The sequence below is a fragment of the Pinus tabuliformis genome, chromosome Q, assembly GCF_031772625.1.
Source record: "Pinus tabuliformis cultivar Carrire ecotype Pingquan chromosome Q, CPIR1, whole genome shotgun sequence".
Lineage (NCBI taxonomy): Eukaryota > Viridiplantae > Streptophyta > Pinopsida > Pinales > Pinaceae > Pinus > Pinus tabuliformis.
In genome coordinates this window covers 1,008,860,161-1,009,004,339 of record NC_142296.1, presented here as the reverse complement: position 1 = coordinate 1,009,004,339, position 144,179 = coordinate 1,008,860,161, and the positions used below count along the sequence as shown (strand labels likewise).

Below are 144,179 nucleotides of genomic sequence, written 5' to 3'. Positions count from 1 at the left end.
TTTGCATGTGTGGTGAATGTATAACAACGCTGGTTAGTAAGTCAAGAAAATTTATGCCTTCTCCTATGTTTGGGTAAGATAACACAACTACTCCTAAATATACGGTGACGACACTTGGAAAACATCGACTTAGGAGGAAACGACACTTAGAGAAAACACCATTATAGTCAAGGAAACAATGTGATGACACTAGGTAGCTTGGAACAACAGTTCACATAGGCTCCAAAATTGAATTAGGCAAATTTTTTAGAGGGTCATTATTGCAGCAACAACAGGATGACATCACCATCTTGAATCTTATTGGTTCTTTTAAGTTTTATTTTATTAATACTTTTTTTGTATTGATACCCATGTTTTACCTCAAAATTATCTTAATGACTTGAGTGGCTAAGAAGCATAAAATTTTGAAAGACTAACTAGTTACTGTGTACACAAGTAGTATAACAAGAATTTGCACAAAAGAAGTATATATATTTGCTTATATGAATGTCATGTTATTAATTAGTTTGGTTGACTAAGCAGTTGAAACCCTTCCTTGTACAAGTCACTCTTGAAACAATTTTAAAGCATCGTCAAAATGCTTAGAACATTGACCATTTTTAAATTATAGTGACCACAACCTTCATTTCCTTGCACAAGTAGAAGAAGTTAGAGCTTCCATCTTTGGATCATATTCTACAAGATTGATCTTAGTTGTCTCAAGGATCAGACAAAGATTTACGTTGGGGGCCTATTAGTGCAATATTTTCTATTTTGAGGACCTTTATTTGAAATTTAAGCGCACGTTCCTCATATCTTCTATGTGTAAATAACTTTTGAATTGTAGAGGCCACTTATGCACTTTGTGTAGAGTTTCTTGTGTTTCTTCGAAGGAAGGAGCTATGTAATGACTAAGGTGTATTATAATTGAGTTAAAGTTGTATATATAGGACTAGAGAGTGAATAATTTAGTTGTTGAAATGTTGTTAGGGGTTATTGATAGGTTAATAGATGTTTGGTATAGGTTAAAGGCTTGGATCTCATAAATCTATTATTAGCGATGGGGATCTAATGTATTGCATAGTCAATGATAAAGATTATTGTATGTATATGCATATCTTTGTTAGATTGTATTACACATTGGTTCACCCTTTCCAAAACTTTTGAGTAATGTCTTTTCTATCTACTATATTTTATGTGTGTTGGATGATCTAGATACCAATTCGATGGATGTTTAAGACTCATGTTGTGGTTTCTTTATCATTTAGATAAGTTTATATAATGTTGACTAATGTCTCATGTGAGACATTACCATTCCCAAAGTACTAGTGGACTCTGTTCTTGGACAGTGGAATGAACATTAGGTCTAGCATTCAATGTCAACAATATCAAGTTACTCAATAAAAATTCTAGATGGAAGTACAATTAAGAGTTGGAATTATCTCTTTTCAACTAAATATGAAGTTAGATATGCCTAAGTGCCATTGAAATCATTTTTTTTATGGGGATGACGTGGTAGATGCCTATTACATTTGTTACATTTGATTAGTTTCAAGTAGGAGATTGACTCTTTTACTATCCTCCCATGACATGAAAAATTCAACAAACCAAGATTGATGAACCTTTTTCCAATTACAAATAAAATATCATACATAATACTAAGTAATTAATATAAATCTATAACAATCAATTATAATTCATAATTATCATACAACCTCAACCAACCATAATCCCATATTATATTGGTTATGTTAAAAGACACTAACTTTACTTTACAGTCTATTATAATAAAAATATTATTAATTATAAAATAATAATAACATTTTTTAAAAATATATATAAATTAAAATGAAAAAAAAATATTAATATTTCTCAAATAAATAAATATAATCCTTAAACAAAAAGTATTATCATTCATTCATATATTTATTTATTTATTCAATCTTACAATTCAATTTAATAAACAAATACTCCTTAAACTACCTTATGGTAAAAAACATCGAATGTGATCTTACCTACAAATATTGAGTTCTATTTATGAACCTGGATGAGTTGTGAGCTTATTTCAAGGTACACCCAATCTTTGGTTAGTGATGAGTACTTATCAGTACAAGACCATTTTAAGTACAAACTTAATATGAGGTGAGAGGGAGCAAATTTCTTTAGTGTAAACTAATTTTAGGGTGAAAAAAACAATGGGTGATTTTCATTGTTTAAATTGTTATTTTGAGACAAGTAATTAAACATGCATAGCATATTTTTTTCCTTTTTTTTAATTATACCCCACATTTATTTTCTGTTTTGAGAATATATTTTTTTATTTTTATTTAAAAAAAACACGTGTCAACTCCAAATTGAATATAGACATACTTACACATCTCCTTTAGACTGGGTTGTAGAATGAGCCTCTCAACTCAATCATTCCCAATTGACTCCCTTGAATTGTCAACAACAATGTTGCTACATATGGAGAGTTTCATTTTGGCATAGTAAGAAATTAAGGCCAACAATATTCTATTTAACTTGCAAACTACTAGATAATGAAGAACAACCTCGACAAAAATTAGAGAAAGATAGTTGGATTTGTGAACTAGGGGTAGATGTCATGGTAGCAACTTCATCTCTTGGATTTAAAGTCGCTCTCCAGCTAAGACTAAAAAAAGTCGTCTTTGTGGGATTAGGTATGGCTACTGAATTGGCAGACAATGTCAGCATCAAAACAGCGTCAGACATTGCTGGCTGATTTGCTATATCAACCTGTATGCATAGAAGACCAACATGAATGCATCTCAATGCCTCTTCCCGCGGGAAACATTCAACTATTATCAGATTGATCATATTGAGCAGATTTCCCCTATTGCATAGTCTCCATCCCTGCATTTATGTAAATTCAGAAGTGACTTTAAGCCAAGCCAGGTGACTTATACAAATATGGCAACTCACCCATTCTAAAAGGCTTTGTGTTCCCTGAGGCAGGCAACCGATATAATTGTTTCTTCTTCCACTCACAATCTCAAGAAGAACGACAACGAAACCGTAAAAATCTACTTTTACAAATAGTTGTCCTGACATTGCATACTCTGGAGCCATATAACCATTGGTAATAAAGAAAACCCAAAAAACCTGTGAGAGATGCCTTATGGTAATATATTAGATTTCCCTAACCTCTATCCAATCTTCTTTCTACATATTCAGAGAGTAACCAAAATAAGGAACCCAAAACAGCTGCCTACTATGTCCCAGAAACTCTGGTGTGAACATGAGTTTCATCATCAGAAAAAAGTCTCGCCAAACCAAAGTCTGATATCTTGGGATTCATCTTGTCATCCAGCAGAATGTTATTTGCTTTAACATCTTAGATATCTCACCATAGTGTGGATGAACATTATTTTCATAATATGTGTGGTTTGTTGGATAGGAAGAGGAGACGAAACACAGATTCACTCACAAAACACACAAGCCGTGACTCTTCTATTGATCACACAAAAATTGATTCTTACAATGAACCCGGTGAAGGGTATTTAAACCTTTTTGACTAGCGACTCGCCTAAAATATCTTGACATGGAACCACATCTAACTCAGTTAACTCACACTCTGAATATGGACTGCATGTAGGTTTTAACCCCGTATAGGAATTACCTGCATACGAATTCTAAAACACATAAAATAAACAATGCGAGAGCATAACACATAAAACACATATACACAAAGATTTTCCCCTGGATCCCAAACCGGGACTACCAGCTTGATTTTTCATTATGTTCCTTTTAATGTTACAATACATATTTATACATGCCGAAGCATCCAATACCATGGACCAAAAACCATCGCGTCCAAAACCATGGACCGAAAACCATCATGTCCAAAAACATGTGCGAAAATCATGCACAAAACCATAGGTGGGTCCTCCCAACCTAACATAGGTTCCAAAACCAAAATTTTCTAGGGTGCTGCCCCGGACCCCATAGAGTGGGGTTACTTGCACCCCTCAAACCCCCTGTGACCCCCCTGCTGCACAACGAAGGGGGGGCTTTGCCCCCCCTCTAACCCCCCGGTTAACTACGTGGGCTAGTCATGGAAAGAATATAACACAACCCAACACTGCACTTAACTCTTCATCCATCACTTGACTTGACTCAACGCTCAACACTCAATTAACTGATTCTCTAATTTTAGTCAACTACTCATGCGGCAGTAATTACAATTTCTAACACTCCCCCTTAATTACAACCGTATGACTCAACATAACTCAACATGACTCAACTATGCCTGCTAGGCTTACAATAGAAATTGACACAATTATCACTCAAACATCCCTGTTGGTCTATGTCTTAGCTAGGCTTACAATGACTCAATACTTTCACAATTTTGTATTTTATTTTTCTCTTCTTCCAAATTTTAAATCCTCGAAATTGCTTCATGCTCTATTGCGCTTTCTTGTTGTAGACTCCATATTCCTTTACTTGTTGCTGCTGCAACTTTGACATTTCTTGAATTTGTGATGAAACGCAATTTGATCTTGTCTACTACATCTTCCTCTTCAAATATTTGTTCAACCATGGACTACAACCACAACATTGCATCTTCAAATTGTCTTATTTTCTCTGCTTTTTGCACTTCATATTCCTGACTTTATTTCTGCCATATTTCTTGATCGCAGAATCTTATCTCTTCTTGACTCCATTGCTGAAAAATGGTTTCAATGCATTTATCTTTGTTTTTCATATCATTCTTTTCACTTTCATCATCAGGTACTATTGTTTTTTTCCTGTAATTTTCACACTCAATATCAATATTAACCATTTCATTCAATTCTTTTTATTCCAGATGATTCTTTAAGACTTGCATCAATTTGTTTTATTGGTTTTTGAATCCATTCTTCAATGAGCTTCAAATCTACATCAAATTTATTAACAACCTTGCTTTCAAATTCTACTCCCATGCTATTTTGAACACCTTGATATTAAAAAACAATGTTAAAAACATCTTTAATATTACTCTCTTCGGTGAGATCTTCCTGATCTACATCTGCCTTATTTCAACTTCATGGAGGTTGTCTTCCATTATTATGTTGTTAATGAATATTCTCATCAAAAACTCTTCAATCACTTTATCTTGTTCTTGATCATCAACTCTTTCTAGATCACATACTACTTCTTGAGCAGTTCCAACTGCTTCATTTATTGTTGCTACAGTGGTAGCTGCAACCTTCAATGTTTCATCAAACATTGCACTTACCATATTTCCACAATCAATCGTTGTTTCAAAAAGGAAACCAGACATATTATCAATATAATTTTCATCCATACTATGATGGAATATCCGAGAATTCTTGTGCTCATTGACAATTTCAACTTCACCAAATCCATCAGCTACGACTGGATTCACCAATTCACATCTCACTTTGCAATCATCATTCACATGTGTCTCATCACAGTGGGATTCACAATCATCTGCATCATCCACGTTATAGTGGATTCCTTGAGCATTAATATGCTCTTGCTCTACTTCACAAATAGGGGTTTCAACTTCTCTCTCTGCAATCTTTGTTTCATCTTCTTCATCCATATGCATGTTTGCATAATGGGTTTCAATTTTATGGTCTTGACAACCATTAGCTCTAGAAAAGATAGAAAAGATGGATCAATGCCTTAGAATTCAACCTCTTCGAGGGGGCAACCTCCTTTACATTACATAAATGAACAATTCTTGGATGATTCAAATGACAAAACCTCCTTTCTATATATAGGAGTCTAAGGAGTCACAATATAATCTAGCCGACCTAACAAAAATAATATAAGGTCACAAAAATAACAATAAAGGAATTCTATGGGGCACAGTAATAACAATATGGGGGAAATAGGGGCGCAACAATATTAATAAGGGGTATAACTACAATAGTAATGGGGTAATCACTAGTATTATAGGGACCCAACATGCCCCTCGCCTTCAAAAAATTGTTGTACTCAACGCTTGAGTAGTTCTGGATACTTCTGCATAAAATTCTCATCCTCCCATGTGGAATCTTCAGCGGATAAGTTCTTCCACTTGATAAGATACTCTGAAATTGATCGATTTCATAGTTGTCGAGTTCTTGTTTCTATGACTGCTTCCGGTTCCAATATAATTTTTCCTTCCTCGTCAAGTTATGGCAATATTGTTTGAACTGGGAGGTTGTCACCTATAACCTTCTTTAAACATGAAACAAGAAAAACTGGGTGCAATCGAGAAGCTGCAGGAAGCTGCAATTTGTATGCCATAGTACCAATCTTTTGCAACACCTTGTACGGACCATAATACTTTGGTGATAATTTATTATCCTTCTTAGCTTGCTTGAGGGACATTTGCTTATATGGTTGTAGCCGTAGGAATACCCAATCACCTACATCAAAACTTCTTTCACTGCGATGTTGATCTGCTAGTTGTTTCATTCTATTCTGTGCCAACACGAGGTTATCCTTTAAGAGTTGGAGGACTTGTTGTTGATGTTTGATGTGATGTTCCACTACCTGAACCTTAGAATTTTCTCTTAAATATGATGTGATGGATGGTGGTTGATACCCATAAAGTGCCATAAATGGGGTCATTTTTGTTGCTGTATGGAAGGAAGTGTTATACCACCATTCAGCTAGAGGCAACCATTTGACCCATTGTGTCTGTTTATCAGATACAAAGCAACGGAGATATCCTTCCAAAAATTTGTTTACTATCTCAGTTTGCCCATCAGATTGAGGATGATAAGATGAGCTATGAGCTAACTGAGTACCAAGACAAGAAAATAATTATGTCCAAAAATTTCCAGTGAAAATAGGATCTCTGTCACTTACAATAATCTTTGGGTTTCCATGTAGCTTTTGAATTGTTTCCATAAATGAGGTAGAAACCGTACTGGATTTAAATGGATATGATAATGCAAAAAAGTGTGTATACTTGGTAAGTTTGTCAACTAGCACCATGATGACACTCTTTCCCTCAGACTTGGGTAAACCTGTGATAAAATCCATTGAAACCTCCTCCCAACGTTGGCTTGGAATGGATAAAGGTTGTAATAGACCCGGTGTCTTAATCGTTTCCACTTTATTTTGTTGGCAAACCAAACATTCCACCACAAAATTTTGAATATCTGATTTAAGGCCATCCCAAAAAAATTCCTTCTTAACCCTGTGGTAAGTTTTTAGAAATCCTGAGTGCCCTCCTAAGGGAGAAGTGTGCAATTCCATAAGAATATTTTGTTTTGGCTGGGAATTCTTACAGAGGTATAAGCGATCTTTGAACCATAACAAATCATTTTTCCAACTATATGTATCAGACGTATTGGAATCTTGTTGTAGCTTTCGAATAAGTGCCCACACTTCTTCATCATTCTTCCATTCCTCCCTTGCTTTGTTTATCCAATCTGGTTGGATAATAGAAATGGCGCACAACAATGCTTCCACATCCTCATCCTTTCTTGAGAGTGCCTCTGCCACCACATTTTGCTTTCCTTTTTTGTAGATGATTTCAAAGTCACAAACCCAACATCTTTGTGACCCACTTTTGTTGCTCTTCAGAGGATTATCTTTGTTCTAAAAAGTATTTAAGGCTATCATGATCCGTTTTTATCTTGAAGTGTCTTCCCATTAGGTAGGGTCACCATTTCTTAAGTGCATGGATTATTGCCAACATTTCCTTCTCATAAATAGGTTTGCTTAAAAACTTTCCCTTGATTGGACGACTTTCAAAAGCAATGGGTCTTTCATCTTGCATTAGAACAACACCAATTCCATTTCCTGAAGCATCACATTCCACAATAAAGGTTTTTGTGAAGTCTGGTGTAGCTAAGACCGGTGCTTGGCACATTGCCTCTTTAAGATGTTCAAAGGCCTTTGTTGCTTCCGGAGTCCATGAAAATGCATCTTTCTTCAATAATGTTGTTAGAGGTGCTGCTATTCTCCCATAATTCTTAACAAACTTGCGATAATACCCTGTCAACGCAAGAAATCCTCGCAGATGCTTTATGGATGTGGGGATTTTCCATTCCTTAATGGCTTTAATTTTTCTAGGGTCTACCTTAACTCCTTCATGAGAGAAAATATGACCCAAATATTCCACCTCCTGGACTCCAAAGAAACATTTGGATCTTTTTGCATATAATTGTTTCTTCTCCAATAGTTGTAGCACCCTGTCAACATGTTCAACATGATCCTTCCAGGACTTGCAATAGATTAGTATATCATCAAAAAATACTAACACAAATTTTCTAAGGAATGGTTTGAAAATTGAATTCATCAAACCTTGAAATGTTGAAGGTGCATTGGTAAGGCCAAAAGGCATGAACAAAAATTCATAATGACCCTCATGAGTTCTAAATGCTGTTTTCGGAATGTCTTCAATCTTCATTCTGATTTGATGATATCCTGAACGAAGATCCAACTTGGTGAAGAAAATTGATCCATGAAATTCGTCGAGTAATTCATCAATGACAGGAATGGGGAACTTATCTTTAATAGTGAGCTCGTTGAGCTCCTTATAATTCGAACACATGCGCCATGATCCATCCTTCTTGTGCACCAATACTACTGGAGCAGAGAAAGAACTTTGACTCGGTTGAATTATACCAGCCTCTAGCATTTCTGCAACCATACATTCAATTTCACTCTTTTGGACATAGGGATATCTATACGGCCTAATGTTTGGAGGAACACTTCCTGGAATCAGATGAATAGCATGATCATGATCACGCATACGTGGGAGACCTTTGGGAGTCTCAAATACCTTGGAATGATTGTCCAGGACTTTTTGGAGATCTGGAGAAATAGATGATTCCGATGTGGAAACATCTAGCGAACATAATTGTGCAATTACACCTCTTTGCTCCTTTTTTAGAAGCTTTGTCATACCATTAGAGCTGATTATCTTTCCTGGTTTCCCTGCAATACCCCTTAATTCAACTTCCTTTCCTTCCACAGAAAATTTGATGAAAAGTTCTTGAAAATTAAAAGCTATTATACCCAAGGATTGTAGCCATTGGACTCCTAGTACAACATCAGCACCTCCCATTGGAATGGAAAGCATTGAGCTAGTCAATACATATTCTCCCATGGATAGCTTGATATTATGGCACTTTCCAGAGCAATTTATTGTTTCTCCATTTGCAATCATCACTTGACACTCTGGTGCTGGATATAGGAAGCAATTCAATTCTTTTGCTACCCTACAATGAATAAAATTGTGGGTGCTTCCTGAATCAATCAACACTATTACCTTTTTCTTCTTGATTTGTCCTTCTATCTTGATGGTTTGCGGAGTGGTAATTCCCGCCAATGCATTACAAGATATGGTCGGATTTATTTGCTCTTCATCTAAGCTTTGTTTCTGGAGTATATCATCTTCTTTTGACCTTTCTTGCTCCTTTTCTTCTTCCTCTTCACAATCTATATAGAATAATTTCTTCTCAGCACACTTATGATCTTTACTGTATTCGCTATCACAACTGTAACAAAGCCCTTTTGCTCTTTTTTCTTCCAATTGTTGTGGTGTCAACCTTATAGGTTGTGGAAGACTAGAGGCAACAACACTTCCATCTTTATAGTTGTAAGTGGTATGCTTCCTGGTTGCCATAATTTTTCTTTCCATTTTTATTTCTAACCTGAATGCCTTCTCTAATAAATCAGGTTCCCAAAGGCGAACATCATGTTGGATATTATTCTTTAAAGTCCATATGAACACATCAATCATATGCTCCTCTGGAATATTTTTTACCCTTATGTTCAATTTTTGGAACTCCCCAATGTGCTCCATTATTGAACCCTTTGTTTGAGACTTATCAATTGGCTAAAAAAAGTGTTGCTTTTTGTATCGTCATAATGTGCTATCAATTCTTCCGTAAAAATTGCCCAAGTGATAAATTGTTCACGAGAGCAAAGCTATTGATACCATACAGACTAATTTGGTTCCAAATATAAAATTGCCATACGTACCTTTTGTGTGTTTTGCACATTATTGAGATCGAAAAATTGCTCCATTTGTAATATCCATGTTGCAGGATCCTTTCCATCAAACTTCCTCATACCGATTTTTGGAATATGGTGGGGCTTCGATCCAACATTAGAGTCTATGATATCATGATTAACATTTCTTTTGTTCGCATCATGAGTTTCCTTTACTACCTTTTCACCATTAGTAAGTATTTCTTGTAGAAAATTTGTCAAATCTGTCTTCATATCTGTCATGCCTGTCTTCAAGTTTGTGTTCAAATCTATCTTCAATTCTTCCATGTTTGTCTTTAAATTTGTCTTCCAATCATCCATCTTAGCTTCCACACCCTTTATCTTAGATTCCATGCCATTTATCTTAGCTTCTGTTAGCTTTTGTGAGCGTGACATTTGGTGCACTTGTTCTTGTAATTTTGATATATCATGTAGCATTTCTTCCTCTTCTTCATGAGTCATGCTAGAGCTTTCAGGTTCCTTACTAGGTGTTTGCATTTTCTTTCCTCGGGGCATCAATTACTGATAATAATTCCTTCAAAATAATTTTCAAACCGATCTTAAGCAAAAATTTAAGAAAATCTACACACCTTTTTTCACTTTGTAGGAGCTCGATATTACCTCTGATGTATCTCTGTACTTTTCGATCATCTAGTTCTAAATTTGTGACCTGCAGTAGCCCTCTGTGTCCTCTTTCCAATGCCACAAGTGTGACCCAAATTGGATTCTCCACGGAAGAGTTATGTGAAATCTCCCACAGTGACTTGATTATAGACTAGTTCAGTAGAGCGAACTTGTACAACATGGCACGAGTCACTGTTTTGACCTTTGGATCTGAAAAATGCATACAACAAACTAGAGTCTGTCCTCTTTCTGTACCTTCTTATGAAATTTCAATCCGATCCCTAGAGAGAAAGTTATGACAATTTTCCCCAGGTCCCCTGTTTGGAATGTAATTCAGGAGTCTACAAAAAGACCAACTTCCTCAGATCATATCTCCACAAATATAGCGTGAAAAGCTCTGAATTCGGACCCGAGGTTCAGTGCGATTTCTTCTCAAATGGGTTTTTTTTGCAACTTCTGAAACGTCACATAAAAAAAGTTATAGCGAAAATTCCACGATGACCTGTTTGGAGCAGCAAAACCCTAGAATCCAAAGCTCTGATACCAAATGTTATGAAACCAACTCAAGAAAAGATAGAAAAGATGGATCAACGCCTTAGAATTCAACCTCTTTGAGGAGGAAACCTCCTTTACATTACATAAATGAATAATTCTTGGATGATTCAAATGACAAAACTTACTTTCTATATATAGGAGTCTAAGGAGTCACAATATAATCCAGCTGACCTAACAATAATAATGTAAAGCCACAAAAATAACAATAAAGGAATTCTATGGGGCACAGTAATAACAATATGGGGGCAATAGGGGCACAACAATATTAATAAGGGGTATAACTACAATAGTAATGGGGTAATCACTAGTATTATAGGGACCCAACATCCACTTTTGACTGGGATTCTCCATGCTCTTTTTTCTTCTCAGTGGCTTTCTCATCTACTCTCATATCTGCAGCTAACTCAACAAATTGTGGCACATCTTGCTATTGCATTTCACTCTCTCTTGCACCAAATTCTTCTTTTGATATCTTCCACGCTTCCTTGGAAGTTGTAGCTTTTGCTACCTTGCACAAACACTGCTCATCCAATGTTTTTTTATAAAATTCAATACTAAAGAATCACATACTTCATCATATGGGTTATTAGAATTGTACTCAATTAACTCTTTAGCTCGAAGAAAAGTTAACATCTTAATAACCCAATGATCAAAATATCTCCCTGTAAACAAAGGAGGTGGTAGGAGATCAAAGCTACACCAATCACCCTTGATTTATTCTTTGTCTTCTGCCAGACTTCTCAGTTCCTCGACTGTGGCCTGAACCTCTCTAACCATGGCAACAATTTGCCTCTTTTTTTCGATTCCTTTTCTTAGTCTTCTTCAGTCGCTCTTTGCGACCCATGACTGTTGTCATTCCTTTTCTTATCGCTACTTTGTTGATTGCATGAGGTTGTCTTCCATATCGCCCCTGAAAAAAAATATGATTTTCAATATGCACCCTGTAAGGCACAATCTTCACCAAAAAACTTGTCATGCTTGACAAAACACCAATAAATTAACGGATAAATAAACTTTTTCAAAGCCCCAAAATGCTTTTTTTTCAATAAAACCACCTCACCTTTTTAAATAAATAAAAATTATTAAACCTTATTCTCCAAAATGCCTTTTTCATTTTTTGAATTACAAAAACATTTTAATAACCCTTCAAACCTCTTAACATAACATTTTGAATGGATTTCTTTCGTCAAACCAAAACTATCTCCTTAATAACCTTGGATCCACACGTTGACCTTTTAAAATAAAATTTTGAAAGTCATGTCAAATTTTTATGAAAAAATAATTTCATAAAGCTTCTCTTTAAGTATCACCTTTTAAAAAGCATTTTGAATATCTCTTTAATACCGTGCACACTTGATATTTAAAAACTTTAGAAACCCTTTTAAAATGTTCTTTCGACTTGTTAACGTTGTCAACCTTCCACGATAACGGACAGCTCGTTAATGATTTAACGACCCTGCTTAGACTTCTTACTCTATGCAACCACTTTGAGGTTGTTCACAGCAGCTGCAACTGCGTCTCCAAATCAGATGGGTTTTGAAACATTCAATGAACTTTGGGAAAAAACTTTTCACCATATAAATCTTCGCTTTTATGAAGAATAACGTGGTAAGAATGAAGGAGGTCTTGCGTTTAACGCACTTCACGACTAGGAGTCCGACGTTAGTGATCTAACACTTTCAATGAAAGTTTGCGACTCTTAACGCGACTCTTTGCTAATCGCGTAAGCATTATAAAGCACTAAATCCCAGTGTAAGGTGCGTTACAACTCAACCAAGAGGGAAAAAAAAAATTCTCTACTTTTGCTAGTCCGTTTTCAGTGTTTCTTTGTAACTTTGTTTTGATACCAATTTGTTCAAAAGGTAGAGGAGACGAAACACAGATTCACTCACAAAACGCACGAATTGCAGCTCTTCTATTGATCACACAAAACTTGATTCTTACAATGAACTCGGTGAAGTGTATTTAATCCTTTTCGACTATTTAAACCTTTTCGACTAGTGACTCGCCTAAAATATCTTGACATGCAACCACATTTAACTCAGTTAACTCACACTCTAAATATGGATTGCACTTAACTCTTCATCCATCACTTGACATGACTCAACGCTCAACACTCGATTAATTGATTCTCTAATTTTAGCCAACAACTGATGCGGAAGTAATTACAATTTCTAACGGTAGTGAACCCTCATAAAGATAAAGGAGGCCGCGATCTCTTTCGATTATGATGTTATAACATTTTTCCCAATCAAGAAGTTTGTGTCCTTCTGGGTCTGTAAAACATCTAGCCTTCATAATGTCAACTTTTTTATGATCATGGCTGATTAAGTCAACATTTTTCTATGATTATGGTTGATTAAGTCAGTGGCAGATGCTAATAATGAGATTAATTGTGTGATCAGATGGTTCTTTATCAAATTCTAAAATATTCTTGAAATTTAAAATCATATTTATCATCGTAATATATAATCTATCAATAACTTATCATCAAAGTGTAAATCATAAAATCTGATCTAAAATGATGATTTCACAAAGAACCCAAAAAAAATCGTAATGATTACTCACTGAAAACGAAGGTATCGAGGCTTTTATTGGGCAAGTACTCATAAACAAGCAACCTTTCTCATCCATCGATGCAACAACCAAGTAGTTGTACAAGTTTCAATGCTAAGATTTGGAGACAAGATTTACTTCGTTCATAAATTCCCATGTTCCTTGTGCATACCTTAAGGATAAGGTCTTCATTGTTATCTCAATCCCATCTGAAGTTATACCCTAAGATACATAATAGATACATCATTATAAGATTACATGTCATTCAAGATTTTTTCCTAAATTACAAACCCTAATTACTCTACAACCTACCTTGTAAGCAGGACCAAAGCCTCTCTCTCCAAGCTTATTATCTTCATGAAACTTCCCTGTTGCTTCTGTCAAAATGTCGAAGTGTCAAAGCTAAAAACCAACTAGGGATTGAATGATGATCCTCGGATGCAATAAAACCTCTTAAATATCAAAAATATCAGAGCAATTGGTTATTAAAAATTAATCATCATAAATAAATACTCAGGTTTATAAATAGTGTATGCAATAAATGGGTTTCAAGGGAGAAATTGTAGTATTGTTCATAAAAATGGAATTATGTTAATGTGACATATTACCCATGAGGTGTTTTAGTGGGGTTTAGTTCCACCCAAGTCACAACTTCAAACCTCATGGGGACGGGCTGAGGAGTGGAAGTCATTTTGGGAGAATTAAAATTCCCAAGTGATCGAGGCTCTATCGACCCTTATATAGTGATAAGCATCCCATTGACCAAGCCTTTTACAGTCTTGGTGATAAAGCATCCCATAGACCAAGATTTCTATAATCCTCGTCATAAGCATTGGTGATAAGCATCCCATCAACCAAGCCTTATACAATCCTCATAATGAGCATCACATCCACCATGCCTTGTATAGTCCTCGTAATAAGCATCCCATCCACCAAGCCTTGTACAGTCCTCGTGGTGGAGAGGGAATGGAACTTTGTCATGGAGTGTGCAGCCTATGACGATATCCACTGTCATTACGAAAACAATCTGAAGATTGACAACATGCACCATCTATGTGACGAATTGTTAGCCTTCTAGTCAAGGCTCATAGCAGAAGATCTGACATCGAAAGGAATATGAAGATGAGTTAAGGTTGCTATTCTCTTGGTCCTTTAGGTTGTTCAGCCTTGTGGAAGTCATTAAAATTATTTATTCATTCATTTGTAATAAGCATCCCATTAACCAAGCCTTGTACAATGTTCATAATAAGCATCTCATATCTCATAGTGGGTAGATGGGTCTTCTTCCAACCAATAAGAAAACTAGTTCTTACCTACAAAAAAAAAGACATATTAAAATATTGGAAAAATATCTACCTTCTACCTGTCTCACCAGGACCGATCTCTCCACAATCAAGGATCTCACTTTGTTTCGGATCATAACTAGGCATATACCACTGATGAGCAATTCGCCTCCAATAGAAACCAATACAATGGCCACCTTCCTTAACAAAGGTTTTTTTCTGTTCTTTTCTTTTTTTAGTACGAAAAAAGCATAATGTATTATATTATAGGAACAAAACACTGATATTGACATCATTCATCCTTATCCATTTACAACATACAATCCATCTGGGAAAGCATATCATGCTTCCCAATCCAAAAAACCATATAACACTAAATACATCATATGAATAGTCAAATGTCCCAAAACTGTTCAAAATTTTTGAAGAAGATAGACAGAGGTAAATCAACCAGCAATATGGCCAATGAGAATATACATGGTGTATCAGAATACCTCCTCATATCCATCCATCCAGTCTAGGAAGCCAGCAGATTTAGAAAATGAAAACATACACAAAATTATACAAAAAAGAAGAGGGAAAGTAGAAATTATCCAGGGAAAGGAAATTCCCCAACATCTAGAACATTGTGACCCAAAATTATTTCAATGTGCATATTACCAAGATTACCTTTTAGGCCCTCTTTGAAAGTTCATCAGCTACTTTGTTATGTTCTCTGCCTATGTGCATAATTGTTGAATTATTAAACTGATTCCATAGATGGTCAATTCTCCCTAACCATCCAAGGAGCGGTGGATTGTTGATGTTTGCACAACCATTTACCTGATCAATGATAATCTTAGAATCCCCAAAAATATGTATATCAAGAATATTGAGGAAGTTTGTGAACCATAAAAGACCCCACAAGGCCAATGCTTCTGCCCTAGTATTTGTGCCGCTTCCTGCATTCCAGTGAATCTTGTATTCCAATTCTTTTGATATGGCTATCCAAAATCCACATCCACAAATATTCCTTTGCGCTGCACCATCAAAAAAGCCCACTGGATACTCCAGCTGGGGCTTAGTTCACTTGTGTTGTGTTTTTTTATTGCAAGAGTCAAGAGAAGTGATCATAGAGAGATTAGATATTGTGCGCTCATATACCAATATGAAGTCATCAGTGGAATTCTGAAAAATGCACTTGTTCCACCATTTCCATATAGCCCAAAATAGAAAAAGTGGAATGATCCTCCATGTTAACTTCTGTGTACTCCACCACGTCATACAGTCCACAATGCATTCATATTGAAAATAAGGAAAACCGATTAGAGATGACAGTTTTTTCCATACCTGAACCATGCGATGGCACTTGAGAAACATATGGTTGTTGTTTTCCACGTCCATTTTATAGATTGTACAGATGCTAGGACCATGCCACTATCGCTTTTGCAGATTTTCCCAAGTGAGATTTTTTTTAATAAACCAGCCAAGAGAATAGGATAATTTTGATAGGAATTTTGGTCCTCCAAAGGGCGTATAATACAGGATTTGCCCCATGCCGAGCCTCCCTACCACAAAGAGTATTATAAATATCAGCAACTATGATATTCCTTGCCTTCATCTTCCTTGTCCATACAAGATTTTCATATTGCCTTTCTCGGCATATACCGAGAAATTTCATGCTAACAGCAATCTGGTTCCACTCTAGCTCCAATTGCCCATTAGTCCCATTTCATATCCGATTTTCCAAACAGGACAAGGACCCCGCCAATATGATATAACTTGACTCCAGAAATATATACCGCGTCCATTTAAACAATGGATGAGCACCACAGAGATGTTGCATTCAATACCAGCACCCAGAATATGGTCAATGCCAATGAGGATTCTGTGGCCCGACCCCATAGACCATGCAAGATGTTGTAGAAAAATTTTACCAATCTTATGGAAGCTAAGCCAAATTGCCGATCCATTCGGGGAACCAATTGTGCCTTTCTGATACCAAAATAGAAAGTCATGTTCCTTTAGATATTTGTGTCTAATCACCCTACTCCAAGTACCAACCCCAAATATACCCCTCCATAAAGATTTGATCAGTAAAGACCATCCAAAGCGTCGAATATTCATAATCCCCATCCACCCATAGGCTTTGGAAAGGTAATGTGGGACATCTTAACCAAATGAAATTTATTTTGACCATTACACCCCCCCCCCCCCCCCCCAATATGAAATTTTCCATGATTCGATTAAGACTGTTAATAATGGTGATAGGGATATGAAAAAGGTGAGCCCAGTATACCCCCAGCTACGTGAGAACAACTTGGGTAAGGATGACGCGACCTCCCAGTGACAGACATCTAAATTCCCATCTGGATATCCTTTTGTAAAAACGGTCCACGAGCCATTGCCAATCGACAATCCTGTAACTGCATGGTTTGATATGATACCCAAGGTACTTCATACCATTTTTCATCATCTCTGCCTCTATACCAAATAGGCTTTTTATATATGCAATAGTCTCCATATCACACAATCCATGATAAATAATAGACTTTTGAATATTCATATGCAAACCAGTGGCGTTAGCAAATTTTTTGAAAATATGAAAAAGAGTCAGCCATGCAAATCGATTTAACATACCCATGATAAGCACATCATCGATGAAGAAACCATGAGAAATTTTGATGTTGTTTCCCATGTGAAAAGCCTGGAACTGATCATTCACCACCGCATTTTTGATATGCAGACTCAACCCATCCATCGCCAAAATAAATAAGAGTGGGGAAAGTGAGCAACCTTGATGAAGTCCCCGACCAGCCCTGAAGAAATGTGTTGGATATCCATTGATAATCACCGCATAATTTACATTTGTAACACATGCCATAATCCAAGCTACACATCTGGGTTGTAAACCAATCTTATGAAGAACCAGTCTGAGGTATCCCTAGTCCAGATAGTCGTATGCCTTCTGTAAATCCACCTTCATAATGGCAACATTTAGATGCTTTGTATGAATCGAATGCATACATTCTTGCGCAATAGCGACTGCATCATGTATTTGTCTGTCCTGAAGGAAGCCATACTGTTCTGGTGAGATATAGCGAGATAATGTACTCCGCATACGACTTGCAATAGTTTTTTATATGACTTTGTAGATGAGATTACAAAGTGATATAGGCCTATAATCTGAGAAACTAGAAGATGAACAACGCTTCGGGATAAGAGCAATATAAGTGGAGTTTATATGCTGGTGAATGGCCCCCGTGACCCTCGACTCCTCCACCATATCCAACAGGTCACGTTTAAAAAGATCAAAGAAGTGTGTAAATAGTTCCATCGTCCACCCGTCCGGTCCCAGACTTTTATCGCCTTTGAAGGATTTAAGAACCTCATGGAGCTCATCTTCAGTGACCATCTTATACAGTGACGCATTTGATTCATCATCATACATTGAGGGATATGGATCTACTCCCCATATAATATCCTCCACTTCAATCCCCTCATTACAGCCATAGGCCATCTGAAAATGGGAGACAACAATTTACAAATATCCTCCTGCGACTGAATACAATGACCATCAACATCCTTTATTTCCCAGATAGAATTTATTTTGCACCTGTGATTTGCATACCGATGAAAAAATTTTGTGTTTTGGTCCCCTTCATTGATCCATAAAGCCTTGCTCTTCAAGCGCTAGGTGGCTTCTCAATAGATAGAATATGTTTCTTCTTGAGCTCTAATGCCTGAATGCGATTCCGGGTTGATTCAAGTAGACAATTAGAAGTCATCTGGGGGCGTAGAGCATCCAGTTCGTGTTGTATGTCATTTAATTCCTTATGTAATATCTTAGTCTTCTGCTTCTGCCATGTTTTAACCTCCCCACGAAGGATTTCCAACTTGTCGAGGATGTGAACCATAGGAGATGGCCCTCGGTCACAGTCACGATTCCATATAGAATGCACCAATGTGTTGAAATCCTGGTCATCCAACCAAGTCTAGTTGAATTTAAAAGGCATGCCATGTCTAAAATCCGCCCTCCTCCATTGTAAAGTAATGGGTCAATGATCAGACAGAAAGTTATTGATAACCCCAGCATGAACATCACCTAGACGCTCCACCATCTGCTCATGCATTAAGAACCGATCCAGCCGCTTTGCAACATATGCCATCCCAACTCTACCATTATCCCATGTAGGAGCCATTTTTGTTGGACATATATCAACAAAATTGTGATCCATTATCGCGTCACGTATCTTCCCCGCCAGTGGGTCAATTTTTCTAGACCAGCCCCAAACTTCATCCAGTCCAATAGTGCAGTTTAAGTCCCCCGCAATGATGAGAGAAACCAGCTCCATAATCCCAGATGAGATCAGCTTGTCCCAAAATACAGCCCTATCCCTATAGGGGGCATACATATTCAGGATGTGGACACGACCACCCAGTCCACGGATATTACCTTCAAGTAGAATACCAGCAAAACATTTGAAGGCCTTGACCTTAACCCACCGAGGGTCCCATAAGGCCACGAGACCACCAGATAGACCAGCAGCAGTCGTGGCAGCAATATGCTAGTTTGGGAACATTTTCCAAAAGTATTGAATAACATGAGGAACATAATGCATGGTTTCTTGAAGGAGAATAATATAAGGATGTACAGAGAGGAAGAGTCCCTTGAGAGCCAGAAATTTTGGGGCAGCCCCCAAACCCCTAATGTTGAGAGAGATAATAAAAGTCATGATAAACCCTGTTTGGGAATCTGTGCTCCAAGGGCCCATGAGGATGGAATATTAGCAATAGGTACGTCAACCAGAAGGCTATCAATAGGAGAGTTAAGAGGGATATGTCTGGGTCTTCCTCGAAAATGTTAGCTGCAACGGTTCTATTTACGTTAGACAATAATATTTACAGTGGAGGTAGGGCTTATGTCGAGAGATGAGGAGACAAACAGCTTATGGATAGTGAGTGTGCGTAAGTCCAAAGTCTTCCTTTGAAGAAGGAAATCTAGGTCATTGCCGACAGAGTTTGTGGGGAGGCAAGTGGTGAATTTGGCAGAGTAACACTATTTCTAGACCCCTTAGCTCGATTAGTAAAATGAGAGGGTGACAGAGCAGGTACATAGGTAATATGAGATGTGGAGGGAGCGTCATGTGACGTCAAAGGTGTCGAGATGTCATGACAGGGATGAGTGGTTCTTGGGGGGGATTTTCGGATATTCTGGTCAGGACAAGTTGAGACAGGGATGTCTGACTTCACAGAGGACAAAGGGGATGATGGAACAGTGATGGGCGAGGAGCCATATATCGAGGAACCGTTAATAAGGGGACAAAAAGAATATGAGCCATGAAAAATACCTGTGTTATGTCGCGCAGCAACCCCATGGTGTTGGGCTGCCCCAGGTTGACCCCCGCCATATTGAGATTTCGACGATGTGTCAAAACAGTTCCATCTATGTAAACAACCTCCCGGTCGACGTGGGAAATGAGCCAAGAGGTGCCCAGTATGATGACAATTTGAACATCGAAATGGAACGCCCTAGAAATCCAGTCGCTGAGATAAGTGAGTCTCCCCCCAGTGCAATTCAATGTGATCTGAAAAGCCACCCCGATACTCCTTCTCAATCAAAATCCAAGCGACTCTCTTATCTGGTGCCCCCAAACACCGAGGATCAACATAAACAAACTTTCCAATCACATTACCGATGTCCATAAGAACCTGCTTTGTCCAAAGTTCAATAGGAAACCCAGGCAATTTCACCCAAATGAGCTTGTTCTGCAGCGTGTTGTTGAGTAGCTTGAACCCAATGTACCAAGAGTGGAGCGCCAAGAAGCTCCTGCCATTTATCCATGGAATTGCTTTGATTTTTACCAAATCCTCTTGGCTGAGAAAATGAAAGCTATACCAACCCCGAGCAGCTGCACGACAGTCGGCATATACCCCAGTAAGGATTTCCATTTTTTATCCACCCAAATTCTCATCTCAGAATCACTAAGTTTTGTAAAATGCCACCGGCCAACGAGAGCATGCTTCTATAAACTAGAGATATGATCAATCAAAACCTCATTGTCAAAAACAACAGCAAGCCACGAGGTGGTGGTCTTGATAGAACAATGTCGATGCCTAGATCGACGTTCATAACCTGCATGTTCGCCACCCTGCAGATTAAGGGACGCATGACTACCATCTAGCACCTATGTATTGCCTAGGATAGTGTGCCAAGCATCCAGGGACCGAGTGCCACCTCGACGATCTACCCCTGATGATTGAAGCAGGTGTGACTCAGTGTCCATGGTAGCCCAGATGAATGCCTCATGGGCTGATGTATCAGAGTCAAGGATGTCCATACCCCCCAAAAAGGGAAGTAATTCCACAAAGGAAAATCACGAGTGGAGTACCTTGTCAGAATTAATGGATATGCCAGAGTGGTAGATAAGAACAATAAGGTAGAATGTACCAGATGTACCCACCCAAATCTAGGGATTGAGACAATATCAGATTACGAGAAGGAGAAGCGTGCGGGGAATAATGCCCACATCCAGCCAAAGAAAAGAATGCCACCAATTAAATGTCCAAAACTGGAAAAAGGTGGTGTACAAAATATAATAATAAAGAGCCAGATAAGGAGCGGAGTACGATGACCCCAGATCACATGGAAAATTTTCCAGATGGCATCTGGAAATAAATGGCATGCGATACAAGATCGATGCGGAGAGATTATGCCACCCACCACCCTAGAAAAATTAATATCAACCAAGAGTACTAGATTCCGACTCCAGGAAAACAATTCAGAACTAGAGCCAAAGGCCAGCAAAAACTAGTGAGCCAGAAGGAAAACAAAGTGGAAATCAACCACGGAACATGCAGGAGAAGAGAAAAGAAACTGAAGACCTTCACAACAACAACAACAATAGCATCCCATGCAAGTCAACTAGAAATTGCAGATACGAAATCCAAAATATTTGTAGGGCCTGGAAATAATGAAAGAGCTAGTCCACTGGTGCCAGAGTAAGGGAAAATTGTTTGTATGCAGACAAGAGTCCTCCCCAAAAGAGATGAGAGAACAGGTTTCCCTATATGCTTCAGTCTCGGAAGGCATTTATATGCTTACACTGAGAATGGGAGTGTGTAGATAAGATAGAGTAGAGTATATAAATCGCAAGAGAAAATAACAACATTATATGACAGTCCGATTGAATGAACGTGAGAATAAACATGCTAGTCATACCCAAAAGGAACCCAATGGGGACTACCAGAAGCTTAAAAACACCTCAAACGAAGTATGAGAAAGGTATCATCACAAAACCATGTCCCCCAATACATTGTAGAAGACCATTCTAGATATGACCACCAGAAACAAGAAAGGGCCAATACCAGTATATATAGTCGAAACAATCCATAGCATATATCACCCCATAGACCAGTCGAACATACCTGGAAAAAATTTAACAGCTAGTCGATGACGACAGGTTCACTGCGGCCAAGAATTTTCATATGTGCTCCAGTCTGTCTCTGTCTTCTCCCAACCACCATCCATCCTTGTTAGTTTTCTACCAATATCAACGCACAGCTTGTATAACCATGTTACATCTCTCAAGCATACTATGTGAATGTTCTCAATACGTTGGTTCTCCTATAATTCTTCTCAGCCAGTGCCACGCTAAAATCACAGGCGAGGCTTATCCTGAAAGGTTTTTCTGTACCGTAAAGGTTTATTTATCTATTAGAAAGCAGGGCACTTAAATTCTTCCCAATACCACATAACCAGAACTTCAACGATAAAAACAAGGCAATCTGAAAAGGAACAAAATTTAATGAAATTGGTTTTGTACATTAATTTTATGCACAAAGGGTAAATAGCTTCGAGAAAGGGTATCTCTCGTAGCGAATTATGCAACTTGTTGACAAGGCTTCGCTCCCTTGATCCAGACTGAAGGGCCTGAGCCTGACGACCGCTACTATCAAACATGACTTGCATTGTTCCATGGACAAATCATTCCAGCATTCAACCAAACCGAAAATCATCTTCTTGTCAGAAAAAGAGTCGGGAGCAGAACCTACAGCGAATCCCTTGTTTGCAGGATCGGAAGTTTTACTCATCAGACCACCCATCAATTCCATTGCTGCATTCTGAAAATCAGCCTGATTGTTGTTCACAGTCTGGGGATTCAGGATAATAGAAAGGACTTAGGCATCGAAGTCTAGAAAGAAACTGAAATTTTCATAACGCAAGAAACACAAGTCTAACCACACGAGACCGCCTATGTTATTCTGGCAAAGCTGTTGAAGAGTGATATTCGCTTCGTGTGAACTGCTGGAGCATTCTTGTGGCGATGCGTCTCTTCTGCACTGGACAAGGCCATACACCATCTCTTTTGCATTCTTCCCATGCCAGGTGGTGTTAAACCCTGTCTTTGCTGAATTCATAAAAAGATCATACATAACAATATTCAAATTTCTCTCGTAGTTACTTCCTATCAAGATTCATAAACCCTTGTGTTGAAGTTCATAGTTGGAAGATTTAAAAGGACAATTCCTATCAAGTAGAGACAAACTAGGGATTTGAGTAATGTTACACCTTAATGATTGATGAGACTGCAAAATCTTTTTAGATTCCTTGCAATTTTATAGAAACATAAGATGATTTCATTCCTTTTGAATTGAGATATGTAATGTGTTTTTAATTCCCTTGAAAATATAGAGGCACCTCTAGAAATGCTACCCCATGATAGTCGTATCAAAATCTTTTTAGATTCCTTGCAATTTTATAGAAACATAAGATGATTTCGTTCCTTTTTGAATTGAGATATGTAATGTGTTTTTAATTCCCTTGAAAATATAGAGGCACCTCTAGAAATGCTACCCCATGATAGTCGTATCAAAATGGTTAGAGTAGCTATGCTCAAATCCAAATTTCAAGGTTGTCTTATTTAAACTTAAAGAGCACACGAAAAAGAATATGCAAGAAAAAGGAAAGAAGCAATATTGTCATAACATTCTATGTAGAGAAAGCGTATAGAAGTTTAATATTCGGTTTCCCTCAACTTGAAAAAGCATTAAGAGAATAGAAAGAAAAGGATGCAAGGAAGAGGGAGAAGCTAAGTAAAGGAATAATTTGTAGCATAGAAAGAGAATCAAGAGGACAACTAGTGTGACTCCTCCATGTGTGGAATATATAAATATTTCCTTACCTTCATTATAGTAAAAAAAAAGGGTCCAACGCACATCCCTAGATTAGTTTATTAACTCTAGAGGCTTTGTTTACATCTAGAGTAGAAAAAAGAGACCAACTCAAAGAAAATTTGGTGAAGTCCAAGATTACATATAAACATAATCCTAAAAAAAAAGGTGATATAAATTTTTCCTTTAGAAAAAATAATGATGCCTTATAGAATTCCATGGATTCCCCTGCACCTAGAAAAGTTTGGAAGATCATTGATAATTTGGATTCCCACTTGGAAGTTTAGAGATGATTAAGAAGGATACCTCATGATTCATAGTAGCTGCAATATTTACACACTCTTTTAACATGAGAACAATTGTTGGAAGAACAACCATTAGAGGAAAAGCCATTATCACCACAATAGTGACCATAGATTAAATGCACTTATTAACACCTAGTCCAATATGTATATTGTATCAAGGACTACAGGTCATTAGAAGTGTAAAAAATTAACCCTTGTCACGCACAAGGCTCTAGCACTAAGTGAGAGCTCCCAGCAAGTCACTGGTGCTTAACTAAACTTATATGCTACTCATTTAGTAAATCACCATTAAAATATTGGCATAATGATGAAAAAGCCTAATGATGAGCTTTATGCCCCTAGAAATACATATAAAATACTAACATACAAACATGCACATGAGGTATACAAGATATAATGTTTCACATTAAACACAAGTGAGTTACAAGTTGAATTTGTAGTAGGTCATTCAAATCTTGTTCCCCCCTATGCAGGGGAAAATTACTAGAAAAGGAAAGTATAATACACCTTTCATGCTAAGAAGCGAAAATTGAAAAAAGACCTTAAAAATTTGTCAACACATGAACCATTGGGGTTAGAGAAGAAATTGAGTGAATTTGAAGAGAGATTTTAGAATGTAACCATTGGTGTCAAAGAAGAAACAGAATGAAGTTGAAGAGAGATTTTAGAATGTAACCATTGGTGGCAGAGAAGAAATTGAATGAAGTTGAAGAGAGACTTTAGAATGTTAGGAATGACACAACCAAGCCCTCATGATTTGTTGACTCTAATTTTGATTTATGAAGAAATTCATCGAATATACTCAGAGCTCAAGGAAAAAGAATAAGAAAATAAGATTTAAAATAGTAAAATGAGAGATGAATTTTTAAAAGAAGAAAATAAATTAATTGTGTTTTCAACTTATGTCTTTATAGGTTACTCAAATTTTCTAGTGTAGACATTTGTGGGGTGTCAAATTAAACTATGTATTCAATGAGTACCTAGTTTGCACACATTTGAGTTGAGTCAAACATAGCAAAACTGAAAGATATTTTTTCATATTTTTCTCAATGTAGATCTATTCAAGAGTATAAATAGTGGTCCACTCTCTAAGTGTGGAATTTAATTTCACATTTTAGTAAAATTATGAGAATATAAACAAAAAAAAATATGATTATAAAAAGTAGTTTTCTTCTTTTCTCTCCAAATATATTTACCACTAGGGATAACATCATCAACTTGAATCTTATTGGTTCTTTTAAAGTTGATTTCTTTAGTACATTTTTTGTATTGATACCCATATTTTACTTCAAAATTCTCCTAATAATTTGAGTGACTAAGTAACATAAAAAATTGAAAGACTAACTAGTTAGTGTGTAAACAAGTAGTATAGAAAAAATAAATTATTAAAATAGGTTGCAACAATACACATCGAGCAATAATTGTTAGTTAGAAAAATTATCAACCATTAGGAAGTTGCACAGAAGAAGTATATATATTTTCTTGTCTTAGTGTCATGTTATTAATGTAGTTTGGTTGGCTAAGTACTTGAAGACCCTCCTTGCACAAGTCACTCTTGAAACAATTCTAAAGCGTCATCAATATGTTTAGAACATTGACTATTTTTAAATTATAGTGACCACAACCTTCATTTCCTTGAACAAGTACATGAAGTAGGAGATTCTATTTTTTGGATCCTATTCTACAAGATTGATCTTAGTTGTCTCAAGGATGAGACAAAGCTTTGAGTTGGGGGCCTATTACTGCAATATTTTCCATTTTCAAGGCCTCTTGTTGAAATTTAAGCATGTGTCCCTCATATTTTCTATGTGTAGATGATTTTTGAATTGTAGAGGCCACTTCTACACTTTGTGTAGAGTTTCTTGTGTTCCTTCCAAGGAAGGATCTATGTAATGACTAAGGTGCATTTTAATTAAGTTAAAAGTGTATATATAGGAGTAGAGAGTGAATAATTTGGTTGTTGAAATGTTGTTAGGTGTTATCGATAGGTTAATAGATGTTTGGTACAGGTTAAAGGCTTGGATCTCATCAATCTATTATTAGGGTTGGGAATCTGATGTATTATAAAGTGGGTGATAAAGCTTATTATACCTATATCTTTTTTGGAATGGATTACACATTGGTTTCCCATTTAAAAAAAAAATGAGGAATGTTTCTTCTATCTACTGTCTTTTATGTGTGTTGGATGAACTAGATACCAATTTGATGCATGTTCAAGACTCATGATGTTGTGGTTTATTTATCATTTAGATAAGTTTATATAATGTTCACTAATGTATCATGTGATACATCACCATTCTCGGGGTAATAGTGGACACTATCGTCCCACATAAACATTGGGTCTAGCATTCAATGTCAACAATCTCAAGTTACTAAATAGAAATTTCTAGATGGAAGTACAATTAAGAGTTGCAACTATCTCTTTTCAATTCAATATGAAGTTAGATATGCTTGAGTACCATTAGAATCATTTATTGTAGACAAGGGGATGATATAATACATGCCCATTACATTTGATCAATTTCAAGTAGGAGATTGGTAGGATTTGCAAAATGAATTTCTCAATGTTTTTTATGTCACTAACCAATATTGATGTTGAAATATGGCAACAAGAATGTTCCAATTTAATTTGTCCTTGAATTAAATTGTGAATTAAAATCGAATTTAGTCTTAACAACTACTTGGAAATAATTAATTATTTTATTTTAAATTAATTAGTTGGAGAAATTCAAGTTAGAAGTATTTCTGAATTCATGCAAGAGTTATCCCTTAAATTAAGGAGATAAGATTGAGTTATATTTGAGTTGTAATTAGTTAACTCAGTTTACTGAGTTAAGTCCAGTTAAATTAGTTCCAAACTATTTGAGGAATTAATAGTGATTTAACAATCAGTTGATGCATTAATGTACTCAACTAGTGCTACTCCAGTTAACTAAAGATTCCCTCATCAGAAACTCATGCATGTCTATTATGAGAAAGACCCAATTGAGATTAATGTTTAAAGACAATGTACTATCAGTTGCATGTGTTTTCTTATGGAGAAATCTCATGCATGCAGTTAATGATTTATCCATAAGGATTGCACAGTTTTGAAGAGGAGTTTTCCACTTGGTGAATGGCTAAACATCCACAAGGAACAACAAAAGGAAATAGGAGCTTGGAGTGCAGAGAAGAAGGCTGGAGAGAAGCCAAGATTGCCTGTGAGCATCTGTGAGGATTTTACTTAGAGCTGGCTAGCTGTGAGAGCTAAGGCTTTGTATAATTCCTATGTTTTTCCACCATGTATGATAATACAATAGTGTGGAGTTTTTAGCTGAGTCTTTCCCCAAAGTATTTTCATGTGTATTGTGCCATTGATTCTTCTTCTTCTGGTTATATTGTTCAGCTCGATCTTTAAGCTTCCTCAAATTGATAGTAGAAGTAGGTTATAGTATTCTGCTTTGATTTTTATTACATTATCGGGTTAACCTATCATAGATTTTCTACATGGTATCGGATCTGTGAACAGTATACTAAGAAGAGAATTCGAAGTTTGAAGTTCGGGGTTGCAGGTGAAAATTGAATTCATATCATACTTCAAGGTTGGCCAATGACGTTCTATGGCTTGAGACTCGAGTATGCCTTGGAAGGTAGCTCGAATTAGATAGCATGGAAAGATAGAATGGAGGTTGTATTAGAAGACAATGGCTTGAAGGAATTCATTGATCAAGAAATCCCAAATCTAGCTTCAACTAATGCACAAGAGTTGGCTGAGTGGAAGAAGTGTGTGGCGAAGGCAAGACGAATCATCCTTGAGGGAGTTCGAGACCATATTGTGTCGAGTCTCCATGGGAAGGATAATCCATTTTCAATGTGGAAGACATTGAAGGACCTCTACCAGAATAGTAGCGACCAGAGGAAATTGACGCTCAAGGATAAGCTTCGAAGAATCAAGATGGAGAAGGGCGATACTATTTCCACATATCTGAACAAGTTCACCACTTATAGAGATGAGCTTGGCAGTGTGGGAATAACTACTTCTGATGATGATATGGTGAGCCTCGCTCTCCTTGGCCTTCCAAAGAGTTGGAATAGCTACCAGGACTCCATGAATGGAAGGGAGAAACTGTCAGATTGGGAACGACTGTGGTTAGATCTTGTTATGAAACCAGCTCAAGAAAAGATAGAAAAGATAGATCAACGCCTTAGAATCCAGCCTCTTCGAGGGGGAAACCTCCTTTAAATTACATAAATGAACAATTCTTGGATGATTCAAATGACAAAACCTCATTTCTATATATAGGAGTCTAAGGAGTCACAATATAATCCAGCCGACCTAACAATAATAATATAAAGCCACAAAAATAACAATAGAGGGATTCTATGGGGCATAGTAATAACAATATGGGGGCAATAGGGGCACAACAATATTAATAAGGGGTATAACTATAATAGTAATGGGGTAATCACTAGTATTATAGGGACCCAACATGCCCCTCTCCTTCAAAAAAGTGTTGTCCTCAACGCTTGAGTAGTTCTGGATACTTCTGCATAAAATTCTCATCCTCCCATGTGGAATCTTCAGCGGATAAGTTCTTCCACTTGATAAGATACTCTGAAATTGAACGATTTCGTAGCTGTCGAGTTCTTGTCTCTGTGATTGCTTCCGGTTCCATTATAATTTTTCCTTCCTTATCAAGTTCTGGCAATATTGTTTGAACTGTGAGCTTGTCGCCTATAACCTTCTTTAAACATGAAACATGGAAAACTGGGTGCAATCGAGAAGCTGCAGGAAGCTCCAATTTGTATGCCATAGTACCAATCTTTTGCAACACCTTGTACGGACCATAATACTTTGGTGATAATTTATTATCCTTCTTAGCTTGCTTGAGGGACATTTTCTTATATGGTTGTAGCCGTAGGAATACCCAATCACCTACATCAAAACTTCTTTCACTGCGATGTTGATCTGCCTGTTGTTTCATTCTATTCTGTGCCAACACGAGGTTATCCTTTAAGAGTTGGAGGACTTGTTGTTGATGTTCGATGTGATGTTCCACTACCTGAACCTTAGAATTTTCTCTTAAATATGATGTGATGGATGGTGGTTGATACCCATAAAGTGCCATAAATGGGGTCATTTTTTTTGTTGTATGGAAGGAAGTGTTATACCACCATTCAGCCAGAGGCAACCATTTGACCCATTATGTCTGTTTATCAGATACAAAGCAACGAAGATATCCTTCCAAACATTTGTTTACTATCTCAGTTTGCCCATCAGATTGAGGATGATAAGATGAGCTATGAGCTAACTGAGTACCAAGACAAGAAAATAATTCTGTCCAAAAATTTCCAGTGAAAATGGGATCTTTGTCACTTACAATAATCTTTGGGTTTCCATGTAGCTTTTGAATTGTTTCCATAAATGCAGTAGAAACTGTACTGGCTTTAAATGGATGTGATAATGCACAAAAGTGTGCATACTTGGTAAGTCTGTCAACTACCACCATGATGACACTCTTTCCCTCAGACTTGGGTAAACCTGTGATAAAATCCATTGAAACCTCCTCCCAACATTGGCTTGGAATGGATAAAGGTTGTAATAGACCCGGTGTCTTAATTGTTTCAACTTTATTTTGTTGGCAAACCAAACATTCACCCACAAACTTTTGAATATCTGATTTAAGCCCATCCCAAAAAAATTCCTTCTTAACCCTGTGGTAAGTTTTTAAAAATCATGAGTGCCCTCCTAAGGGAGAAGTGTGCAATTCCATAAGAATCTTTTGTTTTAGCTGGGAATTCTTACAGAGGTATAAGCGATCTTTGTACCATAACGAATCATTTTGCCAGCTAAATGTATCAGACGTACTGGAATCTTGTTGTAACTTTCGAATAAGTGCCCACACTTCTTCGTCATTCTTCCATTCCTCCCTTGCTTCGTTTATCCAATCTGGTTGTATAATAGAAATGGCGCACAAAAATGCTTCCACATCCTCATCCTTTCTTGAGAGTGCATCTACCAACACATTTTGCTTCCCTTTTTTGTAGATGATTTCAAAGTCATAACCCAACATCTTTGTGACCCACTTTTGTTGCTCTTCAGAGGATAATCTTTGTTGTAAAAAGTATTTAAGGCTATCATGATCCGTTTTTACCTTGAAGTGTCTACCCATTAGGTAGGGTCGTCATTTCTTAAGTGCATGGAGTATTGCCAACATTTCCTTCTCATAAATAGCTTTGCTTAAAAACTTTCCCTTGATTGGACAACTTTCAAAAGCAATGGGTCTTTCATCTTGCATTAGAACAGCACCAATTCCATTTCCTGAAGCATCACATTCCACAATAAAGGTTTTTGTGAAGTCCGGTGTAGCTAAGACCGGTGCTTGGCACATTGCCTCTTTAAGATGTTCAAAGGCCTTTGTTGCTTCCGGAGTCCATGAAAATGCATCTTTCTTCAATAATGTTGTTAGAGGTGCTTCTATTCTCCCATAATTCTTAACAAACTTGCGATAATACCCTGTCAACCCGAGAAATCCTCGAAGATGCTTTATGGATGTGGGGATTTTCCATTCCTTAATGGCTTTAATTTTGCTAGGGTCTACCTTAACTCCTTCATGAGATACAATATGACCCAAATATTCCACCTCCTGGACTCCAAAGAAACATTTGGATATTTTTGCATATAAGTTTTTCTCCTTCAATAGTTGTAGCACCTTGTCAACATGTTCAACATGATCCTTCCAAGACTTGCTATAGATTAGTATATCATCAAAAAATACTAACACAAATTTTCTAAGGAATGGTTTGAAAATTGAATTCATCAAACCTTGAAATGTTGAAGGTGCATTAGTAAGGCCAAAAGGCATGACCAAAAATTCATAATGACCCTCATGAGTTCTAAATGTTGTTTTCGGAATGTCTTCAGTCTTCATTCTAATTTGATGATATCTTGAACGAAGATCCAACTTGGTGAAGTAAATTGATCCATGCAATTCATCCAGTAATTCATCAATGACAGGAATGGGGAACTTATCTTTAATAGTGAGCTTGTTGAGCTCCCTATAATCCGGACACATGCGCCATGATCCATCCTTCTTGTGCACCAATACTACTGGAGCAGAGAAAAAACTTTGACTCAGTTGAATTATTCCAGCCTCTAGCATTTCTGCAACCATACGTTCAATTTCACTCTTTTGGACATAGGGATATCTATATGGCCTGATGTTTGGAGGAACACTTCCTGGAATCAGATGAATAGCATGATCATTATCACGCATAGGTGGAAGACCTTTGGGAGTCTCAAATACCTTGGAATGATTGTCCAGGACTTTTTGGAGATTTGGAGAAATATATGATTCCGATGTGGAAGCATCTAGCGAGCATAATTGTGCAATTACACCTCTTTGCTCCTTTTTTAGAAGCTTTGTCATACTATTAGAGCTGATTATCTTTCCTGGTTTCCCTACAATACCCCTTAATTCAACTTCCTTTCCTTTCATAGAAAATTTGATGAAAGGTTCTTGAAAATTAAAAGCTATTGTACCCAGGGATTGTAGCCATTGGACTCCGAGTACAACATCAGCACCTCCCATTAGAATGGAAAGCATTGGGCTAGTGAATACATATTCTCCCATGGATAGCTTGATATTATCGCACTTTCCAAAGCAATTTATTGTTCCTCCATTTGCAATCATCACTTGACACTCTGGTGCTGGATATAAGAAGCAATTCAATTCTTTTGCTACCTTACAATGAATAAAATTGTGGGTGCTTCCTGAATCAATCAACACTATTACCTTTTTCTTCTTGATTTGTCCTTCTATCTTGATGGTTTGAGGAGTGGTAATTCCCACCAATGCATTACAAGATATGGTTGGATATATTTGTTCTTCATCTAGGCTTTGTTCCTGGAGTATATCCTCTTCTTTTGACCTTTCTTGCTCCTTTTCTTCTTCCTCTTCACAATCTATGTAGAATAATTTCTTCTGAGCACACTTATGACCTTTAGTGTATTTGCTATCACAACTGTAACAAAGCCCTTTTGCTCTTTTTTCTTCCAATTGTTGTGGTGTCAACCTTATAGGTTGTGGAAGACTAGGGGCAACAACACTTCCGTCTTTATAGTTGTGAGTGGTATGCTTCCTGGTTGCCATAATTTTGCTTTCCATTTTTCTTGATAACCTGAATGCCTTCTCTAATGAATCAGGTTCCCAAAGGCGAACATCATATTGGATATTATCCTTTAAATACCCTATGAACACATCAATCCTATGCTCCTCTGCAATATCTTTTACCCTTATGTTCAATTTTTGGAACTCCTCAATGTGCTCCATTATTGAACCCTTTTGTTTGAGACTTATCAATTGGCTAAAAAAAGTGTTGCTTTTTGTATCCTCATAATGTGCTATCAATTCTTCCGTAAAAATTGCCCAAGTGATAAATGGTTTACGAGAGCAAAGCCATTGATACCATACAAACTGATTTGGTTCCAAATATAAAGTTGCCATACGTACCTTTTTTGTGTTTTGCACATTATTGAGATCGAAGAATTGCTCCATCTGTAATATCCATGTGGCAGGATCCTTGCCATCAGACTTCCTCATATCGATTTTTGGAATATGGTGAGTCTTCGATCCAACATTAGCGTCTATGGAATCATGATTAACATTTCTTTTGTTCTCATCATGAGTTTCCTTTAGTACCATTTCACCCTTAGGGACCATTTCTTGTAGCAACTTATTCATATTTATCTTCAATTCGTCCATGTCTGTCTTCAAATCTATCTTCAAATCATCCATCTTAGCTTCCACGTCAATCATCTTAGCTTCTATGCCTTTCTTTAAACAGTCCATCTTAGCTTCTACACCTTTCTTTAAACCCTCCATCTTAGCTTCTACATCTTTCTTTAAACCATCCATCTTAGATTCTGTTCCTTTTTGTGCAAGGGACAGTTGTTGCACTTGGTCTTGTAATTTTGATATATCATGTTGCATTTCTTCCTCGTCTTCATGAGTCATGCTAGAGATTTCAGGTTCCTTACTAGGTGTTTGCATTTTATTTCCTCGGGGCATTAGTTACCAATAATAATGCTCTACTATGCCCTTTGAATTCCTTCAAAATAAATTTTCAAACCAAGCTTAAGCAAAAATTTAAGAAATCTACACACCTTTTTTCACTTTGTAGGAGCTCAATATTGCCTTTGATGTATCTCTGTCCTTTCCAATCATATAGTTCTGAATTTTTGATCTATAGTAGCCCTCTGTGTCCTATTTCTAATGCTACAAGTCTGACCCAAATTGGATTCTCCAAGGAAGAGTTATGTGAAATCTCCCACAATGACTTGCTTATAGACTAGTTTAGTAGAGCGAACTTGTACGACGTGCCACGAGTGACTGTTTCGACCTTTGGATCTGAAACATGCATAAAAGAAACTACAGTCCGTCATATTTCAGTACCTTCTTACGAAATTTCAATCTGATCCCCAGAGAGAAAGCTATGACGATTTTCCCCAGGTCACCTGTTTTGAATGTAATTCAAGAGTCTCCCAAAAGACCAACTTCCTCAGATCATATCTCCGCAAATATCACGCGAAAAGCTCTGCAATTCAGACCCAAGGTTCAGCGTGATTTTTTCTCAAATGGGTTTTTTTTGCGACTTCTAAAACATCACAGAAAAGAAGTTATAGCGAAAATGCCACGATTACCTGTTTGGAGCAGCGAAACCCTAGAATTCAAAGCTCTGATACCAAATGTTATGAAACCAGCTCAAGAAAAGATTGAAAAGATAGATCAAAGCCTTAGAATTCAGCCTCTTCGAGGGGAAAACCTCCTTTACATTATATAAATGAACAATTCTTAGATGATTCAAATGACAAAACCTCCTTTCCATATATAGGAGTCTAAGGAGTCACAATATAATCCAGCCGACCTAACAATAATAATATAAAGCCACAAAAATAACAATAGAGGGATTCTATGGGGCACAATAATAACAATATGGGGGCAATAGGGGCACAACAATATTAATAAGGGGTATAACTACAATAGTAATGGGGTAATCACTAGTATTATAGGGACCCAACAGATCTTATGCAGGAGGAGATTAGGAGGAGCACACGAGATGGTTCTTCATCCAAGAATGATGATGAAGAAAATCTGGCCTTAGCAAGTAAGGCAAGGAAAGGGAAGGGGAAGGCTTCCCATTTCAAATTGAAGTCTTCTCATGGAGGGAAGAAGGGTGACATGTCTAAAGTAAGATAATTAATTGTCACAAGATGGGACATTATGCAACTAATTGCCCATCGAAGAAGTCCAAGAAGGAATCCTCGGAGGGATCAGAAGGTGAGGCATTAGCCTCTCAGTTCAAAATGGACTTTACCCTCATCGCATGTAGGGTGTCATTGATGATGGGTTGCGTCTAGTATCTTAACAGTGGAGCCTCATTCCATATGACTGGTGATAAAAGTTTATTCAGTGCCTTGGAGGAGAAATACCTTAAGATGCGCATAGATATGGGTGACGATGGAAGGTATAGTGTTTCAGGAGTGGGCACAGTTACTTTTTAGAGGGAGCATGGAGCTCCTCTCACCTTGACAGATGTGATGTATGTGCCTAGACTGAAGAAGAACTTGGTATCGATCGCGATGTTGGAGGACAAAGGCTACAATGTTGTCTTCAATAAAGGAAAGGCATTCCTAAGACACATAGCCACGGGTCAGACCAAGAGGATAGGGATCTAGGTGAAGAATCTCTATAAACTAGAGGTCGATGATTGTGCAGCATTGAGTACAAAAGTAGAATTGGTGCAAAACCAAGACATTGGGGAGTTGTGGCATAGGCGGTGTTGAGTCTTGAAAATGTCATTCATTTCCATTACACTTTCACTATTATGTCCATCATATCACCTCCATTTCACTACTATGTCACCACATTCATCCCACTTTCATTATCATTGGGCCACATTTATGTTTTTCCAATCTTTATTAATTCTAAACGTTTTAAGTGAATTTGTGGTTAAAAATTAGAAAATAATGTGCATATGCTTATACCTAACAAGTAGGTTGAGATTGTTGACATGTGTAGGTTGAAAGGAGACTTCTAGAAGACCCTTATGTGGCACTCTAAGGCCAAATTCGAATTTGAGTGGAAATAATCATGGGATCATGAGGATATGTGTCACAACTCCTAATTGTATTGTAACTCTAAGAAGACATGTGTCTTATCAGTTCCTATTTTGATTAGGACTCTAGAGGTAGAGGGAGAGATTCATGGACTCTCATTAATGAGATGACTTCTCATCTTTTTGTATAAATAGGAGATCTCTCTCCTTCATTTGTTAGTTCTTAAGTCTCAATTTAAAGTCTTTTTAGCTTGTAAGTTCTTTAGCTTGGAGTTTGTAGTTCTTCCTTGATGGCTTTTGAAAGCTTTGGAGAGCTTTGTTGTACTTTGTAATTTTGAAGAATTTGAATAAAGCTTTGATGTTCTCAACATGGAAGGAGATGTGAAGTAGATGTCATGGAGCACATTAGAATGTAAGGTAGAGTAGATTTCATTTTGTAAATTTTTCTTTGATTTCATTATGTGATTTGATTGCTTTCAAGTTTGATAGATTAGATTTTTCATTCATGCAATTTTAATTCATGTAAGTGTGTTCAACTGGTTGATTGTAGATTAGTAATGCACATAGCTTTTTAATGACTAATGACATGATGGAATCATCTTGTCATTCTGATGATTTATTTTCTGAGTTCTAATTCTAGCACTGTTTATTTCTTTCAGTTTTGTTTTGTTCATTTACTTTTCTGCAAGATAGATATTAGACTACTCATGTCCTTTTCAGTTACCTCCTATAGCCAGAGCAACTCAAATGGTGAGGGATTGAAGCATGAATGCGTAGTTTGATATTAGTTTATTTTTCTGCAAGATAGTTATTGAATTGCTCATGTCATTTTCAGTTACCTCCCATAGCCAGAGTGACTCAAATGGTGAGGGATTGAAGTATGAATGCGTAGTTTGATATTAGTTTATTTTTCTGCAAGTTAGTTATTGAATTGTTCATGTCATTTTCAGTTACCTCCTATAGCCAGAGCGAGTCGAATGGTGAGGGATTGAAGTATGAATGTGTAGTTTAATATTAGTTTCATTTTATATAAATTAGATATCGGATTGTTCATTTTGTTTATGATTACCTCCTATAGCCAGAGCGAGTCGAATGGTGAGGGTTCAGAATATGAGTTGATGTAATATGATTTAGTTTACTTTGCTTACAGTTTTTGAATTGCTTTAAGTTCAGTTTTCTTTTTATACAGCAGCAAGGATACTGGGTTTCATAGTCACTAGCTCATTGATTGGTTGTTGCATTCCATTTTGATTGAAGTAGCTGCATATTTACACTTTTGTTTAAGTACTAATTCCATCAATAACATGTTTTGAGATCTTTTGAAGTGCTAAGTTTTGGAAGTTACCATTAGGGACATAGGCCTTGTCTTGAAATATCTATCCATACTTGTCCTTTAAAAGTATTCTTAAGACCTTAGAATAGGATTTCCATTTGCATTAGACACTTTAGGAAACCAACAAAAACAAAACCCCAAAACAAAATAAAATCTATAAAACAACGAAGTAAGAAAAAGGTTAACTAAGAACATATGGTGCACCACACTTCATCAGTTTACGATACCCGGATTGATAATTTATGTAGAGAAATTTAAGACATTAAATTGACTAGACAGGCGGTTAGGCCATTTGCATCATGGGGCTTTGAAGATAATGCAGTAGATATCTACAGGACTTCCCAAAGGTAAACTTGAGCAAGTTGATACATGTAAAGGTTGTACCTTGGGAATGTACACCAAGTCTTCCTTTCATGATCAAGACAGTCAAGCAAAGGCTATCTTAGAGTGAGTTCATACTAATTTGTGTGGACCATTCTCGACGGAATCCACAGTGAAGCAAAGGTATTATGTGATTTTCATTAATGACTATTCTCGTAAATGTTGGATTTATTTCATGTAGAAGAAATACCAAACTTTCACAAAGTTTTGTGAGTTCAAAGCTTTCGTCGAGAAAGAGTCAGGGAAGAAGATCAAGTCATTAAGAAGTGACAAAAGTGGAGAATATGTTTCTCAAGAGTTTAAGGACTCCTGTGTAGCAGAAGGAATTAAACAAGAGTTGACGACACCTCATAACCCACAACAGAATGGGGTGGCCAAGAAGAAGAACAAAACTATTGTAGGGGCAGCACGAGCAATGCTGCATGACCAAGGCCTACCACTTCACTTGTGGGCTGAGGCATGCAACTCGATGGTCTATTTGCAAAATAGAAGCCCACATCACATACTTGGGATGAAGACACCAAAGGAATCTTTCTCTAGTAAGAGACCAGATGTGGGTCACTTCAAGATCTTTGGCTCATCGGTATATTTCCATGTGACAAAGGATGCACGGAAGAAGCTTGAGTCAACAGGAAAGTTGGGGATATTTGTGGGGTACACTAATACACCTCACAGCTATCGTGTGTACTTTCCTACTAGTGGGAGGACAGTGGTTTGCAGAGATCTCAATTTTGATGAGCAGAAGGCCATGCTAGTTTCCCTTAAGAAGGAGCTCCAACTACAGGTTGTGGAGGAACTGTTGTTTCCTAAGGAGGTGGAGCCTCAAACTGATGCGGAGCAGCCACATGCAGAGGTTCCAAGAGTGGAGACATCCACTCAAGCAGAGTCTTCTAGAGATGGACGGAAGTGCACAAGAGAAGCTGACAGATTTTTGGAGGATGTGAGAGAGAATGTGGGAGCACCATATTCTCAGCGTAGACAGAGGAGGTCACTTGAGAGGTACAGTGGATACATGGCCCTTGCTGGGGAATGTGTTGAGACCGAGCCATCTTCCTTTGAGGAAGCAGTGCAGTAGTGGATTTGGGTTGATGCTATGGTGGAGGAGTATGACTCCATAGTTCATAACAATGTTTGGGATGTGATTCCCATATCAGAGAACATGTTAGTTGTGAGTTCCCATTGGCTTTACAAGGTAAAGCAAGTTGTTGATGGTAGTGTGGAGAAGCATAAGGCAAGATTTGTTGCCCGTGGCTTTTCATAGGTCGATGGGATTGACTATGATGAGTGTTTTTCTCTTGTTGAAAGGTACTCATCTATCAGATCTATGTTGGCACTATCAGCACAGATGGCTTGGAAGATCCATTATATGGATGTGAAGACTGCATTCCTCATTGGCCAGATTGAGGAAGAGGTGCACATAGAGTAGCCGGAAGGTTTTGAGACCTTCGATCATGAGTCGCATGTTTGCAGATTCAAGGGATCATTGTACAGGCTTAAGCAAGCACCTCATGCTTAGTACACCAGGATAGACAACTACTTCACCGGGTTGGGCTTCACAAAGAGTGAAGCAGATGTGAACTTGTACCACATCATGGTGAAAGGTAAGATGTTGATCATCGTACTTTATGTTGATGATCTCATATTGACTAGTGATGATCAGTTGGTCGTGTCTTGCAAGGAGGACCTTGCAAGAGAATTTGAGATGAAAGACATGGGTCTCATGCATTACTTCCTTGGCATGCAAGTGTGGTAGAAGGATGGGGAGTTGTTTGTGTCTCAGGGAAAGTATGCCAACAAGATACTCAAGAGATTCCACATGGAGAAGTGAAAGCCCATGTAGACTCCTCTAGCAGGTAATTGGAGGAAGGAGGTTGCTATTTCAAGAGAAGTGGTAGAGGCTATTGAGTACAGGAAGCTTGTGGGTTCACTGATGTACGTAGTGGACACACGACCAGATTTGTGCTATGCGGTGAACTAGCTGAGTCAAACGATGGTTCAGCCTACCAAGATGTTTTGGAAGGTGGCAAAGCATGTATGAGATACCTCACAGGCACATCTCAGTATGGATTATGGTACAAATGGACAGAGGAAGTGAAGCTACAGGGCTTCACTAATGCAGATTGGGTAGGGAGTCCATCAGATCGGAAGAGCACATCATGAGGGATTTTCAACCTTGGGTCAGTGGTAGTTTCTTGGTACAGAAGGAAACAAAGGTCAGTTGCACTCAGCTCGGCAGAGGCAGAATACATGGCTTCAAGTCAGGCAGCATGTGAGGCCATCTGGATGCGGAAAATCCTTGTTGGTTTGTTTGATCAGAGGATGGATCTAACTGTGATCTATTGTGATAATCAGAGTTGTATCAAACTCTCTGAGAATCCAGTATTCATGATAGGTCCAAGCACATCGACATCCGGTATCATCATCTCAGAGATTGTGTAGCAAGGAGGATCATGTTGTTGTAGTATATTTCGACAGAGGAGTAAGATGCTAACATTTTGACAAAGGCATTTTCAAAGTGTAAGTTCGAGTTCCATAGAGACATGATCGGGGTGGCAGATGATTCCTTTCTTGTTGAGAGGGAGTGTTGAAATATGGAAACAAGAATATTCCAATTTAATTTGTCCTTGAATTAAATTATGGATTAAAATCGAATTTAATCTTAACAACTACTTGGAAATAATTAATTATTTTATTTTAAATTAATTAGTTGGATAAATTCAAGTTATAAGTCTTTTTGAAGTCATGCAAGAGTTATCCTTTAAATTGAGGAGATAAGATTGAGTTATATTTGAGTTGTAATTAGTTAATTCAGTTTACTGAGTTAAGTCCAATTAAATTAATCCCAAACTATTTGAGGAACTAATAGAAAGTTAACAGTCAGTTGATGCATTAATGCACTCAACTAGTGCTACTCCAGTCAACTAAAGATTCCCTCATCAGAAACGCATGCATGTCTATTATGAGAAAGACCCAGTTGAAATTAATGTTCAAGGATAGTGTACTATCAGTTGCATGTGTTTTATTATGGAGAAAACTCATGCATGCAATCAAGGATTTATCCTTAAGGATTGCACAGTTTTGAAGAGGAGTTTTCCACTCGATGAATGGCTAATCATCCACAAGGAACAATGCAAGGAAATAGGAGCTTGGAGGGCAGAGAAGAAAGCTGGAGAGAAGCCAAGATTGCCTGTGAGCATCTGTGAGGATTGTACTGAGAGCTGGCTAGCTGTGAGAGTTAAGGCTTTGTATAATTTCTATGTATTTCCACCATGTATGATAATACAATAGCATGGGGTTTTTAGCTGAGGCTTTCCCCAAAGTATTTTCATCTGTATTGTGCCATTGATTCTTCTTCTTTTGGTTATATTGTTTAGCTCGATCTTTAAGCTTCCACAAATTGATAGTAAATGTAGGTTATAGTATTCTGCTTTGATTTGATCGACCAAGACTCCTATGTAAAGGAGCGCAGTTGTCGAGTGGAGGTGTGCGGGTAGCGGCATCCAACCAGAGATTGATTGGAGGTCTATCGGCCTATAAGCTAAGAACAGGTGTGTAATGCAAGATATCATCCAATGCATGTTGTTTAAGGCTTGTTCAAGCCTCATCTCAGTTCAACATCCTACTCTTAAAGAGTTGCCAAGCATGTGTGACCTCCATCCTGCATTTTCGCTGACATCTATCAAAAGAAACTCTGCATGACCTTGGCCAAGCTACGCCTCCCTTTCTCCTGGCTGGCATTCTGTCTGAACCTCTTCCATACCAGGAGAAAAGCTTATTCTGTGAATCCTTTTCCAACCAGGAGGAAAGCTTATTCTGCGATTCCTTTTCACTCCTCCCTGCGTACTCCTTACGCAGTGGTGTTTTTACTCTCGGCATCTAGAAGCCCCTTATTTATGCTTTATCTCACCTTTTAGCTGATATTCCTATGAGGTTGATTGTGGTTTCCTTTTGGTTATGGTGATTTTCTTCGTCTACCATTTGCACCCTGCACTCGGCATGTTTGCGGCTCCAGGTTAGTTTTCTTTTCCTCTTTTTTTCCTTGACTGTCATAAAGAATTTTGTTAAAAAGAAAATAAAAATACAGTGTTAAGACTTGATTAAATCTCAGATTTGGATTTCGTTTTGAAGTTAGAATTATGGTTTATGCTTATAAAATAGAGGTTGTGTTGTGATAGAAGTTAAGCATTTCTATTAGCTCTCTGGTACTCTTTCTTTGAATTCATATGTCCGAAAAATCACCCTCAAGACGTTCATGGACTACGGCCTCAATGTTTCAAGATTATTTTGTCATTACCAAGCCATGCTCAGACTGTCGAATTAAGCTAGGATCCTGGTGGTGTGTCTGCGAGGTTTTTTGTTGTTGCATAGTTTGTTCGGAAGAATCATCGTAAATAAACTTTGTTTTTATGGTAAGGCACCATATCCTATGACTTCGGACTAGCTCAAGCCAAAATAAGCTACATTGACATCGGTCTGATCCCTCTGGTTTTTCCGGTCTGGATATTTCTCCGGGATGCCGGTTTCCGTCTTGAGGTACAAGCTTTAACTCTAAAGTGACTTTCCAGGACATCCTCGGGCAGAGCCTCTATAGATACATATCTTATGTCTTGCAGGAAATTTAATCCTGTATGGGACAAGAATTTAAAGTCGGAAATAAAGGAAGTCGTCATATTTCAAAAAATCCTTCTTTACTATCAAATCCCAGATCATAGTAACGTCATCTTTCTTTAAATTGATGGACAGTTAGGATAAGTTGAGTTTTTGGCGCTACATTGACACCGGTCTGATCCCTCTGGTTTTTCTGGTCCGGATATTTCTTCGGGATGCCGGTTTCCGTCTTGAGGTACAAGCTTTAACTCTAAAGTGTCTTTCTAGGACATCCTCGAGCAAAGCCTCTATAGATACATATCTTATGTTTTGCAGGAAATTTAATCCTGTATTGGACAAGAGCTTAAAGTCGGAAATTAAGGAAGCCGTCATATTTCAAAAAATCCTTCTTTACTGTCAAATCCCAGATCATAGTAACGTCATCTTTCTTTAAATTGATGGACAGTTAGACTTCTAAATGACATCTCCCCTTTCGGATAAAGAGCCTTTTGCTTCCCGAGGCTTCTTTTGTTAGTCCTTCTGTCAGAAGAACCTAGAATGACCCGTGTTGAACCGTCCTCCTCCAGGTATTTTATTCAATACTCGTCTGCCAGCTCAGTATTGCAGTGTCTGACATATATCCTTTTGGATTTTATAGTACACCCGAGTTAAAAGTTAGGTGGGCTATGTAAGAATGGAGCTCCCGTCCGACTCATCTACCATGGAGGCCATGGTCCATGCGGCCATTCAGGCGGAATCTTTACACGATAACGCCAAGCTGTCAAATGAATGGCGCTCCACTCTGGATGACATGTTGATTCATCCATCGGTCCCACAAGATGACATGGGTGGTTTTGATAGGGTGAAGACAAGGCCTTTCTGAGAAGACAGTCAAACTGAAAACAAGCTAAAAGGAAAGTCATTCGGCGAATCCATGAACTATACTCAAAAAAATTTGAAACCTGTTAAAATTGTTCTGCCCCCCGCGGCTATTAAAATTGAAAGTGTTTATTTGACGGACCGCATAGAAAGCCTCCAGGATAATGCGCTGGTCGGTCGGTGGCATTTCCCGGAGATGGAAGACTCCAAGATGAGAAGCTGGCTCGAGAAACAATGGAAGCCCCTGATAGGCTATGTTCCTATTATAGCCAGATTATTGAAGGAGTGGTACTGCTTTCATTTCCTAAGTTCTTACGACCTGGAAATCATCCTAAACCAGCAGTGGGTCTTTGGAAGAAGTTTTCTAGCGTTACACAGATGGTATATGGGTTATAACCCGTTAAAAAATACCCCCTCCAACAACTTGATATGGGTCAAGTTGCCCGGCCTGCCCCTGGAGTTATGGTCAAAAGAAACACTAGCGGAGATAGGAAACGCCATTGGAAGATGTGTTTATGTCGATCCGAGATGCTTAGGTGAGAAAGATAAACGAGTGGCCTGGATTCTCATAGATAAAGCCTACAGAGGAGGATTCCCAGATCATATCGATATTTTCTGGAAGGATTTAAAAATTAGTCAGAGGTTGGACTTTTGGGGAATCCCCTTTAGATGTTCAGCTTGCCACCGGACTGGACATTTAATCAAGAACTGCTTGCGATGCCCCTTAAGAAACTGAAAGCATCACGACATCCCTCAGTGTGCGGAAAAATATTACAGGATAAAATCCCCCTCCCTGAGTACAGAGATTTTAACATCCGCAAAGAGCCTGTCACCATCAACGCTCGATGATCAGCGAAGAGCTACATATGAAAATAATCATCTTTCTCCATCGCCTCTCAAAAGTCCAATACCTTTGGAAGCCATCTCTCCTTCTATGCCCCCTCTGGAGCCGGTCTCTCCTTCAATTCCCCCTCTGGAGCTGGCCTCTCCTTCAATGCCCCCTCTGGAGCCGGCCTCTAATCATGAAATTCCTCTTCCTCCCTCAGTACCGCATCCCTTTATATCCACCAATAGGGAGATCAAAGTCATCCCATCCTCGTCATCGTCTCCGAACAAGAAAAAATCTCCATGTGGAAAAGGGAAAGAGATTATGATTACGGCCACCCCTATAAATTCTCCTATATCCTCGCCCACAAACTCAATTGGAAATGACTTAGACCATCTTTTAAATAAGAAATCATTGGAGCTTAGGCCGTTAACCATTCATAAACCTAGAAAACAATGCTCTCCTCAAATAAGCCCAAATTCTGCAAGTAACATTACGGTGAGGAGAAAGAACAACAGGGGCAGTAGACATTTCAGGGGAAGGGTTGATGGAGCAGGCAGGGGAGTTCGTAACCTATCTCTTATAGATGTTCCTATCATTGATATGATAGAAGAAAGGCCTCTTAGAGCAAGCATGGCTGGAAAGTCTCCCAAATGAATTTTATCATATCCATGAACATAAGAGGTCTGGGGGCAGACCAAAAATTTTTGGCTTTAAAGAATCTTTTCCTCTCAACAAGTCCCAAAATCATTTTAATTCAAGAGACCATGCATGCCTCTTCTGTTGCAATTTCCTATTTCAGGAAGATGTTTCCATCATGGCACATAACTGCTTTGGAAGCTAATGGCCTTTCTGGAGGCTTAGCGGTGTTATGGGATCCTGATTGGATCAAAGCAAAAGCATATAGATGTCTGGCAGGCATCCTCATCTCGGCGCAAATTAGGGGGCGTAAATGTCCAATAAACATTTTGAATATATATGCGCCCTACAAGAACAGATTGCCTTTCTGGGAGAAACTGTTCGCTTCAGAAATTTTTGACATTGAATTTTTGCTGATTGCAGGGGATCTTAATGTCACTTTAAATATGGATGAAATATGGGGCATCAGCAAGAAAAAGGATCCCCTTGCTGACAGAATAAAAAATGAACTCTTAAGCAGGAATTTGGTTGATATCCTCCCTCACAAAATGCTTCCGACGTGGGAAAATGGAAGAGTCGAGAAGGCTTATATAGCTAAGAGGCTCGATAGATTTATTCTTCATGATAGTTTAATTGATGAGATGGGCATGCCGTTCTCATTGATTGAGAATGTGTTCATATCTGATCACAAACCGATTCTGTTAGGCTGGAGAGAAAAGGGTTTTAGGAAAGGCTACTCATTCAAATTCAACAGATCATGTCTGGAGGATCCAGAGTTTAATGATATGATAATAAAATCCTGGAATGAGTTATCGTCTAAAAAAACTTTTCCATCTTTAATGACCTTCAGGGATAAAATGGATTCCATTCGAAAGGTGGTTAAGGAGTGGCAATTCAAGAAAAGGCAAATGAACAGAAAGGCTCTCCGAGAAGTTCAAATAGAGTTAGACAACGCATCGAGTTCCATGGCTTTCCATCCCCTATCTTTCAAGATGAGATGCCGGATAAAGGAGCTTCAAAAGAAAAAACTTAAAATTTTAGAACAGGAGGAAATTTTTTGGAGATTGAAGAGTAGGGCGATCTGGCTTAAGGAGGGGGACAAGAATACAAATTTTTTTCATAAATACGTGAGCTCCAGACGAGAAAAGAATTCTATTTGGAAAATAAGTGATGGAAGAGGAGGTTTCTTATACTCTCAACAGGATATCTCAAACGAGGCCGTGAGATTCTTTGAAAATCAGTACAAGAGATCTGAAGTCTGCAGGATTCAGGATATTTTGTGGGGCATAGAACTGTTCCCTCAGATGTTTGATGAGGAATTAAATGACCAAATTTTCCAGCCAGTAATTGAGGAGGAACTTTTATCAACAATGAAATCTTTTAAAAGGGACAAATGCCCAGGTCCAGATGGCTGGACGATAGAATTCTTAATACACTTTTTCGATCTTATCAAATGTGATCTATTAAGGATGGTGGAAGGATCCAGGATGTCTGGCAGTATCAATCAGAAAACTTCCTCCACTCATATAGCACTCATTCCAAAAAAGGGAGAAGCAGAATCTTTCTTGGATTTCAGACCGATTTCACTTTGTAACATCTCTTTCAAAATCATCTCAAAAATCATTGCAGAAAGAATCAAAGAAACTCTTTCAAATTTCTTAACAAAGGATCAGCACGGCTTTTTAAAGGGAAGAAATATTCTGGATGCGGTTGCTAATACTCAAGAAGGCCTGTTTGCCATACACTCAAAAAAAAGGGATGATGTCATTTTCAAGATTGATCTTCGCAAGGCATATGACTGCCTTGACTGGGGCTTCATCAGGTGTTTACTGGCAAAGATTGGTTTAAGAGCCAACATGATTAACTGGATCATGGCTTGTGTCGAAAAGGTGAACTATGCGATCATTATCAATGGGATTCCATCTTCTTATTTCCTTGCGGCCAGGGGTCTTCGCCAAGGCTGTCCCCTATCGCCCCTTTTATTCATCTTGGCTATGAATTCGCTTAGCCTCCATATCAACAAAGCTGTCAAGGAAAACAGGTGCCGTCCACTAAAAATCTGCAGGAATTCTTCAATCTCACATAATCTATTTGTGGATGATATTATTTTGTTCGGAATGTTATGTAGGCTCACTTGGTTGTGTTTTTATGATATCCTTAAAAATTTTCAAAAGGCTACAGGATTGCAAATAAACAGGGAGAAGTCAATAATTTACCACAATGATATCAGTCAGGAAGCAGTTGATTGGTTATCAGCTCTTTTCGGAGTTGAGACGCAATCCATCAGACTCGGAATTAAATATTTGGGTTTCCAGATTAAAGCAAATGGATATTCAAAGACGGATTGGCAATGGATTCTAGATAGATACTACAAGAAGATTTCAGTTTGGGAATACAGGTGTCTTTCTCTGGCTGGAAGGGTGATCTTGGCGCAATCAGTGTTAAATCAATTGGCAGTATACTGGGCCCATCTATTTTTTCTTCCTACGAGCATTATCCAAAAAATGAATAGGCTAACTGCGAATTTTATATGGGGAGGCCAAGTGGGAAAAAGGAAATTCCATCTCTCAAAATTTTCTGATATCTCTTTACTGAAGAGCATGGGAGGGTAGGGTCTTCTAGACTTACGAACTTTCGGAAATGATCTATTGTGTAAGTCATTGTGGAGAGGGATTTATGGAGAGGGTTCATGGAGCACCACAATCCAAAAGAAATACTTGGGTAGGAAGGATTTTTCTTTCTAGTTCAGGGAGGGAAGGATCGGCCCCAATTATGGCTCCTCAATTTGGTTAAGCCTTCGTAAGGTAGAAAAATATTTCTTGAAGAACTTAACTTGGCGCTTTCAAGCAGGAAATAAGAACCTTATTGGAATAGATCAGTTTCTGAGTGGTGCCGAGGAAATCAATGTGCCTGAAACTTTGTTAAACTTTTTTCATAGAAAAGGTTTTTTCTATTGGGACAGTTTGATCTCTGGTTGGCAAGGTTCAATCCCTCTGTGGAAAGACGCAGAAAGTCTGGAAATGCCGGTTGCTATCGCTCAACAATGGGAACTCTTAAGGGCGTGCCTCAGGAGTTGCGCTATTTTTCGCTCATCGGGGTCTGATTGTCTCATCTGGAAAAATTCAAAAGGGATGAATCTTGTTCGTGTTAAAGATGTATATCAGAATTTAATTGGTATGAAGGGTGTCGTGCACAGTCCTGTTTTTCCTTTCATTTTTTGGAAAGCTGGATGTCCTTCTAAAATGATTTACTTTTCCTGGTTGACTTTCCATAATAAAAATCTATCTTGGGAAAACTTGATGAAGCAGTGATGGCAAGGTCCTGGTTTTTGCCCTATATGCAGGTGAGCGGAGGAAAACAACTGTCATTTATTTTTAAATTGCCAAAAATCTTAGCAATTATGGAAATCTTTGGAGAATTGTTATGGAATTCAGCATATGACTCACGCTTCAATTATTGAAGCGTTTCTCTGGTGGAGTGAGCAAAAAGATATATGGCGACCACTGTTTATTATCACCCTTTGGAGCATTTGGAAATGGAGAAACAATTCTATTTTCAATGACAGAAAATCTCCTTTTTTGGAAATCTTCTCCAATATTGTATCCCTCTATGACAATCTCCCACAAAAGATGCTCAAGCAAAAAAAGGAGGCCTGTATAGCACATTCACGGGCGCTCACATCTCTCCCAAGGGCATTTTTCGATGGAGCTGAACAGAAGGGATCCTGTGGCTGTGGGGTTTATATTATTGTAAATGAAAATAGAAAATTTCACATCCATTGGAATGGTGGGAAGGGCTCCAATAGCAATGCTAAAGCGATGGCTCTGGCTGGCCTGTTATACTTTTGTTCCTTTCTAAACATTCATTCTGTCGCAATTCTTGGTGATTCAAAAGTAATGGTGGACTATGTGGCAAGAAAAAATAATATTTTCAAGCCTCACCTAGTTGGATGGTTGGATAGGATCAAGGTTTTTTGGGGAAGAATGGAGGGAAGTTCAATTCACCACATCAACAGGGCTCAAAACCAGCAGGAAGACTTATTGTCAAAGAAGGGTCTTCTTTTGGCTCCAGGCTTCTGGTTTTTGCAGGTATCTTCTGAAGAGAAAATTTTCACTATCCAGGAATTTTCTCTTCCAATTTTATAATTCTATTATTGCAAATCCTAAATTATGCCTGTGTGTCTTATCGTTTTGGCCAAAAAAATTTCCTATGATTTTGTTTAAAGACTGATGCATCTTGTGAACTTTTCTGTGTAAGATTTCCTATATATAAATCGGTGCCTCCTATGCCAATGCTATGGTCATCATAAAGCTAGTGGCCGAATGACAGTTTATGAGCTGTAGTTTTTTCTCGCAAGTTTGTCTTGCATTTTTTGGGTTTATGCTCCTCACTCATGCAGCTCTTGATAGACCTATTTGGATCTTTTTCAGAATTATATGCAAATGTAATACTGTGACTCTTTATATACATTATATAATACAATCTTGCTTTTTCGTCCTGAAAAAAATATTCTGCTTTGATTTATATTGCATTATCTGGTTAACCTATCACAAATTTTCTACAATTGACTCTTTTACTATCCTCCCATGATGCGAAAAAATTAAATAAACCAACATTGATCAACCTTTTCTAATTACAAAGAAAATCGCATACATAATACTAAACAATTAAGAAAAATATACAACAATCAATTATAGTTCATAATTCCCATACAACCTCAACCAACCATAATAATCCCATTTTATATTAATTACTTGAAAAAAAACACTAAATTTACTTTAAATCCATTATAATAAAAATATTATCAAGTATAAAATATATAAATTAATAATAACAAAAAATATTTTTAAATATATATCATATATATATATATATATATATATATATATATATATATTATTTTGATAACTCGTGAAATAACATGAATCTTACGATTCAATTTAATAAACAAATATTCATCGAAATACACTGAACTACATCACTGTAAAAACACAATGCGATTTTACCAGGCAAATACCGAGTTTTATTTATGAACCTTGATGACCTGTGAGCTGCACCCACTTTTTGGTTAGTGATTACCACCTGGGATAGGTCCATTTTAAGTACGAATTTAATTATAAGGTAAGAGATTAAATTTCTTCAGTACAAATGAATTTTAGAGAAAAAATAGTCAATGATTTTTCATTCTATAAAATTTTATTTTGAAACAACTAAATATGATTAGCATATTTTTTATTATTATAATTTATATTTATTTTTTATTTAGAATATATATATATATATATATATATATATATATATATATATATATATATATATATATATAACTACATGTTAACTCCAAATTAAACACAGACATATTACACCTCCCTTTACAATAAGCCTTTCATTTCAATAATTCCTGAGTGACTACCCTGAATTGTCAACAACAATGTTGCTACATATAGAGAGTTGCGTTTTAGCATAATAAGAAATTAGGGCCAACAATATTCTAACTTCCAAACTACTAGATAATGAAGAACAACCTCCACAAAAATTGGAGAATGATAGCTAGATTTGCGAACTAGGGATAGCTGTTGTGGTAGCAACTTCATCTCTTGGATTTAAAGTCTTGCTGCAGCTAAGACTAACAAAGTCCGGCTTTGTGGGAATGGGTATGGCTACTGAACTAGTAGATAGCATCAACATTAGAACAACATCAGACATTGCTCGTCGATTTGCTACATCAGCTTCTACACACAGAAGACCAACATGAATGCATCGCAATGCCTCTTCCTGTGGGAAACATTCAACTATTAATGGATCAATCATATTGAGCATATTTCCCGCATTGCATAGTCTCCATCCCGGCATTTATGTAAATTCAGAAATATAAGATTACAACCCCCTAAAGTTTGTACTTAATATTTTATGAAGCAAATTTAAGCCATGCTAGGTGACTCATAAAAATATGGCAACTCATGTTGAAATTATAATTTGCAACTGCCGCATTTATTTCCAGAAAAACTGGCAGACTTCCCTGCTCCGCTTTTGTTGATCAGTGGTATTCCTTGGAGGCGCAGCGATCACATCCAGCTGCTGACACATGCCCGGAGCCACTATTTTAAAACCACCATTTCCCCGGCACATAATGTTCGTGCGATTTTGACCTCCAGGGGATTGCTGTCAACCGTCCGATTAAATCAATGGGCCTGCACCATATGAACCTTGCGTGAAGTAAATTTTTGGTTGACCGCCAGGTTTGTCAGTAAAAGGACGAGAAATTAATTTTTCACCATGCTGAAGTAATAAATGAATTTATTACGATAGGTAAGTGTTGGTAAAGTCTTTAAAGTTTTTTTTTATTCACGGCTGTATTGTTATATATTTTTCGGTTTTAGTTGTTCATTGTATATGAAATGTCTGTGAAATGAAAACACACAACAGTGCGAAGAAAAAAAAGGGAGAAAAACAGCGAATGTAAGATAGAGTAAAAATTACACAGCAGTGTAAAAGAATTTGTATGTAGAGTAAGATTTTTTTTTTGTAACGCAGCAGCGTGAAGAATGTAATGTTTTGTTGAGAATATGAAAGAGGGAAAATACGTAGCAGCATGTGAATGAATTTTATTTTACACAGCAGTGTAAATTCTTTAGAGGAGACAGAGGTTTTGTTTGTGTAATACACAACAGTGTTTTTATTTTCAGCAGTGTTAATTTTTGAAAAAACAGAGTATTGCTCTCTGTTGCAGAAACAGAGTAAATTTCCTTATGGAACTGGTGTAATCCCTCTGAGAGAAGAAATTTGCAACAGTAGTCATCTTTGATTAATGAATGCAAGTTTTATTTTGGTGTGTGAAACTCTGTTCTTCATCTCCAGCAAACAATTTTTTTTGTGCTTCCCTGTGCTAAAACAGATTATCATTTTCTAGGCAAAAACAGAGCATTTTCTCTGTTTCAAAATTTTGTTTGAAATTACCAAAAATTACCAAAAGTGGTATCAGAGCTTGTCCAGACTCTTTAAAGGTGTCAAAGAAGCTGAAGGAAGGATTTCTTGCTGCAGCAGCTTCTCCAGTAGAGTGAAGACTCAGTAAAAAATCCAAGGTATTTCTCAAGATTTTTTTTGTGATTGAAAACAGTCAGTTATTTTTAAATACATAGTCAAGTATTGTAAGAATCGCTGGCTCCAGCACCAGCACTAGCATGGGTATCTTTAATACTCAGCTCCCACAGTTTAATGGGAAAAACTATGACTATTGGGCAATAACCATGAAGGCTTTGCTTGCTTCACAAGATTTATGGGAATTTGTTGAGGATGGTTTTGAAGAGCCAGTAGATGAAAATGAGTTTAATAGGTTAACTCAGGCAGAGAAAGATCTGTTGAAGAGCTATAAGAAGAAGGACTCAAAAGCCCTCTGTTTTTGTATCAAACAGTGCATGAGAGTGTGTTTCCAAGGATAGCAGCAGCCAAGACATCCAAAGAAGCATGGCAAACTCTCAAGACAGCCTATCAAGGCATGGAGAAAGTGAAGACAGCAAAACTACAGTTGCTGAGGAGAGATTTTAAGAATCTATGCATGAAGGAGTCAGATAATATTGACTCATTTTTCACACATGTGATTGGTCTAGTCACACAAATAAGGTCTCATGGAGAGATTCTTGAAGAAAGGAGGATTGTGGAGAAACTGTTGAGGGTCCTACCCTCAAAGTTCGATGTGATTGTCACCACCATAGAAGAGACAAAGGATCTCACAAAATTTTCAGTTGATGAGCTACATGCATCACTGATAACACATGAGCAGAGATTGAGTAGAAATGAAAACTCATCTCTAGAACATGCCTTCAATACCTAGATGTCCTTTGGAAGAGGAAGAGGTCAAGGCAGAGGAAACAAGAGAAGAAGAGGCAGAAACCAAAACAGAGGTGGAAGAAACAATCCAGCAAATGCTCAAGGAAGAGGCAGCAATCCAAATCAGAACTAAGGTCCAGGCAGCGGCCAACAAAGTGGACAGCATCATGCTCAAGGACAAAGGTATGAAAAATCCAATTTCCAATGTTACTACTGTAAAAAATATGGGCATTATGCAAATGAATGTAGGAAGAAACAACATGATATGAACAATAGAAGTAGTGCAAATTTCACTAGAGAAAATATCAGCCAAAATAATTTGTTTTTAGCTTGTAATATTGCTAAAGAAAAGAGTGAAGATGTATGGTTTATAGACTCCAGTTGCAAAAACCATATGACAGGAAACATAGCCCTGTTTTCCATGTTAGATCAGAGTGTGAAGTCACAAGTCACACTAGGGACTGATAATAAAGTTTTTGTTATGGGAAAAGGAGAAGTAAAAGTTTTAACAAAGAAAGGTGAAAAGAAAACCATATCAGATGTTTATTATGTTCCTGGAATGAAATGTAACCTCTTAAGTATTGGACAACTTGTTCAAAAGGGTTACAATGTTTTCTTTGTGAATGATGTATGCACCATCATGGATAGAGCACCCAGCAAACAATGTATTGCTGAAGTGAAGATGACGAGGAACAGGATGTTCCCTCTCAGAATGAAGGCAGATTTGAAACATAAAGAAGTAATAGCAGTTGTAACTCAAGAGGCTTTCCAAAGCGAACCAAAAGATGAGAATTGGTTGTGGCACTTGATATTTGGACATCTCAGCTTTGGAGGACTTAACTTATTGAGTAGAAAGGGAATGGTAAGAGGATTACCATTGATAGAGAAACCAGACAACCTTTGTGAAGGTTGTATCTTGGGGAAACAACACAGAGAAAGTTTTCCATCAGGGAAAATCATAAGGGCAAAAGCACACTTAGAAATTTTCCACTTAGATCTATGTGGACCTATGCAAACTCCATCACTTGCAGGAAGCCACTACATATTAACATTCATTGATGATTTTACAAGAAAAACTTGGGTTTATTTCTTGAAGAACAAAAGTGAAATGTTTGAAAGATTTTGCAATTTCAAGGCACTTGTGGAAAACCAAAGCAGGCTGCATATCAAAGTTCTGAGAACTGATAGAGGAGGTGAGTATATCTCCAAAGAATTTCTACATTTTTGTAGAGAAAATGGAATTCATAAGCAGTTTACAGCTAGGTACACCCCGCAGCAAAATGGAGTTGCCTAAAGGAAAAATAGGACAATCATGGACATGGCGAGGAGCATGTTAAAGGCAAAGCATTTGCCAAATGATTATTGGGCTGAAGCTGCACATTGTGTAGCATACATATTGAATAGATGCCCTACAAAAGCAGTGATGAACAGAGTGCCGGAAGAAGCATGGAGTGGGAGAAAGCAAGGAGTCACCCACATGAAAGTTTTTGGATGTGTGGCTTATGCACACATTCCAGATCAGCTAAGGAAGAAGTTGGACAGCAAAGGGGAGAAATGTATTTTCATTGGATATAGTGAGGAATCCAAAGCTTACAGGTTGTATAACCCATCCACCAAGAAGCTCATTGTGAGTAGAGATGTTCAGTTCATTGAGGAAGAAGCTTGGGATGGAAGCATAGAGAAAACAGTGAATGTTAAAAGCTCTTTATCACATGATGAAAATGATGATGAGATGGTTGAAATACATCCCCAAACAGCAGCACCAACACAAGGACAACAAGGGACACCCTTGAGGAGAAATGAAAGTGCTTCTCCAAGCACACCACAAGGAGGAAATTCAAGTGCTTCTTCAAGCACTTGTACACCAAATGAAAGAGGTAAGAAGTTCAGAAATTTAAGTGACATTTATGAACAAGAGGCAGCAAATGAAGGTATGAACTCTTTGTTTAATTTATATTGTCATGTTGATGACCCTGTTCATTTCGAAGATGCAATTAAGGATATGAAATGGATAGAAGCTATGGATGAGGAAATCAATGCCATAGAAAGAAACAAGACATGGGATTTAGTTGAACTACCAAAAGGAAAAGAAGTCATTGGAGTTAAATGGATCTACAAGACCAAGAGTAATGCTAAAGGAAAAATAGAAAGACACAAAGCAAGACTTCTTGTCAAAGGATACAAGCAGCAGTATGGGAGTGACTATGAGGAAACTTTTGCACCGGTTGCTAGAATGGAAACGGTGAGAGCATTGTTGTCCATAGCAACACAAAACAAGTGGAAAGTTTACCAAATGGATGTGAAGTCAACATTCCTAAATGGAGTATTAATGGAAGAGGTTTACATTGAACAACCTCTAGGCTATGAAAATAAAGGCCAAGAACACAAAGTGTGCAGATTGAAGAAAGCTCTTTATCGGCTGAAGCAAGCACCAAGAGCGTGGTACAGTAGGATAGATTCCTATCTACTGGAAAATGGATTTGAAAAATGTGAGGGAGAACCCACCCTCTACATCAAAGAAAATGATGGTAAATTACTAATTGTTGTGTTATATGTTGATGATGTTATTTTCGCAGGTAATGATGAATATCTTATTGAAAATTTCAAAAAAGTCATGAAAGAAGAATTTGAAATCACTGACATGGGTTTGCTGAGATACTTCTTAGGAATAGAAGTAGAACAAAATGGAAATGGGATTTTTATTTCACAAGGGAAATATGTTAAGGAAGTATTGGAAAGATTTAACATGCAGGAGAGCAAGGCATCAATCACTCCCACAGTGATGGGATTAAAACTCAGCAAAGAGGACAGCAGCAAGGATTTTGATCCTAGTTTGTACAAGAGCATAGTTGGCAGCCTCATGTATTTAACTGCAACTAGGACGGATATAATGTTTGTTGTTAGTTTAATTTCCAGATTCACGGAGAGGCCAAAAGAAGCACATTGGCGGGCAACAAAAAGGATTCTGAGGTCTGTTAAAGGTATTAAAAGGTTTGGCATTTTATATACTACTTCAAAATGTTCAGATTTAGTTGGATACACTGATAGTGATTGGGCTGGAAGTGTAGATGATCGGAAAAGCACATCCAGTTATGTTTTTCACATGGGTTTAGGAGCCATTTCATGGGCTTCTAAGAAACAACCTATTGTAGCGTTGTCTACAACAGAGGCAGAATATGTGGCAGCTACAACAACAACATGTCAAGCAGTTTGGATGAGAAGGATGTTAAGGAGCTTATGCCAAGAGCAAGAAAAAGGAACATTGATTTTTTGTGAAAATAGCTCAGCGATTGCATTATCCAAGAATTATGTGTTTCATAAGAGAACGAAACACATTGACACAAAGTTTCACTACATCAGGGAATTGGTGAACAATAGAGAAATTGTTTTAAAACATTGCAGGACTCAGGAGCAGATTGCAGATATTCTAACCAAACCATTGGGGCAAAAAAGTTTTGAATTTTTGAGGAAATGTCTGGGTATGACTGATAACCCAGCAGTTGAAATTAAAGAGGAGTGTTGAAATTATAATTTGCAACTGTTGCATTTATTTCCAACAAAACTTGCAGACTTCCCCACTCCACTTTTGTTGATCAGTGGTATTCCTTGGAGGGGCAATGATCACATCCAGCTGCTGACACGTGCCCGGAGCCACTGTTTCAAAACCACCATTTCCCTGGCACATAATGTTCGTGCGATTTTGACCTCCGGGGGATTGTCATCAACCGTCCGATTAAATCAACAGGCCTGCACCATATGAACCTTGCGTGAAGTAAATTTTTGGTTGACCGCTAGGTTTTTCAGTAATGTTGGAAATAATACTGAGAGGGGGGGGTGAATCATTATTATCACATTAATAAAACTTTTTCATTTCCATAATCAGATTCATATATGCTACTTCCACAACTTCTTGTGATTAAGTTAATTGATCTTCAATGAGTGCATTAGAACATTATCAACCATGTTATCAGTTAACAGATGCAGTAACATAGAATAGATCATCACACATAAGTCACACACATGAACACCATGATATAAGGTGGAAACCCAATGCGGGAGAAAACCACCTGCTGCAAGTCATCTCAATCTTCTTCTTAATAAGAAAATCCTTTTACAATATTTGTACTGGTGCAGTCTTATACCAATACGGGAGCTACAACCCCCTTTGCTCTTGTACTAGCCGATCCATTTACTAGTACACAGTCTACTACCTGCTACAATGCTCCAAAGATTTCCTTTAGCTCTTGTACTAGCTTAGATACTAGTACGTAGGTGCTGACCTACAATCTTCTTTCCTCCAGGTACCACGTTTCATCAATTTTCAGACTGGATACACTGAAGCAAAACACATAATCTGAAAGGCCACATTTCATCCAATTTTCATACTGGACCCAACAACATTGAAGCTCATAATCAAACAACCTTCTGAATTACCCAAGCACTAGATCAATACATATACAAGTGAGTCATCAATCAGATCTAGTCCATCAGATCACATGAATGAGTCAATAAGAACCTGATCCATTCATCCATCAATGTATAAACATTTAATCAATCACTGTTGTTATCAAAACTTAAAACCAGAAACCAGACATCACTTCAAAACTCAGAACACAGCAATGATAAACATGGACAGCTAAGTAGATTTCATGAGAAGTATGCAGCTTCACCCATATAACACCTGCGTATAAGTACACACTGTTTCCAACTGCATTCCTGCGTACCCACGCACTGTGCCTCACAGACTTCCTGCGTACCTGCGCTCTGTGTCCAATGAACTGCCTGCGCACCTCCGCAGCTGCAGCGCTTCTGGGCCTGCGTATCTGCGCACCTACAGCGCTTCTGCGCCTGCGTCTCTCCGCACTTTTCTTTCACTGTACTTGCATACCTGCAGGTATAGATAATTCCAAGACTTCAATATTAACCCAAACTGTCAAATCTACAGATCTGAACGTGCGCCAAGGAGATATCAACCCATTAGTAGATCCGATTTGTAGTTCTCATGTTTTTCCTGATTTAGATCTAGCTTTCTCTCACAAACCCATCACTAGAATTTCAGATCTAGTTTCTCTTAAGATCTTCTTATTTCACAAGTGTATAGCCAAATGATCTCCTTTGCTTTATATAGGCAAGCTCTCCCTAAAATCATGGAACATGGGGCTCAATAATAATAATAATATAAAACAATTCCACGGGCCAAAACCATAGAATCAAGAACGGTGGGCTAAATACCACGGGCCAAACATAGGAAACCCCACGTGAACGCGCTTCTCTGCCTTGAAGTAAGTGAACTGGGGGAACGCACCTCATGAACGAGTGACCTGCGTGTATGTACGCAGTTTATCTAAGACATGCCTACGTGTACGCATCTTTTGTACGATGTACCTGCGTACCCCTTATTTTCTTCAATATTTGAGAGCTGATCATCAATCTCTGCTACTGACCTGAAGTACTGTGATCTATCACCTGTATGGGTTGCCATCAAGGACAATACTTTAGCCATAATTCCAACAATCTCCCCCTTTGGACTTGATGGCAAAGCTTACTAAGAACTTGCCATTTGATTCCTTTGAGCTGTCCTGCATCTATGTATGATGTCACATCTGATATTTCTTCTGTAGATTCATCTGAATGTATATAAGTGAGATGATCTTCTATGAGAGGGTTGCCATCAAGTACAACACATGCATCATAATGCCAACAATCTCCCCCTTTGGACTTGATGGCAACAACACCAAATCACTCTCCCCCTTTGACATCAAGGGCAAAGGGTTATGCTCCCCCTAAGAACATGCTCCCCTTGACTATAAACCAGATCTGCTGAAGTTTCTGAATGATCTCCCCCTTTGTATATGCCATGGTGCACCAATCTGATAATGCTCTTTCTGAGAACAAGCTGAAATATCTGCTCTGCTATATAGTGTTGTTCATGCTCAAGCTCCCCCTGACTGTAAGCAAGGTCTACAAAAAGATGTTCTACAAGTAGAACATGACTCTATATATCATAAATGACCTTCCTATCACCAAAATACTTAATACATACATCCATCACCCAACCAAGTGGGGATACATCAGGAACTAAATACATTACATCTTCATCCCAGGCATAGTGGGGAAACCAACATAGGTCGTTACATGACCTGAAGAGATGACATACTATGACATTTATAACAGAGATCAATCACCTAAGATAAACATCAGCAACAACACTGTATGATCTGCTCCATAGTATCTGTCAACAGCAACTAGATCAGCAACTTGCATTAGTGCATGAATCATCAAGGTATGTCCGCACCAACAGAATTTCACATTCTATGTGAGAAACACCATAGCCATCATGATCATCATTTGGGAATATCTGCATCAATCAACATATATATGAAACAACCTATCATCATATAGGTAAGAGCTCATCATCATCATGTCTCCAACAATGCAACTTTGAATGATCATCCCTGTATCCAGCCAACAATCATGCATCATAACTGTAATATATGATCTTTATGCATATGTCAACAGCAGCATATGAGTGACTCATCATCAAGAAGATGTGAATTTAAGCTAAGTGCTTCTCCTTATTCTCATTAGAGAATCAACCACAAATCTGTTCCAAGAACCATGTGAACAACTCATAGCAAGATGAATCATTTAAGCATCATCACTAAGGATTATTACCCATAATGCCAACAATGCATTAAAAACATATGATCCCCCTAAACTGGTGCCATCTGTCAGATCTTATCAACAAGAAAAGTCAGCCATTAAATGCCTTAAGACAGATACGCAGTTTTTCATTATTCGACCTGCGTGGCTCCGCACTTAGTCTTTCGCTCCTCTGCGTATCCCCGCACCTGACCTTCTGTGTTTCTGCGTATTCACGCAGACAGCCTTCTACTACAGTGCGTACCCACGCACCAGTGCCATCAGTTGCGCCGCGTACCTCACGCATCCTTTGCTTCTATCGCGCCGCGTACTTCTATGTACCTCCGCAGGTTATCCTTCTATCGCGCCGCGTACCTCCGATCTTGCTACGCACCTCTTCTTCTGTCTCGCCGCGTCCGTCTGCATGTGCCCTTCTGTTATACCGCGTACTTATGCACCTAGACCATTGCTGCGCTGCGTACGCTCGCACTTTCACTGTGTATCACCTGCGTACCTCTGATTAGAACCCAATTAACAGTCCTCCTTTGTGCTACTGACATTCAGATTCCCAGATCTGATCTTGTGCTCGAGAGATCATACTTCATAGATTCACTTCACTTTCCCTACTGCCTTTCTTCAAACAATCATATACGCGATTGTGCAGTATCCAACTCGCGTATATACGCGACTTCCCTTTATGGAGTTTGCATATGAGATTCAGGACACTGAAGTTTTGTACTTTCAGCTCCCTCTGATTCTGGTATGTCTATACGTTGTGCTGTGCTGCCTTTTTCTGACTGTACTTCCTTTTTCCTCCATATCTTCAAGCGTGATGATGACATTTTCTCCTTTTGATATGGTGCCCACACTTTGTTCCTGCATTCCTTAGCTATATGTCCAAGCTTGTTACATGCATAACATCTTACATGTTTCATATTCCTTCTGTAACAATCAACACCTTTATGACCATACATATTGCAAGCAAAGCAATATCCATTAAAATACCTTGAATGTGATGATCTTTCTGCATAATGGTCTTGAACCCTTCTTCTTCTACATCCAGCTGCAACATGTCCAAGATTATGACATACATAACATTCAACATTATTCATAGGAGGAGTAAAGGATTTTCTTTGAGGAATCTCTTTCCTTGGTTGATGATGAGATTGATCTTTCATTTCTTCGTTGATCACTTTAGATTTCTCTTTAGAGTTCCTTGCCTCACCTTGTGAACTAGATTCACCTTCAACAAATTCATGGAAACCAAGACCAGTCTTTATAGCAGGAGACCTTTGACTACTAAGAATATCATCCAAGACTTTAGAACTATCTTGAAATCGTAAAAGCTTATCTTTTTCTTCTAATTTACCTTTCAAGATATTTACCTCAACCTGAAGTTGTTCTTCCTTTTCAAGAGATTGCTTTTTCAAATCTTCTTCAGCTTTCTTTCCTTCTTCCATTTGTTCCCTTAGTTTGAGAATCTCCTTTTCTTGTTCTTCATTCAGATCCTGCTGTATTTGACGAGCTCTGAAGGCACATTCCAGCTGGGATTTTAAGCTGATGACTTCGTTGTCTTGTTTTTCAATTGCTTGGTGTAGATCTTCATTCTGTTGCTTTGCTTCTTCAAGTTCTTCCTTTAGTGAGAGGATCGTGGCTTCAAGACTTTCATAATAACTGGATCGATCTCTGAGCTCCTTGATTGTTGTGTTCTTTTCAATGACTTCATTTCTTAGAGATGTTGCTTCATCCTGCAACTTTTGATACTTTTCCTTGCATAACTTTTGATGAGCTTTTTGCCTAGTAACAGCTTCTTTGAGGGCACTACTCTTTATTTTCAGAAGTTTTTCTTGTTCACTAATTTGGTTTGTCAGCCTGTTAAATTCTGCCTCTATTTGATATCTTTCTTGCTCACCCATAAGAGCAAATTCAGTAGTCTCACTATCACTTTCATCTCTTCCAAAAGGAAAGACAGCTGGAACATCAGAGGATAATATATTCATACCTGAATGGTCATCTTCATTCTGAATTGATTCTGAATCTGATTCTGAATCTGAAGAGCTTCTTATACCTAATCCCCAATTGATTCTCCCATTGTCATAGTTCTTCTAAGATGTCTTCTTCTTCTTATGAGCTTTCTTCTTAAGCTTCTTTCCCATTGTTCCACGGATCTCCTTCAAGCGATCAAGCTTCTACCAAAGGACCTGCTCTGATACCAATTGTTGGAAATAATACTGAGAGGGGGGGGGGGGGGTGAATCAGTATTATCACATTAATAAAACTTTTTCATTTCCATAATCAGATTCATATATGCTACTTCCACAACTTCTTGTGATTAAGTAAATTGATCTTCAATGAGTGCATTAGAACATTATCAACCATGTTATCAGTTAACAGATGCAGTAACATAGAATAGATCATCACACATAAGTCACACACATGAACACCATGATATAAGGTGGAAACCCAATGCGAGAGAAAACCACCTGCTGCAAGTCATCTCAATCTTCTTCTTAATAAGAAAATCCTTTTACAATATTTGTACTGGTGCAGTCTTATACCAGTACGGGAGCTACAACCCCCTTTGCTCTTGTACTAGCCGATCCATTTACTAGTACGCAGGCTACTACCTGCTACAATGCTCCAAAGATTTCCTTTAGCTCTTGTACTAGCTTAGATACTAGTACGTAGGTGCTGACCTACAATCTTCTTTCCTCCAGGTACCACATTTCATCAATTTTCAGACTGGATACACTGAAGCACAACACATAATCTGAAAGGCCACATTTCATCCAATTTTCATACTGGACCCAACAACATTGAAGCTCATAATCAAACAACCTTCTGAATTACCCAAGCACTAGATCAATACATATACAAGTGAGTCATCAATCAGATCTAGTCCATCAGATCACATGAATGAGTCAATAAGAACCTGATCCATTCATCCATCAATGTATAAACATTTAATCAATCACTGTTGTTATCAGAACTTAAAACCAGAAACTAGACATCACTTCAAAACTCAGAACACAGCAATGATAAACATGGACAGCTAAGTAGATTTCATGAGAAGTACGCAGCTTCACCCATATAACACCTGCGTATAAGTACACACTGTTTCCAACTGCATTCCTACGTACCCACGCATTGTGCCTCACAGACTTCCTGCGTACCTGTGCTCTGTGTCCAATGAACTGCCTGCGCACCTCCGCAACTGCAGCGCTTCTGGGCCTGCATATCTGCGCACCTGCAGCGCTTCTGCGCCTGCGTCTCTCCGCACTTTTCTTTCACTGTACTTGCATACCTGCAGGTATAGATAATTCTAAGACTTCAATATTAACCCAAACTGTCAGATCTACAGATCTGAACGTGCGCCGAGGAGATATCAACCCATTAGTAGATCCGATTTGTAGTTCTCATGTTTTTCCTGATTTAGATCTAGCTTTCTCTCACAAACCCATCACTAGAATTTCAGATCTAGTTTCTCTTAAGATCTTCTTATTTCACAAGTGTATAGCCAAATGATCTCCTTTGCTTTATATAGGCAAGCTCTCCCTAAAATCATGGAACATGGGGCTCAATAATAATAATAATATAAAACAATACCACTGGCCAAAACCATAGAATCAAGAACGACAGGCTAAATACCACGGGCCAAACATAGGAAACCCCACGTGAACGCGCTTCTCTGCCTTGAAGCAAGTGAACTGGGGGTACGCACCTCATGAACGAGTGACCTGCGTGTATGTACGCGGTTTATCTAAGACATGCCTGCGTGTACGCATCTTTTGTACGGTGTACCTGCGTACCCCTTATTTTCTTCAATATTTGAGAGCTGATCATCAATCTCTGCTACTGACCTGAAGTACTGTGATCTATCACCTGTATGGGTTGCCATCAAGGACAATACTTTAGCCATAATGCCAACAAGTAAAAGGACGAGAAATTAATTTTTCACCGTGCTAAAGTAATAAATGAATTTATTATGATAGGTAAGTGTTGGTAAAGTCTTTAAAGTTTTTTTTTATTCATGGGTGTATTGTTATATTTTTTTTGGTTTTAGTTGTTCATTGTATATGAAATGTGCGTGAAATGAAAACGCACAGCAGTGCGAAGAAAAAAAAAGGGAGAACAACAGCGAATGTAAGACAAAGTAAAAAATACACAGCAGTGTAAAAGAATTTGTATGCAGGGTAAGATTTTTTTTTTGTAACGCAGCAGTGTGAAGAATGTAATGTTTTGTTGAGAAGATGAAAGAGGGAAAATACGCAGCAGCATGTGAATGAATTTTGTTTTACACAGCAGTGTAAATTCTTTAGAGGAGACAGAGGTTTTGTTTGTGTAATACACAACAGTGTTTTTATTTTCAGCAGTGTTAATTTTTGAAAAAACAGAGTATTGCTCTCTGTTGCAAAGACAGTAAATTTCCTCTTGGAACTAGTGTAATCCCTTTGAGAGAAGAAATTTGTAACAACAGTTGTCTTTGATTAATGAATGCAAATTTTATTTTGGTGTGTGAAACTCTGTTCTTCATCTCCAGCAAACAATTTTTTTTGTGCTTCCCTGTGCTAAAACAGAGTATTATTTTTTGGGCAAAAACAAAGCATTTGCTCTGTTTCAAAATTTTGTTTAAAATTACTAGAAATTACCAACAACTCATCCATTCTAAAAGTCTTTGCGTTCCCTGAGGCAAGCATCCGATAGCAGTGCTTCTTCTTCCACTCACAATCTCAAGAAAAATGACACCGAAACTGTAAACATTTGCTTTTACAAATAGTAGTCTGGACATTGCATACTCTGGATCCATATAACAGTTGGTAATAAAGCAAACCCAAAAAAACCTGTGAGAGATGTCTTATGGTAATTTATTAGATTTCCCTAACCTCTATTCAATCTTCTTTCTAAATATTTAGAGAGTAACCAAAATAAGGAACCCAAAACAGCTGCTTACTATGCCCCAACAACTCTGGTGTGAACATGAGTTTCATCCCCAGGAAAAGTCTTGCCAAACCAAAGTCTGATATCTTGGGATTCAGCTTGTCATCCAACAGAATGTTTTTTTCTTTAACATCTCGATGAATAACGCACAGTGGTGAATCCTCATGAAGATAAAAGATGACGCTAGCTATTCCAATTTGTTAAAATAAGATAATTACTTTTGCATGTAGAGTTGGCTAAACATAGAGAGTGAGTTAACTCACTGAGTAGTTGAGTGTTTGAGTGTTGAGTCAAGTTGAAGTCAAGTGAAGTGATAGAGGACTTTGAATGTGTAATTGCATGTGGTTGCATGTCAAAATATTTTAGGCAATTATCTAGTTGGAAAACGTTTAAATACCCAGGTTCATTGTAATCATCATGTTTTGTCTGATCAATAAAAAAGCATCAACTCGTGTTTTGTGTGAATTCGTTTTGTGTGATCAATAAAGAAGCATCAATTCGTGTTTTGTTACGATTACCAAAGCGTAATGCATACAACCTGAACCATTCGTTGACGTTTCAAAGGAGTTCCAAAGGTTTTCAAAGGCGTATTTTAAAACTCACGTGGAGTACCTTTGTCATATTGACGTGGGTTGTTCCTTTTTTTGGGGAAGGAAACAGAGTTGAAGGTTTACGTTATTCAGGTTAACATGAATGTTTACGGTGCTTGTTTTATGAGGTTCACATAATTTATAATGTGTTCATTTAAAGTTACATATAAAGTGTGGTAAAACAAAAAGAAAACAAAATATTTTTTTAAAAATAGAAATTATGAAAAGGTTTGTTATAATTTTTTTTTGTTTTTTTATTTTTTTTTTATAAAGATTTTTTTATATAAAAAAGAAAATACTTAGGGTTTTTATTGAAAGGGTATTTTTTTCAAAACTTTTTACAAAGAAGCAATTTAGTTTGTTTTGTTTTTTGTTTTTTTTTTTTCAAAAGGGTATTTTTGGAGAAAGAAGTGTTTTTCAATTTTCCAGCCCCAGTTCCCACCGTTTACAGGGAAAGATTATGATGTGTGGGCCATTAAGATGATGACCACGTTGCAGTTATATGATGTTTGGGATTGTGTCAAGTTTGAGTTTTCAAAACTTAAGAATGAAGAAGAATAACAAGCTCTCAGTAATACAAAGAGGGGACAATGGAAGAAAGACAAGAAGAAGAATGCACATGTGTTGCAGCTTATTCAGCATGGAGTGGACCGAGTAGTGTTCCAGAAGATTATGATCATGTCTTCAGCAAAAGTAGCATGTGATACTTTGTGACAAACTATATAAGTATGGACAAAGTCAATATTGTTAAGCTGTTGAATACTAGGAGAGTTTTTGAAAGTCCGTAGATGAAGGAGGCAAAGGACATCGATTCTTTCATGAATCAGATCATAACTGTTGAAAATCAGTTAAATATTTATGGTGAAGATATAAAATATCAAAGAGTGGTTGAGAAGGTCCTCCGATCTTTGTCTAGCAAATTTGATGTTGTGGTAGCAGTCATAGAAGAAGCCAAGGATTTGGCATCATTGACAGTTGATGAGATGATGGGATCACTTCTATTGCATGAGGCAAGGATAGATAGAAATAAGGATTCCACTTTAGAGACCACTTTCAAAAGGCAGGTTTCTATTTCAAGAGACAGAGGTCGAGACAGAAGTAGATCGAGAGCCAAAGGACGAAGTGGAAGATATGGTAGTCAGAAAGATGGCTGATAAGAGCATGAACATGCAAGTGGAAGCAACTACAGAAGCTTCAACAATAATCAAAGAGTTGACAAATCAAAGGTGAGATGTTATTATTGCAATAAATTTGGTCACTATGCTCGTGATTGCAGGAAGAAGATAGTCGATCAAGGAAACCAGAGAGCTAATGTCACTACAGAGAGTACTAACTCCATGTGCCTAGCTTGCCATACCATGCATGAACCTTCTACTAATGTGTGGCTGTCAGACAGTGGTTGTAGTAACCACATAATAGGCAACAAGGATTTGGTTGCAAATTTCTATCAATCTGTGAAAATAGAGGTAAAGTTGGGGACTAACAAGATTGTGGAAGTACATGGCAAAAGAGTGGTCAACATTCTGACCAAGCAGGGGGAGCCGAAGACAATCTCAGAGGTATATTATGTTCCTAGTCTCAAACATAATTTGTTAAGTGTTGGTTAATTGACACAAAAATGATATAGAGTTATCTTTCAAGGTTAATAATGTGATATATGTGACAAGCCCCCAAGCAAGGAGCTGATAGTAAAGGTGCAGATGACGAGGAATAGATTCTTTTCTCTAATTTTAAATTATAGTGGTTAGGTGAGTTCTATTACAGTTGCATGTTCTGATGATTATTGGTTATGGCACTTTTGATTTGGACACTTACACTTTTATGCTTTAAGATTGTTGCAACAAAAAAAAATGGTCAGAGGATTACCTCCCATCAAAGAACCTACTAGTAATTGTGAGTGCTGCATCTTGGGAAAGCAACACCGTGAAAGTTTTCCAAAGGGAGTTGCATACAGAGCAAAGCAACCTCTTGAGCTAGTGCATACAGACTTGTGTGGACCTATGAGGACACAATCGATTGGTGGAAGTTGTTACTTTCTCACTTTCATTGATGACTACAACAGGTTGACTTGGGTTTACTTCTTAAAGTAGAAGTCAGAAACTTTTTCAAAGTTCAAAGAATTCAAAGCCTTAGTAGAGAACCAAAGTGATCGACATATCAAGGTATTGAGGTCAGATCGTGGTGGAGAATATGACTCAAAGGTATTCCATGATTACTGCAAATAGCATGGGATCAGAAGACAGTTTACAACCAGGTACACACCGCAGCAGAATGGTGTAGCAGAGAGAAAGAACAGGACAATTATAAACATGGTAAGAAGCACGTCGAAAGGCATAAACTTGTCTAATGAGTATTGGGTAGAAGCATTTGCATGTGCTATTTATGTGATCAACAAATCTCCTACAAAGAGTGTAATGAACAGAGTACCAGAACAAGCATGGTCAGGTATGTATTGTAGCGTATCTCATCTTAGAGTATTTGGATGTGTAGCTTATGCACATGTGCCTAAGGAACGAAGAGGAAACTTGGATGATAAAAATGAAATATTCATATTCATTGGTTATAAGGAGTAATCAAAAGCTTACAAATTGTATAACTCTGTCACAAAGAAGACCATAATTAGCAGAGATGTTGTGTTCAAAGAACAAGTCATGGAATGGAACTATAGACAAAATATTTGATGCACAAGTGCCACTGATGGAAGAAGATGATGTAGTAGAAAAGGAGCAACAAGAATCACAGGTGAAGACACCAAACAGAGATACACCAACAAGGACTCCAATATTTTCAGAGCAGCATGGATCTTCAAGCAGATCAACAAATCAAGTTTCTCCTAGCAATCAATCAAACGATGAATCAAGCAATGATAAGAGAAAGATGAGAAGTTTAAAAGATATTTATGATGATTTGGATGTTAGTTCAAATTTTTCTTTGTTGTCATTCCAACCTTCTTTGTTTGAAGAAGAAATCAAAGATGAAAATTGGGTGCAAGCCATGGATGAATAAATTGAAGCTATTGAAAAGAATGATACATGGGATTTGGTTGATTTTCCAAAGGACGAAAATCTCATTGGTGTTAAGTGGGTGTACAAGACAAAGTTGAATGAAAAAGGTGAAATTGACATATTTAAAGCAAGGCTTGTAGCAAAAGGATTCTCACAGCAACCAAGAATAGACTCTGGAGAAATGTTTCCTCCAGTAGCCAGATTGGATATTGTAAGAGCAGTTCTAGCCACAACAGCTCAAAACAAGTTGAAAGTATATTAGATGGATCTAAAATTGGCCTTCTTGAATGTAATTCTAGAAGAAGAAATGTATGTGAAGCAACCTCGAGGATATGAAGTTGAGAGTAATGAAGAGAAAGTTTACAGGTGGAAGAAAGTGCTTTATGGACTGAAGCAAGCACCTAGAGCTTGGTATAGCAGAATCGACAGTTACATGATTAAGAATGGATTTAGTATAAGCAACATTGAGCCTACCTTATACACAAAGGTAAATGAGCATGGAAAAATTTTGATTGTTTGCTTATATGTTGATGACATGATTTTTATAGGTGATTTTGAGATAGATGAATTTAAAGTAGCCATGATGAAAGAATTTGAGATGACAGATCTAGGTCTCATGAAATATTTTCTTGGCATAGAAGTTGAGCAATCTGAAAAATGAATTTTTATTTGTCAAAATAAATATTCCGAAGATTTATTGAAAAGATTCAAGATGGAAAATTGCAAACTTGTCCCCACACTAGTTGCAACAGGTACAAAGTTAAGCAAGGATGATGAAGGATCAAATATCAATCCAACTTTATTCAAAATATTGGTTGGTAGCCTCATGTATCTCACAGCTACAATACTGAATATCATACAAGGAGTGAGTTTGATTTCCAGATTTATGGAGACTCCAAATGACACACATTGGAGTGTAGGAAAATGAATTCTGAGATACATAGCAGGAACTAGAGATTGTGGCATTATGTATGCAAGCACAAAAAAGAAGGATTTGATTGGATGCATAGATAGCGATTTTGCATGCAGTTTGGATGATAGGAAGAGCACTTCTGGTTTTGTGTTCCACCATGGTTAAAGTGTGATTTCATGAGCATCTAAGAAGCAGCCCATTGTGACACTTTCGTCAACAGAAGCAAAATATGTAGCAGCAACATCAGCAACATGTCAAGCAGTGTGGTTAAGAAGAGTACTTGATGGACTCAAGTAGAAACAACAAGGATCAACAACAATATATTGTGACAACACCTCAGTGATTGCACTATCCAAGAATAGTGTGTTTCATCAGAATAGCAAGCATATTGATACTAGATATCATTTTATTAGAGAACTTGTGAGCAATGGAGAAGTTCTCTTGAAACCTTGTAAATTTAGTGATCAATTCGTTGATATATTTACTAAGTCACTAGCACAAGATGTGTTTGAGTTTCATAGAAGAAAATTGGGTGTTGTAAGCCTAGTTGAGACATAGACCAACATGCATGTTTGAGCTATCATGAGTCATGTTTTATTTTAGCACTCGTAATTAAGGGGGAGTGTTAAATAAAATAATTAATGTGGAGTTGACTAAACATAGAGAGTCAGTTAACTGAGCGACTTAGTGGTTGAGTGTTTGAGTGTTGAGTCAAGTCGAATTAAGTGATAGACGACTTTGAGTGTGTGATTGCATGTGGTTGCATGTGAATCTATTTTAGGCAATTAGCTAGTTGGAAAAGGTTTAAATACCCTTCACCAGGTTCATTGTAATCATCATGTTTTGTGTGATCAATAGAAGAGCAGCAACTCATGTTTTGTGTGAATTCACGTTTTTCCTTCTCTATCTTTCCAACACGATTATGATGTTATGGCATTTTTCCCAATCAAGAAATTTGCATCCTTATGGGTTTGTAAAACATCCAGCCTTCAAAATGTCAACATTTTTTTATGATCATGGTTGATTAAGTCAATATTTTTCTATGATTATGGCTATTTAAGTCGGTTGTAGATGTTGAAAATAAAATTAATTGTTTGATCCGGTTGCTATTCATCAAATTTTAAAACATTCTTAAAATTTAAAATCAGATTTATCATCGTAATACATAATTTATCAATAATTATCATCAGAGTGTAAATCATAAACTATGATCTAAAATGATTTCACAGATAACCCAAAAAAAATTATAATGATTACTCACTGAAAACGAAGGTGTCAAGGATTTTATTGGGAAAGTACTCGTAAATGTGCAACCTTTCTGGTCCATTGACATAATAGTCAAGTAGTTGTACAAGATTTTGATACTGAAATTTGGAGACAAGATTCACTTTAATCATAAATTCCCATGTTCCTTGTGTAGACATTAAGGATAACTTCTTCAATGCTATCTCAATCCCATCTGAAGTTATACCCTAAGATACATAATAAATACATCATTATAAGATTACAAGCCATTCAAGATTTCTTTCTAAATCACAAACCCCAATCTACTTTACATCCTAACTTGTAAACAAGGCCAAAGCTTCCCTCTCCAAGCTTATTATATTCATGAAACTTCTTAGTTGCTACTGTCAAAGGGTCAAAGCTAAACACCAACTAGGGATTGAACAACAATCCTGAGATGTAATCAAGCCTCTTGAATCTCAAAATGTTATATATATTATATATACACAGAGAGCAATTAATACATCATAAATAAATACTCAAGTTTATAAATACCGGATAAAATAAATGGATTTCAAGAGAGCAATTGCATTATTGTTCATCAAAATGTTATTATTGTTGTTTATAAGATATAGAATAAGTGATGGGTTAAAGTACTACATGATATGAAGATTACAAGTGACGATCACAAATTCAAAATTTTGTTGGCGAAAATCTAGCTATATTAAGGGTTGGTGTGGTCTAAACCAGGTCAAGTCATTTTAAAGACCTTGGATGTCCCTGGATTGAGGTTTCTCAAGGAAAAACTTAACAAACAAAAAAGTTGTCATTACGTTAATGTGATATATTACCCATGAGGTGTAAACCAGTTGGTTTGAGTGGGTTTAGTTCCACCCAAGTCACAGGTTCAAAACTCATGTGGAGGGGCTAAGGGGTGGAAGTCGCTTTGGGGGAATTAAACTTCCCAAGTGGTCGAGGCTCTATTCACCCTTATACATCATGGTGATAAGAATCCCATACACCAAGCCTTGTAGTGATAAGCATCACATTGACCAAGCCTTGTACAATCCTCGTAATAAGCATCCCATAGACCAAGCCTTCTACAATCCTAATGGTGGGGATGAAATGACACTTTGTCATGGAGTGTGCAGCGTATGAGGATATCTGCAGTTATTATGAAAACAATCTAAAGGTTGACAACATGCACCATCTATTTGAAAAAGGTAAAGATCAATCAGATTTCTAGCCTTCTAGTCAAGGCTCATAGCAGAAGCTCCTACATGGAAAGGAATATAAAGATGAGTTAAGGTTGTTATTCTCTTAATCCCTTAGGTTATTCAACTTTATGGACATCATTAAAATCATTTATTCATTCATTTGTAATAAGCATCTCATCGATCCAGCCATATATAGTGCTCATAATAAACATCTCACAGGTGTAAATTGGTCTTCTTCCCACCCATAGGCAAACTTGTTCTAAACTTAAAAAAAAAAGAAGAAAAAGTGACATTAAAAATATCTACCTTCTCGCTGTCTCACCGGAACTGATCTCTCCACAATCAAGGATCTCATTTTGTTTCGGATTATAACCAGGCATATACAAATGATGAGCAATCCGCCTCCAATAGACACCGATACAATGGCCACCTTCCTCAAAGGTTTTTCTGTACCGTAAAGGTTTATTTATCTATTAGGGAAATCAGGGCACTTAAATTCTTCCCAATACCGCATAACGAGAATTTCAAGGATAAAAACAAGTCAATCTGCAAGAAACAAATTTTAGTGAAACCGGTTGTGTACGCTCCTCTTATGCCCTGAAGCACCGCGGGTAGCTTCGAGAAAGGGTATCTCTCGTATCGAATCCTGCAACTTGATGACAAGGCTTCGCCCCCTTGATTCAGACTGAAGGGCTTGAGCCCGACCGGCGCTACTGACAAACATGACTTGCACTGTTCCATGAACAAATCACTCCAGCATTCAACCAAAACGAAAATCATCTTCTTGACAGAAGAAGTAGGGAGCAAAACCTACAGCAAATCCCTTGTTTGCAAGATCAGAAGTTTTACTCATCCAGACTACCCATTAATTCCATTGCTGCATTCTGATAAGCGGCCTGATTGTTGTTCACAATCTGGGGATTTAGGATAATAGAAAGGACTTGGGCATCGAAGTCTAGAAAGAAACTGAAATTTTCATAACGCAAGAAACACAAGTCTAACCACACGAGACCACCTGTGTTATTATAGCAAAGCTGTTGAGGAGTGATGTTCGCTTCCTATGAACTGCTAGAGTATTCTTGTGGCGATGCGTCTCTTCTGCACTAGACAAGGTCATACACCATCTCTTTTGCATTCTACCCATGCCAAGTGGTGTTAAACCCTGTCTTTGCTGAATTCATAAAAAGATCATAAATAACAATATGCAAATTCCTTTCGTAGTTACTTCGTATCAAGATTCATAAACCCTTGTGTTGAAGTTCATATTTGGAAGATTTAAAAGGACAAGTCCTATCAAGTAGAGACAAATTAGGAGTTTTTAGTAATGGTACATTTTAATGATAGATGAGACTGCAAAATATTTTTAGATTCCTTGCAATTTTGTAGAAACATAATATGATTTCATTCCTTTTGAATTGAGATAGGTAATGTGTTTCTAATTCCCTTAAAAATATAGAGGCACCTCTAGAAATCCTACCCCGTGATAGTAGTATCAAAATGGTTAGAGTAGTTATGCTTAAATCCAAATTTCAAGGTTGACTTATCTAAACTTAAAGAGCCTATGAAAAAGCATATGCAAGACAAAGGAAAAGAAGCAATATTGTCATAACAACCTCGGTAGAGAAAGCGTATAGAAGTTTAATATTTTGTTTGCCACAACTCGAAAAAAATATTGAGAGAACAGAAAGAAGAAGATGCAAGGAATAGGGAGAAACTAAGTAAACAACCTCTATAGAGAAAGCATATAGAAGTTTTAATATTCTGTTTGCCTCAACTTGAAAAAAATATTGAGAGAATAGAAAGAAGAAGATGCAAGGAAGAGGGAGAAACTAAGTAAAAGAATAGTTTGTAGCATAGAAAGAGAACCAAGAGAACAACTAGTGTGACTCTTTCATGTCTAGAATATACAAATATTTCCATACCTTCATTATACTAAGAAAAATCTATCAAGGGAAAAGGCCCCAATGCACATCCCTAGAGTAGTTCATCAACTTGAGAGCCATTGCTTACATATAGAGTAGAAAAAGAGACCAAGTTGACGAAAATTTGTTGAAGTCCAAGATTACGTATAAACATAATCCTGAAAAAGAAGGTGATATAAATTTGTCCTTTAGAAAAAATAAAGATAATTTATAGACTTCCATGGATTCCCGTGTACCTAGAAAAGTTTGGAAGATTATTGATAGTTTGGATTCCCACTTGGAACATTAGAGATTGATTAAGAAGGATACCTCATGATTCATGGTAATTGCAATATTTACACACTCTTAACATCAAAACAATTGTTAGAAGAACAACCATTAGAGAAAAAGTCATTATCACCACAATAATGACCATAGATTAAATGCACTTTTTAACACCTAGTCTAAGATGTATATTATATCAGGGACTACAGGTCATTAGAAGTGCAAAAATTGAACCCTTGTCATGCACAAGGCTCTAGCATTAAGAGAGAGCTCCCAACAAGTCACTGGTGCTTAACTAAACAAATCACCATTGAAATATTGGCAAAATGATGAAAAGCCCTAATGATGAGCTTTATGCCCCTAAAAATGCATATAAAATACTACCACACGAACATGCATGTGATGTATACAAGAAAGAATGTTTCACATTAAACACGATTGAGTTCCAAGTTGAATTTGTAGTAGGTGATTCAAATCTTGTTCCCCCTATGCAGGAGAAAATTACTAGAAAAGGAGAGTATAATACACCTTTCATGCTAAGAAACGAAAAATGAAAAAAAGACCTTAAAAATTTGTCAACACATGAATCATTGGTGTCACAGAGGAAATTAAATGGTGTTCGGAATGACACCACCAAGCACTCATGATTTGTTGACTCTAATTTTGATTTAGGAAGCAATTTATAGAGTATACTTATATCTCAAGGAAAAAGACTAAGAGAATAAGAAAATAAGATGTAAAATAGTAAAATGAGAGATGAATTTTTAAAAGAAAAAAAAAATTGTGTTTTCAACTTATGTTTTTATAGGTTACTCAATTTTTCAAGTGTAGATATTTGTTGGGTGTTAAATTAAACTATGTATTCAATGAGTACCTAGTTTTCACACATTTGAGTTGAGTCAAATGGAGAAAAACTAGAAATTGTTTTTTTATATGTTTTCATTTTTTCTCAATATAAATCTATTCAAAAGTATAAATAGTGGCCCACTCTCTATGTGTGGAATTTAAGTTCACATTTTAGTAAAATTATGAGAAGATAAGTAAAAAAATTGATTATAAAAAGTAGTTTTCTTCTTTTCTCTCCAAAAGTATTTACCACTAGAGATAACATCATCAACTTGAATCTTATTGGTTCTATAGGTCGCAACAATACAAATTGACCAATAATAGTTAGAAGAAAAATTATCAACCATTGGGAAGTTGAACAAACGAAGTGTGTGTGTGTGTGTGTGTGTGTGTGTGTGTGTGTGTGTGTGTGTGTGTGTATATATAGTCTCAATGTCATGCTATTAATGTAGTTTGGTTGGCTAAGTAGTTGAAGCCCCTCCTTGCACAAGCAACTCTTGAAACAATTTTAAAGCATCATCAATATGTCTAGAACATTGACTATTTTTAAATTATAGTGATCACAACCTTCATTTCCTTGCACAAGTACATGAAGTAGGAATTTCCATTTTTTGGATCCTATTCCACAAGGTTGATCTTAGTTGTCTCGAGGATGAGACAAAGCTTTGAGTTGGGGGCCTATTAGTGCAACATTTTCCATTTTCAAGACCTCTTCTTGAAATTTAATTCAATGTATAGATGATTTTTGAATTGTAGAGGCAACTTCTGCACTTTGTATGGAGTTTCTTGTGTTCCTTCCAACAAATGGTCTATGTAATGCCTAAGGTGCATTTTAATTAAGTTAAAGGTGTACATATAGGAGTAGAGAGTGAATAATTTTCTTTTTGAAATGTTGGTACGGGTTATTGATAGGTTAATAGATGTTTGGTACATGTTAAAGGCTTGGATCTCATAAATCTATTATTAGGGTTGGGGATCTCATGTATTGTAAAGCAGGTGATAAAGCTTATTATATCTATATCTTTGTTGGAATGGATTACACATCGGTTGCCTAATTTTGAAAATTTTGAGTAATTTCTCCTCTATCTACTATATTTTATGTGTGTTTGATGACCTAGATACTAGTTTGATGCATGTTTAAGACTCATGATGTTGTAGTTTCTTTATTATTTAGATAAGTTTATATAATGTTCAATAATGTCTCATGTTTGACATCACCATTTTCGGGGTACTAGTGGACTCTATTGTTAGCCAGTGCAATGAACATTGGGTCTAGTAGGCTCTATTGTTAGCCATGGCAATGAACATCGGGTCTAGCATTCAGTGTCAACAATCTCAAGTTACTCAATTAAAATTCTAAATAGAAGTACAATTGAAAGTTGGAATTATTTCTTTTCAATTAAATATGAAGTTAGATATGGATGAGTACCATTGGAATCATTTTCTATACAAGGGATGATGTGATACATGCCTATTACATTTTATCAATTTGGCATAGGAGATTCATTGGATTTACAACATGACTTTCTCAATGTTTTTTATATCATTAGCCAATGTTGACTCTTTTACTATCCTCCCATAATGTAAAAAATTCAACAAACCAACATTGATAAAACCCTTTTCCAATTACAAAGAAAATCTCATATAATACTAAGTAATTAAGATAAATTTATAACAATCAATTATAATTCATAATTACAATACAACCTCAACCAATCATAATCCCAAATTATTGATTACATTAAAAAAACACTAACTTTACTTTAAAATCTATTGTAAAAAAATATTATTAAATATAAAATATATAAATAGATAATAATAATAAATATTTTTAAATATATATCAACCAAAAAAATCATATTAATATGTAACATAAAATTAGGATATTACTCAAATAAATAAATATAATCCTCTTCTATATATATAACTCATGAAATAACATGAATCTTACCATTTAATTTAATAAATATATTGAATTTATCTCAAAGTACATGAGTTGACAGGGATCAATTTTCTTTTGTGTAAAAAACAATAAGTAAATTTTCATTATTTAAATGGTTATTTTGAAACAATTAATTAAAAATGCATATACATAACATATTCACATTTATTTTCTCCTTATAAAATATTTTATTTTAATTGAAAAAAAAACACACATATCAACTCCAATTTAATTGGATAGAGACATAATTACCCATCCTCACTTCAATCATTCCCCAGTAACGGCCCTGGATGGTCAACAACACTGCTACATATGGAGAGTTGCATTTTAGCATAGTAAGAAATTAGGGCCAACAATATTCTATCTAACTTCCAAACTGCTAGATAACGAAGAAGCCTCCACAAAATTTGGAGAGTGATAACTGGATTTGCGAACTAGGGATAGATGTCGTGGTAGCAACTTCATCTCTTGGATTTAAAGCCGCGCTATAGCTAACACTAACAAAAGCCGGCTTTGTGGGATTGGGTATGGTTACTGAAATGCCAGACAGCATCAGCATCAGAACAACATCAGACATTGCTGGCCGATTTGCTACATCAGCCTGTACGCACAGAAGACCAACATGAATGCATCTCAATACCTCTTCCTGCGGGCAACATTCAACTATTATCGGATCGATCATATTGAGCAGATTTCCCCCATTGTATAGTCTCCATCCCTGCATTTATGTAAATTCGGAAATATAAGATCACAGTGGTCCCCTAAAGTTTATACTTATTTTTTTATGAAGCTACTTTAAGCCAAGTCAGGTGACTCATACAAATATGGCAGCTCACCCATTCTAAAAGGCTTTGCGTTCCCTGAGGCAGGCAGCCGATATCAGTGTTTCTTCTTCCACTCACAATCTCAAGAAGAACGACACCGAAACCGTAAACATCTGCTTTTACAGATAGCTGTCCTGACATTGCATACTCTGGAGCCATATAACCGCTGGTAATATATCAAACCCAAAAAAAACCTGTGAGACATGCCTTATGGTAATATATTAGATTTCCCTAACCTCTATCCAATCTTCTTTCTAAATATTCAGAGAGTAACCAAAATAAGGAACCCAAAACAGCTGCTTACTATGTCCCAGCAACTCTGGTGTGAACATGAGTTTCATCGCCAGGGAAAAGTCTTGCCAAACCAAAGTCTGATATCTTGGGATTCAGCTTGTCATCCAGCAGAATGTTGTTTGCTTTAACATCTCGATGAATAATGCGCAGTGGTGAATCCTCATGAAGATAGAGGAGGCCGCGAGCTATTCCGATTATGATGTTATAGCGTTTTTCCCAATCAAGAAGTTTGCGTCCTTCTGGGTCTGTAAAACATCCAACCTTCAGAATGTCAACATTGTTTTATGATCATGGTTGATTAAGTCACATTTTTCTACGATTATGGCGGATTAAGTCGGTTGTAGATGCTGAAAACGAAATTAATTGTTTGATCCGATTGTTATTCATCAAATTCTAAAATATTTTTGAAATTTAAAATCAGACTTATTATCATAATACATAATCTATCACTAACTTATCATCCGAGTGTAAATCATAAACTGTGATCTAAAATGATTTCACAGAAAACCCAAACAGAAGCTAATGATTACTAACCGAAAACGAAGGTGTCGAGGCTTTTATTGGGCAAGTACTCGTAAACGAGCAACCTTTCTGGTCCGTCGACGCAACAGCCCAGCAGTTGTACAAGATTTCGATGTTGAGACTTGGAGACAAGATTCACTTCATTCATAAATTCCCGTGTTCCTTGTGCAGACCTTAATGATAACTTCTTCACTGCTATCTCAATCCCATTTGAAGTTATACCCTAAGATACATAATAAATACATCATTATAAGATTACAGGCCATTCAAAATTTCTTTCTAAATCACAAACCCTAATCTACTTTACATCCTACCTTGTAAACAGTACCAAAGCCTCCCTCTCCAAGCTTATTATCTTCATGAAACTTCCCTGTTGCTTCTGTCAAAGTGTCAAAGCTAAACACCAACTCGGGATTGAACAGCGATCCTGAGACGCAATCAAGCCTCTTGAATCTCAAAAGTTATATATATAGAGAGAGCAATTGGTCATTAAAAATTGATGCAATAAATGGATTTCAAGAGAGCAATTGCAATAATGTTTTTAAAATTTTCATTATTGTTATATATTGGGTATAGAATAAACAGTGATGGGTTAAGGTATTATATAATCTGAAAATTACAGATTCAAAATTTTGTTGGCAAAAATCTAGTCATATTAAGGGCTGGTGTGGGAGGATGAAGTGATTTTAATGAGTTTTAGATGTGCTTGGATCCTGGTTTCTCAAGTCAAAGATTAAGCATACAGGCATGTCAATACTTACACAACTTAACAAATAAACAAAAATGTCATTATGTTAATGTGACATATTACCCATGAGGTGTAAACCATTGGGTTTGAGTGGGGTTTAGTTCCCCCAAGTCACAAGTTCAAACCTCATGGGGAGGGGTTGAGGTGTGGAAGTCACTTTAGGGGAATTAAACTTCCCAAGTGGCCGAGGCTCTATCGACACTTATACAATGATAAGCATCCCATTTACCAAGCCTTGTAGATAAGCATCCCACATCTCATTGACCAAGGCCTGGTGATAAGTATCCCACATCTCATTGACCAAGCCTTGTACAATCCTTGTGATAAGCATCCCATAGTTACAGTTAGTTGTTTGAAGGATAGGATTGAGACTCTAAGATTTGGTCTTAGATCCTACTATCTAGAGAGTGGTTGAAACCACGTTGTTAGTGTGAAAGCCTATATGTATTAAGTTCTCCTGATTGAATAGAGAGTGTATTGTGTGTAGTGCTTGGGCACTCTCCAGGCATTTCATGTGGAGAACCAGTTAAAATATAGTTTATATATTCAATTTTTATCATGGTATCAGAGCTTTAGGGTTGTCGATCCTGTAAGCATGCTGAGTGAAGGGTGTGCCTGAAGCGAAATCGTCACATGTTTTAGGTGCACAAACGCGAGGATCCCACGGTTACACTTCTTACCCTTTTTCTTTTCTCGACCGTCACAGATATGTGGTGTACAGTAGTGAAGAACTTCGCGAGTCTTGGGTGGTAAATCGCGCCGAGCAGAGGAGTAAGTTGGGGGCCGAGCGGTGGCGCAAAGGAGTACCGTTTGGGTTTGTGGTGTGTTGAAACTGTGCGTGGAGGTTGGATTAGCCACGAATCTGGATCGATGACTTAGAGTCGTCAAACCGTTGCTTCAGCTGCAGATTATGGTGGTAGCTCAGATTGGTTGGTGAGCTCGGATCATGGTGGCATCTCTCTTAGTGGTGCAGTGTGTGATAGTAGAGCTGCAAGGTGGATGTAGCAATCAGATATTTTAAAGGACGAATTAAAATTTAATTTGTACTTGCGTGATCACCGCTCCCACGGGAGGCACAACAGAATTCAGAAACCCACGATGCAACAAATTGGTTTGGATGCATTGGCCATGGTGCACCAGAATTCAGAAACCCACTCTAGAAACCTTCGGAGGTGTCGGGTATTTTTCAAAGGGGAAAATACCAAAAACCAAATATTCTATTCATTAAAACAAAAAAAAACATTCACTCTGTCTTCATATGAGAATTTACACTGCTGGAAAAATTCCCATTAACATTTACTGTTGTAAAACCTTCATTCACATTTACTGGTGTAAAACAATTTTACATACTGCTGTAAAAAACAAAACTTACACAGACTTACAAAAATCGCTCCACCATTTTCTTTATGCACTGCTGTGCAAAAACCACACATGGTTTTTCTTACACCTGTGTTTTACCAAAATGCCCCTCAAAACATTACCACTCTATTCTTCCTATATTTTCTCGCACTGCTGTGTGTTCAATACATACCACACATTGTTTTTCTTTTCGGCCTCACGAGCTCTCTCTATTACAAAAAAAAGTCAACTACAAAGATATAAAAAAAATTACCAAGTACCAATACCCCATACGAAATTTACTTAATGAGCATATGCGCCCATACCTCCGATTAAAAAACTTACGTGCAATATATGAAAACTTCAATATACTACCTACCACTATGACATTTCATTAATTAAATGTATGGTCAACAAAACTTAGATTTACTCCACGCCATGAATTTAATTTGATTTGATGCTAGTCGTATGCAGGTTCAATCGATCAACGACGGAGAACACGGGAGCAAATCCAACGGTGGAGAACAATATCGGAAGGCCAACATGTGCTGAACATTAACTCCCGAGATTCTTACGTTGCGTTACGTCAGGGCTGAACCACGTGTCAGCTCCAAATTGTATCGGAGCTCCTTGCCGGATTATTCCTTCTGCCTGAAATCAACCCGAGAGCTTTCCGGCGAGGTTTATTGACCGGTTTCTGGCAGCTGCGTTGAAATTAGATTTCAACACTCCCCTTTAATTTCAACAGCTGGGCATTCGGTCATACCGAGACACTTCCTCAAAAATTCAAAGCTCTTCTGATCCAGTGGCTTTGTCAAGATGTCTGCAACCTATTCTTGAGTCCTGCAATGTTCTAAGACAATTTCTCCATTGTTCACCAATTCTCTGATGTAGTGAAACCTTGTATCAATGTGTTTTGTTCTCTTATGAAACACTGAATTCTTTGACAATGCAATAGCTGAGCTATTGTCACAAAAAATCACTGTCGCTTTTGCTTGCTCTTGGCCTAAGCTTCTCAACATTCTTCTCATCCACACTGCTTGACATGCTGCTGCTGTAGCTGCCACATATTCAGCCTCTGCTGTAGACAATGCTACAATGGACTGCTTCTTAGAAGCCCATGAAATGGCTCCTGAACCCATATGAAATACATAACCGGAAGTGCTCTTCCGATCATCTACACTTCCAGCCCAATCACTGTCAGTGTATCCAACCAAATCTGAATGTTCTGAGGCATGATATAAGATGCCAAACATTTTGGTACCTTTGACATACCTTAAAATTCTTTTTGCTGCCTGCCAATGTGCCTCCTTCGGCCTCTCCATGAACCTGGAAATCAAACTAACAGCATACATTAAATCAGGCCTAGTTGTTGTTAAATACATAAGACTGCCCACAATGCTTTTGTACAGGCTAGGATCAAAATCCTTGCTGCTGTCCTCTCTGCTGAGTTTTAATCCCATCACTGTGGGAGTGATTGCTGCCTTGCATTCTTCCATCTTAAATCTGCCCAAAACTTGATTTACATATCTTGCTTGAGATATAAAAATTCCTTTTTCATTTTGATCTACTTCTATGCCTAAGAAGTATCTCAACAAACCCATGTGAGTCATTTCAAATTCATCCTTCATGACTGATTTAAAATTCTCAATAAGATAAATATCATTTCCAGTGAAAATAACATCATCTACATACAAGACAACAATTAAAATTTTACCATCTTTTTCTTTGATGTAGACTGTGGGTTCTCCTTCACATTTGTCGAATTCATTATCCAATAGATATGAATCTATCTTGCTGTACCATGCTCTTGGCGCTTGCTTCAGCCCATAAAGAGCTTTCTTCAATTTGCACACTTTGTGCTCTTCACCTTTCTTCTCATATCCGAGAGGCTGTTCCACATAGACCTCTTCCATTAACACTCCATTTAGGAATGCTGATTTCACATCCATTTGGTAGACTTTCCATTTGTTTTGAGCTGCTATGGACAGCACTGCTCTTACGGTTTCCATTCTTGCAACCGGTGCGAAAGTCTCCTCATAATCTCTACCATACTGCTGCTTGTAGCCTTTGACAACCAACCTTGCCTTGTGCCTTTCTATCTTACCTTCAGCATTGCTCTTGGTCTTGTAGACCCATTTCACACCAATGACTTCTTTGCCTTTTGGTAACTCAACCAAATCCCATGTTTTGTTTCTCTCTATGGCATTCATCTCCTCATCCATAGCTTCTATCCATTTCCTATCTTTAATTGCATCTTCGAAATGAATAGGATCATCAACATGACAATACAAGGCAAATAAGGAATTCATTCCTTCATCATAAATGTCACTTAGATTTCTAAATTTCTTACCACTTTCACTTGGTGTGCAAGTGCTTGAAGATGCACTTGAATTTCCTCCTTGTGGTGTGCTTGGAGAAGCACTCTCATTGATCCTCAATGGTGTCCCTTGCTGTCCTTGTGTTGGCGTTGCTGTTTGGGGATGCATTTCAGCCACCTCCTCTTCATCTTCATCATGAGACAAACAGTTCTTGACATTCACTGTTTTCTCTATGCTTCCATCCCAAGCTTCCTCTTCAATGAACTGAACATCTCTGCTGACAAAGAACTTCTTGGTAGATGGAATGTACAGCCTGTAGGCTTTGGATTCATCACTGTATCCAATGAAGATGCATTTCTCCCCTTTACTGTCCAACTTCCTCCTTAGCTGATTTGGAATGTGTGCATAGGCCACACACCCAAAAACTCTCATGTGGGTGACTCCTTGCTTTCTCCCACTCCATGCCTCTTCTGGCACCTTGTTCATCACTGCTTTTGTAGGACACCTGTTCAAAATATAAACTGCACAATGTACAGCTTCAGCCCAATACTCATTCGACAAATGCTTTGCCTTCAGCATGCTCCTCGCCATATCCATGATGGTTCTGTTTTTCCTTTCAGCAACTCCGTTTTGCTGTGGAGTGTACCTTGCTATAAATTGTTTGTGAATTCCATTTTCTCTACAAAACTTTAGGAATTCATTTGAGATATACTCACCTCCTCTATCAGTTCTCAATACTTTTATGTGCAGCCCGCTTTGGTTCTCCACAAGTGCTTTGAAATTTTGGAATTTCTCAAAGACTTCACTTTTGTTCTTGAGGAAATATATCCAAGTCTTTCTTGTAAAATCATCAATGAATGTTAAGAAATATAGGCTGCCAGCTAATGATGGAGCTTGCATTGGTCCACACAAATCTGAGTGGATAATCTCTAAGGGTGTCTTTGCCCTTATGCTTTTCCCTGATGGAAAACTTTCTCTATGTTGTTTGCCCAAAATGCAACCTTCACATAGGCTGTCCGGTTTCTCTATCAATGGTAATCCTCTTACCATTCCTTTCCTACTTAACAAATTTAGACCTCCAAAATTTAGATGCCCGAATCTCAAGTGCCATAACCAATTTTCATCCGTTGGCACTCTTTGGAAGGCCTCTTGGGTGACTGCTGCAATTTCTCCTTTGTTCTTCAAGTCTGCCCGGATCCGGAGAGGGAACATCCTGTTCCTTGTCATCTTCACTTCAGCAATGCATCTTTTGCTGGGTGGTATATCAATGATGGTGCATACATCATTCACAAAATAAACATTGTAACCCTTTTGGATAAGCTGTCCAACACTCAATAGGTTACATCTCATTCCGGGGACATAGTATACATCTGCTATGGTTTTCTTTTCTCCTTGTTTTGTAAATATTTTTACCTCCCCTTTTCCCATAACAGACACTTTACTATCAGTTCCTAGTGTGACCTCTGATTTCAAATTCTGATTTAAGGCTGAAAAGAGGGCTATATTCCCTGTCATATGGTTGCTGCAACCTGAGTCTAAAAACCATATGTCTTCACTATGTGTTTCAGCCATGTTACAAGCTAACAGGACATTATTTTGACTGTTGTTTTCTCTTGTAACATTTGCATTTTGTCTACTGTTCATATCATGCTGTTTCTTTCTACAATCACTTGCATAATGTCCATACTTTTTGCAATAATAGCATTGAACATTAGATTTATCATACCTTTGTCCTTGAGCCTGATACTGATCTCTTTGTTGGCTGCTGCCTTGGCCTTGGTTCTGATTTGTATTGCTGCCTCTTCCTTGTGCATTTGATGGGCTGTTCCTTCCACCTCTGTTCTGGCTTCTGCCTCTTCCTCTCTTGTTTCCTCTGCCCTGACCTCTTCCTCTTCCAAAGGACATCTGGGTCTTGAAGGCTTGCTCAAGAGATGAGTTTTCATTCCTGCTCAACCTCTGCTCATGTGTTATCAGTGATGCATGTAGCTCATCAACTGAATAGCTTGAGAGATCCTTTGTCTCTTCAATGGTGGTGACTATGGCATCAAACCTTGAGGGTAAGACTCTCAATATTTTCTCCACTATTCTTCTATCTTCAATTGTTTCTCCATGAGTTCTCATTTGTGTGATTACACCAATCACATGAGTGAAGAATGAGTCAATGTTATCTGACTCCTTCATGCACAGATTCTCAAAATCCTTTCTCAGCAATTGTAGTTTTGCTGTCTTCACTCTCTCCATGCCTTGATAGGCTGTCTTAAGGGTTTCCCATGCTTCATTAGATGTCTTAGCTGCTGCTAACCTTGGAAACACACTCTAGTCTACTGCTAGATACAACAACACACGGGCTTTTGAATCCTTCTTCCTATTGCTCTTCAGCAGATCCTTCTCTCCCTGAGTTAATGCATTGAACTCAGTTTCATCTGCTGGTTCTTCAAAACCATCTTCAACTATTTCCCATAAGTCTTGGGAAGCAAGCAAGGCTTTCATAGTTATTGACCAGTAGTCATAGTTCTTCCCATTAAACTGTGGGAGCTGGGTATTAAACATACCCATACCGGTGCTTGTGCTGGCCATTCCTTGACTGTGTATTTAAAAAAAAAGACTGTTTCTTTCAGCAGCAACACAGAGAAAAAACTTTGAAATACATGAATCCTTTGATGTCTGAGTCTTCTGTCTGCCTGAGAAGTTTTGCTGCAGCTACAAACCTTCTCCCTTCAGCTTCTTTAACTTCTTTAAAGAGCCTAAGCCTGCTCTGATACCAGTGTTGGGTATTTTTCAAAGGGGAAAATACCAAAAACCAAATATTCAAACACACAGAGGCAATGCTCTGTTTTTTTGACTCCAGGATCTTTTATGCACACAGAAGACTTAAAAAAAAATTCACTGAGGAACAGAGTATTTCACCATAAAATATTTCTATTCATTAAAACAAAAAAAAACATTCACTCTGTCTTCATATGAGAATTTACACTGCTGGAAAAATTCCCATTAACATTTACTGCTGTAAAACCTTCATTCACATTTACTGGTGTAAAACAATTTTACATACTGTTGTAAAAAACAAAACTTACACAGACTTACAAAAATCGCTCCACCATTTTCTTTATGCACTGCTGTGCAAAAACCACACATGGTTTTTCTTACACCTGTGTTTTACCAAAATGCCCCTCAAAACATTACCACTCTGTTCTTCCTATATTTTCTCGCACTGCTGTGCGTTCAATACATACCACACATTGTTTTTATTTTCGGCCTCACGAGCTCTCTCTATTACAAAAAAAAGTCAACTACAAAGATATAAAAAAAATTACCAAGTACCAATACCCCATACGAAATTTACTTAATGAGCATATGCGCCCATACCTCCGATTAAAAAACTTACGTGCAATATATGAAAACTTCAATATGCTACCTACCACTATGACATTTCATTAATTAAATGTATGGTCAACAAAACTTAGATTTACTCCACGCCATGAATTTAATTTGATTTGATGCTAGTCGTATGCAGGTTCAATCGATCAACGACGGAGAACACGGGAGCAAATCCAACGGTGGACAACAATATCGGAAAGCCAACATATGCTGAACATTAACTCCTGAGATTCTTACGTTGCGTTACGTCAGGGCTGAACCACGTGTCAGCTCCAAATTGTATCGGAGCTCCTTGCCAGATTATTCCTTCTGCCTGAAATCAACCCGAGAGCTTTCCGGCGAGGTTTATTGACCGGTTTCTGGCAGCTGCGTTGAAATTAGATTTCAACAGGAGGGAATCATAGATCTATTCTATCCTCCTTTTTCGAGTGAGAGGAGGTCCAACGAGCCACCGTGACATCGTTATGCCAGTAACTCCAAATGAGTTTGATCCTACCATCTAATGTTGGAAAGAGCATGGATCAAGCAACTAAAATTTTCCAAGGTATCAGTGTGGAGCAATAAGGAATCGTTCTTCGTGCAAGGGCATTTATAGTGGGTGTAATTGATGTTGAAATAGGCGATGGCGTACAAAGTTTGGCATCCATGATTGGTTTGTCTGAACAATGGAGCCTTCCTGAGTGAGTGTCATAATTTTTCCGAGGTGTGCATCAAGGGAAGGCTGCGTGATGGAGATCAGAAGATTCGCGTGGTGGGCTGCTACTCTGTTGCCTGCATGGATTGGACCTAATTTGTTATGGATTGGTGTGGAGCGCAAGCAGGTTGCTGCGGACCGCCGAGGAGGATTAACTGTGGAGATCTACGGTGGTTGAGGTGGAATTCCGTGAAATAGCTAGAGGCCATTGAATGTTGCAGGCCTGGACTGTCAGTTCTAGAGGAGACCGCATAGAAAATCCCATAGCTATTGCGTGGAAAAAGCCACTGCGATTTCAGATTTTGTCGCTGAGGATCTGTGCTCGGAGGCCGTGTTGGTGGAGCCCTGCGTGTAACAGTCCACAAACAGTGTGTGAGTGACCAACAATAGTTGCGTTCAACCCTTTTTTTCTTAGGCCGTAGAGGGAGCGTTTGGATAGGTATTGTTGTTAGCGTCATCTACCAGATTTGGAAATTTTTTATTGGTTGAGAAACTTAAGTTGCAGGTTGTGGAGTTCTGAAAATCAATTGAGATTTGAAAACCAATTGGATAAATTTTCTTCTAACTTACTATATGCGACAATGAAAATGCAAAAGTTCCAGAAATATATCAGAAATTGTTAATTACATATATCAGAATTAGATATTGAGAAAGTTTCCAGCTTATGAGAGGTCATTTTGTTGCTCGTTGCTAGAGCAGAGGACAATAAGACCTACTTGGCACAGAAGTCATAGTCTACAAGGTTCTATAGTTGAAGAGCTACCAAAGGGAGAAGTTTGCCGCTTGCATGGTAACGAGGTTGTTGGAGCTCGTTAAAGCACTGTGTGGAGTCGAAAAGGAATCTCGAAGCGAGATAAGCTAGACTTTAACAACATGCCCATATTTTCAGACATTTTTTATTCTGATGATGACGATTTTCTCATGTGGACATTTGGAAGTCTTAGCATGAGTAGTATGTTTGAGTCAGTGTGGTTCTGTTGATGACCGCGAGAATCAAGAGGCATAGTCTATTATGCAAGATCTCGAGATTGAAGACACATGAGCTGATCTTCATGAAGGGTGTAAAGAGGAATACAGTCTTGAATATCAATGGGACGAGCCACATGAAGCTGATTGCAAAGACGTTGCAAAAGAAGACAAAGCTGGAGAGAATTTAAATTGTGATGATCTCATTAATATTTTTGTGTGTGCAGATGTTACATCAATGAATGATGAAGACATCATAGCTAACTTTCAGATGGTTGACACCAGAAATATTGAGAGGGAAAATTCTCTTAAACAACTTGTCATAATCTTGAGAAGGACAAGAATAAAAATTCAAGATTTTAATCACTCGAGGAGAAATGAGGTGAAGAGACATCACTACCTCATGGCGAGGAAAGCAAAGATGAAGCCTTGACTCAAGATCAACAAGCATGGACTCTTAAGCAAGAAGACTAAAATGAAAATTCTGTTATCAAGTTTTTATGTACTATTGTAAGCTTCGCTGAGACTAGACCAGCAGACATATGTTATTTTTTTAGTACCCTTTCTCCATTAAGGGGGAGTGTTAGAATTAATGGCGAAAGTTACAGTTAGTTGTTTTAAAGATAGGATTGAGGCTCTAAGATTATGTCTCAAATCCTACTATTTAGGGAGTGGTTGAAACCACCCTTTTAGTGTGAAAGCCTATATGTACTAGGTTCTCCTGATTGAATAGAGCGTGTATTATGTGTAGTGCTTGAGCACTCTCCAAGTATCTCACCTGGAGAGCTAGTTAATATATAGTTTATATATTCACTTTTTATCACACATCTCATTGACCATGCCTTGTACAATCTTGGTGATAGGGATCCCATCAACCAAGCCTTATCCCACATCTCATTGACCATGCCTTGTACAATCCTGGTGATAAGCATCTCATCAACCAAGCCTTGTACAGTGCTCATAATAAGCGTCTTATCAACCAAACCTTGTACATTCAGTGGTGAAGAAGGATTGGCACAGGATTGGCACTTTGTTGTGGAGTGTCAGTAGTCATTATGAAAATAGTCTAAAAGTTGACAACATACACCATCTATTTGATAAAGATAAGATCAATCAGATTGTTAACCTTCTAATCAAGTCTCATAGCAAAATACCAAACAACTAAAAAAATATATAAAAATGAATTAAAGTTATTATTCTAATATTTTAGGTTATTCAACTTTATGAACGTCATTAAAATCATTCATTGTAATAAGCTTCTCATAAACTAACCCAGGTACAATGCTCATAATATGCATCTTATAGTGAGTAAATGGGTCTTCTTCCCACGAACAGGCAAACTTGTTCTGACATTAAAAAAGTGTGGCATATTAAAATATTGGAAAAATATCTACCTTCTGCCTGTCTCGGCGGGACTGATCTCTCCACAATCAAGGATCTCATTTTGTTTCGGATTATAACCAGGCACATACCAATGATGAGCAATCCGCCTCCAATAAACACCGATACAATGGTCACCTTCCTCAAATGTTTTTCTGTACCGTAAAGGTTTATTTATCTATTAGAGAAATCAGGGCACTTAAATTCTTCCCAATACCACATAACCAGAACTGCAAGGATAAAATCAAGGCAATCTGAAAGAAACAAAATTTAATGAAACTGGTTTTGTACATTACTCTTATGCACTGAAGCGTCGCGGGTGAATAGCTTCGAGAAAGGGTATCTCTCGTATCGAATTCTGCAACTTGTTGACAAGGCTTCGCCCCCTTGATTCAGCCAGAAGGGCCTGATCCTGACGTCCGCTACTGACAAACATGACTTGCACTGTTCCATGGACAAATCACTCAAGCATTCAACCAAACCGAAAATCATCTTCTTGTCAGAAGAAGAGTAGGGAGCAGAACCTACAGCGAATCCCTTGTTTGCAGGATCGGAAGTTTTACTTATCAAACTATCAATTAATTCGATTCCTGCACTCTGAAAAGCAGCCTGCAGATTGCTGTTCACAGTCTGGGGATTTAGGTTAATAGAAAGGACTTGGGCATCGAAGTCTAGAAAGAAACTGAAATTTTCATAACGCAAGAAACACAAGTCTAACCACACAAGACCGCCTATGTTATTCTGGCAAAGCTGTTGAAGAGTGATGTTCGCTTCCTGTGAACAGCTGGAGCATTCTTGTGGCGATGCGTCTCTTCTGCAATGGACAAGCCCATACACCATCTCTTCTGCATTATTTCCATGCGAAGTGGTGTTAAACCCTGTCTTTGCTGAATTCATAAAAAGATCATACATAACAATATTCAAATTTCTCTCGTAGTTACTTCCTTCGGTGTAATTAGTATCGTTCTTGCACAGGAAACTTCGTAATTCCGACAATCCCATCGGAAAATTAATGATGATTAGAGAAATTAAGAGAGCATGCTTGTATGAATTAGTGAACTGCAACATGCTATTGTAACCATTGTACCTTCCCCAAGGAGATGTGAGGATACAGAGATCTGTAATTAAAGCGTATGTGTTAGTGAAATCCAATTAAACAGGGCCCTGTTTACACCTCCATTAATGCTGTTATGGAATTGTTCATGTTCAATTCTCCAAACATTTTCCATGATTTTGGGACCTTTTAATTTCTATTAACTTCTCTGCCCAATAAAGTCACTATCACTGATTTCGATTTCTGTAGTTTTGGTATTCAAAATTGATTTGCAAATATTACCAACATCTCAGTTGTGTATTGTCAAATAAAGTCATTATCACCAACTCAATAAAGTCACCGTCCCCAACTCAAACCTCTTGAGCTTTGATATTTAGAATCGATTTGCAAATATTCCTACCAGTATTTTACAAAATAAAATCATCAACTAAAACCTCTGAAATTTTTATATTTAGAATCAATTTACAAATATTGCCACCGGTGTTCCGCCTAATAAAATCACCACGGTGAGGGGACTCGTCCACTTTTGTGATTTCTTCGATTTCACCCAACCGGTGGTTACGAGAGCTCGCTGTGCCATATTTAGGAATTTGATAAAATAATATCAAACTTAATGCAACTCAATGATTTCGTATATATTTTCTAATGACATGATTTGTTCATAATCTCGGCACATATTTAGGATTAACTAAATGATCTAAAACTTAATGCAATTCAATGATTTCGTATAATCTTGTTTTGAAAGACGTATGAGATGCCTAATTTGTCGAGATTTCGTCGTTTCTTGAATAATGCAAGGCACCGCATTCCTCGACAATAGCCCTCCATAATATTCCGTTTTGGACACGGTCAGTTACAGGACATGGATATATGAGTATCGATTGGTTTGTCTGTTATCGATTTTGCCTCGTTATTTCTGAAACTATGATAAGTTAACCCGTGGAGCAACTACGAATTTTCCCATCGCGTTATTTGGATGCGAAAATTTATCTTCAAAATGATTTTTTGAGTTATTCATAGTAAAGAGTTCCAGCATTGTTTTCCAGAGTTTATTTCGATCTCTTTAGGCCTTTATATAATATTTTAATATTTTATAGGTCTATTTAATTACTATATTTTAAAATTATTTATAATAAAATATTTTAGAATTATATATATATATATATATATATATATATAATTAAAATCTTCATTTTCATATTTATAATTTGTCATGGTGAATAACCATAATAATGATATTTTTAAAAATTAATTTTTTTTATATTTATTATATTTTAAAATTATAATTAATACAAATAAATATTTATTTTTAGATAATTTATATAAAGGATATTAGAAAAATATTTTGTAGCTTTTATTAATACTTTTTTGTATTTTTGTCTAGTATCTTTCTCTTTTGTAACAACTCCCAGACCATTTTATCTTTTCTTCATAATGTGGACAATAGGGATGAAGGGATGTTAAAAAAAACTTATCGAAGTTTATTTTAATATCTCTCAATCTCCACTCTTAGTAATCTTTTAATTTTCTCAATATCTCTTCCCACCCTAATTCTTAGTAATTTTTCAATTTTCCCTAATATCTCTTCCCACCCTAACTCTTAGTAATTTTTCACTAATATCTCTACCAAGCCTTTCCCTCAAGTTTACCCTAATATCTCCACCATCCCAACCCTCAAAGTTACTACATTGTATGAGGGTAGGGATGAGAGATTTTGGGGAAGACTTACCACCACCCTAATAACTCTTTGCTAAGACACCCTAATGGCTCTACATGTCTGTAGTCATCATGCTAGACAAGGATATGTTAGGACATGTGTCAAAGACATGTCCTTTGAAAATGTGATATTGTATGTTCTTGATGATATGTGTTTGGACAACAACGTTGAGTTGGAATTATCTAACACAATATCTTAATGAACCAATGCTAGATCGAGTTGGTATTAGCCAACTTGGATCTTCATCAACTTGTGCTAGAGCCAAAAACATTTGATGATGGTGATCTTCTTGATGGGTCACCTATCCTCCACACCAATAGATGTACAAATTGGATGGAATATAGTGGATGCGGATAATGGAAGAGAGAAATGTGAAACTGATTTTAATCATTTCCACATGGATGAGGACTACTAACAATCACAAGTTATGACATTATTCTATTTAAGGTTCTAGTATCCTAGTTTGTCTTTTCCATTGGCATTTTGACCTACAATAGTAGTGATTTAGTATTATGTAATACAATTTTGATTTTGATTATATAATACAATGTAATACTAGTATTTATGGTTCTAATTTCTTATGTGTTTGTCACTTGATCATCATAGTTGTAATACTAGTAAGTAATAACTTATTTTATGATGGAATTTGTATAATGTAAATGTTCATTTTTTTAAATTCTAACACACACGCGTGTATCTATCCTCCATGTCATATTTTTGTGGTTGCCATGTCTTATGTCGGATACTTGGTTTTCTGTGTCCTTCATGGTCAATGTCCCCGTGTTAGGTGACTTAAGTTTTCTGTAATGTTTTCGCTAATCCTCATATAGGTTAGGGAGTAATATCATACAAAACTTATGAGAATGTTAGTAACTTTTACCTAATATGCTCCCTCACCCTCATGTGATATGGGTGAGGGGAGATATACAAAAAAATCTATGAGGTTGGTCATAAGTTCCCCCCAATATCTCCCCCACACCCACCCTCACCAATATTGATGCAACTAGTGAATAATTAAAACACTATATAACTGTGAATTCATCTATGGGTTGAGATTGCACTTAAAAAAAAAAAAAAAAAAAACCTCACAAATGTAATTTCCTAAAAATGAAAGTATTTGCAATGATACATTCAAGGAAGTAGTTTATTGTAATGCACAACAAAACACATTAAAAATGTAATTATGTTCAAACAAATTAGAAATTACACAAAAGAAACCCATTATTGGAAACATAATTTGTCATTTCACATTCAGATACTAAAACTTATGCAACACTTACAGCATGAATTTCTATTTGGGATGAAATCTAGAAGAATACCAATCATCTCCAAGTTATATAGAAATCAATGATCATGTTACCCAATTTCTACCAATAAATTGATTCATCCTCTAGAATCTATATGCTTCAAATCAATATGTACTTTTAGGCTAATGTAGTTTCCACAAGGCAATTTTCAACTAATTGTGACCATTTATTAATATGGCCATAGGGAACATGACCTTATAGACTCTTAAAACTCAGTTGGCTCTTTAAAATTCATCATTTTCAATCTTATTTTAATTAGAGAGTGATTAGGATTATTTGGTGAGAATCTTTCAAGCCACCAGAAAATCTTAATATAGAATGAGGATGGTAGATCTCTTCTCCAATCTAACAAATATTGAATATTTTACATATATCATGCAAATCTCTTTACATAAAACCTTAAATCACTAATGATTAAATAAACTTAATTCTTTTATCTATTGTATTCCATTAAAACTATTGAAATCCCTCGAACACGATCTTTTCAATTACTTTTACCCATAACCCCCTAAATATTATACACTAAATTTCATGAAATAATTAGAGTCCAATAATATGCTTATTTATACTTCTACTTCTAACAACTTAAATTTGTCATCATTTTTTTTGTTCATGATAAATTTAAATTTATAAAAAAATTAAAATCCACTCAACTTACCCTAAAATATAAATATAACTAAATTTTAATTTATCTAATCCGATATAAACTTTATCATTAGAAAAATAATCAAAATCCATCCCTATAAACTTTATCACTTTATCATTTGAAAAGTAATCAAAATCCATCCCATCTATTAAAAATATTAATGAAGTGTTCTATATCATCCCCTCCCACATATATCTCGAATATAATTTACTCATATACTGAATCCAGTTAAAAAATTGAAACATAAAACAAGCTCATTAGAAAATCGGAGACCATGCTTTTCCCATATTTTAAATGACCACTATTAAGCATCTTAACACACAAACAAAACCTCAAATTTATTTTAAAAACTTATAATTAATTTCTATAATTAAATTAAATTATTAAAAACCCAAATTAATTTAAAATTTATAGAGTTATTTTATATTAAAATTATCCTGTGATAACATTATTTTTTATTTATATTTACCATTAAAAAGATTTACTGGTCACTCGACCTTTAATTGTGTGGCAATATGACCATTCAAACTATCTTACTTTCAAAAAAGTAAAAACACTTTATGAGTTATATTTTAACGGTTTATATATATATATATATATTAATTAGAAAGAACATAAAAGATTGAATAACATTAATCAGTATTAATAAGCATACTTTCCGTTTTGTAGTTAAATCAATGAAATACAAACTTTCCAAAATAAAAAGGTTGTCTACCCTTTGAGGAGCATCACCATAGGAAGACACTATGGTAAAGAGTTCCGGCATTGTTTTCCAGAGTTTATTCCGATATCTCTTTATGCATTCATATGATATTCTATATATGTATTTACTTACTATATTTTAAAATTATTTATAATAAAATATTTTAAAATATATATATATATATATATATTTCAATTTTATAATAAGTATTTTAATAATTTTTATAGTTTTCATTATTTTTATATTTATAATATAGATATAAACGATATTAGAAAAAAAAATTGTAACTTTTACTAATACTTTTTATTTTTCTCTAATATCTTTGCCTAACTTTATTTGTACTCTCTTCCCTAACCCCTGATTTCTTAATCTACTTTTCAATAGAGATGAAGGGATATTAGAGAAAATTTATCAAACTTTTCTTAATGTCTCTCTCCATCCCAACTCTTAGTATTTTTTTAATTTTCCCTAATATCTCCCCTAACATAGTAATTTTTCAACTTTTGCCAATATACCCTTGTACCCCAACTCTTAGTATTTTTTCACTACTATCTCTACTAAGCCCCACCCTCAAGTTTACCATAATATCTCCACCACCCCAACCCTCAAAGTTACTAGATTGTATGAGGGTAGGGATGATAAGAGATATTGGGGAAAACTTACCACCATCCTCATAACTTTTTGCTAAGTAACATGACACGCCTTTAAATGGCTCTGCATGTCTATAACCATTATGTTGGACAAGGATATGTTAGGACATGTGTCAAAAACATGTCCTTTGAAAATGTAATGCGGGATGGTCTTGATGATGTGGGTTTGGACAACAATGTTGAGTTGGCATTAACTAACTCAAGATCTTAATGAACCAATGCTAGATATGCTTGGCATTAGTCGACTTTGATCTTCATCAACTTGTGTTAAGGCCAGAAACATTTGATGATGGAAATCCTCTTGATGGGTTACCCATCCTCCACACCAATCGATGCACAAATTGGATGGAATATAGTGGAGGAGGATGATGGAAGAGAGAAATGTGTCAATGATTTTAATAATTTTGATATGGATGAGAACTACCTGAAATCACAAGCAATGGGATTCTTCTACTTAAGAATCTAGTATCTATCATATTTTGTCTTTTCTATTGGAATTCTAACCTAAGATAATAGTGCCTTAGTATTATGCAATACATTTTGTTTTTTATGACTTACTAATAACTACAATTTATGGTTATAATTTCTTTTGTGTTTTCATTTGATCATCAGTGTTGTATTGCTAGTAAGTAGTAACTAGTTCTATGATGGAATTTGTATAATGTAAATGTTCAAGTTTTAAAATTCTAATAAAATTTGAACCTTTATATCTGTATTTCATTTATATGTATTTGTATGTGTGTATATCCTCCATGTCATGTTTTTGGGGTTTTCATGTCTCATGACAGATACTTGTTTTTATGTGCCCTTCGTGCTCAACGTCCCTGTGTTAGGTGACTAAGTTTTTTTGTAATGTCTTTCCTTATCCTCATATAGGTTAGGGAGAGATATCATACAAAACTTATGAGAATGGTAGTCACTTTTACCTAATATCCACCCTCACCCTTATATGATATGGGTGAGGGGATATATACAAAATTTTGTATGAGGTTAGTCATAATTCTCTCCCCGCCAAGCAATATCTCTTGCACTTATAAAAGAAACTCGTAAAAGTAATTTTCCTAAAAATGAAAGTATTTGCAATGATGCATTCAAGGAACTAGTTTATTTTAATACACAACAAAACACATTGAAAATGTAATTATGTTCAAACAATTTAGAAATTACAAAAATGAAACCCACTATTGGAAACATAATTTGTCATTTCACATTCAGAGACTAAAACGCTACACAACACTTACAACATAATTTTTTTCTTGGGATGAAATCTAGAACAATACCAATCATTCCAAGTTATATAAAAACCAATGATCATGTTACCTAATTTCTACAAATGAATTGATGCATCCTCTAGAATTTGAATGCTTGAAATCAATCTATACTTTTAGGGTAATGTAGTTCCCATAAGGCAATTTTCAACTAATTGTGACCATTTATTAATAGGGTCAAAGGGCACATAACCTTATGGGCTCTTAAAACTCAACGATTAAGAATATTTGGTTAGAATTTTCGAAGCCCCCAAAGATTCTTAATATAGGATCAGGATGGTAGATCTCTTCTCCAATGAAATAAATATTGAATATTTTACATATATCATGTAAATCTTTGTACATAAGATTTTAGTTCGTTGAGGATTTGGAATTAATTCTCTTATTTGTTGTACTTCATTAAGACTATCAAAGTCCAATGTGTAATCCCTCTAACACAACCCTTTCAATTACTTTGACTCCCAAAATGTTATACACTAAATTTCATCAAATGATTAGAGTCCAATGGGTTACCTCTTTAACAAAACCTTTTAAATCTAACTAATATGCAAAACCCATGCTTCCATGAACTTAACTTTTTCATCTTTACACTCGAATTTGTAAAAAGATTAAGGTCCACTAAACTCATCCTAAAACACAAATACAATTAAGTTTTGATTTATCTCATCCAGTATAATCTTATCATAGCAAAATAATCAAAATCCATCCCAATTAGATCATTGAGAATTTGGCTTAAATTCTTTTAGTGTTGTATTTTATTAAGATTATCGAAGTCCAATGTGTAATCCCTCTAACACAACCCTATCAATTACTTTGACACTTGACCTAAAAAATGTTATACACAAAACTTCATCAAATGATTGGAGTCAATGGATTACCTCTTCAACAAAACCTTTTAAATCTAAATAATATGAAAAATTATTGGTTCAATCAACTTAAATTTGTCATCCTTTTATTTTTCATTATACTTTTTAATTTGTAAAAAATTTAAGGTTTACTCAACTAACCCTAGAACATAAATATAATTAAATTTTAATTTATCTCATTGAGTATAAGCTTATCATTTTAAAATAATCAAAATCAATACTAATTATTAAAAATATTAATTAAGTGTTCTATATCTCTCTTCCACAGACATCCACACAAACAATTTAGTGAATGAAGCTTACTCACGTACTCAATCCAGTTTTAATTTTAAGTTTTAGTTTAATAAAAAAAAAAAATATGAAAACCACCTCATTAGAGAATCCAAGACAATGCATTTCCCGTCCAAAATTTTAAGTAACTTCTAATGAGAACACAAAACAATTTAGTGAATGAAGCTTACTCACGTACTCAATCCAGTTTAACTAAAAATAAAATATGAAAACAACCTCATTAGAGAATCTAAGACAATGCATTTCCCATCCAAAATTTTAAGTAACTTCTAATGAGAAATATGTTTTTTATTTGATTTTTACATTAAAGGTTTAAAAAATATAATTAGATTTATAATAAAATTAAAAAAAAAATTATAAGATTATTTTAAATTAAAAAAAATAAATTAATTTGTGACTTAATATGTAAGAGTGTTTTAATAACACGTAATTACCATTTATCTAAACTATTTTTCCAAAACCCATAAAGAAACTAAAATTAATATTTATAATTAAATTACATTATTAAAAAAATCTAAATTAATTTAAATTTTATATAATTATTTTAAAGTAAAATATTCATATGACAACAGTATTTTTTCATGATGGTAAATATGTCAATAAAATATTGTATCTTTTTATTTTTATTTAAAAAAATATATATCATTTTAAAATATTTAAAATCAACAAAAACAGTTTTTCAAATAAAATTAAAAAATGATTTTACCTTCAATTCTATTGCAATTCAATTATACGACAATTCAAACTATCTTAATTTTAAAATTTGAAACACTTTATAAAAGTAGAAACACTTTATAAGTTATATATTCATTCAGTTTATATATTTATTTATTTATGAAAAAGAATATAAAAGATTGAAACATGATATAGTGCATAACATTTATTAGTATTAATTAGTATAAATAAGTGTATTTTTCGTTTTGCAGTTTATTAATGAAATGTAAACTTTCTAAAATAAAAAGGCAGGGGCATGGGATGATTACTTTTGGCTAGAATTTGGGTAAGAAAATTTCTTCAAATTTTGGAGGAGTGTTTAAATCATGTTTTGCACATCAAAAACTTTCAACAATCAAAATTTTGAAATTTAACAATTTTTTAATCAAAATTTATCAAAATATTTGAAGAATTTTCATGATTTTTAGAAGAAAAAAGCAGTCTAATTAGACTAAAGCTTTCTGGTTCATTTAGTTTTGAATTTATTTTAAAAGAAATTGTATTAAATTTGAATATTAAAATTTTTAAATATTTTATTTTTTATTTTTGTTTTTTAATAATAAATTGTTAGTAATATAGTCACAATAAAATTATAAAACTTCACTTAAATTATATTTATGAATTTGTATATAGATTCTACATTACTTGTGGGGTGTAAAATGATAAATGAGTAGGTTTATTTTTAAGATATTTTTTTTTACAATGCTCATTAATTTGAAATTTTTAGTTGTTGATTCCTCTAGTTAAAAAAAAAAAAAATAGATTCAATATTTTAAAAACTTTTTATTACATTTAAATTGTACAATCTTAATAATTAGTATATAATTTTTTATCTTTATTCAATTTTAAGTAAAGCATGTTAAAGTCCATTAAGCTTTGAATAAATATTGATTGAGTGCCATATTTAGGAACTTCTTAATATTAATATTATCCATTCAAAGCCCTTAAATAGTTCCTTCCACCTATATATATATATATATATATATATATATATCCAAAAAAATCAAAAAACAATATATCTAATTTATTCTTTTAACTATCTTAAAAAGTAATTACTTATAAATTGAAAATTATGTTAGGGTGGTTTGGGTAAACTTGCCTAGGAAGTTACCAATGATTTATGGCTCCATATTTGTGAGAAACCATGGTTTCTCCTATAGCATTCATATGGAATATAGCTATTTAAAGGAAAAAACACTTTAAATCTTAAAATTGCACCAAGTTTTACAACTTCCTAGGGAAATACACTTGCCCTGGACCAAAACCCTTAGGGTGTTCACACACCACTAAAACTCTCATCCATCTCCATTTTCTCTACACTTGCCTTGGACCAAAACCCTTAGGGTGTTCACACACCACTACAACTCTCATCCCATAGTGTTTCCTTCACTAAACTTCAAACTATTGAATCCATCTCCATTTTCTCATCCATACAAATACTCTCTTGCTTTCTATATCTTTCTCAATCCTTACCTTGACCTTGACTTTCAACATTATGTGCACTTTATTTGCGCTCACCAAATCAACACGATCTCTCATTAGAACAACTTGTGTCCCTTTAGTGGCAATCTTTTTCTTATAAGAACTTGGATGTCTCTAAAAACTAGTTTCAAAATGAACATTAGCTCCATGTTATCACACGTGAATATTATCAAATTGAAAAATCTTAATTATGTGCATGGTGAAAACTCTTAATTAGATAATATCTTTTCACCTTTGCAACTACCTCAAATTTAGAAAACTAGTTACATGTCAGAAAACTATTTGCATTACATTAAACACACATATAAAATACATTTGCATTACATTAAACACACATATAAAATACATTAGTTATTGGCCTAAGATATGAATACTATCTCAATGACATAATCAATTAGTTGAGAAAATATGACAACCAAATATTAAAACATGAAATAACCATGACAATAACCAGTCATATAACCATGTTTATAACTAGCATTAAACCATGAAAATAACAATGACATAATAGCCATTAAGGTCACATATTAACAAGTAAAAAAGCAAGAGAACTTATATTTTATTAAACATAGGCAAAGACGACCAGGTTTGGGACTTCCATGTATCACCCCACCATAGATATGGATGAACCAAATCTTTCTTTCATTCAGTCACCCTCGTGCTATATTCCAAACATGAATGTTGGTTCTCGTGGATAAACCAATCCAAAAACAACCAAAGGAATCCACAGGTAAAACCATCTCCACCCTCACCAAGTTGTGATCTCAAAAAAAAGGGCACCGAGATCACAAAACCAAACCAAGCTTGGAATGCCTCCGGACTCCATTACTATTCTTGAGGAATTTTTCGTCTCCTTGTCTCTCAGGCTCCACCCTTAGGCTTTACCATGTATCCCGCCAAAACTGGTCAAGGGATTCCTAGATCTTTGGGAATTTTCCTAAGACCTCCTAGATTTTTGGGAATTTTCCTGAGACCACCTTTGCCCTAGATTCAGAAACCATCTGGCAATTCCAAAGCTCAAAATCGAGAAAAAAATTCCATCACACCATGGCTATCCGGAAAAAGGCAAGGCTAGGCTGAAAAAAACTATCATAACCTCACAAAATCATGCCACCAACAACAAGAGAGCCATATACCAACATGCAAAGACATGCATGTCAAAACCATCTATGAAATGACACATGTATTATGTTACCGACAAGTATTCAGGTTAAATATGCTTGATCCTACTCTTCCTTGCTTGATCTTTTCTTTCTTTCCTTTCCTTTTCTTGCTTTTTGTTCGTTGCTCCAAGCTAGAATGCTCCAAGAGTATGAGAAAGAGAGGGAATAATGAGAGAACTCCAAAACTGAACTGACAAAAGGTTAAACTAACAAAAAGTACGAACTGATTCTGATTCTCAGAACCCTTTTTATCAATTATACCTCCATTTTCTTCATTTTCCATTATTTTTCTTCATTTTCCTCCTCACATGCAACCTGGGACCTTTCACTTTCATTTTCTCCTATTATTTTATTTTCATAAATAAATGTGTCAAAAACACATTTTTGCATTTTTAACGCCTTAGCCATTGCCTTTGCCAAATTCTTTAGCCATAAAAACATGCAGTGATGCCCACTATGATATCTTTGGCCAATATTAGGTTTGGAATATATATCCCTTAACTGTGATCTTATTTTGTTTTTATTAAATTTTATTACATAAAATTTTAACCAAAAGCTATTACAAGTTTACTTAATTTAATAATCTTAAATAATTATGAATGCTTTGAATCTTGATTTAAAATAATGCACATAGAAATACGAATTTCAAAATTAGCATTAGTTATATTATCACATTTATGAATATTAGCAAATTGATGGTGAAAACTATTATTAATGTGCATGGAGTAGATTGAAATTTTCAATATATATCATAGAAATTTTCAATCTACTCCATATCGTGAGGTTAATGGTTAAAAAAAGAATATATTGAGATTGAAGAAAGGGACTGTAGTAAAACAGCATGGGTGGATTGCTGACTTCAGAGTCTTCGCTGAATGGTCACATAATATGTTAAACAAGTAGATAAATTATCCGTCCCTTGAGTATTGTGATGGTTAAACATTGATTACATTAATTTAATGGAAAGGAAAGGAAAGGGATAATATGAAGGGCCACTTATTGCTGAAACAAAACTCCCCAACAAAGGTACTTGATTAAGGTTCAATGCTTCATTTGCTGTTGAATGATTGATTATATTGTACTTTACATAATGGCATTTTAATCCCATTTTTCCTTTACTGTGTAATAACCAGAAAAGAAGCTAAGATGTAGTTTCGGTGCACCTCAAAAAGAGGTACTCTAGTTTTACTGTATTGCTAGATAAAGCAAGTGGTCAAGACAAAGCTGGAAGAGATAAAGGTAGAATTGTTTACCGTGTTGCCAGATAAAACAACTGGCCAAGACAAAGCTGGAAGAGATAAAGGCAGAATTGTTAATCATCTGAGAATGCTAAAACTACCGAGAAGGGGAAGACGAAGAGTAGTTTCCTACTTTTAACACAATATAAAGTTAAATAAAAAATAAAAAAGCTCTATGACCTTTTCAAAATTGAGATTGACCTCAATCCCTTTTCAGCATGGATTCATAATAATGAAAAAAAATTAAAAAGCTCTATGACCTTTTCAAAATTGAGATCGACCTCAATCCTTTTCAGCATGGATTCATAATAATTCATTCAGTTTACCTTTTTAGGAATCTGCAAAATTTACTATATCTCAAAATTAACCATACACATTAACTTAGTACATTAAGTAATATTTATTGCATTTATTGAATTTGGGACTAGGACATTATGCAACGAGTTTTTTAATTTATTATATTTATTATATATGTTTATGGCGGATTATATTATATTATTTCATAATCAAAATATTTGATTTTCAATTAAGTTAAAAAAAACTATTAAACTGAATATTTAAAACAAAAAAATTAACCATACACATTAACTTAGTACATTAAGTAATATTTATTGAATTTGGGACTAGGGACATTATGCAACGAGTTTGTTAATTTATTATATTTATTATATATGTTTAGGGCGGGTTATATTATATTATTTCATAATCAAAATATTAATTTATTATATTTATTATATATGTTTATGGCGGGTTATATTATATTATTTCATAATCAAAATATTTGACTTTCAATTAGTCGTGAAAATTTTAAAAGTTAAAAAAAAAACTAATAAACTGAATATTTAAAAAAAAAAATGAAAACTTTGAAATTTAAAATTTTTATTTTCTTATTAACTTATATTCTAAATATTAACTTAGTCCATGAAGTAATATTGATTAAATTTGGGACTGACATAATGCACATATTGTATTTATTATATATGTTTATGGCAGCTTATATTTAATTATTTTACAGTGAAAATGCTTTGATTTTAATTAGTTTACTTTTTGACTCTAGTCTATGAAGTAATATTGATTAAATTTGGGACTGACATAATGCACATATTGTATTTATTATATATGTTTATGGCAGTTTATATTTAATTATTTTACATTGAAAATGCTTTGATTTTAATTAGTCTACTTTTTGACACATGTAGATGAAATGATTAATAAAAAAATTGAAATTTTTATTTTTTAATTAATTCATGTAAATGAAATGATTAATTTGATGGGTTTATAAATAAAATTTGTCATAAAAAAATATTTAAAAAATATAAAATCTAAAAAATTATATATGTCATCTAGTATTGTGTCAAGTGTCATAGAAGTACACATATCCAATCTTAATATTTATAAAAATTTCATTATTTAAGAAAATTAAAAATTAAAATTAAAAATTAAAAAACATTTATATAGTATATATGTCATCAAGTGTCATAATAGTACACACATCAAATCTCAATATTTATAAAAATTTCATTATTTAAAAAAATAAAAAATTAAAAAACATCTATATACCACAAAGTGTGTAACATGCCGAAGTGATAGCTGAATTACCAATAATTACATTTACATTTAAATTTATAATTACATTTACATTACGTTTAAATTATAATTACATTTACATTTTTCATGTGGAAATTAGAAGAACTTATGTTAACATTTAATTAATTTTAATTTTAATACAAAATGTAAATTAGAAGAACTTATGTTAACATTTAATTAATTTTATTTTATTAAATAATGAAATCTCAGAATTCTTAATTTTATTTTATTAAATAATGAAATCTCAGAATTCTTAAAACAAACTTTATCCTCCAGACAGTGGATAGTTAGAAGAACAGTTACGCACCTCTCCAGTGGATAGTTAGAAGAACAGTTACACACCTCTCTCCCGGAGATAAAACAGAGTTACACACCTCTCCCGGGGATAAAAGAGATTCTCAATGGAAAGAAAGGGGTTCTGTTTTTCATTGTGGAGAAAGGGGAGAAAAGAGGGATTGGGAAACATAGGAAGTATGTTACCAATTAGACACACTCTTGAGATATTGCATTGATTGCATTAGACTGTAACTAGAATTATAATTAGAATGAAACAATAGTTGGTCTGAAGGATGAAGGATTATACTGTAACTAGAAGGATTATACTGTAATTAGAATTATAATTAGAATTATAAAAAGCTATAGAAAGCTTAGTAGTCTGTAGATGGAAAATGGAATCTACATGAAATAGTCAAATTTATGGTCTTACTTGTTATCTTTATTTCATAAAGATAAATTTATGGTCTTACTTGTTATCTTTATTTCATAAAGATAAATCAATAAGGATTATACTGTAACTAGAATTATAATTAGAATTATAGAAAGCTATAGAAAGCTTAGTAGCCTGTAGATGGAAAATGGAATCTACATGGAGTAGTCAAATTTATGGTCTTACTTGTTACTGTTATTTCATAAAGATACATCAATATGTGTTGTACATTTAATTGCAATCTGTGGAAAGCAAGGATAGAAAGCAAGGATAGACCAAAATAGTAGGACCGAAATAAGCATCCAATTTAATAACAAGCTATTCTAAGCTCTCGAATTAGTTGTCAAAAATAACTAGTCGTGGTAATTATTTCAAATGTCTTGTTGAGCCAGAAACATAGAAGATTGAACTCAAACGGAATTACAATATTAACTCTGGACAGTTCCAGATTCTAATATGAATACAAAACCCTGAAAACACAAATTGTACACCGAACAAGAAGGGAGGGAGTTGAGACCAGGGTAGCCAAAAGGGATTCAGCCGCCAGTCCAGTCTCCCTCTTAACTAATCCATATAATAGTATTAAAATATACAAGGAAGCATAGAAATGTAAATGTACATGAAAGCATAGAGATAATCTTAAGATCATAGCCATACACCTTAAGCAACATGGAATCAAAATCTCAGAGTATATTAGACTGTCACAGCAAATATATGATACTCTCACAGGGCCACATGGCCATTAACCAACTGATATTGATTGAAACCTCAATTGCTAAATTCATTACCATAATGTCGAATTCAGGAACTGGGGAAAGCATTAGTGTAGAAAACAAGAACTATAAGCTTAAAACCATATCAAACCTCAATTGCTAAATTCATTACCATAATGTCGAATTCCGGAACTGGGGAAAGCATTAGTGTAGAAAACAAGAACTATAAGCTTAAATGTATTAAGCATTGTAGAAGCAGAGCCCTCAAAATTAACGAAAGAGGGAAAGCTTTGATAAGTTATTGTTTAAGGCTATAGCACGGAAGTTTGTCAAGCCCTAAGAAAACCATAATATAAGCTAGGTTGTCGGAACAACACAAATAATAACACCGAGACTAATTCGAGCATTACACTACCCCTATAACCAGGAATGCGCCAGGGCAGCCAGAACGCTCAAGATTTAGTTAATTGGCAACCAAAGATATTAATAAGACCTGAAACCGAAATCGCACAAAGATTTTACCCACCATGACAAAAAAATTAATACCATAACCGAGTTAATGTGTGCCACCACTTACCTATGAGGTTGTTTTCCAGTTTTGAAGACCCCTCAGAGAGGTGGGAAAACCAAAGCAGGAGCTCGACAATCAACAGTACAAGTGGTATTATGTGCTACAAGGGTTAGAAAGTCGCCATCGCCGGAAGCATATGCAGACAGAAACCCTTCCTGAACGAGCGATGCAAATGGAATGTTGAGGACGGGGTTAGGTTGAGCGGTTACTGAAAGGAACCCTTGATCAAATCCAATCGTGCGATCTAGAGTCAGCAAATCGACGTTCGAGAGGAATCCAGATGGCGACCGAGAATTCCAGAGCCTGGGGCCGGATGGCCACCCATAAAAAATCAAGACATGGATATGCAATGGTTAAAGTGCCAATGCCACGAGAATGAAAATCACTTAAATGTAGTAATCAATGTCAACCTCTGTGCTATGAATTATATATTGTAAAATGTACAATAAAAATTTGTGTTATAATGTTGATAAAATCGGTGTAATAATGTTTAATAAACCGTGGTTAAGGTATAAAATTGTGTGCTAGATAAAGTAATAATTAAAAAAAAAAAAACATGCAGATTAATGTAATTGATTTATGGATGTAACAAAGTGTCATAATAGTACCATATGTCAAACTTAACTACAACTCATAAACTTTTATTAGCACCGCAATTTAATCAATGGGACTGAAAACAATTACATCATTCACCAATTACGATTATAGTATGCTGATTTTAGCTTGTATAAAAATTGGAATAGTACATTGCCTTCTAAAACATTAAAAAGACTTAACTTTAATCATTGTCAAGTTTACCAAATTCCAGAAACAAGTTTAGATAATTCAATTTGAGTAAGTCGAATAATTGGTTAAGGTTTTACCTCACAATGACATGTTCAACACAATTTTTTTTTACTTTAATTTAAAAATAAATGATTTTAAAATGTGTAAATATTAAAAATTATATATTTAATAAAATAATATTATATAAATTTTAAATAAATTTATATAGGATTGACCTATTATTATTTTAGAAGACACAATGCATTAACACGAGATAAAATTTATAGGCAAAGTGCTTACACAAATTTGAAAATTAAATAAATATTTAATTATTAGGTAAATTTGACCATGAAATAAAGTTAAATGTTTAAAGTATAATAATATTTTTATTAAAAAATGTCAAATTTGGTAATATAGTAATTGAATTATCAATTTTTATTTTTATTTATATATTTTCTTGAAATTATGAAAATCGATAATATTTTACTTAAACATATATTATTATTCATTTTTCTTATAAATATTATATATTACATTTATTATTTTTTAAAATTTTTATATTTAATTAATTTTTAAAATAAATTTTTAAATATGATAATTAAAAAGTTATTTTTATATATTTTTATTGCTTTTAATAAACCAATAAAATATTTACTATAATAAAATAATTTTACTGTTACCTCCTTCTATTATTTATTTTTAATAATAAAATGCTCTGATAACTACAATAGCAATATTGATAACTTCAATACAACCCTAAATAAACAAAAACAAGACAAATTCATCAACTAACTTTTTCTCATAAATTTAGCCTTTTCTCAAAAATTTAGCCAAAAGGGAATGGACCAACTAATAACCTGGAATAGATTACCGAATGAATGAGTAAGAGAAGGAGAATTTCAGTCTCACTTTTTGGGTTTTTGAATTTTTACTGCCTTCTTATATGCAATATTAAAAGGTGTTTTCTCCAATCATATTTCTTTTAATTAAGAAACAAAATTGCAATTTGCTGGATAATTCATTCTTTTATGAATTCGATGTTCAATTTCTTAGATTGAGATAGAAATTTTATTGCAAAGAAATGTTTTAGTTTGTTAAATTCCCCTTGAATTCCCAGAACTCTGAATAAGCTTGTGATTTATAGGGCACCAGGAAACTTGATCAGCCAGAGTGAGCTCGTCTCGCAGTTGGAGAGGAAAATTGGAAAAATCTTGCGCATATATATATATATATATATTTTTGTTCACAATTGAAATGATTTCAAATTATACTTGTTGGTTTAAAAAATGTTGGTCTAAATTTTTTTATGTACTTTTTACGGAAAAATTTTGCTTAATTTATTAAGAATCACAAAAAACCAAATACATATGAAATAGATACACTGTCAAATATAAATGAACATGGTCGAACTGAACCGTCAGCACCATCAGCACGTCGCACCAGAGACTAAAGGCACATCGTTCTAACGTCAAAGTTTGAGGGGCATGGCAAGTTGAAGAATTGAGAGTTAAAGTAATTTTAGGGCGTTGCAATGAGTGACCATGGGTTTTCATAATTTAGTCACTCTGTAACGATTGTGATGGTTTATAAATACATTGTTTTGAATTCGAGGACTTTTAGTGAAATAATGTTTTGGGGCGGTTTTCAAGTCACTGACATTATCAAGGTAGTCATTTATGATGCAGTCATCTTTCCTGGTATTTATAGAAATATATATTATTTAAAACTCGTATATTTAAAAGTGTAATATATTATTTATATTAAAAAGTTCTTTATCTAAATTATTAAATATTATAATAATATATTTAAAATATAATAGGAATATTATTAAAATATTAATTAATTTATTAATAATTAGTTTATTGAAATAATTTTTAGTATATTATTAATATTTAATATGTAATATATTAATAATATCTAATTATGACACTAATATAATATTAAGACATATATAATATAATATTAGTAAGAGTTTAATATAATATTAATGATTTATTAATATTATATTAATTTACATTTTTATATTTTCTTAATTATAAATTAATCTATATATTAACACATGTTATTTATGATTTACTAACGTAGGTATTATAGTGAAAATGACTATCATGGTGAAGTATATTTACCATAGGCCTCATGGTCTATTTGTAAGTGATCTATAGTGAACCATAGAGAAATATATTGAACCATAGTGGATGGTTAGGGTTAACCATAATCAAACCATGGCTAACCATCAACAACCACCATTCCAATAGTAATCATAATCAAATCATAGTCAACTATAGACAAACCATAGTCAAGCCATATTCAAACCATGGTCAACTATAGTCAATCATATTCAATTATGGTTGAACATAGTCAAAACCTAGTCAAACAGTGGCCAATCATAGTCAAACCATGTTCAACCATAGTCAATCATGATTAACCATACTCAAAGAATGGTTGATCATATTGATACAATCACTAGTCATAGTCATTTGTAGCAAAAATATAATGAGCGATGTTCACTCTTGGTTAAACCATGCTAACTCATAATGAATGTTTAATTAAAATGCTTAATAATATTAATATTAATATGGTTTAAAACACATTGGTTTACTAATGTGGCTAACTATGTTTGACTATGTTCAACTATGTTTGATTATGTTTGATAGTCAACACTCTTCAATAATTACCTATTATTATTATTGATTAATAATAATAGTCACACATAGTCAACCACAATAGTCAAACATAGTCAAACAAAGTCAACATTTATAGTCAATGTTGTTGGATATCATATCACTACTTGGGGGCAAGGGTGAATTAGTAGTGATTTCTTCTTCAAAAAAAATTCACAAATTTAATTCATGCAGCCATATGTCAATTCTTTATGCAAGCACGCATTAATTCATGTGTAAATAAACATTTATCTTCAACAAAAGCAAATCAGGACAATCACACATTCGTGCAAAATGGACAAAAGGATATCTTATCCGGATTTAAACAGGAACGCAACAGATTACAGATATAACCATAAATATAGAGATACAACAAAAATAACACTTCATTTCATTAATATCAGATTCTGAAGTATGCTTACAAACAGAATGGAAATAAGACTAGCTTGGGTGATGGTAGCTTATCTATAAGAAGAGATGTGGTGGCTACATGCCTCTGAACTTAGTTACAATGAGGTTCAAGGGCCTTTTTATTATTGAACAATAAGAGAAAACCCTAAACAATCAAAACCCTAACCCAAAGAGATGTACTACAAAGAGTTTATGGGCCCCGTTGGGGTTAGTTGGGCAGCCATCTTCGCGAGGTCGTAACTTGGTCATGTTATCTCCATTTGACACGTATGATACCTCGTTGGAAAGATCTCTACAAGGACTGCAATAGTTTACATGATTTCATCAAAAATCTCTAATGGAATTTTTTCCAAAAAAAATGTCATTTAGGGCCCCAAAACGACTTTGGAAGTTCAAGACCCGAAAAACTACCAAAAATAGTAAATTGTGCTACAATTAAAGAAATTGAAAAAACTAAAAGAACAATGGTGAGGGTCCAAGTGGAATAGGTGGGTGGCCACCAATATCCACCTGGCTCAATCCCCCACCCCAGGAAGCAATGGTATACCATTGCATTGAGTTCCTCCTTGAGATGAGGAAACTTCTGCTAAACTTGGTCCCTGGTGAGCCATTTGCCTTAGTGTAGGAGTTGGTCGAATTTGACAAATCGATACAGCTGGATCTTCTGCTAGTGAGTGTTCTTGTTCTGCATATCCATGATCCGATCAGTTGCAGCTTGTTCCACGCAGTCTGGATTTAACTATGCTGGTGTGAGTTGTTCTGAAATGTCAGATGTGTCTAGTAATGGTGGAAAGTATGGTCGAAGGCAGTCCACATTGAAGACTGGATGCAAGCCAAGGAATGGGGGAATGCTGTGCTCCAAAGCATTGTCTCCCACATCTTTGGTAATGGCGTAAGGACCATATTGGAGTGGTCTAAGTTTTTGATGGGCTCTGGTAAGGAATTCTTTCTGCAAATGTAACCAAACTTTGTCGCCCACCTAAAACTTGTGTGACACCCGATGTTGATCATGTCGCTACTTGTACTTGGAATTTTCCAAAATGGAGCGACGATATATCAGCCCATTGGGTAGAGGTTCTCCAGGAGTCAGATCGAACGAATGCTTGACATAACAGTGCAACAGTACCCCTGTGGGTGAGGAGAAGATGTCCCTATATTCTTTCATGACCATATCAACCTACTTCTGTTGCGTGGAGGAACCCTTCCCTATGGCCATGGATGTGGCTATGATTTTCCCCTTACTTTAAGAGTGAACCAAAAAGAAAATAAGTTTCCTAGTCTGGGATATGATCTTGCTTCATTTCTTAGTAGAGATCAAAGAGGTGGCGGTAGGTGGGTCTAACTCTTGCATCTTGTATAACGTATTACCCAAACAAATAATCACAAAGCGAGGTCTAGACTCATATACAACATGTCGCTTCCATAAGTATGGTTTTCCGAATAATACATCACAAACGTCAAGAGGAGCAACATCACACAATACCTCATCTGTGAAGGGCTTGATGTTGTAGGGAAGGTGACACCACTTGCTGACTCAGAGATCTCGTTCTTAGTGAAGCCACCTAATTTTGTAACGTTGTAGGTGTGGTATGGTTAGTAGGCCCAGCTGCTTCACGACCTCTACTGAAATGAGGTTATTTTGGCTACCACTGTCGACAATGAATTATAGTGGTGAACCCTTCACCCACATTTGTGAGTGGAAAAGACGCTCCCCCTCCTGTGGATCTTCGGGCTCATTCTTCTGGATCTTGGCAGTGGCACTAGTGGAGTTGGGCTCCAAATCAATAATCTACTTCCCTTTGTCATTCCTCTTGTCTGGTTCTGACTGAGGGTCAGAACATGCATCTGATTCTGAAGCCTTCAACTCGATCATCAACAACTGCTTGGCCCGACACTCACTTGTATTGTGGGTGGGGCTCTTATGGAACTCACACAACTTTCCTGTGTCCTTATTTAACTTCGTGGTGGTGTTCTTTTCTTGCAGCTTCAATGGGTTGTCTGGGGTCAACCCGCCTTGGCTTTGTCCTTTGTTCTTCAGGTTCACATATCCAAAGTCTCGCTTCTTTTGTTTAAACTTCTGCTCCATCTTGACAGCGTATCGGTACATCGTGCCAAGCTAGGAGATGTCAAGGAAATCCATCTCGATATGGATGTACCGATGTAGGCAGCCGTGGTATTTGAGTACCAAATGTCACTTAGAATACTTGATACCCAACTTTGTGTGAAGTCTATCAAAAATATTGGTAAACTTTGGCACGTCTTGGTCCCTTCCTTGCTACAACATGGTCCACTTTATGTATTTATCGTCATAGCTTCTGATAGGGTAGTACTACTCCTTGATGGCATCCCAGAATGAATTCCAAGTGGGTGCAACTGAAAATAGTGAGGTCGTACTTTCATGCTTCTACTCATAGTAGGTTTCCCACCAGTTGTTGACGTGGGGGGCGACTTTTAGAAGTGTAAAAGTGATATTTTCTCGGCTGTAAAAATCACGAACAGAAAAATATCCTTCTAGTAGATTCAACCATTTATCTACGACATCCGCATCTATCTAACCCTCAAATATGTGAATTCCAAAGTTAACTTGTACCTTAAAGGGTGTGGCGCTTCTAGAGTAGCTGCAGGAAGTAGATCCATCGCCCCTGGGTAGCTGCTGAAGGATCTGGGCAAAGTTATCCATCACCGTGTTCCTTTGTCGCTCGAGGGATTATTCGAGCAAGATTTTGATAGGATCTCTTGCCCCCTCATCCTTATTTTCATCCACCATGGGGGCCTATCAGGATTTGTGAGGCTGATCTTGGAAATGTTTGACCAGTTCAATCCCTTACTCCTTATATCTCGACCTCATTGGGGACATGCAAAGAAAAAAAGAGAAAGAGCATACCATTTTGATACCACTGATCCAGATTTAAACAGGAACACAACAAATTACATATATATATCCATAAATACAAATATGCAGTAGAAACAACACTTTATTTCATTAATATCAAATTCTGAAGTATGCTTACAAATAGAATGGAAATAATACTAGCTCGGATGATGGTAGCTTATCTCTGAGAAGAGATGTGGTGGCTACATGCCTTTAAACTCAGTTACAATGAGGCTCAAGGGCCTTTTTATTATTGAACAATAAGAGAAAACCCTAAATAACCAAAACCATAACCCGAGGATATGTAACACTAAGAGTTTATGGGCCCTGTTGGGGTAGTTGGGCAGCCAACTTCCTGAGGTAGTAACTTGGTCATATTATCTATGTTTGACGTGTATGATACCTCATTGGAAAGATCTCTCCAAGTACTACAACTGCTGACACGACCTCCTTTGATATCGCCAAAAGGAATTTTACCAAAAAAACATCGTTTAGGGCCTCAAAATGGCTCAAGAAGTTCTTAACTTGAAAAATTGCCAAAAATATTAAATTGTGCTACAATTAAGGAAAATGAAGAAAAAAACTGAAAGAACAATGGTGAGGGTGCGTTGAGTTCCTCCATGAGATGAGGAAACTTTTGCTGAACTTGGTCCCTAGTGAGCCATTTTCCTTGGTGCAAGAGTTGGTCGACTTGGAAAACTTGATACAACTAGATCTTCTGTTGGCGAGTGTTCTTGATCTGCATTTTCATGACCTGATCAGTTGCATCTTGTTCCATGAAGTCTGGATTTAACTCTATTGGTGTGAGTTGTTCTGTAATGTCGGATGTGTCCAATAATGGTGGAAAGTATAGTCGAAGGCAATCCACACTGAATGAGGGAATGTTGCGCTCCAAAGAATTGTCTTGCACATCTTTGTTAATCGTGTAAGGACCATATCGGAGTGGAATGAGTTTCCGATGGGCTCTGGTAAGGCATTCTTTCTACAAATGCAACCAAAATTTGTTGCCACCTGAAACTCGTGTGACACCCGATGTTGATCATCTCACTACTTGTACTTGGAATTTTCCACAATGGAGTGGCGATATATCAGTCCATTGGGTAGAGGTGCTCTGAGAATCAGATCGAATGAATGCTTGACCTGATAGTGCAATGGTACCCCTGTGGGTGAGGAGAAGAGTTCCTATATTATTTCATGATTTTATCCACCTACTTCTGCTCCATGGAGGAACCCTTTCCAGAGGCCATGCATGTGGCTATGATCTTCCCCTTACTTTGAGAGTGATCCAGAAAGAAAATAAATTTCCTAGTTTGGGAGATGATCTTGCTGCATTTCTTAGCAGAGATCAAAGAGGTGGTGGTCGCTAGGGCTACCTTCAGTATGCTGTATAACGTATTACCCAAAGAAATAATCACATAGCGAGGTCTAGACTCTTATACAGCATGTTGCTTCCACAAGTATGGTTGTCCTAGTAATACATCACAAACGTCGAGAATGTTGTCCCTTAAGAAACCAATTTCCTGGCTGTGTAGAAATTGTGCTTAAGGCATTAATGTTTATTGTTTATGTCACTTAGTGGTCACTTAATTGTATGTTATACTTTCAAATGAAGAACCCGAAATACCTGATTTTAAATCCTCAATACTTAGGTGACATGAAAGTCTCAGAATTCCATTTGATTGCTGAATATAAATGTTAAATGAAGAATTCTTTGAGAAGTTAGAGACAATATGTTGCTTTTCACAGAAACTATTATCTGTAACTTAGAGGAAATGTAGAAGTAAGAACTTTAAATATAGGAGCACTCTTTTAAGGGATTTTAACTTCATTCACATCAGTAAATAAAGACCTGCAACTCCATTACCATATTTAAAGAAAGGAAGATACATGATGACACGTAACAGAAAAATTACAAAATCATACCCAACAATGTGTGGAAAACTCCTAATTTATTCGTTAATCATCAATTCATATCAAAAATAAAATAGTATATGCCAGTTCCTTCAAAATTCAAACCAATTTTCTATAATTTTGCCTCTTTTTATACATCATGAAACAGTTGGTAACCATCAAAATTGCCAAACTGTTTAACTATCTTCCTAATTGTCTAAGTTAAAGGGTCATTACAAAATACTACATGGAGGGTAAAAGACACATCATTCTTCTTAAGAAAACAAGAAAATAAGAAATGACAGAAATTAGAGTACGATTGGTGATTGTTGCTCATTGTTCCGATCCGTGGCCTGAGTATGTGGTCCTACTGATGCATATTTGTTCTTCTCTATCATCCATTCCTTACACTTCCTCCATAGTGGTACATTTGACTTTGGTGCTTCCTCTAACTTTTCGAGTGCTATTCTACAAGTTGTAATCCTACCATAAGTGGGTTTGTTTGAAAACAGAGTCTTCACCATCCAGAGAAGTTTAAAATCTTTGTTCAGGAAATTCACAATGGTGGCTCCTTTTAATATCAATGTCCTTTCATGAGTGTTATCAACTTTTCTTTTAGCCTCAACCAGCAAAGTCTCATATGTTTTCCATGGCAACAATTTTCCCTGAAGATCCCAATAAGAAGGAAGTCCAACCATAACCCTTTTGTCCAACAAGATGTTAAACTTTGAAATTGCTTCCTTTATCTCCTTTATCTTCTTCTCAACAGTAATCCTGTAGATGTTTCTGACAATAATTTTATTGAAATCAATTGCACATGTTATTCTGTTCGTCATGTCATGCTCCTTTAACTTTGCAGTAGACTTAGAGTTAATGAAGTCTATCATCCTCTTTGCAAACTTTGACCTGTCTAGATCTTTTTGCTTATTTTTAATAACCACCTCCTCCATATCCCTAATTAGTGTTTATTCTTCAGATATAATCACCAAAAACTCCCAAATACCTCTGACAACCTTAATAATTTCATCCCATAGGATTTCTTTGGCTTGAATTAAGGACATGTTGCCCTACATTTTCGCCTTTAGCCATTGGATTTCATCTTTAGCCCTCAGGAGATCTTCCCCCTATTTATTGGCATTGTCTCTTTCTCTTATTGTTTCTTATTCACTTAAGTTCAATCATTTGCAAGTTGTTTCTAACTCTCTTTGAGCTTTCTTCACATCATGCTTAGCCATTTTAAGCTTTGTTCCCAATTGTAAAACCTGTTCTACTGGATCATCTGTGTTGGTTGGCATTACCACTGTACAAACATGAGTGTCTACCTATCTTTGTAAATTGTCCAGAGTTTATTTAAGTAAAGAAACTTCTTCAGCCTTTTGCAACACATCTTGTAGGAGATTTTCTTTTCATTTTCTATTTTAGCTATCCCTGTAGCTAAGGGATGCTCACCTGTACGTAGATTCAACTTCTTTCTCAAAGCTCCAATCTCTGATTTAGCAGATTGAAACAACTTTTGAACAGCAGTTGGGTCATCAGGATTGACCCTTATTTTAATGATAATCTTCTTTAGCTCGTCAACTTGAGCATTCAAAGCTCTGGAGTTAGCTTTCTCCAACTTCAGTTGTTGAATCACTTTGTTTAGCATTTTATCTACCTTGACAGCTGCTGCATATGTAGATCGAACTTGTCAAGCATTGGAATATTGTAAGTGTCAGCAGTCAAATTTACAGTCTTGAAATTGCTAGAAGATCCCACTGATATTTCTGTAGGATGAGAAAAGAAATTTTGAGTTGACTCTTCTCCAAATCCATGGCAGATAGTAATCTTGTTTGTTCAGGGGTTACCTGAGACTAAGCCTGAGCTTCCATATTTAACTTCATCTTCTGGTTTTTCTCAACTATTTGAGCAAACATACATTGAATTAAAGGAACCTAATCATGAACAGGTTCTCTGGAGGATGGTGAAGCAGGGGCACCCTATGTCTCTCATAACTGAATAATCAAACTAGGTTGGGCCAAAGACATTGCATCTTGAAGCTTGATTCTTTTTGCTGCTTCAGATTCTTCCTCATCTAGATCAATAATTTCCTCTCTAACCCTCTTGACCCCTTTTTCAGTAATGCTAGGGGTTTCAATCTCTGTTTCCTAAGTGCTTTGCAAGCCTCCATTTTCCAATTTTTCTACTTCAGGTCTACTTTCCTACACAAAGGTTGAATAGCCATTCTCCACTCTTCTCTTTGAAATAATTTGGTGAGGGTCATAAGACCGCTCAACCTCCTGTAAAAGACACATATCATTCAACAATCTTTCAACTTCCTGGACAGCCTGTCTGGTATTTACAATGAAGGGTCCCACTGCTTTAGGCAACTTGAAGAAGAAGCCTTTCTTCATAGGGACAAAATGAACTTGATCAACATTTAAGCTTTGTCTTATAAATTCTAGGGAAAATAGCCTCATTGGCACAAACTTAGGTAATATATAAGGATTGACAGAAGCTCCATAAAGCCTAATCTCTACATGCTCTTCAAAGATGAACCAATCCCCACACCTCACATCCTTACTCAATTCAAGACAGTCATGAGCTTTAGGAAAGAAAGTTGGGGGTAGGCTTCCATTTAGAATTTTATAAGCCACTGGGAGAAATAAGGATGTAAACTCAAATAAACCACTATCTCTTAGATCATTCCTTATTAGGTCTGTCCAAAAAACCACTAATTGCTTCTCTTATTGATATCAACAACATTTAACCCCAAAACAGACAAATGTTCAGCATTCTAGTACAAAAATAAATAAGTAATGACTAAAGGAAACTTGAAAGAACTAGTGAGAGGCAAAGTCATAAATTGAGTATTGATGGCATCTACCCAGAATGCTGAGATGTCTAGTACAACCTCAGGCTTCATCATTAAGGAGAAAAATCCCAGAACATCTTTATCTACCTGATTGGAGTCTTCTTTCCCTAGAATCTTAGAAATTACATGCAACACAAGTCTTATATCCACTGCATACATTTCTAAAGAGAAAAGATTGCCATCTAAGGAGAATTAGCTAGATTTAAGAGCTAAGAAAGAAGTAACATGAGAAAGCTCCTAAGGAGACATGCTATCATAATAAGAAATCAGGGATTCCTCAGTAAAGGTGGTGTAAGTTCCTGACATAGGATAGTTCAAAGCTTGGTGTATTAACTGTGAAGTCACTTGAAAAACATTTTCCCCAAACTGATTCATTACAAAACATTTCTTGGGGTACATTGCTGAGGCTAACCATTGAATAAATTCAGGAAATAAATGAGTTATGGGAACAAAAGTGGCTAGAACACCTGACCTAACAATTGCCATGAATATAGGAGACTTCTTATGATTTAGAATGATCTCTTGATATAATGAAATATGTTTAATGGTACATAGGGTATTGGAAATATCTCTTTCAACATCCATTAAGGGGGTATGAATAACTGATGATGAACTAACTTGTTGGGCCACGGTGACTTTAGGTGACAGATACTAATGACAATTACTGGCACAGTTGCTGACTTAGACTCGTTGATCTAGCTGCAAGACTGCTTAATATTAAAACAAGGCTAAAACAATGGGGTTTTGTTGATCTCTTATGTATAAAATAATCAAACGGGGAAAATAAAAATGTAATTAATTAACTTAATTAATGGAATGACAAGTGAAGTGACGGGGAATAGTGGATGAAGCGGTTGATAATGAATGAGGGTGGCAGATGACGTGGACAAGATGAGACGGATTGAAGTGATGAGGGTGGCCCGCTGCGGGGGTAGGGAGTGTACGGGATATTCATCGGGCTTGAAACCCCACAGTAATCTTGGGCTGTAGATCTCGGTCAACTAGCTTGATGTCATGGTCAACTGCGGGGGTTGAGCTTGAGTTAAAACTCATGCTTGTTGCTCCCCCGCAGAGCACTTTATCTGCCTCCTGATCCCATGCTCACTTAGATTTTATGATATTTCTCGTTCTTTAATATGGGTCAGGGCCCAACTTATCTCGGCTTTGAATGCCGTCATCAATAAATAACTGCTTTGGACTTTTTCACTTTTATTTAATTTTTAGAATATAATATTTGATTTTTATTTTTGTTCATTTTTTATAAAATTAAAGAATGAATTTTAAATAACAATAGATGCTACAACAGCTGGCTCCACCTGGGGATAGTACTTTTTCCATAGAAGCACTAAGAACCACAAATCAGTGCCTTCACCTGGGGCATGGAGTCTCATATTTCTTATCCAATTAAAATTCTATGGAATTTGTACAATGAATTCACTCTGGTATCTACAATGATAGGATGCTTGTGCTTCAAAACTGAAAATAATGTTTGAGGTACTACCCATTAACAGGCACCTGTAAAGATTCACCATCAAGATTCTCCAGGAAGAATGTATTATTTGCTCTGGCTTCTATAATTCAGAATGGGCCATACCAGAGAGGATCAAACTTACCATGTTTACCTTTACCTTCTCTTCTAGTATCCCATCTTAATACCAGGTCTCCAACTTTAAAATCAATCTCCCTAGCTTTTCTGTCAAAAATAATCTTCATCTTTGACTGATAAATAATCAAGTTGTCTCTTACCTTATCCCTATTTTCACTTAACTATACTACCTTATTCATTCTTCTCATTAGGGCATTGGGTTCTTCTTTTGCCTCCTGAATCATTGTAATCACAGGTTTCACTAGCTGACTTGGAAACAGAGCCTGGGTCCCATACACTAACTCAAAAGGTGATTTACCTATAGACCTTGTAGTTACTCTAGCAGCCCATAAAGAAAACTTTAACTTGGAATCCCAATCTTTCTGGTTCTCTGCAATATTTTTCTTAAGGATCTTCATCAATGTTTTGTTCGTGGATTCAGTGAATCCATTTCCCTATGGGTGATAGGCTATTGAATGGGATATTATAACATTATACTTTTGACAAAAAGCACTAAAATTACTTGAAATGAAGACTTGAGCATTGTCTATTATAATTTTGACAGGGCATCCAAATCTGCTGAAAATATTCTCCTCTAAGAACTTCATCACCACTTGGTCATTTTCCCTTTTAGTAGGTATAGATTCTACCCACTTGGTGAAATAATCAGTAGCTGTAAGAACCCACTTGTGTTGCCCACTTGAAGGTGGGTTAATCTCTCCAACAAAATCTAATCCCCATTGTCTGAATGGTTCTTTTATGAAGATTGGGATCAAAGGCAAGGGAGCTAGCCTCTTCTTCTCAGCAAAAAGCTAACACTTCTGACAACATCTAACAAAATTATATGTATCACCAAATAGTGTGGGCCAATAAAACCCTGCCTGGAGGTTTTTATGTGCAGTAGTCTTCCAACTGTAATTTCCTCCACATAACTTCTCATGATAATCCTTGATGGTTTCTGTGAATTCATCCTCTGTTAAACATAACAACAAAATTCCTACAGGATCATTCCAATACAATCTGCCCTCAACAATCACATATGGTTGTGCTATGATCTTTAATGCTCTATACTTTGTTCTACCCAAGGATTCAGGACAAGAAAGAAAACACAAATAATGAACTATATGCTTGTACCAATCTGAACATAGAAAATTATACTTGATCTTCATACCTGGATCAGGTTTTTCTTCACCTTCTTCAATTGTTCATTCATTCACAGGTATCAGTAAGTTGATTCCCAATGCCTGAAAGTTCGACTCTATCAACATCTTTTGCAATCTTTGTCCTTTCACCAACTTTGTGGGCTTTATGTCCAAGTCATACTCTTGGATCTTCACAATCCATTTTCCTCTTTTACCCTCTACATCACTCTGTACTAATACATCTTTTACTACAACATTTGGCACATAAGCAATGATATGTGAATGCAACACATAAGTTCTAAAGGCCTTTAGGAATTTTACCAAAGCATATACCTATTTTTCAAGAAGATTATACTTTAGTTCAGCATCCCTGAGAATCTTGCTAAAGAAAGCAACTGGCTACTCCTTCTCTTCATCATTTTCCTACAACAAGACAAAAACTATTGAATTAGGTGATGCGAATGAAAAAAACTTAGAAAGGCTTTTGATAATTAGGGTTGATTAGGGCTGGAGCTGCTTGTAATGCTTCTTTAACCCTGGAGAATGACTCTCTGGCTCCCTTAGTCCAATGTACTTCATTCTCCTTCTTCAACATATTTGTAATTTCCTTTACAATTTCTGCATAGTTGGACACAAACCTCCTTAAAAAAATTATTTTTCCCAGAAATCTTTGAATGTCTTTCTTACTCCCGGGAAAGGGTATTTTATGCACAACTTGCATTCTTGTTGGATCTATCTTCACTAAATCCCTAGAAATAATGTGCCATAGCAATTTGCCCTCTTCAAGAGTAAAAATAGACTTCTTAGGATTCAAGGAAAGCCCAAACTTTCTACATTTCTGAAAAGTCTTCTTAAGATGGTTTAAGTGCTCCTCATCAGACTTGGAGAAAATAGTAATCTCATCCAAATATATCACTACAAACTTGTCACCCACAAAAGCAATGTCCATAGGCCTCTGAAATGTAGCACTTGCATTCATCAGCCCAAAAGGCATTTAAGTGTACATAAAAGTTTCCCAAGGAATTGTGAATGTAGTTTTTTTTCTGATCTTATTTATCCACAACAACCTGATTATACCCAGAGAACCCATCTATCATTGACATCCTGAATGATCATGTTACCTTTTGCAATACATCATCCATTTTAGGCAACGGGTAGTTATCTTTTAAAGAAGCCCTATTGAGATTTCTAAAGTCCACACATAGCCTTATCTCTCCATTTTTCTTCCTTACAGGCATTAAATTGGCCACCCAGTCAGAGTACCTGAGTGGAACTATTATTCTAGCATCAAGCAACTTTTTGACCTCTTTCTCAATTGATGGTAAAAGTAGTGGATTTATCTATCTAATTTTCTGCGTAAATGGTTTTATCACCTCTTTCAAGGGAATCTTGTGTTGAATAATACTTGTATCATATGTTTTGAGATCCTCATAGAACCAAGCAAAAACATCAATATAGTCCTTAAAAAGCTCAAGATATATTTCTTTATAATTAAGTGGAACTCTGTCAAATAATTTGATTAACCTAGGCTCCTCCTGAGTTCCAATATTATAATCTTGAATGTGCTCATCCTGTGGAATTTTTCTGAACTCACAACTACATCATTAGAGTTAAAAAGACTTTCAAGAGGGCCAAGTCCCCTTGGAAAAGTATTATTTTTCAATTGAAAAACTTTTTGATTAACAATAGAATTTTTCAAACTACTTACTTCTGCACCTTTTGTTGCTTCATCTTCATCTTGATCAATCTCGGTATCTTGAAAATCTTCAATCATAGCCAAAAATTCCTTAATTTTCTGATCATATTCAAATATTTGCCATTGATTTATATTATCAGAGACAGAAGGCCTATGCCTCATTTCAACTTCATATCTTAGCTTTGGATTAATAGGAGGCTTGAAAGTACTAGAAGCCACAACTAATGAGTCTGCTAATCTATTTCCATCCCTTGGAAGGAACTCAATGTTGAAAGCTTCAAATAAGTTCTCAACCAAATCCCATACTTCATTTCTATATGCCCTAATACTAGGGTGTTTTGTCTGGAAGTGGTTTTTAATTTGTTTTATAATCAGCTCTGAATCTCCAAAAACATAAATTGACTTGACTCCCATTTGTTTAGCTGTTTGTAGAGCAATGATCAAGGATTCATATTCTGTCATATTGTTTGTTGCTTCAAACTCCAATTTAAAAGAAAAAGGGAACATATTACCTCCAGGTGCAATTAGAAGGAAACCAACACCTGTTCCTTCCTTGGAATAAGCTCCATCAAAGAAGCACTTCCACATCCCTTCTGTTTGCAGCTCTGTATTTACATTGGCTGAAGTAAGCTACTTCTGGTTATCTTCAGCCAATTCTGCATTATCATGCAACATGAAGCAAGCAAAGTCATCTTTCTCCTGGCTATATACAGGTGAATTTCATTCTTTGTTTTTTGTAATTTTTTTTACAAATCTAGTTTCTCTATACAACCTCCTTTCTTCCCCACCAAAAGTTGGTATGATAGCATATGTAAAATCTAGCTGCAAATCACCACCCAATTTAGCCCCCCATTACCTAGATAGTAACATTCAAAACCTAGCAGGGATATCTGTTACCACGACATCCATTACCATGCTCCTGGCTGGGATCTGGGCTAGTGACACCACAGTATGTTTAATGACCCCTAAACACTTAACTTTATTTGAATCAAAAGAGTACAAGTCTTTATAGGGTTTAGTAACTTGTAGGTTTAGTTGTTTCATCGCTGAAAATGGCATGAGGTTATGTGAAGCTCTTGAATCAAACATACAATTATGCAAGAGGAAATCATGGATCAATAAGGAAATATAGAAAGGAGGTGTTGAAGGATCTACCTCTTCCACGTGTGGACCAAAAACCACTATTGGTTTATCATCCTGCAGATTCACAGTGTCATTAACATTCACATTCTCTTTTAGATTAATAAACTCAGAAATCTCTCTTTGATAGACTGGTGTTTTGACCAAATATGTGAGGAGAACTTGAATTCTGATGTTTTCCAATTCTTTGGTAAGACTAAACACATGACCCTATTTAGTATTCTTTTCATTTTCATCTTCACCTCTCTTTATGACTGAAATCTCTTGTGGAATGGAAACAAGTTTTTCTAAAGGGATTTTTTCACTTTTGTCTTGAGAAGACTCACCTTGAAGTATTTGAGTCTTATTATTTGTATTCTGTTGTTGCTTTCATTTATTTATTTGCTTTTCAGGCTGGGGTTCTTATGGAGTCGCCTTTGGTAAGGGAGCTGGGACTTGCTGCTCACCTTCCTCTTCTTGACTTCTAGATCTTTTCCTTGATCTCAAGTCATATTTCTTATGTAATTCTGTCTACATAAAATCAGTAAACTGTTTCCAATACTCATCAATTTCATTTTCATCATAAATTACATATGTTTCATCATATTCATATTATTCTCCCTCAACACCTTGTTCTTCTTCATCTACTGCATACAACGTGGAAATATTATCATCATGGTCCCTGGAATGCTCGAGTACTTCATCAGGATTTGCCTCTATATACAGTGGTGCTTGAATCTGATCTTGATCTTTTCTCTCCTTCTGCAGGATTTGCAGAGGTTGTCTTCTATACTAAGGATTAAAGTTCCTATTCTATTGAGCTTGCCTCTGAGAATTCTTACTTTCCAACTCTAATTTAATCAATTTATTTGACAAAGTTTTAATCACATTACTCATCCCTTCTAATGTTTGGCTTTCAAAGGATTCCAATTTAGACTTTCCCTTATCTTGGATAGGCAGTGTCTCTGGTGTCTTACCAACAACCACCAAATTTGCTTCTATCTCTAAAGCATCAATTTGGTTCTAATCAAGGGTTTGGGATCTTCTCTCCCTCAATGTAAATAAAAAATTTGAGTAAAAATCCCCTGCAAAAGTTATTTTTGCACCAGTAGGAGGGGGTTTAATTTCTGATGGAAGACTGTTATACAATTTATTAAACCTTCTGATGAATTCTACAAAACTTTCATTAGGCTTCTTCTTAATTGCATTGAACTCTGTGAGTGAATACCCATGGTATCTTTTCTCTCCCCATCTCTGAATGAATAAGCGCTCCATCTCTTCCCATGTAGGAATAGAGTTATTAGGAAGTCCTTTAAACCATTTTATTGCTTCGCCATCCAAGGATTGCACAAAAAGTCTTAGAACAACATTTAAATGTTCAACATTTAGGTTTTCTGCAAAATTACAAAAGACTGCTATATGATTCTTTGCTATTTGTTCATCCTCTCCTGTGAAACGAGGAAGAATCTTCAAATATTCTTGTGGCATTTTATTCAATTGTGGTGGCAATTGAATAGGTACATACCTATTCATCAAGAATGCAGGTGCTGCCATATTTTGCTCCTGAACTTACTGAACCTAATTTCCAGCAGATGTGGAAACTGACTAAGGGGTATATGGAGTATGAGAAGGTGGCAATGTAGTTATCGGTTCAGGTTGAATAATATAGAAGGTAGTAAAAAAGAAACCGACTCTAGAGACTGTTCTTAACAATTGGGTTCTTGAAATGAGTTGACTGTAAAAGATGACTCTTGGTCAATAGAAGATGAATGTTTGAATGGAAAATGAGTCGAACTGCTGCCAGGTGCAGACAATCTAGGACTTGGTGTAAGTAGAGTTTTTGGCCTTCCAACCCTCTTGGAAGCTGGCCTCTCAGGGTCTAAAATGGATTGGAGTTTTTGCTGTGAGGTGTCTGACCTTGTATAAGGCCTTTTTGGAGCCAAAATTATTAGTTTTGTTTTCATTACAACCAAAAATTTCCTCCTCACTAAACAACCAGAGAAAAATATTGAAAGCCCACGGAAAAGTGTTATTGTCTTCTCTCTCTAGCAACGACGCCAATTAATGTTGTCCCTTAAGAAACCAATTTCCTGGCTGTGTAGAAATTGTGCTTAAGACATTAATGTTTATTGTTTATGTCACTTAGTGGTCACTTAATTGTATGTTATACTTTCAAATGAAGAATTTGAAACACCTGATTTTAAATCCTCAATACTTTGGTGACATGAAAGTCTCAGAATGCCATTTGAATGTTGAATATAAATGTTGAATGAAAAATGCTTTGAGAAGTTAGAGACAATATGCTGCTTTTCACAGAAACTATTATATGTAACTTAGAGTAAAATGTAGAAGTAAGAACTTTAAATATAGGAGCGCTCTTTTAAGGGATTTTAACTTCATTCACATAAGTAAATAAAGACCTGCAAATTCATTACCATATTTAAAGAAAGGAAGACACATGATGACACATTACAGAGAAATTATAAAATCATGCCCAACAATGTGTCGAAAACTCCCAATTCTTTCATTAATCATCAATTCATATCAAAAATAAAATAGCATATGCCAGGTCCTTCAAAATTCGAACCCTTTTTCTATAATTTCTCCTCTTTTTATACGTCATGAAACAGTTGATAACCATTAAAACTGCTAAACTGTTTAACTATCTTCCCAACTATCTAAGGTAAAGGGTCATTACAAAATATTACATGGAGGGTAAAAGACACCTCATTCTTCTTAAGAAAACAAGAAAATAATAAGTGATAGAAACTAGAGTATGATTAGTGATTGATGCTCGTTGTTCGGATCTGTGTCTTGAGTATGTGGTCCTGTTGATGCATCTTTGTTCTACTCTATCATCCATTCCTTACACTTCCTCCATAGTGGTACATTTAACTTTGTTACTTCCTCTAACTTGTTGAGTGCTATTCTGCAAGCTGTAATCCTACCATAAGTAGGTTTGTCAAAAAATAAAGTCTTCACCATCTAAATAAGTTTAAAATCTTTGTTCAGGAAATTCACAATGGTGGCTCCTTTTAATACCATTGTCCTTTCATGAGTGTTATCAACTTTGATTTTAGCCTCAACCAGAAAAGTCTCATATGTTTTCCATGGTAGCAAGTTTCCCTGAATATCCCAACAAGAAGGAAGTCCAACCCTAACCCTTTTGTCAAACAAGACGTTAAACATTGAAATTGCTTCCTTCATCTCCTTTATCTTCTTCTCAACAGTAATCGTGTAGATGTTTCTGACAATCATTTTATTGAAATCAATTGCACATGTTATTTTGTTTGGCATGTCATGCTCCTTTAACTCTGCAGTAGACTTAGAGTTAATGAATTCTATCATCCTCTTTGCAAACTTTGATTTATCTAGATCTTTTTGCTTATTTTTAATAACCACCTCCTCCATATCCCTAATTAGTGTTTTTTCTTCAGATATAATTACCAAAAAATCCCAAATACCTATGACAACCACAATAACTTCATCCCATATGATTTCTTTGGCTTGAATTAAGGACATGTTTCCCTTCATTTTCTCCTTTAGCCTTTTGATTTCATCTTCAGCCCTCAGGAGATCTTCCCTATATCTCTTGGCATTGTCTCTTTCTCTTATTGTTTCTTCTTCACTTAAATTCAATAATTTGCAAGCTGTTTCTAACTCTCTTTGAGCTTTCTTCACATCATTCTCAGCCATTTTAAGCTCTATTCCCAATTGTAGAACCTGTGTTGTTGGCTCATCTATCACCATTGTACAAACATGAGTGTCTACCTATCTTTGTAGCTTGTCCAGAGATTCTTTAAGTAAAGAAACTTCTTTAGTCTTCTATAACACATCTTGTAGGTGATTTTCTTTTTCATTTTCTACTTCAGCTATCCCTGTAGCTAAGGGATGCTCACCTGTAGGTAGATTCAACTTCTTTTTCAAAGCTCCAATCTTTGATTTAGTAGATTGCAACAACTTTTGAACAACAGGTTGGTCATCAGGATTGACCCCTATTTTAATGATAATCTTCTTTAGCTCGTCAACTTGAGCATTCAAAGCTCTGGAGTTAGCTTTCTCCAACTTCAGCTACTGAATCACTTTGTTTAGCATTTTCTCGGCCTTGGCAGCTGTTGCATATGTAGATTGACCTTGTCAAGCATTGGAAGCTTGTTAGTGTCAGAGTCAAATTTATAGTCTTCAAATTGGTAGAAGGTCCCATTGATACTTCTGTAGGATGAGAAAAGCAATTTTGAGTTGACTCTTATTCAAATCCATGGTAGATAGTAATCGTGTTTTTTCAAGGGTTACCTGAGACTCATCCTGAGCATACATATTTAACTTAATCTTATGATTTTTCTCAGCTATTTGAGAAAACATACTTTGAATTAAAGGAACCTGATCATGAACAGGTTCTCTGGAGGATGGTGAAGCAGGGGCACCCTCTATCTTTTGTAATTGAATAATCAAACCAGGTTGGGCCAAAGACATTGCATCTTGAAGCTTGATTCTTTTTGTTACTTCAGATTCTTCCTCATCTAGATCAATAATTTCCTCTCTAACCCTCTTGACCCCTTTTTTAGTATTGCTAGGTGTTTCAATCTCTGTTTCCTAAGTGCTTTGCAAGCCTCCATTTTCCAATTTTTCTACTTCAGGTCTACTTTCCTGCACAAAGGTTGAATAGCCATTCTCCACTCTTCTATTTGAAATAATTTGGTGAGGGTCATAAGACCACTCAACCTCCTGTAAGACACATATCATTCAATAATCTTTCAACTTCCTAGATAGTCTATCTAGTATTTACAATAAGGGTCCCACTGCTTTAGGCAACTTGAAGAAGAAGCCTTTCTTCATAGGGACAAAATGAACTTGATCAACATTTAAGCTTTGCCTTATAAATTCTAGGGAAAATAGCCTCATTGGCACAAACTTAGGTAATATATAAGGATTGACAGAAGCTCCATAAAGCCTAATCTCTACATGCTCTTCAAAGATGAACCAATCCCCACACCTCACATCCTTACTCAATTGAAGACAGTCATGAGCTTTAGGAAAGAATGTTGGGGGTAGCTTCCATTTAGAATTTTATAAGCCATTGGGAGAAATAAGGATGTAAACTCAAATAAACCACTATCTCTTGGATCATTCCTTATTAGGTATGTCCAAAAACCATTTATTGCTTTTTTTTATTGATATCAACAACATTTAACCCCAAACCTGATCCAGGTGGATGTTGGTGGCCATCCACCTATCCCATTTGGACCCCCACAACTGTCTCTTTCAGTCTTTTCAGTTTCCTAAATTGTAGCACAGTTTACTATTTTTAGCAGTTTTTCGGGTCCTGAACTTCCGGAGCCGTTTTGAGGCCCTAAACGACGTTTTTTTGGGAATCTGGGGCAACATGGGTCCATGGACCGATGTTGCCTCCCAAAGTGGTAGTACTCGGATAGATCTTTCTAACGAGCTATCATGCGCGTCAAACGGAGATCGTATGCCACAGTTACGACCCCGGGAAATTGATGTACCAATTTACCCAAACGGGGCCCACAATTTGGCATTTCATCTTCTAGAGTTAGGTTTTGGAATGTGAAGGGTTTTCCATTGTTTCTCAACAATAAATAGGCCTTCGAGCCTCATTGTAACTGAGTTCAGAACAGTTCAGAGGCATGTAGCCGCCACATCTCTTCTCAGAGATAAGCTACCATCGCCCTAGTTGGTTTCTTTCCATTTCTGTTTGTAAGCAGATTTCAGTATTTTCCATTAATGAAATGAAGCATTATTTCTGCTGCATCTCTGTATTTATGGTTATCGCATCTCTGTATTTATGGTTATCTCTGTAATCTATTGCGTTCCTGTTTAAATCCGGATCAGTGGTATCAGAGCGGTCTGCTTTTTTCTCTGTTTTTCTTTGCATGTCCCCAACGAGGTCGGGATATAAGGAGTTAGGGCTTGAACTGGTTGAACCTTTGCAAGACCAGCCTCGCAAATCCCGACGGCCTCCCATGGCGGATGAGAAGAAAGACGAGGGGGCAGGAGATCCTATCAAAATCTTGCTCGAAGAAGCGCTCGAGCGGCAAAGGAACGCGATGATGGATAGCTTTGCGCAGATCCTTCAGCGGCTACCCAGAGGCGACGCATCGGCTTCCAATAGTGACTCTGGACATGCCACACCCTTCAAGGTACAAGTTAATTTTGAAATCCCCATCTTCGAGGGTCAAATAGACGCAGATGCCGTAGATAAATGGTTAAATCTGCTAGATGGGTATTTTTCTGTTCATGAATTTTCAAATCGGGAAAAGATTGTTTTCGCTCTTCTCAAAGTAGCCCCACATGTCAAGGACTGGTGGGAAACCTACTGCGAGTAGAAGGATGAAAGTACTGGCTCACTATTTTCAGCCGCACCCACTTGGAATGACTTCCGGGATGCCATCAAGGAGCAGTACTACCTTGTCGGAACTTATGAGGACAAATACATCAAATGGACCGCACTGCGGCAGGGACGAGACCAAGATGTGCCGGAGTTCACAAACATTTTTCATACCCTTCGCACACAGTTGGGTATCAAATATTCTGAGTTGCATCTGGTACTCAAATACCGCGGCTGCCTACACAGATACATCCAGGAAGAGATGGGGTTCTTGAACATCTCCTCATTCGGCACAGCATACCGATACGCTGTCAAAATCGAGCAAAAGTTCAAACAGAAGAAGCGAGACTTTGGATCTGCAAATCCGAAGCCCAAAGGACAAAGCCAAGGCGGGGTGACCCAAGACAACCCGTCGAAGCTGTAAGAAAAGAACAACACCACAAAGCCGAAGAAGGACACAGGAAAGTGGTGTGAGTTCCACAAGAGTCCCACTCATAACACAAGTGAGTGTCGGACCAAGCAGTCGCTGGTGGCCGAGTTGAAGGCTTCTGAATCAGATGCATGTTCCGACCCTGAGCCAGAACTCGAGAAGGGGAATGGCAAAGGGAAGCAGATCATTGATGCGGATCCTAGCGCCACTGTTGCCACCGCCAAGATCCAGAAAGATGAGCCCGAAAATCCAGAAGAGGGGGAGCGTCTTTTCCACTCGCAGATGTGGGTGAAGGGTTCGCCGCTGCAATTCATTGTCGACAGTGGCAGCCAAAAGAACCTCATTTCAGCAGAGGTCGTGAAGCGGTTGGGCCTACCGACTACACCACACCCACAACCGTACAGTATCGGGTGGCTTCACGAAGGACAAGATCTGAAAGTTCGCCAGCAGTGCCGCCTTCCCTACAGCATCAAACCCTTCACAGACGAGGTATTGTGTGATGTTACACCTCTGGATGTTTGTGATGTATTATTAGGCCAGCCATACTTGTGGAGGCGACATGCTGTGTATGAGTCAAGGCCTCGTGCTGTCATTATTTCTTTGAATAATTCATTATACAGGATACTAGAGGTAGCCCCACCTACCCCCACATCTTTGATTACTACGAAGGAAGGCAGCAAGCTCATATCACAGACCAGGAAATTCATTTGTCTGGTTCACTCCCAAAGTAAGGGGAAGATCGTTGCTACATCCATGACCCCTGCAAAGGGTTCCTCCACGCAGCAGCAACAGCAAAGGGATACGGTCATGACAGAACACAGGAACAACTTCTCCTCACCCACAGGGGTACCACACAAGTTTCAGGTGGGCGACAAAGTTTGGTTACATCTGTAGAGAGAACGCCTTACTAGAACCCATCAGAAACTCAGGCAACGCCGACATGGTCCTTACACCAGTACCAAGGCTACGGGCAACAATGCTTCGAAGCACAACATTCCTCCATTCCTTGGCTTGCACCGAGTGTTCAATGTGGACCGTCGTCGACCATTCTTCCCACCATTCCTGGTCACATCAGAGAGTGCAGAACAGCTCACCAGAGACCCAGCTCAGCAGAAGCTTCCTCATCTCAAGGAGGAACTCAACGCAATGGGGACCATTGCTTCCTAAGGGGGGAGGAATGATCCAGGTGGATGTTGGTGGCCACACACCTATCCCATTTGGACCCCCACAACTCTCTTTCAGTCTTTTCAGTTTCCTAAATTGTAGCACAGCTTACTATTTTTAGCAGTTTTTCGGGTCTTGAACTTCCGGAGCCGTTTTGAGGCCCTAAACGACGTTTTTTGGGAATCTGGGGCAACATGGGTCCATGGACCGATGTTGCCTCCCAAAGTGGTAGTACTCGGATAGATCTTTCTAACGAGCTATCGTGCGCGTCAAACGGAGATCGTATGCCAAAGTTACGACCCCGGGAAATTGATGTACCAATTTACCCAAACGGGGCCCACAATTTGGCATTTCATCTTCTAGGGTTAGGTTTTGGAATGTGAAGGGTTTTCCATTGTTTCTCAACAATAAATAGGCCTTCGAGCCTCATTGTAACTAAGTTCAGAACAGTTCAGAGGCATGTAGCCGCCACATCTCTTCTCAGAGATAAGCTACCATCGCCCTAGTTGGTTTCTTTCCATTTCTGTTTGTAAGCAGATTTCAGTATTTTCCATTAATGAAATGAAGCATTATTTCTGCTGCATCTCTGTATTTATGGTTATCGCATCTCTGTATTTATGGTTATCTCTATAATCTATTGCGTTCGTGTTTAAATCCGGATCAAAACCAAAGAAATGTTCAGCATTCTAGTACAAAAATAAATAAGTAATGACTTAAGGAAACTTGAAAGAACTAGTGAGAGGCAAAGTCATAAATTGAGTATTGATGGCATCTACCCAGAATGCTAGGATGTCTAGTACAACCTCAGGCTTCATCATTAAGGAGAAAAATCCCAGAACATATTTATCTACCTGCTTGGAGTCTTCTTTCCCTAGAATCTTAGCAATTTCTTGCAACACAGGTCTTATATCCACTGCAAACATTTCTAAAGAGAAATATTGCAATCTAAGGAGAATTGGCTAGATTTAAGAGCTAAGAAAGAAGTAACATGAGAAAGCTCTTGAGGAGACATGCTATCATAATAATAAATCAGGGATTCCTCAGTAAAGGTGGTGTAAGTTCCTGACACAGGATAGTTCAAATCTTGGTGTATTAACTATGAAGTCACTTGAAAAACATTACTGATTGTTGACTTGTATGGGCCTGACCTAGATTCAGAGGTGATTTAGCCAAAAAAATCCTGGTACTACTAGCCCTTTCGGCAATAATCCGTGGAGTGTGGACTAAGGTCTCACCCAAAGTAGTATGGGTGGGTGCTAGAACCAGGTTTCCACACCCTAAATATGTCTGATGGTTTGTCGGTGGTCTGCGGTTTGACCCTACATGCACGCCACTACGAGCACCTATCAGTATCCCGCAGTCTACAATGTTGCCATCGCGCTACTCTGTTCGAGGTGCGATTTGTGTTATTATCCAAGTTCTTAACCCATTATTATCTGATTACTTAACTTATCTGTATGAGCCAAATTATACTTAGCGATGTTTAATATTCATATAAGTGTGCGCGATAAACAACACAGTATAAATGCATAGAAAATGATACAAAACCAGATACACAGTATTTAGAATCAAGCTTCTCTTTATTACTCTTGTTCTTGGGTTACAGATGCAACTTCACCCTATGCACTCAGCTACAGTGGTCCATGCACTCAGCTGCGGACACTACTAGGCCTCTGTGCACTCAGCTGCAAAGCCTCTTCCTACTACTATAACCCAAAGCACTTAGACTCTTACTCTATGCTTGAGCCATTCGTATTCATCTAGCCCTTCTCTCCCCTTCGCTATCTTTACAACTTAGAGCCTCACTCTATTTATACAATCCCATGGTCCGCAAACCATGGGTTGGCCAACGTGACATTACATTACATTACAACACTTAGGGCGGACAACCCTATGACTCAATATACCTTTCGCGCTCTGCACCCGCAATTCGTAGAGTCTTACAACATATTTGACCAAAACTTGGGCTTTGAGCCCAAAAACATGTTGTGGGGGGATTCCATGCCCAATAGGCCCCCCAACACAAATATCGTGACTCACCCTCGAGTCACTCTGTCGGCATGGTGATCTGGGCACAGAGTCCCTCTAATTGGTCTAGAAAAGCCTAAATGTCGGCAACACACTGAGTTGATCCCTGTTATACCTGTTGCATTCTTGCTTCTGAATCATCTGTATCTGAATTGTATCCTTACCTTGGTACCGACATCTGTTGCATGTGTTTATAGTCCTACGCCCTTGTCTGGATCCTCGAGTCGCAAAGAGTATACTTCATCCAGTTAGTCAGATAGCCAGCCCACCTATGTAGGGCTTCAAGCAACTATCATTTACTTTGCCTGTGAATGGTTCTCCATTTATTTTGACTATCTAGACCACGCCTCCATTTGTGACCTCCTTAACCATATATGGTCCCAGCTAGTGCATACAAAATTTTCCCCAAAAATTTTCAAACTTACTGTCATATAGTAGCACTAAGTCATTTACCTTGAAGGTGCGCAACTAGATATGGTGGTTATGTCAGGCCTTTTCACGCTGCTTTTATACCTGCCGATGAAATCCGGCCATAAAATATTCTTCCTTGAGTTCTTCTAATTGCGCGAGCCTTTCTTCCAAAGCTTCGTGGTCCATCATGCCTGTGAGCACTGCTATTCGAAGACTAGGTACGATGTATTCCATCGGCATGACATCTTTCGTGCCATAGACTAACCGGAAAGGTGTATGTTCCGTCAATTTCTTGCATGTTGTCTTGTAAGCCCATAATACGGTAGGGACATGCAAGTCCTAGTCGTTTTGCTGTGCGTTACATACTTTGGTCAGCGCATTCTCTAGTATATTTTTTAAATGCCTCTACTGTCCCATTAGCTTGTGGGTGGTATGGTGTACTTTTCTAATGATACACCAGGAACTCTTCTGTGAGCGTGCTGATGGTTTCATTAAGGAAATGTGTTCTATGATCACTCATTAATATTTTCGGACAGCCAAATTGTGTCAACACGTTTTCAAACAAAAACTTCGTAGCCGTAGCAATTGTGCAGGCTTTGACTAGTTGCGCTTTCAGCCATCGTGTGAGGTACTCTGTTGCAGTGATGATGTAGTGTGCACCCATCTTTCCCTAAGGTTTTATTGGTCCCGCAAAGTTGATTTCCCATTTTTCAAACAGTTTCAGTGTCATTTGTGGATTTAATGGAATTTCGTCCCTTTGTGATGGTTTTCCAGTCCTTTGACATATACCGTAGGCCTTATAGTGCACTTTAGAATCCTGGTGCATGGTTGGCTACCATAGCCCTGCATAAAGAATCTTTTGTGCAATCGCATGTCCTGTATAGTGTCCTCTTGTGGCGCTCCCATGTGCTTCTGTGAGGATCTGAACTCGTTCAAATTCAGGTATGTATCTTCACAATATCTCATCATTGCCCATTTTGTATAGGTGCCCCGCGATGACAGAAAAGTCTGCCATGCACGCCACTAATTCCTTCTTCTATTGGACTGAGTATTCCTTTGGCGCAGTCAATGTTGTTAGAAAATGGATTATATCTTCGAAGTGTCCATCTGCGACGTGCACTGCAAAGACTTGTCCATCAGGTAGTCCCTCCTCCAAATTCGTTGGTTCCTCGCTCGTCTCAATTCGTGACAAGTGATCTGGTCCTGCATTTAGGCGTCCTGGCTTGACTATGACCTCAAAATCATATTCTTGAAATAGTAAGAGCCATCTACATATGCGCTCCCCAAACACAAGTTTATTCACCAGGTATTTCAATGCGGAATGGTCGGTATACATCTTGAAATGTCGTATGAGTAAATAGTGGTTGCGCTCAGTGGTGGAATAGTTCTTTTCTACTTTGGACAATCTCTGACTTGCAAATGTGATCGGGTGATCCACGCCCTCTGCGCCCTCCTGTGTGAATATATCTCCCAGCACAATACACAATGCATCAACATGTACATGAAATTCCACATTGCATTTTGGGAAGACCAGGATTGGAGCGGAGGCCAGTTTCCCCTTCAGGACATCCAAAATTTTCATGCAATCATCATTCCAGCAATATGTAACACCCTTTTTCAATAGCTTTTCCATTGGTGCTGTTATTTGGGCATAACTTTTGATGAACTTCCTATAGTATCCAGTGTGTCCCAAAGTAGTGCGTAGTTGTTTAACACTCCATGGTGCTTCCAAATTTAGAATAATGGCAATCTTCATAGGGTCCACCATCAGTCCTTGTTTATAGACCACATGTCCCAGTAGGTTTCCAAAGGGAATGAGGAATGTGCACTTCTTAAGGTTCAGCGCAATCTTGTGTCGGCGGCAAGTATCTAACAGCAAGTGTAAGCTTGCTACATGGTGCTTAACTAATCCAAAGACAGTCCAATCATCTAGATAGAACTCCAAGAACTTGTGGATGTATTCTTTGAATACATTCACAATGATGCGCGAAAATATAGCTGGCGCGTTCTTTAGTCCAAACAGCATGATGGTGTACTGAAAGAAGACCCATTCTGTTATGAAGGTCATTTTGCTCCTATCTTCCAGCATGATCTCGATGTGATGGTACCTTGAGAACCCATCCATGAATGAGTATGCTTCTTGACTGCCAACATTCTCCAGTACTTCATCTGTGAATGGTGTTGGGAATGGATCATGTACACAAGCATCGTTCAGCTTCTTAAGGTCCACGCATATTCTTATTTCGCCCTTCTGTTTTTTCTCCTGTACTACCATAGGACTCACCTAGTCGGATTATTCCACTGGTTCAATAATTTCGGCACGAGCATTTTGTCTAATTCATCACGGACCTTTTCTTTATACTTCAGATTCAAGCGGTAAGGTCTATGCTTAACTGGCTTCGCATCGGGTTTCAAGGTGATCTTCATTATCCCGAAGTCGCCAACGATTCCTTTTAAGTCTGTAATTTTGGTTGGGAACAAGTCTTGGTATTCGCGGAGTAACTCAATGACCTTATCCACTGTGGCATCATCCCAATAGTCCCCAAGCGTTGCATACTTCGGCTCCGCCTTTGTTCCAATGTTTACCTACTTTGTATTTAGCAGCATGGTGATGTCGGGGTCTTCAAGTGATGATCCTTGAATCTCGTGATAGCCTTCCATTTCTGAAATGTTAATATTTCATGGGTCCTCATCATCCTCCTCAATATTTACGTTGTAACACTCTAGCGCGCAACTCAACTGTGTCACCCATTCTGGTTGAAGTACTTCGATTGGCTCCTGGGGTATTTTGAAGATAACTACTTTTACTACTTGTAGCGCATTGTCAACAGTATCTAACCAACGATCTTCAAACGTGAAAGTTAACATAAATCCCTCACGCAAGACATCCCATTCTCTCGTGCCATGGTGGAGCTCCATCTCAATATACCAATTCATGGGTATGACATCCGAGGTATGATAGAATAAATGTACCCATTCAGGCTGTGGCTCTTCCCCACAGACCTTGGTCCATTTCACGAGGTGTGTGCATGGATCATCTCATCCTTCATATTTGTCTACTAGTTGTATCTGTGGTTTCCAAAATCATAGGCACATCATCCTTATGCATCTGCGCCAGTCCTCAAAACTTCCTTGATGCATACCCCACCATTGTGCGGGCATTGTGTGCAGTTCCCACTTCAGAGCATCGAACCACTGATGTTCTAGTACTGTGCTTTCAAATTTGTTTAGGAATTCGTCCACCGCTGTTAACCCATCATATGTAGGAAGATCCCTTGCCTCTGTTGTCATTCAGTGTAGTGATCTAACCATCATGTTGCAATTATGCGTTGTACTTCGTGTAGCCGATTCTGTCATCGCTTTATCTTTTCATCTGAATCCGAAGTGCAGGATATTTTGCGCTCCCAAGAAATCCTTCCATTTGCAGTCGGATTCACCCAATCCTCTTCTCACATGGTTATCTTGTAAATACAATCAAGATCGTCATCATTATCATCATCGTGCACCGGTTCAGTGTATCGCGCTCCTTCGACTGGATCTAGCGATACTACTGTGTGTAGTGACTTTTTTTCAATGATCATTTTGCGCTTCTTCAGATTTATGACTCCATTCATATCGGTGGCCCAATTTATTCCTAGTAGTGTAGGATAAGGATTACTGTCATCGACAATCTCTATCACTTCAAAATCTGCCTGCGCGCTCGCACCTTCAATATCTACTGTTAGCCCTTGCAATCTTCCCATGGGCAAGATCTTCTGTTGGTTCGCCATTCGTAACTAAATAGGAGACCATTGTAGTGCAGGTCTGCCCATGCATTCCCATGTTTGTTTTGGCAGTACATTCGTGTCCAATCTGAGATCCAAGATGACCTGATCCATTTCATACTCACCGATTTGTGTAGTCAACCTCATTTCCCTTCCTATGTGTAATGCATGTTTTCCAAATTTCCAGACTGCGCACCGTTCTCTTGACCCCACACACCTAGTGATAAGTTCGTGTATTCCTTTTACTGCCTTTTTCTTGCATAGCAGTTTCATGCCTGTCTCCAAAAATGTAGTGAGCATTGAAGGATCCATCCATGGTTCCAGTTGATCCTTACTACCTGAAGTGGAGGCCTCCGTGAAGCTTTTCTTAGCTTCCATGAATGTCTCCTTCGCGTGTTCTAAATCAAATTCAGCTTCCTTTGTAGGAGCCTTGCAAACCCACAGACTTTCTTCTGACTGCTTACCTTTATCATTGTCAGTGGTCATATCGCTCTTGAGCATCATGTTTACATTTGGGTCTTCTTCGAGCGGCTCAGATCTCATCATTTGCAAATTTTGAGTCGGAGGGGGCTGAAGTACCCCTTTTTCGTGCAATCTCGCTATCAATGTAGGGCAGTCCTCTACGTCATGATCAAACTGAGTACAGTAAGAACATGATGTCCTTGTCGGGTTTGTACAATCATAGGCATAGTTCCCTGGCCCTCCACAATTGTAACAAATTAGTTGTTCGCAACCCCTTCCTGGTCCCATTCCACCTTGACCTCGACCACGCCCTTGAAATCTAGCGCACACCATTCCTACATTTGGGTCAAGGGCTCGTGTTTCGGTCTGCATCCTGTAGGAAGGAGTCCGATCCATCATTAGTTCGTAGCTTCTGTAGGTGCTTTCATTATGGCCTACCAACTGTAGAAATTACAAAACAATTGTTGGGACGTCTGTGTATACTTCTGCAATAGATGACAATTATTCGTAGTGTGTTTTCCTCCTATTTGACAAATCGTGCACCATAATGTAAGTGCCGTGCTTGGTCCTGCCTTGCTTCGGGTCTTATCGGCATCAGCCCTCCTCTTGCCAAGTAATTTGCGAACACTGGACAATGGTCCTTGTCATGCCCCTAGCCTTTGCATTTTATGCACCATACCTCCTCACGTGCCTCTGGCTAAGGTGTCCTATCCTATTTCAAACTCTGCATTTTCAGACACAGATTTTGAAGTTGCACATGGATTTGTTGGACTCCCAGACTAGGGTCTTGTATAGGGGTCTCATGCAATCTAATTTTCATTTTCAAAGCTTCAACCTCGGTGGAAATTTTTTGCTGTGACAGTTTCGTCCTTAAGTGCGGTGTTAGTGATGCTACAAACCATGCATGGTGTTGTCCATCTGTCAATGTCAAGTTGGCTTCGTGAATCATACCCTTCAGTATTTGGTCTAGATCCCAGGGGGTCTCACTCGGGAGCATCGCGATCCCCTTAAACCCGATGATTGATTGTGTTTCCGAGTTTGGCCTGCTAAATTCCCTGTTCAACACAGTCTGGATTTCTGCGATTCCTACATTTGGGTGGTCATTAGAATGCTTGATACACCATGTTAATGCACGATGCTGAAACATGCTTACCGGTGTAGCCTTTTTGATATTGTCATCCACGACTCCTTGTGCTTCCCATACTGCTCTTACCACGAACTGAAATTGGTTCGGATCTTCATTCCCTACTCCTCTGAATGTCAGTAGCTTGATCACACTTACCATACTGAACTATGGTGGTAGCGAAGGTGGGGTGGGTGGAGATGGAGGTGAGGAGGGTGAGATGGGTGGCGGTGTAGGTGGAGGTGGTAAGCACAAAATTCTCTGCCTTATTAAACTGACTGCGCTTCTCGGAGAAAATTTCATGAGCTCTTCCTTGCTTTCCCACGAGGGGTAAATTAAGGGACTGGTTTCTACTTCTTCACTACTTCCGCTTCTGTAGAGCTTCCCACTTCGCGTAGTCCCAAACATTAATTTATTCGCATAACCCGTTTTTCACACAATAGCATCTTAATCCAAGTGTTCAAAGATTTAACACTTACCTCATGGTCCCTTGAAGAAACGTCATTCTGCCTCACTCTAGCTGACGGTTGTATCTACTACAAACTCAATGATAAATCCTCCTATAATTTGGTCGAGCCAATGGTCCACAGCTCGCATGATCTTATCTCCTAATGCTTCTAGTCGGCGCACTAATTCTGGAATCCACACGATTGGTTTGTCGAGCCTACACCTTGCCTGAATGTCTGCTAGCTTTGCGATCCACTCATACAACTCAGAAGGAAAGGATGCAAAGAAAATTGTGTGGATTTTCATATACAAGTAGTGCTCCAACCATTGTTCCTTAGATACTCGCGAATTTCTGTTTTCCCACGCCGCGAACTCGTGAATCTTGTTGTCCAACCACCCTTCAATTTCTTTCTTTGTTGGATTCCAATGGTACGACATCAGACATTCCTTTTGTAGATCTCGATCCCAGCAACAAAACCATTTGTCGGCTTGTATGGGCCTAACCGAGGTTTAGAGGTGATTTAGCCAAACAAATCTCGGTACTACTAGCCCTTTCGACAACAATCCGCGGAGCGCAGACTAAGGTTTGACCTGAAGTAGTATGGTCGGGTGCTAGAACTAGGTTCCCGCACCCTAGAGATGTCTGATGATTTGTCGGTGGTCCACGGTTTGATCCTGTGCGCATGTCGCTATGCGGACCTATCAGTACCTCACAGCCTGCAATGCTGCCTTCCCGCCGCTCTATTCAAGGTGCGATTTGTGTTATTATCCAAGTTCTTAACCCACTGTTATCTGATTACTTAACTTATCTATATGAGCCCAATTATAATTAACTGTGTTCAATATTCATATAAGTGCATGTGATAAACAATACAGTATAAATGCGTAGAAAATCATACAAAACTAGATACAAAGTATTTAGAAGCAAACTTCTCTTTATTACTCTTCTTCTCGGGTTATAGACTCAACTTTGCCCTGTGCACTTAGCTGCAAGGGCCCATGCACTCAGTTGTGGACTCTACTAGGCCTCTGCGCACTCAGCTGCAGAGCCTCTTCCTACTACTACAACCCAAAGCACTTAGACTCTTACTCTATGATTTGAGCCCCAAAACATGCTGTGGGGGGATTCCATGCCCAATACTGATTCTTTACAAAAAATTTCTTGGAAAACATTGTTGAGGCTTGCCATTGAATAAATTCAAGAAATAAATGAGTTCTGGGAAAGAAGCAGCTAGAACACATGACCTAACCATTGCAATGAATATAGGAGACTTCTTATGATTTAGAATGACCTCTTGATATAATGAAAGATGTTTAATTGTACAGAGGGTATCAGAAATATCTTTTTCAACATCCATTAAGGGGGTATGAATAACTGATGGGGAACTTACTTGTTGGGCCATGGTGACTGTACGTGACAGATACTGATGATAGTTACTGGAATGATTGCTGACTTGGATTCACTGAAATGGCTGCAAGATTGCTTAATATTAAAACAAGGCTAAAACAACAGGGTTTTGCTGATCTCTTATATATAAAATAATCGAAACGGGGGAAACAAAAATTGTAATTAATGAACTTAATTAATGGAATGATAGTTGAAGTGATGGGGAATAGTGGATGAAGCGGTTGATAATGAATTAGGGTGGCGGATGACGTGGATGGGGTGAGATGGAGTGAAGCGATCAGGGTGGCTCGCTGTGGGGGTGGGGAGTGTACAGGATATTCATTAGGCTTGAACCCCCACAGTAATCTTGGGCCATAGATCTTGGTCAACCTGCTTGATTTCATGGTCAACTGCAGGGGTTGAGCCTGAGTTAAAACTCATGCTTGTTGCTCCCCCGTAGAGCACTTTATCTACCTCCCCATCCCATGCTCACTTAGATTTTATGATACTACTGATTCTTTAATATGGGTTCGGGCCCACCTTATCTCGGATTTGAATGCCATCATCAATAAATAACTTCTTTAGAATTTTTCACTTTTATTTAATTTTTAGAATATAATATTTGATTTTTATTTTTGTTCATTTTTTGTAAAATTAAAGAATGAATTTTAAATAATAGTAGATGCTACAATAGGAGCAATATCACACAATACCTCATTTGTGAAGGGCTTGATGCTGTAGGGAAGGTGACACTGTTGGCTGACTCAGAGATCTTTTCCTTGGTGAAGCCACCCAATGTTGTACGGTTGTGGGTGTGGTATGGTCAGTAGGCCCATCCGCTTCACGACCACTACTGAAATCATGTTCTTTTGGTTGCAACTATCGATAATGAATTGCAATGGTGAACCCTTCACCCACATTTATGAGTGGAAAAGATGCTCCCCCTATTTTGGATATTCAGGCTCATTCTTCTTGATCTTGGCAGTGGCAATAGTGGAGTTGCGATCCACATCAATAATATTCTTCCCTTTGTCTTTCCTCTTGTCAGGTTCTGACTCAGGGTCACAACATGCATCGGACTATGAAGCCTTCAACTCATTCACCAACAACTGCTTGGCCCGACACTCACTTATATTGTGAGTGGGGCTCTTATGGAACTCACACCACTTTCCTGTGTCCTTCTTTGACTTCGTGGTGGTGTTCTTTTCTTGCAACTTTGACGGGTTGCCTTAGGTCACCCCACCTTGGCTTTGTCCTTTGTTCTTCGGATTCAAAGATCCAAAGTCTCACTTCTTTTGTTTAAACTTCTGCTCGATCCTAACAACATATTGGTACATCGTGCCAAGCGATGAGATGTCCAAGAAATCCCTCTCATCCTGGATGTACCTATGTAGGCAGACGTGGTATTTTAATACCAATTTCTGCCCAAAATCCTTGATACTCAACTTTGTGCGAAGGGTATGAAAGATATTGGTAAACTTTAGCACATCTTGGTCGCTTCCCTACCACAGCATGGTCTACTTTATGCGTTTATCATCCAACACGATAGTACTTCTCCTTGATGGAATCCCGGAATGAATTCCAAGTGGGTGCAGTTGAAAACAGTGAGGCCATACTTTCATCCTTTTGCTCGCAGTAGGTTTCCCACCAGTCCCTAACATGGGGGGTGACTTTGAGAAGTGACAAAGTGATCTTTTCCTGGCTGGAAAAATCATGAATGGAAAAATATCCTTCTAGCATATTTACCCATTTATCTACAACATCCACATCTATCTGACTCTCAAATACTAGAATATCAAAGTTAACTTGTACCTTAAAGGGTGTGGCTCTTCCAGTGTAGCTACTGGAAGTAGATGTGTCACCCCTGGGTAGTTGATGAAGGGTATAAGAAAAGTTGTCCATCATCACGTTCCTTTTTCACTCAAGGGCTTCTTCGAGCAAGATTTTAATAGGATCTCCTTCCCCCTCGTTTTTCCTTTCATCCTCCATGGGAGGCCTTCAAGATTTGCGAGGTTGATATTGCAAAGATTCGACCAGTTCAAGCCCTAACTCCTTATATTTCGACCTCGTTGGGGACATGCAAAGAAAAAAAGAGAAAGAGTAGAACACTCTGATACCACTTATTCAAATTTAAATAGGAAAACAACAAATTATAGATATAACCATGAATATAGAGATGCAAAAAAATAACACTTCATTTCATTAATATCAAATTCTGAAGTATGCTTACAAACAAAATGGAAATAATACTAGCTTAGGTAATGGTAGTTTATCTCTGAGAAGAGATATGGTGGCTACATGCCTCTAAACTCAGTTACAGTAAGGCTTAAGGGCCTTTTTATTATTGAACAATAAGAGAAAAACCTAAACAACCAAAACCCTAACCCGAGGAGATGTAACACCAAAAGTTTATGGCCCCTTTGGGGTTAGTTGGGCAGCGAACTTCCCAGGGTCGTAACTTAGTCATATTATCTCCATTTGATGCGTATGATACCATGTTGGAAATATTTCTCCAAGGAGTACAACTGCTAATGTGATTTCTTTAGTAATCACTAAAGGCATTTTGTCAAAAAAATGTCGTTTAGTGCCTCAAAACGGCTCTGAAGTTCTAGACCCGAAAAAATGCCAAAAATAGTAAATTGTGCTACAGTTAAGGAAACTAAAAAAAATTGAGAGAAAAATGGTGAGGGTTAAAGTGGAATAGGCAGGTGGCCACCAATATCCACCTGGATGAATCTCTAGTGGAAAACCCCCTCCGAGTCAAAAACCACCTTTTTTCGTTGTTGTTGTTCTGCTTCAAATTTTATTAATCAAACAAATCATTTTACATCAACATAACTAGCTATGTCCAACAAGGAAGTTTCTCACTCTAAATCAACTTTGTGAACACCCATCCACTGGAAGCCTCTACCCCCAACAAGTCTCACCCAACACCCATTGGACTATGAGAATGTTACTCCCTCTATTGAAGCTACCAACCACCATTGGCAAGGAACACCCATTCCTTCTTTGCCAAGCTATCTTGATCTGTTGATCATCTAGGGCTACATTTCATAATATTTCAAACTAGACCCCTGCACAAAGAAACAACAACTTTCTCTCTCTAATAAAATCTCAATATATCAACATGAACTCAATAAAAAAGCCACAATACCTCAGAATGCAAAATTTTGTGATTCATAATGTTATGAGAGAATACTTCTGGTAAATCACATCTCAATTTTTTTTGTCGACGCATTTCGAACCGCTAAGTATGGTTCATCATCAGGACTTGGATGAACCATAATTAGTGGTTTGAAAAGCGTCGACAACAAAAATTGAGATGTGATTTAACGGAAGTATTCTCTCAAACCCTAATACATCAACATCATACAACTCTCAACAATTCTCCTCACAACATACATAAGTTATGGCTCACTCACTCAGCTGCAAAAGGATATACATCAATAGAAACATGCTCAAACAACTCTCATCAATTACCAAATCTCAACAAACAAGTCCTTTCTCTCATGCAACTCTCATCATGATGTTAGTGTTAGCACATACTAAAATTTTCCAGTAACATTAACATCCAATCTCTTGCAAGCATACTCTTAGTGCAATTCCATTAGCAACAAACCAATTTTGAATACAAAATTCAAACCATGTAATATTATAGTTTCACATAAAAAAATTCCTTCTATAATCATAAATATCAGCCACATATAGATCTTCCATGACATACACCATTAATCCCACAATCACAAGTTGTTATCCATCAAACCCTGCACACAGAAATGGTCTACTACATATCTGCTCTGCATACTCTAACCTTCTGCAATTTTTGAATGTTCTGATACAACCACTGACTTGTGCACTTTCTCTCCATGTGCATTCACTAATTCACTCTACTTGAGAATTAACCAAATGAACAATCTTTCTTCTCATATTTGTAATTTCCAGAAATGATTAAGCCAATAAATTCTTCACATGAGGGAGCTTTCCCCAAAACATTTCCACATGCTTCATATTTGAGTTAAATAGGCTTCTTGACCAAATCAAGCCACTTATTGCACTAGCCTTTTGATATTTTCAACTTTGATCAACTTATAAGTTATAGAGGTTCCTCGACCTTTTCCAAACTTTACATCGAAAATATAAATAAAAAAAACCATTGGAAAAACAAATAGAATACATGAAATGCACAAGGAATCTGAAGAAAATCATTTCCAGGATTTATACATGGGTTTCCTTCATAAGACCAACGTATGTACCCTATTTTCATTCACAAAACCAACATATACCTCTGAAAACTGAGTTTTCTCATTAGTTTTGTAGTCTCGCTATAGGAGGATACTTGATACACTAAGAAAACCTTGCCCATGACTCTGTAACATCATGACAACTCTTCTAAACCTCATCAACAATCCAAACACAACTCATTAGGAGCAACAAGGACATCTCAAGAAATACCTTAAGCATCATCGATATGGACATAAACATGGCCAACCAACCATCAAAGTCATAAGTTAATACCCTCAAGCAATCAAACATATGCATACCATCTACAACACAAGCCTAGGTTGACATCAATATTGACCATTAATCACTGCAACACTCATCAATATTCACACACTACCATGTTGACATCAATATCAACCATCACCTCATCACAACATCAATGCCAACAATCTCCCACTTTGGAATGAATGACAAGTCCAACTAAACCATCCAAACAATTTCTTAAACAATTGAACTCCTCATTTTCTCCCCCTTTTACATCAATGGCAAAGGGACAAACTCAACAATGTCAAACATTTGATGAATGATAGAATACGTCCCCCTATAAATCTCAACATCATGCCAATACAAAGTTAATACTAGCAAATGAGTTTCTGCTAGGCTGAACAAGCTCCCCTTTCTCTAAATAGAAAATGGCTTCGAGTACAAAGAAGTATGGCATGTGGCTCATGGGTTACTATAGTGAACAAATAATCTCTGTGTGCT

General features: G+C 36.9%; 3 protein-coding genes across 3 annotated transcripts; all 3 read right to left on the bottom strand.

Annotated features, from left to right (window-relative positions):
- Positions 1 to 22,778: 22,778 nt before the first annotated feature.
- LOC149222907 (cysteine-rich repeat secretory protein 55-like) lies at positions 22,779 to 23,381 on the bottom strand. Its single transcript, XM_089387716.1, has 2 exons — positions 23,193 to 23,381; positions 22,779 to 23,099 (listed from the first exon to the last, which is right to left on the bottom strand). Exons 1-2 carry the CDS (start codon positions 23,379 to 23,381, stop codon positions 22,779 to 22,781), a joined length of 510 nt encoding a protein of 169 aa, XP_089243842.1.
- A 52,494-nt stretch (positions 23,382 to 75,875) lies between these two features.
- LOC149222906 (cysteine-rich receptor-like protein kinase 6) lies at positions 75,876 to 77,486 on the bottom strand. Its single transcript, XM_089387715.1, has 5 exons — positions 77,451 to 77,486; positions 77,149 to 77,359; positions 76,625 to 76,859; positions 76,333 to 76,486; positions 75,876 to 76,214 (listed from the first exon to the last, which is right to left on the bottom strand). Exons 2-5 carry the CDS (start codon positions 77,282 to 77,284, stop codon positions 75,876 to 75,878), a joined length of 864 nt encoding a protein of 287 aa, XP_089243841.1. The 5' UTR covers positions 77,285 to 77,359; positions 77,451 to 77,486.
- A 10,745-nt stretch (positions 77,487 to 88,231) lies between these two features.
- LOC149222905 (cysteine-rich repeat secretory protein 38-like) lies at positions 88,232 to 114,880 on the bottom strand. The gene is made up of 2 exons (XM_089387714.1): positions 114,685 to 114,880; positions 88,232 to 88,848 (listed from the first exon to the last, which is right to left on the bottom strand). The coding sequence occupies exons 1-2, from the start codon at positions 114,878 to 114,880 to the stop codon at positions 88,232 to 88,234; spliced, it is 813 nt and encodes a 270-aa protein (XP_089243840.1).
- Between the last annotated feature and the right edge of the window lie 29,299 nt (positions 114,881 to 144,179).

Coding starts and splice junctions, on each gene's coding strand:
- LOC149222907 (XM_089387716.1), bottom strand. CDS start 23,381: ATGTATGATCTTTTTATGAATTCAGCAAAGACAGGGTTTAACACCACC. Junction 23,100..23,192: donor AGAATAACATAGGCGGTCTC/GTGTGGTTAGAC, acceptor CTGAATCCCCAG/ACTGTGAACAACAATCAGGC.
- LOC149222906 (XM_089387715.1), bottom strand. CDS start 77,284: ATGAATGAAGTGAATCTTGTCTCCAAGTCTCAACATCGAAATCTTGTA. Junction 76,860..77,148: donor CCTCGACACCTTCGTTTTCG/GTTAGTAATCAT, acceptor GATGTTTTACAG/ACCCAGAAGGACGCAAACTT. Junction 76,487..76,624: donor ACCAGAGTTGCTGGGACATA/GTAAGCAGCTGT, acceptor ATATATTACCAG/CGGTTATATGGCTCCAGAGT.
- LOC149222905 (XM_089387714.1), bottom strand. CDS start 114,880: ATGCTAAACAAAGTGATTCAACAACTGAAGTTGGAGAAAGCTAACTCC. Junction 88,849..114,684: donor GAAGTTGAATCTACGTACAG/GTGAGCATCCCT, acceptor TTATGAATTCAG/CAAAGACAGGGTTTAACACC.